We start from the raw sequence: 144,179 nt of genomic DNA on the forward strand, positions 1-144,179 counted from the left end.
ATCAGATCCTGGAATATAGGGTAGTGCAGAAGGGGCCAGAGACATAATTTTCACTAAGAGAGGAAAGCATGATGTCTTATGCTTTCCTCTCTTGGTGAAAATTAGATCTAAGTCTGGTCCCAGTTATAACTAAGGCCCCTTCCAAACAGCTGTATAAAATCCACATTGAATTGGATTATGTGGCAGTGTGGACTCAGATAACCCAGTTCAAAGCAGATACTTTGATATTCTGGGTTATATGGCTGTATGGAAGGGCCCTAACTGTGCTGTTATTTGCATTTTTAAAATAGATACACACAGATATACATGTAAGAAGTCTCTAATTTGACACTAAATGCTAATTTTTCTTAGGAATTGCAGTCTTCCCACAAAGTTAAACAATACATGGTTTTAGTAGCCAAACAAACCTTTTCTTATAGTATCTACATTTTCAAGTTTAACAATGCAGATCTGCTAGCGACAACTTAGGCTACAATGCAAAATTCAGACCTTGATGACAATCTTGCTAGTACATATTTAGAGGACTTTTTAGTCCCAACAGCTCATTACTCACTTTAACTAGATTGGAGTAGAAGACTTAAAGAGAGAGAAAAAGATAGAAATGTAAAGTGAACAAAGTTGACATGAGTTCTTGAAGTAAATATTTAGCACTATTGATGTTTATATTCAGTACTATCTACATGCTCAGCAAAAGAAAGCAGCCTGTTTTTCTGCCAAATCAGAAAGCAGGAAAAACTGTGGGAAAGCCTAGTCTGTGCCAAGCCAACACTAACTTATAAAAGCATTATATAAAATATTTACAATGATCTACTTATATAATTACAGGAGTTGTCTAGCAATGTCGCCCCAAAAGGTCACATTGCTATTCTTCTTGTGATTGTGTGCCTTCACATTGATTCTGACTTAAGTAGACCCTGATTTATGAAAGCTCTGTTGTACATTTCTTGGCAAGATTTATCCAAAGGAGGTTCGCCATTGTCTTCCTTTTAGGATGAGAGAGTGACTTGCTCATGGTCATCTAGTGGGCTGAGTGGACATTTATCCCAGAGTGCAAGTCCAGCATTTAGACTACTACACTGCTGTGGGTCTTATATGCACTTATCAGAACTACTGTATATTCCTCCTCTAATATTTTAGACACTATGGATTAGGTCCTCTGTAAGACATTAGCTATGATGTTTTTGGCTTGTCAAAAACCCAGACTCACCACAAATCCACTGCTGTCTGTCTCCACGATGTGCAGTGAGAATTTAATCTGACTTTCCCCCACTTTAGGCAATGTTGGGAGATACTCAGAGTTTGTTGGAGACTTTGGAGACTCCCAGGTTTCACAGCAGTCTGGATAATTGGATCAGGTCTGTTTGAACTAGATATTGCAACTATACCCCTAAACCTTTTCTAGTGTAATTGTAGAAAAAGATAGTTTTCTAACCTTATCATTATGCAGCCTTGCACTTTATTCCATGCCCTCATCCCATGGTTACAGCTCTGTACATTTTCTTATTGTTTACAACCTGGCCATGTTTACATTAGCTATCACCAATGTCGGATGTGCACTGTTTTATTATGAATTTTATGTTGTTACATGTTTACTTGTTTTAATCACTTGTATTGTATATTGTGTTTTATGTCATGCTTTGTTTTAGGCACCTGTTGCCTTGTGTAAGCCACCCTGAGTCCCTTCAGGGAGATGGCGGTGGGATACAAAAATTGTTATTGTTGTTGTTATTATTATTTTTAGACCATTGCTGTTATTTTCCATTATTGGGGAACAAAATAATGGGGGGGGGGGCTGGGACAGACGACTTAAAGAGATTATACAGTAAGTTGAGCCATATGACATACAGAACTGCTATGCTACACTGTCACTGAGGATTTCAGCCTCAGTGTGGAGTTCACGCTAAATCTTAGAATCATAGGATAGAGTTGGAAGAGACCACATGGGCCATCTAGTCCAACCCCCTGCCATGCAGGAAAAGCACAAAGTATTCCTGACATGACCATCCAGCCTCTGTTTAAAAGTTTCCAAGGAAGGAGCTTCCACCACACTCCAAGGCAGAGAGTTCCACTGTTGAACAGAGGACATTTCACAACAAGATTACCCAGTGAAAACTTTTGAGTACTTGATATTCAATAATTCAGTGTCCATGAAGATATTGGTCTAATTTCTTGAATTTGCTAAATACCATTGTTTTAAGGGGGGGGGGGCAGCCAGTTTCTATATAAACATTTGTTTTATTTGCCTCTGAATTAATGCATTTGTTCAAGAAACCCCTTGGATATCTGAGTGGAAAAACACTTGATCAACACTTGTAAAATGGGGATCTGTTTATTTGGGTGGGGAGACAAGAAGCAACTAGTAAGAATAGAAAAGGCCTTTGAACTTGACTCTAAAGTCCCATTACAGCATCACACAAGAATGTTATTAGCCCCACTACATTGCTTTGACTGTGGATTTAGATGCCCATCACCACCCACCTACATTCTCTGCAATGAGAAATGCCTTGTGTACAACTAACAGAGAAGCTTGAGCTTTTTTATTATGTGTTGCAGTTCAACATCTTTTAAAAATCCCTATAACCTTATTCAACTCTCCTCATAGTTTAATGACATCCTGAGATCTCTGATTTTTAAAACAGTGCTGTTTAAAATTTAAACTCAAATGTAGATTGGGATTTGTTACAATCATGGAAATAGTGTCAAAATGGTGACTAAGTAGCTTTTCGGGCTGTATGGCCATGTTCCAGAAGCATTATCTCCTGACGTTTTGCCTCCATCTATGGCAGACATCCTCAGAGGCTGTGAGGTCAGGCAGGTATCCTCAGGCCTCACAGCCTCTGACGATGCCTCCCACAGATGCAGGCAAAACGTCAGGAGAGAATGCTTCTGGAATATGGCCACACAGCCTGAAAAACTTAAGAGTAACCCAGTGATTCCGGCCATGAGAGCCTTCGACAATATGGTGACTAAGTGGTTATCGAAACTCTTTTAACTGTTTATATACAGCCATAACTATTTCATATTGGCTATATTACATAACGTTTTAATAGCATTGCTATATTGTAGCCCCTCCCCTAACACAACTTACTTTACTTGAGAAATAGATCCATTGTTCTGACAACTGGAGCTCAGCTGAATTATGTTTCCACCAGGTTTAAGAATGTTGGGCCAGGAGAGTTAACTTGCTTATGTATGCTTAACTAAATTGCTTATAGAGAATACAGGATACTGTTTTAAAAGTTGGATTTAGTGAAATAGCAGATGTTTGACAATCTGCCAAAATTCAGCAGCTTTGTGTTAAGTAAGATCCCAAATCTTAGTACTATTTCTGGAACTACAGCTCTACAAGCTTGAAGTGGATAAGTTGATTCTTTTACTCAGTCAAGCCAGCTGTGATATTCCAGAATTACAGATGGAAACGTGGTCAGGATTTGGGTGAGGTTTGGTGGGGTGGCCTTGCAACTTTGGCTAGTGTGGACAGCATGCCATTAGTCACAAATGTGTAAAGGTGGCTTGTGTCTGCATCACACTCTATCTTTTTTTACAGGGCACAGAGGTCTATTCTCTAGCTTTTTACATGCCTAGCCCTGGGAGAGGTTGACGCAGAGAGGACAGAGAACACTGCGGCCAAAGCATTATATTCTGCTTGCTTGATAAAGAACCTTGGTCTATTTTCCTTATTGTTGATATTTTTGGGGGAAAGAAAAACAACTACTTGCAAATATTTTAGTTTTGCATGTACTTTATTCTACAACACAAGCAACATAAATAGTTAGAATTTGTTTTAAAATATCTTCCTTTAAGAATTCCCTTTGAACAAAATATACACAAAATACATTTCGCGGACTGGCTTACAATGAACTCTTGAACATAGACACAGAAATAACTAAATAGGGGGGAACAGGACCTGGAGGAATCATTTATTAAATTTAAAATCACATGGAAAACTAGGGTAAGGACCAAGGGCAGTCTCATGTCAGCTACTCATAGCTGTGTAGGCTTAGGCTGACTTTGTATGGCCACGACATATGGAGTGCGAAGAAGACAAAGGGTCCAGATACAACCCCACTGAATCACTGCCATGCTGTAGTTCTTTCCTACTAAGCTTAGAAACCTGTGCTTGCAAAAAGCTCAGGGCACACATAGGTTGCAGTCGACTGAAGATTTATTTTCTCCCTTCAAACTTGTTTGGATTCTACTATTTCTACATTCCTATAGGTAATGAAGCAAGACTCCTTATGGCCACCACTGGATTCACAAGTCAATTTTGTTTTTGTCACTTTCACTTTTGAGTTTTTTAGATCTTTGGCATAAGAAAGCAAACACTCCTTGGTGGCTTTCCTTTCCTGGCAACAAGATTAAAAAGAGTCCCTTTCCCCTAGTTTGGCATAATTTGTTCTAAAACAGCAACCATTTCCAAAACTGCTCAAGATGTTGGATAATTTCTTTGCCTTGTAATGAGCATCTCCATTGATCTAAGAGTGACACTGCAGAGTTTTCTTTTTAGTTCAGACAGAACTAAATGCATTCTCCATTGACAGAAATGGGAAAAATAATTATTCATAGCACTGTAATCTCTGTGCTAAAGTTCTCCTTAGGCTAGATATTTTTTCCAGTTTGCTCATCTACTCACCTAAAGCACGGGCAATGAAATGCTCAGAACAGCAAACAAGGGGTCCTTTTCCCACACACAATTATAGCCTTTTAACTGCATCTTCTGGAATCCTGGAGTTCATAGCATGATGAAGAACTGGGGTTTTCTTGGTGAGGATGCGAAGCGCCTCTCCCTCAACTACAAATCCCAGGATCCCATGAGACAGAACCAAGGCAATCAGAGTGGAATCAAAATGCTACAATTATGAAGTGGGTACAAGTCCAAGAAGAATGGCACAGTACAGAAGGGGAGGAAGGAAGAGAATGTCAACTCTTTAGCAGCAACAACAAAATAAAACTATGCACAAACATAATGTGGAATTATGCTTACATTTGCCCCTAAAAAGATGTTGACTTCACAATTCTCAACTGAATGCTACGGAACCAAACTGAGTTTCCATTCTTCCCTCTCAACTTTATATGTCGATCCTTTGAATGGAAATGGGATGCTTGTGTTTCTTTTTGCTGGATTAGCCTAAGACATTATGAGATTTTTTTTTTTAAAAAAATCCACTTTGGGAGCAATAGACTTTTTTTGAGCCAAAGGAGAAGACGGGGCTCCCCAAGTCATATTTTACATACAGGTGGCAACTTTAACTGGTGATTGGGCAGTGTCTTCCATTGTGCCTGAGTGCAGCAGGCTACCATACTGGTGCAGGGCACACCACAAGACATACAGAGCTTTGTCCTCTCCCCAAAACTCATTTGTCACCTGAGCTACTCCTTTACTCTGCTGAATGACAAGGCCAGCCTGGTTTCTTATTCATAACCTTCTGTAAGTTTCAGTGTGCTTGAGACCAGCTCACATATTACGGTTATACCCGATAACTTTCTCACAAAAGCATTAATGCAGTGTGGATAAAACATCCTTGTCTGCTTGGTAGTCTGGCGGATAAAAACATCTCCTCCACATGGCAACAGCAACAAGATGGAATAGTTGAACTGACAGTTCCAGTTAGTGGCAATAACACATAATATCTCCATCAATAAAGGTAACAACACTACAGTTTTTGCTGTTCATGCAATGATGGCTGTATCACCTTGTCACAAAACACTTCTCTTTTCAGCATGTGTATTTCACAACATTGGTTCATATATTGCACTTGCCTCATTGTGTAGCACAAACACACACAAAAAACCAGAGATGCACCTGCCTCTCTCCAAAGTTACTCTGTTAAACAGAGATGCTTATTATAGTAACAAACTAGAGTTGCATATAAAATTCCACTAAGAAATGACGTAGGCGTGCACTACTTGAAAATGTTTCCCTTAAAAAAAATCCAGCTCCACAAAGAGAGCTATAGAAACACTGCATATTTGCACTGAAACATAGAACAAAACAATCAGATTGGGGTACAGCAGCAACTTCTTTCACAAAGAATTTCAAATTCTGCATTAGCTAGTCACAAAGGTTCAGCAGCTGACACAACCTGTACATTCATAGTCTTCTGTTAACTTATCAAAAGAAGAGAGAAGAAGTAAAAATGAAATGATAATGTCATTCTTCAGGGCAAATGGAAATGTATCATACACCAGGCTAAGACAGACTTATCCATCTCTCCCTGGATGACACCAGTAATCAGAGTTGGGATAAAGGCTGTCATCTTTTGTGATACTGATCCTAAGTTGCCCATAAATCATAGGCTACTTTGCTGGTTCCCTTGCCTCTGTTGTTAGGTCAGGCTGGCCAACAACGACCTAAAAAAGAAAGTTGAGGGTCTGCAGGAATCACTCAGATGCCCATGGTATATGATGGCCCTGCATGTGGGACTCTGGGATACCTTTTAAAAGTGGCTGGCATGTGACAGCCAGCAGTTGAGTTCTAGTAGTTTAAAGTTTACTAGAACCAACTATCAATCTATCTCTCTCCCTCCTAGAATTGTTCTGATCTATAAGCTGCTCCTCTTGATTCATCTGGGACCATCTCCCACACGGCTCCTCCTTTCTGGGAGCAATGTCCTTCAATTACCATTCTTGCTACTACATTTGAAGGTAAGATGAAACAGCAAGTCCTTTGCCAATAGCTCAGCTAAGACAAGGGATTTAGAGATTCAGTATGATTTGTGGAAAGTGTTTGGCAATGTGCTAGATTGCAATTGAAATGCCTACCAAATTGTAAAACTCATAGGGTAAGTATAGAATGTGATAACACTAAGAATGCTCCCTCCAAATATTACTTCTGCTTTCTTTCCCCAGATAATTTTAGTGGGATAATTGTACTGCAGCATGGCCTCAGAGTATGAAAACAGAATTTTGAACTATATCCAATTGTCTACCTCACAATTCAGGGAAACTATTTGGAACAGAGAGTAGTCAAGGTTTACTGTTTTATATTTTGATAGAAACAATGAAGAGCCATATTTAAGACAACTCCTTTTCTCTCCTGGAGGGCTATGGGTAGATATCAGAGGGAAATAAACCACCCAAAGTCTGTGGCATTCATTAAGTAATTGTCTACAGAACTTTCCCACCTGGTTACATGAATACACTCACCTAAAGGTTGGCAAGAAAGTGTGCTAAATTTGTCCAAGAAGCCTTTGTACAGCTGTATCTCTCCATGTAACAAATAAAGTAACATCTGTCTTCTGAATATGTAGCCATTATTGGGATTGAAAGGCCTATTTCTAATTGCCTATTTTATTTTTAAATAGACATAAATGAATTCTACTTAGTGTGTGCCGATTCCCCCCTGATCTGTTTGTATGAATGCAGACAGTTTAAAGTGTAAGCTTATCTCATTTTAGGGCACATCAAGGTTCTACATAAAAAACACCTAACAACCATCATACTCTCTAGTATATTCTGAATGTAAAGCTTTTTGATTTCTGAGAGATCAACATTTTTCATTAAGAGTGGTGGTTGGAAACAGAAGCAAATTGATAGCGTTCTGTCTTGGTTAACTTTATGCAGGTGTTCATTTCATATGGCCAGCATTGAGACTACACTGCAATCTTTCTTTTCTTCCTGCAGAGAAATAGTTCAGTGTAACATTTTTGTCTATGACAAATACAGAGCATCTAACCTGCTGAGTTTTCATGTTCAGCCTGATTTAATGGCGTTTTCTGATTTAATATGCACTATTATTTGTGACACTTGGCATATGAGCCATACTGCCATATCACATTCTCTTGCAGGCATGAGCAAAATCAATTGTGCTCTTAAAGAGTTAACAGGGTGTGATAAAAGTCGCCTATTAAGAATGGACAGTGAATAGGCAGTTACAACTACATCTGTCTGCACCTGTATTTGTATGCCTTGAAGACATCGTTGGTCTGCTCAGTAACCCATCTGTGTCTATTACACAATAATGTCATAAACTCTGCCGACTCTTCCCAGCCATTCTCTCACGGCCTGACGAACCCGAATGTCAGTCACATGACATGTCAGCTGGCTGATGCAGGGAAACACAGCTGGCTGGAGGGCTATGAAGATCTGGTCTGGAAGGGACTGAATCTGGTTGAGAACTGTCAATACCATGTTGGTCCATGCCTAAAGAAATGTAGGAAGAGACAAAGAAAGCAGTAAGGAAATGTGCCTGGTTGAATAACACAATTATTACCAAACATGCATTTCAACATGTAGAGCAAGGGTTTTGAGCTTAGAAAATATTCAGCATCAAAACTAACTGAGAACACTAGCGGCCTAGTATGGAAGGTTATTCTTCTACCCTTAAATAGTTCCACTGAGTATTGCCATTCAACATTAAGTGACTGGAGTAGCTGGCCAGAAGAGAAAAACAGCATGTCTATGGTTGGAAAAGAGAGCATTTATTTTCCTTCTAACTCTTAGGACATCTGTATTCAAAAGGCTAGGCAAAAGTGCTTTGTTGCCTGATACCCCCTCTACTATTCCACATACAGAAGATGACTAAGGCTGTGCCTACACTGGGCAGGGTCCTCTATTGCATACCTGCTCTGAAGCAGCCCTGGATCCTGCACATATGCAAAATCTGGAGCTGGTGTCCAGCCAGGTCAGTACCACATTGGCCGCCAGATGTCACATTGTCTTGGTTGTTGTTGCTACTGCTCCCCATAATTCATAGAGCTCTGAGTGAGAGCCTGGCTGTTGCCTTTCATAATTGTTGATGTCAGAAAGGAGCATCTGTGCAACCTGTGAGAGATCCAGTTGTGCAGATACCTCATTCTGACACAGGTAGACATGACTACAATGGTCACATGTTTGCAGTGAGCTCCATGCCAAGTGGGGAGTGGTGGCAGTGACATGGGGAGGACAAGCTGGCCTTGATTGCATTGAAGCCCCAGAATACTCCAGTTTTCTGAAAACTCCAGAATACTGCCCATTCCCCACCCCCCCTAAAACAGGGTAATGTCATGGAGACAGCTAGTGGTGGATTAGAGGTGACTCCAGCTTTTCTTGTTAGTGTAGATAAGCCCTTGCTTTGCAATTGATTTTTTACTTCAGAAGCGCAAGTAAAACTGTCTTCCGCTAAACAGCAGCAAGTCAGTATAAGGCAAAATGACACACAAAGCTCTGCTCTCCAAAAGGGGTGGAATGGCCTTAAGAGAAATGATCATGGCTACTTCTAAAGGAGATGCCTCACTCTCTAAGAGCAATGTTTAATCTTGATAGTGCTAAGAATCATATCAAAATCAGAAGCAAAATGAAGACATGGAAGAACTCTTGTTACTTTGGGATGTGGTGGGTTTGTGGGCACTGCTTCCTTACCTGTATTTGTGCCTCGCCATCCCGAATGGATATACTGAGTGAGCTGACAGTCGACCCAGACCGTGGCCTCTTCTCTTGCCTCAAAATCTCTGGACCTGCACTGAAGGAATGCCTCATTTGGCCTTGATCAACCAGATTTTGTGGCCTTTGTGGAAGGGGTGAATCTGGACCCCTTGAGCTTAGTGTGTCTCCTTTCTTATCTGCTTTCATCTCTTTGGTAAAAGTAGCAAAGTTATGCTGTTGTTTTCTCTTCTTATATTCTGTCATTAACTTCGATATGGTTTTATCTGTAGCGATGGTGTAGATTTTGTTGCCAGCGCTCTCCCACCACTCTTTTTTTCTGCCCTGGTCCTTCTTGTCTGTTTTGGGACTTAGTGGTGGAAGGAGCAGCATATCTCCGCCTCCTCCCTTAGGAGTGACATTCTCTGTAAGCGAGTCCCTCATCTGGCTTTTGTCATCTTCCGAAGGGGTGTCTTTCCCAGAGAGTCCTCCAGTAGATGGGGTGGATGTTTCAGATTGGAAAGATGGAAGGAAGAAGAAAGGATCACCTCTGAAGACTGGGAGCTCATCGGCACTATTTTCCAAATCCAGGTGCATTTGAATATAGTTGTTACATAATTCCATGCACAGTTTATGGAGCCTTTTAATCAGCCAAGCCCAATCTGCATTGCTGACAGGCTGGACACTCAGAGATGGCAGCCTGGCCCTCCACTGCCTCTTCTCTTTTCCTCTTGGCGGACTTACTTGAGCTGTCTCTTCAAAAATGTCTTCATCTTCTGAGGAGCACTGTTGAGATGAATCAGTGCTTCTTTCATCCTCTTCAAAGAGGATTTTCTTCACCTGTTCTGCTGTTATGTTCTCCTGGTTTGTTACAATGGCACAGATCAAGGCATGGAAGTAGATGTTGAAGCTCATTGCTGATTGGCGGTAGAGGTTGGCAGCTCCACCAATGCCAGAGACCTTTTTCAGCAAACATTTCAATCCAGTCCTTGTATCAAATTCTCTGGCCGTTCGGTAGGAATCCAAAAGCAAGTCAAAGATGACTGCCAAATTCTGCATAGAAATGTATCTGAGGAAGCCAGCTAATTTGGTTTCTGGTGGTTGTTGCACTGTCTTCTCCTCAGATTGAGAGGGCCCTTTGACAAACTCTTCCAACAAAATATCATATAAATTCTGCAACAGCACTTGGTGGGAGAGCAGACTAACTACAATAGTCCTGAAGGGGATACTTCATGTACAGGCAGAGGAATGGAAAAGGAAAAAAAAAAAAAAAGCTTTAGAATCTCACTATTATTACTTAACGAATTACCCAATTGCAATTATATTCTTTCTTGTCCTCCAGAAGGAAAATTAAAACTATATCACAATTATGAACATTTTTCTCATAAATCCATCTTACATCGTCATAGGTACATAACAGAATGCTCGCCATTGTCAACTGTGCTTAGGTAATTATACATTTAATCATCCTATTTAAAATACTTATTTTAAATATTCAATAAACATTATTATTATTAATATCTTCTATATAAATAAAAATGTAATGTTCGTTTGTGGTATTCACAGAACTCAAAAACCACTGGATGAATTGACACCAAATTTGGACACAAGACACCTAACAACCAATGTATGTCCTTCACTCAAAAAAAAATTATTTTGTCATTTGGGAGTTGTAGTTTCTGGGAAGTATAGTTCACCTAAAATCAAAGAGCATTCTGAACTCCACCAATGATGGAATTGAACTAAACGTGGCACGCAGGACTCCCATGACCAACAGAAAACACCAGAAGTGTTTGGTGGGCATTGGCTTTGAGTTTGGGAGTTATAGTTCACCTACATCCAGAGAGCACTATGGACTCAAACAATGATGGATCTGGGCCAAACTTGGCACAAATATCCCATATGCCTAAATATGAACACAGATGGAGTTTGGGGAAAATAGACCTTGACATTTGGGAGTTGTAGTTGCTGGGATTTATAGTTCACCAACAATCAAAGAGCATTCTGTACCCCACCAATGATAGAATTGGGCCAAACTTCCCACACAGAACCTCCATGACTAACAGAAAATATTGTGTTTTCCTTTGGTGACCCTTCTGAAACCCCCTCACAACCTCCCTCCCAGGGGTCCCAACCCCCAGGTTGAGAAATGCTGCCTTAAGGCCTTCCAGTCCACCTTCCTTCACCAGGACAAGAAAACATAATCAAAGACCTCCTGACAAAGAGCCATCCAGCCATAGATATAGAGAGATATGATTCACAAACACACAGATATGTATATGACAGATATAATATCATAGATTTGAAAGGGGCCCCAAAAAAGGACAATTATATATTGTCTGTTCCAGAGTAGGCAAACTAGACAATCTCTGCATCAACACAGACAAAGTAACAACAAGTACAGTTTACCCACAAACATAAAGAAATTACATATATTAGAAACCAACACTTTCTCATTACTTTATTTTCCTGATCCCTAGACTGGGCCACAGCAATGCGTGGCAGGGGACAGCTAGTAAATAATAATAAATAAAAAACTTTATTTATATCCTGCCTCGGGATGGCTTATTATATTATTATTTGAAACACAAAAAGATAAGTACACAGCAAACAAGATCACCCTGCTGGCTGTTGTATTGGATCACACTTCCCAAGTGTCTAGGATTATGTGATGTATCAGCAAATAATGCATGCAGATCCCAGTAGGGTGGCCTTTTGCAGCTGACAGATGGTAATTTTGTCAGCGCCGATTGTGTTTAAGTGCAGGCCAAGGTCTTTAGGCACTGCACCTAGTGTTATTGTTATTTGTTTACTTTTAAAATGCTTAAGCTCTATCATGGTAATCTCAATGAAGATATGCATCATTTAGTCTCAATTGCTATGGAATCAGTTATGGACTGTAGCCTTATGATAGTCTGGACATTATGCTTTTTGGCTGGATGTAGAAGAAGCTGATCTAGAATAAAGGCATTCATACTGTAACTACTTAAGAGGAGGCCCCAACACATTCAGTGTGAGTCACTTCTAACTAGCATGGCACAGGAGAGCTGCAGCTTTCATTGAGAGCACAAGGGTGGCATTTGCAAGGAGAGAAGACAGTCATTCATGGAGCATGAATGCAAAAAAGGAAATCTGTTTGCTGTTCTCTTTTACCAAATGTTTCATTATTTTCATTGAGCTTCATGGAAATGCTGCTGCCTTGGAATATATTGGCATTTTGGTTTCTCTCTGTAGTTGTCTCTCACCACTCCTTCTGCTCTGAGTTCACTTCTGAGAGAGTGAATACACCCCTCTGACACTCTCTAGCGGTGGCACCCTAGCATTCAGCTGAAACTCTCGGTAGGGAGAGGCTGACATAGCCCACAACACACATGTCTTTCGACTCTGTAATAGGCAGAGCACAGGGAGGATTTTTTTCTTTTGGAATGCAAGTAAACCATACATTGAGATACCAAAGGATGCTGGCATTGTTTGCTGTTACTCTTTATGGCAGTTTAAAAGCAGAACATTAACTTTACTAATTGAAAAAGTAATGTTTTACCTGAACGTTTCACTTTAACTAGTATTATTTTAATATCTGTTTCAAAACTATTTTAGTTTAATATATTTTATTTATTGGGGACATTTTTTAATCTCATTTTGCTTTTCATTTCTAAGCCATGTGAGTTCCACTTCTATGATTAACAGTAATTAAAACTATCAGTTACCAACAGTAACAACAGCATCTAAAACAACATGTTACACTGCTCATTACTTTTGTATTTTTTCTAATACTTTGAGAAAGAAAAGACACCATAAGGCTGGTAAGAAAACAGCATAAAAGTTGAAAACCTCTGCCAAAATTTTAAAATAAAAATAAAAAGTAGCTTTATATATGAGACCTTCATTTTAACTCATTGCACTGTTTTTGAAATGTAGCTTAGTTCTGACCCCTCCAATTATCTCTCTTAGCAATTAGTTATGGGTCACTCACTATAGTTAGTTGCATGCCTATCTTCCACATTCTGACCTTGCAATCAAGGTCCATTTGTTGAACAACTCAATATGTTTCTAATGACATTTTGTGCTTTCATACAGCACTGGCTGTATGAAACTTTTCTTTTCTTGCCTTCAGTTTGCAAACATTTCTGACAGAGATCACAATTTCTAAAGTGCTCCAGCTGCAACTGTGTTAGTCCACTGATTTACTGGATGGGCCTAAGAATTGAGAACATACACACACACGAACATATACATATAACCTTTTCAACTCTGCAGTAAATTGATAGAAATTCCTTTTATTCCAGTATTGTCCAGTTAATGGGATGCCTATTTCTCTATCTATCTATCTATCTATCTATCTATCTATCTATCTTACAAATGCAATTTCAAAAAGTATTTTATTTTGCTTCTGACACAAAATAACATGGACTGAAAAAAGAAATATTTCCTTACCCAAGCTTCCTGTATATTGAGGGGAGCATTAAAAATATGACAGAAAAAGAGAAATGTTTAAGTAAAAAGAAAATTTCACATTGTCCCTGATGTGCACATACAAGCCACACTAAAGGAATAAGTAAACAAAGAAACATCCCTCTTCCCATACAATACACTGCTACCCTATTAGCTGTATATACTTTGCTGTTTTTAAAAAAGGGTCTTCCTAATTAGAGGGTGAGGAAAGTAGGATGAGACTGTTTTACTGTTTTAATGATGGCTTATGCATTGTTACTTATGCTTTTATGTTTAATTGTGGTTTTAATTACTGTAATTTGTTATGTAATGGCTTTGTAACAGGGCCCATTGTAAGCCGTCCTGAGTCCCCCTTCTGGGGTTGAGAAGGACGGGATAGAAATGCGAGAAATAAATAAATAAATAAATAAAAGTAATCCCTTAGCACTCTAAGTGCTACTTGTTGTTTGTTGCAACTGACCAACTACTGAGAATGTATTTTGTTGTCCAGACTATTTGACAAACCACATTTCCACCTACAAACCCGCTTGGACACTATGATCATCGAAGAAGGTCCTCCTCTCGGTCCCACACCCGTCTCAAGCACGGCTGGTAGGAATGAGAGAGGGGGCCTTCTCCGTGGTTGCTCCTTTCCTCTGGAACTCCCTCTCTAAAGAAATCAGAGCAGCCTCTTCACTCATCTCCTTTAAGAAACAACTAAAAACCTACATTTGCACGCTAGCATATGGAGAAGAAGATGAGTAGTTTACCTTTTTATTTTATATCATCTGATGATATCGACAACGGTCTCCCCTAATTTATTGAGGAGTTATATTTTTACACAGATTTTAACTGTTCAATGTGTTATTTATTATGCCTTATTGATGCATTTGCTTTAGTTTAGATGTTTAATAGTTTATTTTAACTGTCTGTTTTAATGGTTTATTGTGTCATTGTGTTTAATTTGAGTATTTTTAGCTGTTTATTTTAATGTTTTATTTTGTTACTTACATGGCATTGAATGTTTGCAATTTTTGCCTTTTCGCCTTTGGAAGCTACCTTGAGTCCCCTCGGGGAGAGAGGGTGAGTTAAAAAAAAGTGTATTATTCTTATTATTATCATTATTATTATTTTGTTTAGATAAATTATTCTGGCATTTTGCTTCAATTCTTTTATTCAATATGACAGCAATCCTCATCTGAAACTTTTAAGGAAAAGTCTGGGACTTCAATCCTATCAATAAATAACTAATTAGCTATCTACCAATTCAGTTAGAAAATCCATTGTAAGGAGATAGGGAGATAAATTGTGCAGATCCAGAAAATGCAGTGGAGCTTTCCTTGGTCCCTGTTTCCTGTCCATTCTTTATAGAGATGCAATTGTCCATTATGTCACTCTTTAAAGGAAATAGTGATTTTTGCAATTTATCACTGTAAGAAAATCTTCAAAAACTACATAGGCTGTGAAGCCCTTTCAGAATTTGAGACTTATTCAGAGCAAAATTAATAATGTTGTGATTTTACATGGAAAACAGCATTTTCTGGAAAGAAAAATAACATTTCTCTCAGGAATACTGTATTCTGAACAGAAAAGGCTATTGCCTGTGCAGAATATTTTGTTTTCTATGTAAATAAACCACATGCCATTTTGACACAGAATATGTTGCCAAGTACGGCATTTCCTGTGTGGGAAACAGCTTTTTCTACCCAAAACAACCATGTCAGACTTTTGTGCAAAGTTCCAAACTGCGAGAGTTCTTCTCATCAAAATTTGGTCTGTCTAAAAGAAGAAAAAGGCCATGGGTTTAACTTGGCCAAGACATCTGCTATGCATAGGCCAACTGTACTGCTGTCCTTAGATTCCTAAAATTTGCTCATTCCTTTCCTCAACATGTTGACAAGTATAGGAATTATGATTTATCAGCAAGTGGATCTCTGTAACGATTGCTTGGGAGGACATGTGTCTTAACATACACATTGAATCCCCTTCATCTCCTTGCATACTGCAGCTAATTCACACACAGTGTCCCAAATCCAGGATATGCAACAATAGTCTGTATATTTTGCATCCTACTGAGCCTAAGGTCACTTTATAAAAATCCTGGCAAGTGTTTAGCCTGAGGCAAGGTTGAAATGGCAGGATGATAAGAAAAATTCTCATGACATTCCCCACCACAAGTAATGGATTACATTCATGCTTGAGATTAGTCCAGAATGCCTTTCATACTCTAGTAGAGGGAAGAAATTTATCCAGCATTACATACATTACATACAAATTTATCCATGCATTACATGCAGATGTGACTTTCCGTTTCTGCATCTGTCTCCTTCTTTGCCCATATACTTTTTAGTTTTAGGCCTCTTTTATACTCCACAATTATAACATGTTGATACTGCTTCAATTGCCACAGTGGTATCTTACAGCGTTCTGGAATTAGTAGCCACATTGTTGCTCTCTGGCAAGGAATTTAAATAACTTATGGAATTATCTGTTTTCAAATTCCATAGGATGGAACCATGGAGTTAAAGTGACAGCGGAATGCTATAATCGTGTTGTGTGAAAGTGAGCATGGAAAAATCCATCTTACCTTTTCTGTGTGTGGCCATTAGGCTTCTTGTCAGGAGGCAACTCGATGATAAGCACACAGGACTGAGCATGTTCAAAGCCTTCCTTGTTGTTTGGAGTTTTAGGGGAGCACTGGGTATCTAACATGAACACCTTCAAGAAACAAAAATGAACCAAGTCGCTTAGCACTGGGTTGATTTAGGAAGGTATAGAACCACAGAAACAGAGCACACAAATGGCATGCACAATGCCCCCCTTTTGTGTCTTCTATTCAACTGATCTTTTGTAGAAGCGTGATGATGAACAACGAGGGTGGGAATTTCCCAAAATTGGGGCCTGGCCCAGAAAGCTGGAACCCAACCAAGGGCAACTCACACCTTAATTTTCCACCAGTGCCACAAGTGCAAGTGAATGTTGGTATCAGCTTTAGTGGCACTCTATGGATAAAAAGGAGGAAGACGAAAAAGAAACAAGGAAGACAAGAAGCAAGCAAAAATTGGGATAGGAATCAGAAAGCAAAAGAAGAGAGCAGAAGAAACAAAGTTTGCTTCGTGAGAGCGCACTCTGTGCTGCATAGGGCAACTTAGCCAGAAGAGCAGAATGACTTAGGGTAAATGATGCCCACCCCATAAACATCCATTAAGATTTCAGTGTAGGGACTACTACTACTACACTTTATTTAGATTCCACCCTTCTCCCCTAGGGAACTCAGAGCGGACTACAACATTTACATACACAAACATTTGATGCCTTTACAGTTGTACAATGAAACATACAAACAAAGGCAAGGCTTCTCCTTTCTGGAGGCGGTGCTCATCTCTGGTTCCAAGGAGGTGATTTTTCTCCATTTTCAAGCTGAGGAGTCTGAGTTGTCACCTCCTGGTCATATGGCCTGCACAACTGCTCTTTGCATTTTTCCGCCAAAATGGTACATAATTATCTATTCATATCTGCATGTTTTCAAACTGCTAGGTTGGCAGGAGCTAAGGCTTAACAGACGGGAGTTCCCCCCATCTTGTGGATTTGAACTGCCAACCTTCTGGTCAGCAGTGCAGCAGCACAAGGGTTTAATCCATTGTGCCACAGCAGCCCGTTCATTTGGACACCTCCAGTAAAACCAAGACAGGTCTCGGTTTATAGTCCTGTCTGGATCGGCTCCCAGATGGGTTTAATTTAACCCACTTCCAATTGCTGCAGGAACGGAGCCATTTACCTGCTGGGCCATGGCCCGTATTCTCCAGTACTCTGCTTCAGCACTTGGGGAAAGGGAAGGAGCTGCCACTTTCACCTCGCAGGCATCACCACTAAGGTTTTCGGAGCCGCTGTGGAAATAGCCCAACAGATTCTATAAAGAAACATAAATATCAGATTATTTACTATGTTGAATTTACACTAACCATCAGAAAGGGTAGTTAAAAAGAAGGATGATAAGTAATATTGCATCAAATTATAAAGTGACATGTCTTTCACTTGTCTTTCAAGTTTTCCCCTATCCTCTCCAGTACATCCTGATTTATTTCTGTCAAGTTTTTCAAATTTTTTTAAATAAAAGGGATCACTGATGTCTTTGATGTTCTTCTAAGTGGCAATCGATTGCTTCCATTTCAGTGGGCTCTATTTTGGGAACTCTTCTCCCAAAATAGGCTCAATAAGGCTGGATCTACACTGCATACAATGCAGTTTTAAAATGCAGATTAACTGCATTACACGGCCAGATGCTAAATTCTGAAACAGCATTATATGACAGTGTAGATCCTGCCTCACTTGGCTAACTCCTCTAAGCTTCAGACTTAAACCTAAAGTGGATTCACTGCTCCAGTGACATGGAGGCCACCAGACACCATTTTCAAATCTTGCAACAAATATGCATTAAAGTGGAGTTAAAATCCCCATTGTTTGAAACCTGCTGTGTGAGAAAGATTTAACACACAACACGCAAGCTCATGGCTTTGTGTTCCCAAAGCAAAGAAGACAAGCTGTTCTTCATCTCCAGCCTGCAATCCCATTTCATCCAAGCAAGGTACTATTTCGAATAAGCAATTTTGTCACTCAAGCAATCACTGTTGTATAAGTATGCTCATTAAATACACCACTCTATTGAAGACAATATTAACTGGCAATCCAGTGCATGTCATACCTTCACTGGCTCAAGAGTAGCTGAGAAAGCATCCTGTAATGCACAGCATGCTAGTCTCCACATTTCTTCTGTAAAAACAGGACCAGCTGTCACTAGCACATATCTGCAGAGGAAGAAAATAAACCCACAATAAAGCACATGAATTGCTGGTATCATCATTATTTTACTGCAGGATTGCAGAAGCTGATTCAACTCAACATCAAAATAGATTTTTATATAGATGTACATCTATGAGAAGACAAGATGGGTCCAAAAGAAACAGAGTTATATTTAGATTAAGATAGTCTCGAACAGTGTTTCTCAAACTCTGCTCCTTCAGTTGTTTTGGATTTCAGCTCCCAGAAATCCCAACCAGCTTAAACAGCTGATAGGAATTGTAGGAGCTGAAGTCCAAAACATGTGGTGGAGAACAGTGTGAGAAACACTGGTTTAGGAGATTAATAAGTCTCTTCTTATTTGTACTTTTTGAAATGTCTTAGTGAGGAACTAATCCATTTTTGCCATGACGGACTGTACGGGTTTGAAGAACAGAAGTAATGTCTACACTTGCAGTTCAACTAGAGACTTTTTGAGTAGACAATGACATATGTTGTCTATTTTTTCCAAAGTTCAATATGTGCCAGGGCAAATAAAAATGTATTTGCAAGAGCTTACTGCCATAATTATTCTAGAGATAATTATTTTTAGCTTGAGGTAAATTGTAACTTCTTCAGTTTTATATTATGTCCAATCAACTGACCTCCTGAATTGAAATCCAAATTACCTGATGCAGGAACAGCCAACTCTTGAGATGCTTTCAGTGGGTTCTGCTACGCAAGCGACTAGTAACTTGAACAGGTCTTTGAGCATGGTGTTGATCATATTCTCATAGCCAATATCTAAAAAGAGTAAGATTTGGCTTCAACTCTTGTGTAAGAAAATTACAATGCAAAGGAACAATGATTCACTTGGGTTTTTTTTTTGTTAAATCCTAGAACAGATTCTTGTAGGCAGAGTTCAGGGGTACAAGACCCCATGAAATCTGAAAATCATGAATTAAAAAAACCTAAGAGAACTCATCTCCAGGAATCTTTAGGTCCTCCAGGGCAACTCTATGGTCAAGTTCACCCATAGTCAAATCTTCAAAAGATAAATCCACAAATGTGGAGGGCCAACTATGCTCTTACTATAACTATATCATTCTTTCAATGATCATCGGTGTATTCACACATACAAATATAAATATGAAAAACTTGTTTTTGGATGATGGTGTTCTTTGATAAAGAACCTTGCTTGCTTTTGTTCTCTGACCCAACTAGAAACTGGGAAACACTCCTCTTCTCAATGATAATGAGAAATATACCCAAAATTCCAAATTGCTACCAGTTTTATAGTTTGATGACATATGGTAATGGGGGAGGGGGTGCCGAGAATTTTCTAACATATTCAGATACAATTTTGTTATACTGCAGAATACAGTCATGGTTTGATTGATTTGGTTTCATTTTAGTAAAATCTATGCTGCTGTGTGCTTTATATTCACAGGTGATTTGAGTTATGGCCCTGGATGGGAATTTTTTAAAAAAAATGGAAAATAAAAAAGTTCTCTTGCACATGTACAGAGCAGAGCAGCTGTCTCTATGTCATTGTCCATACAATGTATACATGTTATTAAAAGGCATCTCTAAAAAGCCCTTCATGACCTCCAGGGGGACATTGGAAAAAATGCAGCTTTCCTATCTCCTCAGACCGATTCTGGAGAAAACATTTAATTTTGGAATTTTTTCAAGCAGATCATATAGGACCTGACCTCATACTAAAGCCTTAAAACATTTTATAATTGTGTGTGTAAAGTCTGTGCACTCCTTTGATACAGAGGCAAGTGCTATGGATATCCTTAAGGTATTCAACTTCAATAATGGATCTAATTCCATTATTGGATACGAGGGCAATTTGTATCTTTGAAATCTAAATATAATGGAGTGCAACATGAGTAGATCTTTCAATTTTCTTCAAATCTGTAATAGTAAATTCAAAGTGTAGGAATCAAGCTGAATTGTACAAATATGCACACACATGGTTACTGTTTATCTGACAAGCATACATATCGGATGACATTTTGCATCTGTGTATTACTCTGTAAGCACAATTCTATACCCTTCTGAATTCTTCAACTGCTCTCAAGCCCTCACAAGGATTTCTCTAGTTCTATCTTCCAATGGGAAAGGGAGGTGGGATGGCGAGGTGATTCAGGGCATGGAGAAGCAGGTAATCTCTGGTAGGTTGTTGGAAAATGGAAAAAACAAGGGTGCCCTCTGAGTGGAGTGCAGACATTTTTCCTTTCTCAATAACCCAGACCAGCCAGATCACTTTGTCTGAATTGCCTTATACTTTCCTTTCCTTACACCTGATAAGCAGCAGCTTGAAGCTTCAATGCATAGGAGGTTTTTGGACAGAGAACAAGGGCAAGACAATAGTTCTTTCTGCTCAGTCCAAAAATGGATTCATGTGGCCTGTAAACTTATATGTGAATAAATCAGTAACAGGATGCTCCCAAATATACTTCTATCTATGTATCTACCTGCCTCTGCATCCATCCATGCACACACACACACACATGACGTCTCATTTAATACAGCCCCTTTTCTTAGAACAATAAACCAGGCTCCTCAGAATTTGGTTTTTCTCACCTGAATGTATGAAACTTTGAATGTGCTCCACTACTAGCTCACAGGAAAGACCAATGGCATGCTTGAAATTTGCAGATGCTGCATCCCAGTAAGAATGATCACTCTGGCTGCGATGAAGCCAAAGGGACATTGTAGGGAGCAGAAGATGTACAACTGCATACATACCAAATCCAGGACCTGTAAGGAATAACAACAAAGGCAAGATAAAAACATTTTTCACTTCACATACAGGCTCAGGAAACTCACAAATTAAGATGTAAGCTAGTTAAGTCCCTTTCTTCCCAACTGGCCAGGGGGGGAAATGGACTGCAAAAAGAATGCCATTTGCAACAGATTATTATTATTATTATTATTATTATTATTAATAATAATAATAATAAACAACTTTATTTATACCCTGCCACCATATCCCCAAAGGGGACTTGGAGCGGCTAACATGAGGCCAAGCCCAAAAATAATACAGCAAAGTTAAACACAAAATAACAGAAAAAATTACATCACAACAAAATACATGAAGTAACAAAATAAAATAAACAGTGCAAAACAACATAATAAAAATCAAACACAAAGGGCGGGCCAAAAGTGCAAGATAAAATGTTAAAATGTTAAAACATTAAAACCCTGGGTGAGATAGGAATAGAAAAGTGTATTTATGAGGAAGGAGCCCAAGAAGGAGGAGCAGTGGGGTATGGACTTCATTAAGGGCAGGGGAAAGTGCACCATAAGGACAACTATAGGTGGAGACAAACAAAAAGGGTTAAATGGTCACTCTTCAAAGGCACATTACTTTGTACTTTGTGCTGAGCATTTTTGTGTGTGTTACCAATTAATAGAAGTTCTCCATACTACATTTCCCCATAAGACATAGGAATTCATATATGCATAATACCTGGATGTTTAGCAGAAGGCCCTCAATGCAGATACCATTCTTAACACAGAAGTGTGCACTTTCCTACCCACATTTAGGACACATAAAATAAGAAGTGTCCCTTTATTGTCAACATAGAAATGGCTATTGGTGCAAAATGACTACTGTTAAGCTACCCAATGCATGACAATTCAGAGCTGCTGAGTCCGTTGAAAAGCTCTATATATTTGAATCTTGTCTTCCTGTCTGGTTGTGTATTTGTATCCTGCCTCCCTGTGAGATATCTTACCACAAAATAAATAGATTCTGAAAGAGAAAACAAAATATAACAATACTCAAACTGTCAAACAATTTCAAAAGCATATATAATGTAGAATCCATTAGATCCAATTTCCTGCTCAATGAAGGATCTCCAGCTAGAGCTTCTTGTTGAAAATAGAAATCTCACCACATCTCTAGGCAATTAGTTTCACTGCCAAACAGCTCTCATTGCCAAGAGATCCCTTCTAATGCTCAAATGAAATCAATCCTTCTGTAATTCAAAGCCACTAGATTCGTTTCTACCTTCAGAGGCATCAGAGAACAAGTCTCTTGTATCTATATCCATACTCTGTGACTGTCCTTGTATTTAAAGAGTGCAGTCATGCCACCCCTTAGTCTATTCAGCAAGGAAATCATGCCCAGCTCTTTCAACCTCTCATATATTTGTTCTCTACACCTGTTGTCATTGTTGCTGCCCTTCTCTGAAACTCCTACAACATGTTCTTAAATTGAGGTGCTTAGAACAGAATACATTCTGCACATGAAGCTTAACTAGTGCAGACTATGATAGGATCATTCTATCTATCTATCTATCTATCTATCTATCTATCTATCTGATAGAGATAGATATATATTTTCAATCCCCCCCCCCCACATATACACACACACATGTATATATGTTCAAACCACAGAGTTGTTCTATGGCTGCAAAACCTTCCCTTTTGGGTGAGGATGGTGCTATTTTGGTTACAAGAAGTAGGTACTGTGGGCACAGAACAGATACTCAGTGAGAATAGGTGCTGTTTGGTAGTTTTTCAAACTGATCCATCAATTAGATTCCCAAAGAAAAAACGGAGAAAGACATAAAAACTTGTAACAGTAAAGACTTTGGCACCTCTGAGCAAAGGCAGAAATATTATGTTTTCAGCATAATATAGCCTGTAAACTAAGTCAATTACCAGGTGTTTTGGTAATATCCCTCAAGAGTTCAAAAAGCAAATCCAAAGTGGGAGGTTGATGCTGACGAGGGCAGTTGGATATAGCAGTTGTCAGCTCTTCCAGCAGAATAATCCAGACATTGATAAGGCCTAGGAAGACAAAACCTCGTGTCAAAAAAAAATTGTATTACAGTAGGCGCTTTCTAATTTTTTTCTATATTTCCAGTTCTTTTCTAGTAAAGACCAGTGGTTCTGATATTACTGAAATTGCAAATCCACGCTAGGTTTGGCTTTAAGTGAACTATCCAAGATGATGGGCCTTTTTAGGGACTAGCACTCAGGAACCTGAAAACTTCCTTTACAGCTCTCAAGCCTGGAATGAATTCATTATTCAAATGACTTTGGAGCCATCATCCACCACTACAGTTCAATCTGTTGCATTAATGGCTGTAAGTTCTCTCAGTACTGCTTGGCTGATCACTCAGTCCTTTCTTTTTGGCTTTCAGTAAAGACTGACTAAGATACTCAACAGATGCAGATTTTGTAGGAGAAAATGCAGATTCAATTTCTGATGACTAAACTGGCCTTCCTATGTTCTCTTTTCACTCTAATCTAAAACTCAGATGTCAAGCTAATTCACTGCTCTCATCAAGTTTCTACATTATCTTCCTATGGTTTTCTTTGGCTTTGATCTAACAGAGTAGTTAAAGGTTAGCCCTTTAAAAGTTAGAAACCCCCCACTCAGTTATTTGGTGGTGGGAGGAGGAGAGACACAGTCTCACCTTCTCCTCCCAAAGTGCTGTTCAGTAGGATTTAAATGTATTTTTTTAAACAGACAGTTCCAAGTTCATGCTGCTTGGCTAGGTTGATGATCAGCATGGAATTTCTACTTGCACCTGTCAGCATGTAATGTTATATAAGATGAAAATTGCTTATAGCTTAAACTATTCAAAAATGCATGGTTTAAAATATAGAGATGTACAGTATTGGTAGAGTGTCACGTTTGGAGGTTCCTATGCTGGCTGGATGAAGGAGTGATAAGAAAGGAATGTGCTTCTTGCAGTGTACCGAGATGTGAGTGGACACGATTGAAGGTTGTCTTGTATATTTGTGTAAATAAAAGATAATGTGCAGCTTTCAATGAAAGCTTAATTAAGGAGTCTGGTGTCTTTACCAGTTCATGCCTTCAAGTAGAAACTTGGAAGGTCAAAGCAGTTGGGATAAGGAAGGTGATTTATCTCAATTTACCAACAGCATCTCTAATACATATGTAGATGGGAATGAAAAGAAATGGACATATATATGGCCATCTACTGGACCAAGGCAATATATTCATAGTGCAATCAGATAAATAAATATCATAAAGAAACTTCAAGAGACTAAACATTTGCACAGACACTGAGACTTGTTTTAAAACTTTGTTATCTTGGCTAAGCCACAGAAATACTGCCATATAAAGTCCATGAATGGAGACTGAAAAGAATAAAGTTGATCAAGGATAGAATTATAATCTATACCAGAAATATTCTTAATTTTGTTTTAGAAAGGAAGTATCCAAAGTTACCCACTATGGCAAGAACACACCTCACATACTCTGGAAGCACAATTCTACATCCCTCTACATTCTTTACCTGCTCTCAAGCAGGACTACTAAATGGTAAGCTACTACCATACTATTATGAATTAGACACATGCACCACTACAATAAGGGTTAAATGAATGCTTAACTGATTTATCTTAGGACACAGGGTGACAATAAATAGCAGAGCCCTTCCCCCAACCTCCAACAGAAGTTGTCAGCAGATTTTTCCATCAAATATACATTCATTTCTGCTTCTGCTGTCTAGGTCTGAATCACATAATTGAGGCGTCCTAAAAGGTCCTCTAGGTTGAGTTCCTTGTTGTTTTTGTTGTTGTTGTGTGCCCTCAAGTTCTTTCCAATGTATGCAACTCCAATTTTCATTCAATATAACCCAATTTTCAGGAGCTGTGATTGTGCAAGTTAATATAGGTTTCTAATGCAGAAATATCCTTCTAAAGCATCTGTAAGAACCATGAAGAATGTAAATGGAGGTGCTTATGCCTTCTTTTTCCTTTGTCATTATTTTAGGACTCTGCACTCTTAAGAAGCAAAGAAGTACAACCAGGCTGAAAATGTTGTTTTACTCTTAAGTTTTGGCTCTTCTGTTCTAGGAAATGTATTTTTATGACATGTAACAGTGATGTCAGATCGCAAACAGTGCTTCCTAGAGCTAAATATATTCTTGTTGAAGGGAAAGAAACAAAACAAAACCACTCATCCTATCTTTGAAGCCATATTCAGGAACTGCTATTAAAGTCTATTGCCTCCATAGTTTACATAGGTCTACATAATGGGTTTGCTTACCTGTGTCATCATCAAACTCAGAAAGGACACACTCAATGCCATCGTCACTGCCTGCAGAGCGTTCTTGTATTTTTTGTGGCAAGTTAGCGAGTTTCCCACTAAGAAAAATTGGCTTCAAAGGCATTTTGTAGATTTTGGCAAGCAACTAAAAAAGGAGCAAAAAGAATACAACTTGGTCTGGGCATATACACTGGCATCTCATCTTACTTGCAAGAGAGTTCCTAGGTTTCGTGTAGAATGTTTGTGCATTCCGGAAAAAAACCTCTAGAATATTTTGAAATTTTAGCTGGTAAAGGCATGTGCTTACAAGGGATGTGCCTGCACTCTTAGGTGAGGCATCAATGCTGTAATCAGAAATGTGGGAGAGAAACCAGGAAAAGGGAGAAGCAATAATGTTCCTGGTTGCTAGAAGAAAGATCCCACCTTATTCCCATAAGTGTATGGCATGTGTTCAAGCATGAGATTCCACATATCTCTCCTTTGGTCATGTTGAGATGTTGTGTACATGTGAAGTCATGTGGTTTACTTGCTAGATGAATGCTGAAGAGGGGTGGCAGATGGATCTGTTGTGGTGAGTGTGGCAAACATGTGCTTGATTTGATCACTTTTCCTGCTGCAGATACCCCATGTTGGTGCTCAATCTCTGAAAGGTTCAATATCAGATGAGTTCCTGTGGATCAAGCGCTGCCCTGATGCTTACTGAATGTATACAAAGCATGGGTTGAAAACTTAGACAGTATCTACAAATGGACAATGTGGTAAACATGCACCTGCTTGGCCATCCCCTCTAAGTACACATTGCCTCTAGAAAACCTGGTTCTCCCATGGCAGAAAATGGAGAAACCAAGTGGGCACTAGCAGCTATCGCTCTGTTTTGTTTCTTCAGTCAAGGGAACAATGTATAACAGTGGGGCTACTGTGTTTGCACACTCCCACTGTCTCTCATCTGGCAGCAGAAAGAACATAGAAATGCATCTGTATTCCTTGTGGCCAGAGAGCGAAAGCCTACGCTGCCAGAACAACAATGCTTTGCTGTGTGTGTCAGCAGAACACTGGGCCTCCATTATGTCAGAAAAAGAAGGAAAGCAAGAGAGAAAGAGTTAGTAGGAGAGAGAGAGAGAGAGAAGCCACAACCTCCTCAGGGATTAACATTACACCTTTTCACAAATGTCTGCTATTCATTAGCTCTCTATTATGGCAAGAGAAAAGAAGGCGGGAAGGAGAGAGAGAAGAAATGGGTAACAATGGGAGCAGAGGGGGGATACAAGTCAAGGATGCACTATGATGCACGGTCCAGGAATCACGGCACTTCCTGTAATGACTTTTCCAAAGGCAGGTGGTCTTTTGTAAAGCTAATGGATATTAAATCACCACTAAAGGGAAAGTCATTTAAAATAAGTCAGAGGATAACCGTATTCAGTGTGTGTGTCCCCTCTTCAGTTTCTATGGGGACTCTAGTAAATGAAACTGGAAAATACAAGAGTAGTGTTTGGCACCTGATAGCAATACCTTTGCTAAATTAAAAGTCCTGGCTTTACAATGTTGCTGGACATGCAACACTTCAAAAGTTACTTTTAAGATTATTGAATATAATATATATGTTGAAGCCATCTGTAACTGAGCAGTGCAAAAATGATCCACGTTATTCCAGTTATGGATACTTTTGCACGTCATCATGCACATTTTTCTTAAAAGAAACTTAGGATGTAGATTGGGGAGGGAATACCCATTTCAACCACATGTCCTAAGAGTTTTGACCACCATTGTAATTATGTAACTATCCCATCATTATATACATTTTCAATAATAGAATCATAGAGTTGGAAGAGATCTCGTGGGCAAAACTAACATCTAACTCACATAGTTTTCATAAGTGAACCTAACAACTTCTTTTAAGTCTAGCATTCATCCCTTGAAACTGCATCTCTGTGTACTTCTCCACACTACAGTGCCATTTCATTTACTGAAGACTAACTTGCAGCTGCTGTTTCATGTGACTCTGATAGGATGGCAATCAACTGAGCCTAAATCATCACAAGTAACAACAACATTTATTCTACACACCTGAGAACAGCGCCTGAGGTAATCGAGAGCAGGAAGGCACAAGTCTGTAGACATGGAACCTGATCCTGATACACAATCGCCAATCTCTTTGCAATCTGCTTCCCCTGGCAGGGGAGAAATACAGCAAAATATACAAAACATAACACTGTGTTGTTTTAAGCAGGGCGGCTAATGTGAGTTGGATTGCATAATGAGAAATCCAGAGAGAATTACTTATTCACAAAACACATGTGTGAGCCATGAGGGTAAAAGGAGAGGGGAGGTGTGGAAAGGCAAAGATATGGAAGCAGAAATCTATAATAACCCTTATTTGTATTCATGGATTACATACTATGGCTGGGAACGGCTGGCAACTTACATTAGTGGGGATAAGAAATGCAACACTTTCTTAATCTTAAAGTTGAATCTTCAGCAATCATTAAAAAAACACATGAAACTGCAGATATTGACAATGCATTAAGAAACAGAGGGTGCCTGGCTCTGCTTACTGCAGAGATTGGGAAGGTGATAATATAAGGCAGGACATTCTCTATAGTAGTACCATGTTTAATGAAAGATGGCACTACACCTATTCTTGCTGTTGCAAGTGTTTCAGTGAGGGCTGGATAATTTTTTTTCTCAAGCATTTGGAGGCTGAGGTATAATGCCATTAGGTGCGGTTCTAGATATTTAGCATGCTATGATTTTATTTTTAATATAAGTATTGTTCTTAAGGATATGATGTTTGTATTATTATTTTATGTTGTTATCCCACCTTTAGAACTGGAAAAAGGGTGCATTACAAAATGCTGGATAAATGAATGGATATTAATCCCTCCATGCTGAGTACCACCGATTGATTTGCAGTGAAATGCAATATCATATTATGTACATTACCCAGTCCTTTGACAAACTTCATAAGGCACATGATGTAGCTGGTGGCTGCATTTGCAAAAACCTGGATGTTGTCCGTATTTAGAAATGCTTCAAAGACATCAAATACAGGGGCCTGGCATTTTCCTGAGGAAACAACAAGTTCATTAATTGATGTAGGTGCACATCAGGCAATCTGGCTAGGATTTCTGGAAAATACAGCATTTTCGGTATTGCTTCACATTAATGTGTAGTTCTATCCACTGTATTTACTCAGAAAAAGGTCCCAATGTTTAGTGGGGTTATTCTCAGGGAGCTGTATGTAGTATATTAATCTCAAGGCAGAATGTCCAGATTTCTGGGTCTTGTGCTGTAATAAAATTAAGTGGTTGACCAGACTCGTAGCCAGGATTTTGATTCCGGGGGGAGGGGGGGTGAGTCTGAGTGAAAGAGGGTCTATCCTAGCAAACCTTTTGTATCGTTACCCCAATACCCCCATGCATATGAGATATATTGAGCATGGTGATCAGATCATGATATGAATAAACATAACAGTTTAAATAATGTACCAGTAAGGCCTTTTCGCAGACCACCATGAGAATTTCAGGCCCCCCTCCCCCCCCCGGCTACATGCCTGTGATTGACCAAACAGAATATTTTCATGCCGAACAGAACTATGCTAGGTCACAGTTAAAGATAGAGGTTAAAAGGTCAGCTTTTCCACACATCGATTTGCTTTTCTCAACAGGTAGGAGATAGCAGATTCACCTCCCACACCATGTCATCAAAATCTGATTTTGACCCTTGAGGAATCCCTTGGAGCATGTTTTCAGGATAAGTGGAACACTCTAGTTAGGCTCTACCTGAGGAACAAAGCACGGATGGACTTTGATTGGCATTGATGCTGGACTTAGTGCAGACACCCGATCAGTGCTCATCATGGTCCCATGGATTTTGTAGGGTTTTTAAAGACAAGGGATATTCAGAGGTATTTTTTGCCAATTCCTTCCACTGATAAAAGTCTATAGCTTCGCACCCATGATGTTGACTTCTGCCCATTGATCCTTATCTGACTGGATCTGGGTCAGTATACAGATTGCCCAGCCACGGATGCCCCTGCTTAGCTTCCAAGATCATGTGTGTTCTGGTGCCTTTATCATGCTAAAAATTGCCAGTTACCTTCCAAAAATTAAGTATTAAAAGGTAACTGGCAATTTGTAACTTAACAATGGCACCAGTTAAAGGCATCAGCAAGCTCTTAAAAAGTAGATTTCTGGTAATCTTTCAAAAATAAGTCATAAAATTCCACAATCCGAAGCAAAAGAATATAATTTAAAACCTTTTACCCATTGAATATTCTCCAACAAGATAATCCTTAACCTCTGATTTGCTGCTACAACGCACAGTTTCTAGTGCGCTGAACAATGGTCTCCAGCCTGACTGGATCCGAGTAGAGCACACTTCCACCAGTTCACCTATCGACGTGACCACCTGATGCAAGCAGAGAACAAAATGGTTTAAAGAAGAAAACAGCTAGCAGAACGAAAATGCTGGGTTTGATAAGTACTTAGAATTAACTGACTCTTGAAAAATAACAGCTAATAAATACTGATGCAAGCAGAGAACAAAATGGTTTAAAGAAGAAAACAGCTAGCAGAACGAAAATGCTGGGTTTGATAAGTACTTAGAATTAACTGACTCTTGAAAAATAACAGCTAATAAATACTGTATCTACTCAAATCTAATGCTCACCTGTTTTGAATAAATTCCCTTCCCAAAATTAGTGCACATTAGATTTGTGTGATATGGTAATCTTAGTGCAGAAAGAAAGCAAAAAGGGAAGCTGCTTCAGGAGCTGTACCTGGAGCATCTCTTTGAGGGACATCATCTCTAATTTAATTGCCACAGCTCAAGGATATGCAATCCTAGGATTTGTAGTTTGGTCAGCCACCAACATTCCTCAGCAGAGAAAGTTCAAGACCTTGCAAGGCTACACGATTTCATATGATTGAGCCAGGGCAGTTAAAGTAGATTCATTCTGCAGCACAAGTTTTATTTTCCATTGCTGAAAACTTTGGTGTTCGAAAACTTTTGTTAGAATGGCATGCAGTCATTGTAATGTGCACCTTTTTGGGATAAATTACAAAGAGTGCACTTTTTGCCATTGCACACTGCATTCGGTAGCAAATACTTTTTTTGGTTTCAGGATTTTGAAAATTGAGGTGCACATTAGATTCGATGGGACATTAGACTCGAGAAAACATGGGTAATTCTTTTTACATCAGTAGTACAATGTTTGGCATAACTGGTAATATTGATTGTGGCTTCAATATGTTGATTTTTTAAGGGTAAGGGAGGGCATCTTAGACTTCTTTAAGTTATCTATTTGGCCTTTTAGAAACCCAAACAAATAAAGGGCAACATGAATAAAAGGCATTCAGCAGAAACTGTGTTGGCCATGCAGCAAAATGCAGAATCCAGAAAACAGTGATTGCTCATTGAATCAACTAAAAAGCACAAAATACATAATGCAAGCTTTTGAAGCTACTCTGCCAGCATGGATATCCCTCCAGACCATCTTAATTGACAACAGAAGTAAGATCTGAGATAAACTGTAGGACTGTGACTTTAATATCATTACTCTTCTTCCCCTGTATGAGTCTAAACATCTTTGCTTGGTAAAGGAGCAAATGAAGCTTCAAAAGTTCGCATGATGCAATTTTGTTGGTCCAGTAAAATACCCTAATCGATACCAAATCCATGCATACTAGAATAACATATTAAAATGGTGCTCCTTATATAAAATATATAAAATGGCAAAATCAAAGTTTGTTTTTTCGAATTTGTTTTTGGAATTATTTTCAAACTATGGATGTTGGAATTCATGGATACAGAATCCATGGATATGGAAGGTCAACTGTACATTGTACAACTGCATATGGAGTAGTTACAGATCTGTAATTCTAACATACAAATATGTAACTGCACATAGGATACCAAACAGCATAAATAAAAATAATACTCCCAACTACATAAACAAATGAGTGCTGTACAGAATCCCCTCTTGTCACTCTCCATTAACATTGTCACCACTAGGCATGTAATAAACATGAATCATTTTGTATTTTAGAAATAAACATGAAGGCAAATCTTCTTTAACAAAACCAAGAACCAACTTGCCTGATCTTGGACATCCTCATCACAAAGTTCCAACTGCATGATGCGCTCAAAGGGGCGGAACAGAGCCTCGTTAAAATGGAAATGGGGAGGCTCATTCCAATCCATCAGAACCTCAGTCAGGATGTCATGGATGAACGAGACAGCCTTCCGAGAAACATGCCTTTCTTTGTGACAGGCAGCCTTCAAGAGAGGAGGAGAACAACCAGGATTTCAAGTGTGTAACAAATACACTTAATAAAAGAAATTGGGAGGAACTGGATAGGGGTAACAGACAGCCTCATGAGGTCTATCCTCAGCCACTACCAAAACATGTTTTTTATATTTTCATTGTATTAGATCACACATTTCTCCTAAAATGAGACCCAATATATAATATCTGTTCTAATTTAATTTCTTATCCCCCGGACCCTTTAATTTTAAAATTCTTTAAAGACAGTATTTACACATTTTGAAATGACTGTAACCCTGAAGTTTATGGAGCAGAGCAGAAAACAAATCAAATTCTGTAAACAAACTGACAGATAAACATTCCTAAAAGAAATAAATAAAACTTGATTTATGAGGATATTTCTGCCAGTCTGTGGTTGTCTCTAGGTTTTTTGGATTTCAATGTACAACAGCACTAAGATGCCCAGTGTTTTAAAATTTTAACCTATTACATTTGGCCCTGCCATAGTTTTTAAATTTCTTGTTTGTTATTGCTTATATGTTTAGTTATATTATTTATACTGTTATTTGCTTGCTTGTTTTGTTGATGTATTGTTGTATTTGACAGGCTTGGCCTCATGTAAGCCGCCCCGAGTCCCTTCGGGGAGATGGTGGCAGGGTATAATTAAGTTTTTATAACAACTATAACAACAACAACAACAACAACAACAACATGCATGACCAACAGTCATTTCAATACTTTAGTAAGTCACCAGCATAGTAAAAGCTGCTTTAAAGTATAATCTTTCATATAGTGTTTCATTCACTTGTACATAGTTTTAAAAGCTTAAGATTATCCTCTGCCACCTGAAATTAGACATATAGTATTTCTTTCCTACCTTCTAGTTAACTGCTTTATATTTTTAAGTGCATGCTTCCATTTGTTTTAATATTCTGAACAATTTAATTCTCCTTTAGTGTTCACCTTTTGCATGCTTTTAATGCATTTCAATTGCTTCAAATTAAAAGTGGCCTTGAACCCCAATTTTTGGGGAAGGGGAGATAAAAATACAGACAACAACAGCAGCAACCACCACCACCCCTCTTTCTCTCACTTCGACCAGATGAGGTGCCACCAGGTTCCAGCAGCGCATGAGATGAAGCAAAGGCCGAGATTTGCTCCTGACAATTCGAAGCATAGCTCCTCCCAGGCGAAACAAGTGGAGGGCACTTTTCCTGTCTTGGGTGGATTTTACTTCTCCTATCAGGGAAGAAAAAGAGCAGAATGACTGTTAATATCAAGCAAAGTTGGATAACTCTGAGAAGGGAACTATTTTTATCTTTGTGCCCCTAGCAAGCCACACCAGCACTGTCTGTAGTTGAGTCTTAACTCACAAATCATCCTTGGCTGTGTGTGTGGAGGGGATGGTTGGGTAGGTTAAAGCAGTTTGGACATGGTTGAGGATGGGAGGAAAATGTAAGCAGATCACATAACTTTGAACTATTTGCATTATGTAAGGTGAAGGTGTTCTGCAGGGTTTAGGGGAGCCTGTAAAAAAAAGGGGGGGGGGGGATTGGAGCACAGGAACCCTACCAGCTTCACTCTCCCTTCCCCATTATAAATAAAATCTGAGTTCTCACTTAATCTTTTTCCCATGTCATACCTTCTTTGTTTTGGAAGCTTACCTGGCATTGCCAACGAGTAATCAACAGTGTCTGTAACGGAGTGAAAGAGCTGGGACTGAGAGGCTTTCTTCAGCTGATACAGGAAACCTCCCAATGCCATCAGATTCAGCTTATCAACCGCATCTTCAAATAGCCTTAAGGTAAGAGGTAAAACATATAATTTTGCCTGATCAAGCCTTGCTTTTAAAATAAGTAGCTAGTAATCACTGTGCAGGAAGGAGGCACCAATGAGATACAACAAACACTCTGGGACAAGCTATATATATATATATATATATATATATATATATATATATATATATAGAGAGAGAGAGAGAGAGAGAGAGAGAGAGAGAGAGAGAGAGCTTGTCCCAGTGTGTGTGTGTATACACATACACACTCCATGTGCAATGATGTATGACCTTGGCCACAAGAATAAAGCTGATACAAACATAAAGCAAAGAAAGCTTAAGAAAAGTTGTGTGTGACCAGATGGAAAAGAAAAGGCCTGATCTGTGCCTATGGGTTTCATGCATCTCAATTCTGTTCTTGTACATCCAATAAAAAAGTTACAGAAAAGAAAATCCTGGGAGGAAAGGCTGTACGTGAAAATAACTCTACATACAGATATCATACAGAGTGCTTATTTCTTATAGTTGCAAAGAAAAAAACTCCAATATATCATCATTTTTGAATACATGTGTTAGAGAAGGAGGGCCTCCATTGAACCTCCCAGTTCTACAATGATCTAAAGAAGTTTCTTCCTAGGTGCAGAGTTTGTGCACATGAGATAGCCACTTTGAGTCTTCTTAGTGGAGAAAAGTGAGGTAATAAGCATAATAATAATACATAGGAATGATTATGAAAGAGGGAGGGGGTTGAATGTACACTTGCTTTTGGACATGTATGAAATTAATCAAGATTGTCGATGTTGCTTTTGAATGCCAACACAGTACAGTAGGATTCCCACTTTCATGGGAGTTGGAGCTGCATGTTCCATAAAAAAGTAGGAAAAGCCCGAATTAAAAAAAAAATCTTCTACTGGACATTGGTCATAGCAATCTACTGGAGGAATCTGAGATTTATAGATATATGTTCTCATTAAGAATCTCTAAGTTCTCTAACACAACTCTATGGTTAATTTCTGGTGCAAGCTGATCACAGACTTACTGATGCAAATGTGTGGAAATTGTAAAGTTGTTGATGCCCATACCTTTCAGCTTGGGTTGAGAGGGTGAGGATGGCCTTAGCAGCACTGCTTCCACCCATCAGGCTCCCTCCACGGAAGTCAAAAGCTCTCCCTTTGCTGCCCTCTTTGATGAGCTCCTGAATGGAAACTGGCTGGATGATGGGAGTGTTCCTCAGACTTGACTCTTCATCTTCAATCAATTCCTGGAAAGAGTCCGTAGGTGGACCATCTCCCTGTGGCCCACTAGAAGACGGCTGTGCCTGTGTAATGGTTACAGGAGCCTGAGATGTGCCATCACTAAAATGGACATGTTCCAGAGTGCTGATGTACTCACAAACTCTGAAAACAAGAACAAAAACAATTGGCAATGAAAAAGAAGGGAGTTCTCCCAGTTTATTCACTGTATAGCTTTGTTGACTTGATACAAAACATGTTTTTTACAGATGCTCTACAGTAATCTTAAAGCTGCTTGAGTAAAAAGCAGGCAGACCAACATTGCGGTGAATAATCCAATTACAAACACTGAACACTAGCATCAGATGTACTTGCAGATAAGAATCGTATTAATGGGGAAAATAATATTTCCTCTACTGCTCTTCCATAGTTTCTTAACCCTCTGTGCATCATTTGCAAGATGTGGATAAAATTGCCAAAGGGAGAAAGGAGTCAAAATTGCTTGTCTGCACACCTAAATCTGCGTTCAATATATGTATATGTGAGTGTGCTCCCATACCCACAACTCTCATCTTGCACACACTCTTCTGTGTGTCTTTTGCTATATTACAATACTGTATTTTCTCAGGTATTTCAAAGGCTGCAGCAGAGTTCTTTCAGACAGTTCAGGTATCTGGCTTTTAAGGTGGATTAGGAGCAGGGAGAAGGAGTCAGATTAGGAGACAGATCATAATTATATTGTTATAGTATAGTATAATTTCTCCTCATATTCTCACCTAGCAGAGAAAGCATTGCAGGAGTTATTTGTTCTTGCTTGTGAGGACAACAAATACAAAAATGTACACCTTTCATGGAATCAACAAAGGCAAAACAAAAGCACTGAATCAGGCAATTTGTAATTAAAAGAATCTACTCAGCTCGTGAAAACAAATTCACTTAGCTCAAACTGAAAATGAACAAGTATTTCTTTCTCCATACCTAAAGACATGTGGCCAGCAATCTTGATTGTGGCTTCCCATCTCCAGTCCCACACTGAGAATGGCATCCATGCACAAAACATGAGCTGTGTGTAGGCAGACACCTTGCACTTTCCCCATCTGCTCCAGTTTTTGCTCCATTTTCTGTTTTACTGTAACATTATAAATATTAGATAGAAAAAAATCTGTTGTTATTGCTCAAGGAATAATCTCAAGACTTCAGTGTTGGCGACAAAATATACACACTTTGAATGTATTTTAACATTTTAAATATGTTGTATTTTTAAATTATTTTAAGGTGAATTTGTTGTTTTGAGGGTAAGGGGGACTCAAGGTGGGCTCGAGGTGGGCAGCAGGGGAATTCAAGGTGGCCATTGTAAGCCACCTTGAGTCCCCCTGCTGGGGTAGAGAAAGGTGGGATATAGATATGGTTAATAATAATAATAATAACAATAATAATCATTATTATTATTGGCACCGAGACTCCCTTTCACCCCTTCCCGTAAAAGGCTGGGCAAGCCCATTAGATTCAGCAGTCTACATGTTCAGTCAAGGTTGTCAAATTATGAGGGTAGAAGTGAAACAACTTGTGGCGTCCTCCACCATTACCAGTTGCAGTTCATTTCTTTACTTGGAAGTTTAGGGATGACACCATCCTGAATGCCCAAGATAGCTGGCTTGGGAACTCTTTGAAATGTGGTCCAAAAAAGCAACTTCCCAAAATTCTGAATAAGTGCATGCACAATTGCTATCCTTGTTTTTTTTATCTGATAGTGCTTTTTCTTCTTTCAATCCTACAAAGGTGTAACTTCTTTGACAAGGACACCATTATTTTCAGTAGTTGTGATGTGTCTTCAAGTCAACTCTGATGTATGACTTATCTCAAGGTTTATTCAGAGAAAGTTTTCCATTGCTTGTCTTTCAGGTTGGGTAAGTATGACTTTCCCAGTGTCCTCCAGTGTGGGTTTTCATGGCTGAGTAAGGATTTGAACCCTGGTGTTCTAGGCGAATGCTCATACTACTATGGTATGTGGACTCTGCACTGGTTCACAGAAAGTTTGGTCATACACAGACCCAAAGCAAATAATTTTATGAGGATCCTAAGTAGTTATGATGCATACCTAGCTAGGTAAAATAGCCAACACAGAACCTATATTCAGAGTTGCACAATAAATTAAGGAGATGTATTGATGGATTGTACCTTGAGCTATGGCATCACTGGGCTCTTGGGCCTCCTTTTCCTCTTTCTCCTCTTGAACACATGAAGCTGCAGCCATCTGAGCAAGGGCAGATGCACAATTGGCAGCAACTCCTATAAGAAGAAACATGCCACCTTTGTTGTTGTTTTAATGCAGAATTTTCATGAATCCCACTAGCTAAATTTTGAAAGTATGTAGGGAAACCCTCATAGTTATTACAGACAAATTCACCCAGAAATGTAGCCTATCTTGATTAAAGGATCGTACCTAAAGCACAGCTAAGCCGGGCTGCTTTTCTCAATCCATCCAGACTCATGCAGATGGCGTCTTTCTCCTTTTGGTTCTGTTCCTTGACTCCTTCGGCTCCAAGAATGAATGCTAACCCTTTGGAGCTCCCTGCCATGCGGCCAGTCAGAGGTGTTGATAATGTATCAATCAAATTCTTCCAACAACCAATAAGAAGGTATCGGGCAAAGGACATACCTGAAGCAACAGAAAGGGGAAACAGATATTGTTTCTTTGAGTCACAGGAGTTGCATACAAAGAACTCTTCTACGTCAACACAAAGCACTGGTTAGAACCTGTAAAGCCTTGTGTGGCTTACGTCCAGACTACCTGACAGAGTGCAATTATCTATTTGAGACTGTCAGGGCCCTGAGACCCTCAGGAGAAGCCCTTCTTTTAGTACCATGATCTTTATGGGCAAGGCTGGTGAGGTCATCCCACAGGACATGCTTGAAAGCTGCCCCTAGGATCCCTCCGTAGAGAAGCTGGAATGAGCCTCCTTTCATCAATAGTTTTTGTTATTCCAACAGGATTTTGAAACTGACATTTTTTTAAAAGAGAGAGCTTTTAAGAGGATGCTGTATTATTTTAAATAATACTGTTTTAAATCATTTTAATTATCTCTCTATGTGTATTTAATATTTTAATCCTATTTTCATGTTGACCTTTTGCATGTTTTCAATGATTAGTGTGTTGTTAAGTTTGGCTGAGATCTTGTGTTGACATCATAATTAGGATGACAGGGATTCTTCATCATAATTACAACAGCCTCCCCTCCAATAAATCAATCTTTGTAGTCTGAAGTGTTTCTAAATAATTGGAGGTTAGGGCAGTAATAAATGATGTTTGCAATGTGCTCCTGGTTGCATACCGGCCTTGAGAAAAGGTAGCTGGAGACACCCCTGGGTCCTGCCACAACTACTTATCCCAAGGCACCCTTCAACTGAAAATATGATGCACATATCATTTTCTTATGCTTGATCTCCAGAAACTCATGGCCCCTACATATTCACAACTGTGACACTATTGCCACAATTGCTCGCATTCTTGCTTTACTGGGCAGCAGCCGCTGCAAGTGACAGACATATATTTTCTTACTGATAAAGGCACAACATACTCCCCTCCTTCCAGAACCAGGATCTCTGCTGCAATTCCTCCTCATATTCAAGATTGGTTTTGGGAGTTGGGTGGATAGAAATAGTCAATGGGTGGATAGACCTCCATTGCTCACAATGACTGCTGCTTGCTATACTTAGTTAAGCATAACTATGTTCAAGTTTGCTTCACTATTGCACCTACTCCACTGCAAGGAAAGGGCTGGTTGCATTATCACGCATTACCTTACTTTCCAGCACCTTTGTTAAGGGTAGGCACATTGACTGCAAAGAAAGATTTTGTGGGGACATTTTGTCACTGCAATTATGGAACAACTGTAACAGTGAATTTGAATATTAAAATATTGCAAGTCAGACTTACAACTCCATAATTTCTGAACAGGATGTCAGGTGAGGGGAAAATCTAAAACACCACAGAGCTATTAAATTATTAGTTTGTATGGGTTGTTGTGTGGTTTCCGGGCTGTAGGGCCATGTTCTATGGCTGTATGGCTGTGTTCTAGCAGCATTTTCTCCTGGCATTTCCCCTGCACCTCTGGCTGGCATCTTCAGAGGATCCTCTGATGCCAGACAGAAATGTAGGTGAAACATCAGAAGAAAATGCTGCTAGAACACAGCCATACAGCCCAGAAACCACACAACAACCCAGTGATTCCAGCCCTGAAAGCCTTTGACAGTATATCAATTTGTATAATTAAGGTGTTGTCAAGTTCGGCCTATGTCATTGTAATTATTGGACAGGATGCCAGTCAGAAACGTTAAGGCAGAAAAAAACCCCATAGCGAATCTATGTAAACATGTGAATGACATTTCATATCATGCATTTTTGTACCTGCCACAACAGCATCATCTGGTTTCCAGTTCTGGGTGAGAGGAGAGTGTGTGGATGCAGAAGCCATCAACTGACCACCTATTGAACTGCTCCCCAAACCATCAATGTCTGCAAAAGAAAAGTGAGAACTGTTACATTTTTTAAAAAAGGATATAGTTTGGTTGTGATTGTTTCCTAAAAACATGCTCTGTCTCATTCAATCCCAGCATACAATTACTTGCAGTTGAATATGTAAAAATCATCCACTTGACAACTATCATGTGAGATGATGCAAGGTGAGAAAACCCTTTCTGTGGTATCGGATTGCTGTGTAACAACGACCAGTTCCAATGAACTGTATACATCTTGATTGTTTTCTATCCTGTTTTTTCCAGTACATTAAGTGCTTGTGGAAATCACTGGCAGTAATATATAAGTGAACAATACAATGCAGCACAACAGAAATGGCAATTTAAAACAAATTAATTTTATTTTTAAAGGCTAGAGGGTTTTTAAAAAGACCTTGCTCAGCACCTAAAAAAGTTAAAGAGTTGTCAGAACTAATTAATGGATTGGCAAAGGGAAATACCACAAACCACCATCAAGAAGGATCAATCTCCCTCTCTCCTTGGCCCCCAGCCATTTTAGTGCAGTCATGTTCTCCAGATGTCAGTCAAGAGGATGGTCTCAGTGCACAGGATATAAATATGTAACCAGGAGTCCAGAGACCAGGTTATATTGTCATATAACCAAACACGTGGTTCCAGCCATTACCTTGCACTCTCATTTAAATTATACTTAGAATAATTAAAAGTTGTGACATAAAGGTGGTTTTAAATTAAGTCATTTTGTTAACAACAGAGCAAAACACATCATTCTATGCCCTAGTACATTGCCTTTAGCTGAAGATGTGCACTGGTGTCTAATGACAACACCAGTGTTTTACCCACCAGTTAGCATGGTGATGAGAGGAAGGCTGTGCTCTTCAGGGCTTCCCCAGTATCCAGCCTCTCCAAGAAGATTTCTCTCCAGTACTTGATGGTAAAGCTCTTCAACCCAGGCCTGAGAAAATACCATCAATACTCCACTGGACTGGACCTGCTTCATAAACTCCTTCTACAGAGTGAAAGATCACAGTGGAATTAGCACAGTGCAGCTACTCAAATTACTTTCTCTTAGAAATGCCTATGCTTAGCAATATGATACTGACCAGGAGACATCAAAAATTTTCACGTGTTTAATGGCTATTGTGCTTCCCTCTCTGTGTCATGCCATCTAGAAATAACATGGAATCACAGTGTAACATAACACATGTGTGAAATTTTGGCCAGATGTAACAAACTACAATTGATGCAACCAGGGAGTGATGAAGGCCAAACAACCTACCCTGCATTCTCTTCCAGGCTCAGTTAATATAAAACAAGGCACAATATTTACCACAAATTCAGACCAATTGTTTGCATTATTTATCATGGATTGACAAGTCTTACAACATGACATCTCCAGAAGGATCTGGCATTACAGTTGTCATCTGTATTAAATATTGACTCACCATTAGCATAGGTGACTGGGCAGGCTTCTTTCTATAGTAATCTGCATTGGACAGCTTCAGGTTCAGCAGAAGAATGTAATGAGAGACCATATAGAGACTATCTGCATTCATCAGTGTTTGGAAAGTGAAACTGGCATTCCCATCAAAACCTGGAGACTGCATCATACCTAACAAAGGGGGAGAAGGAGAAGAGATGCCCTGTATCAGAAATCACATTTTAAGGAGCCAAGCTATTTATTCCTCATAGTAAAATTACAAATATTGAAGTGTAATTCATGTTTCAGTAACACACAATTGTTTTGCCAATTCAGGTTGCTTTACTTAAACAGAGATAGGTGTCACTGTCAGCAATACACTGAATGACTGTTATAAGTAGATAGATGTGCTCTGGAGAAGAACTGATGATTTCTAGATGACCTTGGTCAGTCCATAAGTTGGTCAGTACTTCTTTCTTACCCTCTCAACCTACTTCAAAACATACAGTCATAATCTACAAAAAGGGATGACATGAATACAGAAAAGCAAAATAAATAGATCTACAAAAGAGGTGATTCTGTCTATCCACATGAGCTTTAGATGGCTTTACAAGCAGTGAAGTGAAAATAAGTTCTACTTTTAAAAATGTTACAAAATAAAGAAATCATTATAAAAGATATTGCCTAGAATTCGGGGGCCGATGCCACCAGTTTATTGATGACATGGAACTCTATTACTCCTTTCCACCTCAGTTCAAGGAAGCTCTTCTGGCTCTAAACAGATGTTTCTCCTCATTAATGCAGTGACTGAATAAACTTAAACTGAATCCAGACAAGATGTAGGTGTTCTTGGCCAATCAAAAGGTAGAGCAGGGAATGGACATTCAGCTTGTGCCGGATGAAATTATGCTCCTTCTGAAGATGTAATTTAACAGCTGGATTTATCATTGAGTTTGGAAGTTCAGATTTTGGTTGTGGCTTCAATTGCATGGACACAGTCAAGGCTTGTGCACCAGCTGTGATCATTCCAAAGATGTCAGATCTGGACACAGCAACATTTGCCTTAGCAATAATAACATGCAGTTTTGATTATAGTGATGTGCTCTACACAGGGTTGCCTTTGACAAAGATTTGGAAACTCCAGTTGGTCCTAAGAGTTGCAGCTACAGTTTTAACTTTGACTTCTTACAGGGATCATGCAACTCTTTTGCTACAAAAACTTTACCAGCTACAGGTCTGTTTCTAGGAAAAATTCGAAGTTCTGGTTATGATATGCAAATTCTCATGCAGCTTAGGTCCAGGCTATTACACAAACTATCTCTACATATAAGACCGTCTGTCTTTTGAGATCTTTTGAGGAGGCCCTTCTGTCAGTCCCACTATTTTCACCAATATATCTGGTCACAGCCTACAGATCTGGACCTCCTTTCCTATTCCCCATCTCCATGTATGAAATCTGTAGGCTAGTAAAAGCTTTGGAGGACTAACGATTTATGAGGAAAGGCCTTAGTAATGTCCTATACTGTCTATATTTAGTTATTTTTCTTTATAGTACACATGATTTTAATTCTACAGATAGCTTAAATATGTATTTACCTTATTACAATGTGGACAGCTGTTATATGTTTTAACACTAAACAATAGCAACAAGAACACTAGGAAAAGAGACCAAAAGACATATAGTTTGGTTCTCTCTTCTGCACTAGTACACACTAATTGAAAATATTTGAAGTTACACTAAGCAGAAGGGATTTTTCACACTGGTGTTGACATGGTTTTACAAAGAACCAGTTCAGAACATATGGGGAGAATCCTCAAATATCCTAAGGGCTTAATTTTGCATACAAAGCAATTTACCATATTAATGTGCACAGCTAATTGGTAGTGTATGGGAACATCTGGTTTCAAAAGTATGATTAACTAAGCATGAAAATTCAGCTTTAATCTGAGCATTGAAGTGTATTGAAATATTTCGACCTTTGGGTGATGCAATAATTAACTCTAAAAATGGATTAGCATTTGAAATTCCCAAATCCCATTGAAACCCATGTGTGTATCTTTTATCATTAACATCTTATCACTAAGATATTAAACAATATGCTAATTGTGAATACCCTCCCCCCCCCCATCAATTTGGGAATGCACATGGAAAATCTATGCCAGAATGTGAAGAATAAATGATTAAATTTTGAAAGACCCCACAATTAAAGAAAAAAAATATTGCGAATACAAAATTATTTAAAGAAACCTAAAGGATTATACGGATGAAAGGATGGTTTGAGATGCAGGGAAAGCAGTAATAAGAGGCTTACTAATTCAACAAACCACTATCTAGTTTAAAGGGAAAAACAAAATACAGCTAAAAGTTTTTAACCAAAATTAGAGATGAAGAAAAAAATAGAGTATAATAAATCAGATAAAAGTAAAATACAACAAAAGCTTATTAATTTACAACCGCAATATGAATTGCTAATTACAAATGGGATCGAAAGGAAAATAATGTATAAAAGACATAATGTTTTTGAAAACATGTATAAAATGTTTTATAGAAGATATGTAACACCTGAGATAATACTTAAAATAAATAAATCCCATCAGGGAGATTGCTGGAGATGTAAAGTACAGTATTTATGCCTGGTGGACCTGTAAGTTGGTACAAACATTTTGGGAAAAAGTGATTAAAGAAACAAATATCATGATCATTTAAAAGGTTAAGAAAAATTCATTGGCTGTAAAGCAAATGATCTGATCACAAACCTGAGCAAAAAGTTGAGGCAAAGTTCTGGAGGGCCAAATCAACATCTTCTACTTTTGGCAGTGCTATAAGTCGAGGGAGAAGAGCTTCGAGGGACTGGATAAACAGCCTGGCACTGTGCTGATCAGCTTCTTGGTTCTTCAACAGCTTCAAGGAAAGGGCTGCAGTCCGCAAAGACTTGTGACCAGGGCAGTCTCTTGGCGTCTGTTCTTCATCAGCCAAGGAGCAGTTATCTGAACCTATGTCTGAAACATCTGATCTTCCAGAATCCTTTTCTGCTGCCATGGAATATTGATCACATGAGTCAAATTCAGTCCTTGAAAGATCCTGGTCATCAATGCTGAAATTACTCTCACTATACCTGGATCCACAAGAGCGCGCCCGACAATCAACTGAAAGAAAATTAGTTATATCTGGATAAACCATTGTATGGCTTCGTTGAACAACGTCTGGTTGGTCAATAGTTTCTGATTCTGGCTCTTTGTAATGGAGTTCTCTCACAGCTTGGCCAGCTGGTGATTGCAGAGAATTTTTACGAATGTCAGAACGATCTTCTGGAGTGGTTTGTCCCAATTCCCCTTCTAGGGTTGTCTGACCTGTGTCTGTGGTGACACTAATGCTAATATCAGGACTTTTTTCATTGCCTGCCTCCCAGGGAGTATGTTCAGAGGAGAGGATACGTCTTTGCCACCTAAAATCAGCATCATTGATCTCCATGGAATCCCGACTTGTCTCAGCCCCATCTTTTAACTCATCCACGCGCCGGAGAAGTAAATGGACCTGCTCCTCATCCAGGCCTTTCCCTTGACTTAGCTCATCCAGAGTCCCAAGCAAGGCACAGACACCTGAGACGGAGGCATAGCATGCTTCAATCCCACCTTTAATGCAAGCTTCTGTCATTCCATCCAGGATACTGCAATTTTTAAAAAAGACACACTTTACTTCTAATTTTGGGGCAAATGCTATATTCAATCTTGTTTGGATACAATTAATAAAAGGGGCAGAAAAGTTTTCTTTATAAAAAGATGTCCTGCTGATTGGGCCGTTACATTACATTTTACCAATGTCTGATTATATTTTTTTCATAAACCCTTTTCTCTTGATTTAATACTAAGTAAGATTGTGAATATGCCAATGTGAACTATATTAAAATGAATGCACCCATGATATTTTGCAAAGAAAAATGATGATAAGAGGAAAACATGCCTTCTTGGATGGCCTCTAAACAAAAGAGTAGCAATCACCAAAGTGGGCATTAAAATACTCATGGTAAATATAAAGAAATGGAGCATACAGTTTGAGAAGATCCAGATGGGACTTTCTTTTTGAAATGGACCTCTTTCTAGATTCTGGTTCAGTGGAGCAGGGCCCGGCCAAATCACAGAGTCGTCTAGGACTGCCGAGTATCTAGAATACAGTTCAACATTGTATAAAGTTAATAAAACTTCATGAAGTTCAAATACATAGAGTATTCTGGAAACATCTTTATGACTTCAGTAGAATTATTTGCCCAGGGACTCAGTGAATTAACAGATATGTGCCTTCTGATGTAAAACAGCTTCCAATAGACTTTACATTGTGACTATAAGACTACATGAGCATGAATCCCTATTTTAGCTTTAAGAGAGATAGGTGTTGAGGATAGAGTATTGGTCTAAGAGTTTACCACATGATAAAAACAATTTGTAATAACAGCAGGACAACAGTGTGGTTGGCTGCGAATTATAACATGACTTCACTCCCTTCCCATCACTCCCTTAGTGGGAAACAGTCTGGAAAGCATTTCTTTTACATATACAAACCATCTGTTAAATATATCTTTTATAAATGAAATACTTTCCAATCAGCTGCAATTGTGATTTGCCTGTTTGTATGATAAATTCATAAGTCATGGGAAGCCTAGATTCCATTTTCCACTTGGCTATAAGCTTTGATTCGTTAGTCATTCTCTCTCAACCTAACTACTTTACAGGGTTGCAGTGAGAATAAAAATGGAAAAGAGGACCATATATGCTAGCTTGAGATCCTTGGGGGAATGGAAGGATCCTTCTAACTATGCAGGTGAACAAGGTTGAATTAATAGTGAAATCCGATTGTATATGGCTTCCATTCATATGTTGTGTGGGCTTGAGCTCACATTTGAACCATTTAAAAAGACTTTTTCCAACCCTGTTTTTTAAATTTAAGACAGAGCACTAAAAAAGACACTGTAGTATGCAACAAATATATGAACTGTAGCAATTATTAGCTCCAAAATAAACAAGCAGTTTGCAGTTTGGGAAGGAATTGCCCTTTGCCAAGAGAGATCCAACAGCTAAATGAGTTCTTAGAATTTAAAACACAACTAAAGACCCATTTCTCACAGCAGGCCTACCCAGTCAATTTTGAACCATGAGTTTTGGTAAAGTAAAAGGTTTTCCACTGACATTAAGTCCAGTCATGTCCGACTCTGGGGATAGATGCTCGTCTTCATTTCTAAGCCGAAGAGCCAGCATTGTCCATAGACATCTCCAAGGTCATGTGGCCAGCATGATTTCATGGCATTCTGTTACCTTCCAGACGGAGTGGTACCTATTGATCTACTCACATTTGAATGTTTTTGAACTGCTAGGTTGGCAGAAAGGAGGAGCTCATGCCACTCCCCAGATTTGAACCTGTAACCTTTCGGTCAGAAAGTTCAGCAGCTCAGCGCTTTAATCCCCTGTGCCACCAGGGGCTCCATGAGTTTTGGATTTCTATTCAATTGCTGCTGTATTTTGATCTTTGTACCATGTGTTTTGGTATATGTATCTTATAGTGGTGTGTGTGTATTACACGCATGTGTGTGTATGTCTTCTTGTATGTATTTTCTGTTGATGCGTTTTCACTGTGTTGTAGAGGCAGGTAACAAATACAAATATTATTAGCATTAGCAATATTATTAACGTTAGCATTGCTGCCTTTTCACTAGAGTGAACATGAAAAGCAAAAACAAACCAGGAATTAAAAACCCAGAAACCTCTTGCCCATGAGATACCTCTTTCATGATCTTGATAGCCTCCACTCTGTGCTGAGGTGGGGGATACAGCAACATGCGGTGGTAAAGAGACTGCAAGACAGGCTTCATGGACTCCACTGACCCCACTAATCGTACAAGTTCTGCTGCGATGTAATAAATGGTCCGGGCCACAGGACTGCTCAGGGCAGGGGCTGTTGAAGAGCAACCTGACCCTCGACCATGATCAGAGACACCTGAGGAAAGCGCATCCGCCTCATGGCAATGAGCAGAGGTGATGGTTTTGTCATGGACTGGATTTCCCAAGATTACTATGAGGGCTGGGCACAACTGCTTCCTGGAAAATAGAAATAAGGAATGGAATGAACACTTTTTTGGTAATTGATTTTGACACAATATATGGGCAGGACTCCAAATCTCATTAGTGCATCTGAGAATGGAAGCTATCCAGAAGTTGATATGATGCAGTTTAATACCTGGCAGATCAAATCCCCCAAAGAATGAAGTTTTTCCACATTAAAATATTTTAATGGACATATTTTATTACAGCTATGCCTCAATGTGAGAAATTAACCCAGCTTTTGTTCAAAGTAGAGTTTCTTACCATATGAGGTCAGTAAATCCTTTGTGGTGGTGCATAGTAGGAGAGGAACTGGTCAGCATTGACAGAATGCATTCCAGGTAGAGAAGTTGGAGCTGCTGATTCTCGCTGGCAAATGGAAGGGAAATGTATAATGTTTTATTGTTGGTTCTAAACAGAGGCAATAAAAAGGCACATGGTCATTCATCCTCTTTCATAGGAAAATGTAAAAGGATGATTATCAAGAAAATAAAGGGGAAAGCAGTTGAATGCAATAATCCAGAATCCATTTCAACCTAAAGAGAAAGATGGATTTGCTGTGAACATGCAAGCAAGAGGCATATGGCATAGCTCACTCATAAAATTTGAATTATGTCAGGCACTTCACTTAACTTCATTAAAAAGGGTAAGTTTCTGCAAATGGGTGCCACAGGAGAGAGGTAGGCATTTGTCTCCTCCTCTGACATGATCCCTTTTGGCCATTACATCAGGGTTACATTATTGTGACAGTAAGTCACAATCAAGGGAATAATCTTATAAATACTGCTCAATGTAATATGGGGAACATGTTGGGAACTATATACTGTTCAGTGTATGTAATAGCAAACTACTCAGGTTACAACAGCCAGAAATACGTATAGTTATTTAGTATTAATAATAATGTCAAAAAAGATACTAACGATCCTATAATAATTAATTATAATAATTAAGAAGGCATACAGATATAAACACTGCTACTGCTAGTAAACATGTTAAATTCAAAATACAGACAGATACCGTCTGCATGTAATTACAGATGTACAAGTAATAATGGTCCTCAAACTTAATAAAGAATGTTAATGATAATTAGTGGGAATAGTAAACATCTGTTTTTACAATACACATAAGCTATGGTTACCCGATTCACCTCTCAATTAATTTTTCCATGATGTTCTTCATGTATTGTGGCACAGTACATCAAGAACCAATTCACTTAAATGAACTCTAATTGCACGCTGACTGTGGAATAATCATGGCAGAACAAAAAGTACAAATAACATTGTCTCAGCACAAAGGAGAAGATTAACTTGATGGCGATTGCTTTAATAGATGCATTGGGGAGGGGGGAGTGAGTAGAAGTAAGACAACATTGGAAAATGTTATAGGCTATTCTATTTAAAATGAGGCTGTCCTATTAACAGAAGTAAACAGAGAAGAAAAATGAAACTCCTCGATGGAAATACAAGAAAAATACTGTTGCTATTGCTATTTAGATAAAGTTTAGAAATGTATACCTACAACTTCTGTTACTCTTCTTGACTGTTTCACTTCCATAATCCCTATCTAGTCCCTAGTTTAAAGCTACATAAAAACTGTGAAAGTTCTCCAATCTCCATTTACCAGGAAGCAGACCCTGCAAATGACTGGGATCTGTTTCTCTGTCAATTGGGAAGCAGCTGACTAATATTTCAACCACTACTCCCTTAAACAATCTACAGCACAATGTGGGATTGAGACAGGGGTCCTTAATCTGGAGATGACTCACAGGAGGAGGAGAGACTCATAAATCTGCACTTAAGACACACATTCTGCTCCTTATTATTGTTGCTAACTGCTATCATCAGATTTGATTAATGGTGACCTGATGAATGAGAGACCTTCAAGTCACTCTGTCTTCAACAGCCCATCACAGGTCTTACAAAATCAGGGCACCCATGCCTTCCTTTACTGAGTTTAACCAAAGATGATGGTGATTCTGCCTATTTCCAAGTTTGGAACACAATCTGGTTTGCAATAACTGGTTGTAACATAGTCTTAGCATACTTGACAATTCACAACATTCAAGAGTTAAAAAGCATTTATAGAAAACAAAATCAATTTAAAACAACCCATTTAAAACACTACCAACAAAAACATTTTCAGCACATTATAAAAGCCCCCCCCCCCCCCCAATATCATGGGAAATGTTTAGACATTGCTTTAGTTTGAAAGTGTATGGTTACACAAAACCCTAGATTGAATGAATTAGCCTAAACTATGGCTTCTAAAACTTTTCTGCTTGAGAAATGGTTACATCAGTGGTTCTCAATCTCAATCAGATGTTTTGGCCTACAAGTCCAAGAAATCCTAACAGCTGGTAAACTGGCTGGGATTTCTGGGAGTTGTAGGCCAAAACAACTGGGGACCCACAAGTTGAGAACCACTAGGTTACACAATCCCAGGTTTAGAGGTATATAAACTTGGTATAAAAATCAAACATTTGCTGAGAACAAAACAGCATTTTCATGGCTTGCTTAACAGATCGATTTTCCATTTTATGAAGTACAGCTGAAGCATCTTATGAAGCACAGCTGAAGCATTTTCTGTAGAGTTTACTGTAAATGCTGCTTAATAGATTTGTGTGAGTGTCACCTAGTGGCATTCAATCTTTTTTCAGGACCCCAACATTGAGCTAAGGCAATGGTTCTCAACCTGTGGGTCCCCAGATGTTTTGGTTTTCAAGTCCTGGAAATCCTAACAGCTGGTAAACTGGCTGGGATTTCTGGGAGTTGTAGGCCAAAACACCTGGGGACCTACAGGTTGAGAACCACTGAGCTAAGAGAACCCTATTTAGGGCCGGTACCCATAGTTTAAGAAGCAGTACCCTAGAATATGGAAAGTGTTCGTGATATTATCTGTGCTTTTTCTAGATATCTTTTATATGAACAGAAGTACAAATCTCTCATTTTAAACAAAAAAACTAGGATTACTGAAATTCTAAAACAGACTCATTATGCAGCCAGTAGGGTGTGGTGGCTTCCAGCAACAGATATGATGAATTGGCTGTAGATTTTACTCCACATGTTAAAGGAGCTATCCAAAGTACTGAATTATTTTCAGCCATTCACATAGCACATCTAAAGGCAATAGAAGCTGATTGTATAATATTAATGCTCTTTTGAATATGGCTGGAATGTGGTACTTATATTGCCTATATCAGGCATCCTCAAACTGTGGCCCTCCAGCTGTTTGGGCACCCAACTCCCATAAGCCCTAACGTGTATGTTAAATTGTCAGGAATTCTGGGAGTTGAAGGCCCAAACAACTGGAGGGCCTCAGTTTGAGGATGCCTGTCCTATATTAAAATAACAATAAAATAATATTTTAAAATAAAGTTTATTCTAAAACCTTGAGCTGATTCACTGCACCCACTGACAGGGAATCTAGTAGTTACCACTGAATTTTACATAGGAATACCTTAGAGAGAGATCCCATCTAGGCAGAATGGTTGACTCCCCACTACTGCCATTTGTTGGTCAGAAAAACTCAAACTCACCTGATGACTGTCTGAAGCTTTTCACAGAGAACCGTGAAGACAGAGACAACATCATCACAGAGGGACTCTGTTGTCAAATCTTTAGAAGGAATAAAGAGAATAGATTAACAGCAATATGCATACATTGTCCTAACTGTACCAGTTATTTGTTTCTGGTTATTCAGTACTGCTTGAACTAACTTATTGTAATAGCTATATTATGACAGCATATATTAAAGGCTGGAAGTGACTATAATGCTCTGAGTATTGTAGTGTGGGGTAGAGAACAACATTGCTCGCTCAGGAAAGCTGCCATGATGGTCAAAAATATTTTTTTTTATTCTAGTAAATTATCAATGCAGGATTGAAAAAGTGGAAACAGAAGATATGTGGACATTCAAAATGCATGTCAATTTGGCACAGGCATGATGGAAAGAAAAAGAAAATGGAGGGTGAGAAATAAGTTACTGAATATGTATGAAATTGATACCTGGGCTCTTGAAATCCTGAAGAACACCTTGACTCTCGACTATCTGTTAAGGAAAATATTTTTTTACCAAATGTGACTAGTACACATAGAAAGAAAGCAACAGTATTTAAGAATGATTACTTCTTTGCTTTGCAGTTAGCAATTAGCATATTTATTATTTATTTACCCATTTATATACCGCCCCTCTCAGCCCAGAGGCGACTCAGAGTGTTTCACAATTGGCAACAATTTGATGCCTCAACAATTATAACAAATAAAACAATCATAAAATACTGTTAAAAACATTAGCATACAATATAAGAACATAAAAACCATACAAAGCCTTAAAAACATTATCATGAGTGTCTCCATGTCAAGTCATTATTCAATTGCGTCATCAAATGGTTCCATGATTTCGTATAACTATGCTGTATTTGGGAAGGCCTGCTCAAAAAGTCAGATTTTCACCTTCCTTCGAAAAGTCAGGAGGGAGGGGGCGGTCTTATATCACTAGGCAGGGTGTTCCACAGTCGAGGGCCACCACTGAGAAGGCCCTGTCTCTCGTCTCCGCCAAATGCATCTGCGAGGACTGAGAGCAGGGCCTCCCCAGATGCATATGTTATCCTAGAAGCTGCTTTTCAAACAGGGCGGACAGAGATAGTAATTATGTTCCTACTTAGGTAAGCAAACCTAGTATCAAGGACAATTTTAAAGCCTACTATGACCCATCTTAGTTTTGAACAGAACTAGAAAGAATTGCTGGGGCTTGTACTACCCAGAACACACATACATACACATCCCAGTCTGTGAGAACAGTGCTATACTGGCCAGGGTACGAAGGAAACTATAACTCCAAAAAGTAACTGGTTCTAAACTCCGGTTCTAAGGGGCATTTAAAAGCTTGTTTACAGTTCTAATTTTAACATTTCTAAATCAAACTGAGACAGCAGAACTGGGAAAGACTGATCTATGCATTTTTGCCAGCAGACTCACCGTATTTTCCTGTCTTTGTCGTAACTGTAAAGTCAAATCACTTAACATCTGGCTGAGAGTTGCCCGTACAGCTGTATTAATACTCCGCTGATGATAGCTGGATACATAGGTCTCAATGCAAATCTGGTTAGAGAGGTGGGGGTGGAGTGGACAGAGGAATGACAGCAGAAAGTCATTTATACTGACAATAACATCAGATCAGTAATATGAGCAATATAAGTATATTGCCTAGAATTCAAATGTTGAGTAATTATAGGCAGCAGTCTCCATGCTAAATCTCTCAGAGCTTTACAATGTAGTTTAGGGTCCTTTTGTACTACACACTTATAGTACTAGGATTCCACTTTAACTTCATGGCTGCATCCTATTGAATTTAGGATTTATATTCTGGTGAGGCACCACAACTCTATTATTGAGAATTCTTTTTTTAAAGGTCTTCAAATCCTTTATGGATAAAATGCAAAAAATATATTGCTATTATTATGTAGAATTACAGGGTTTTTGTGGTAAATAATTTTTATGAAGCATTGAGAATTCTTAAATGTTCCTCCTAGACATGTTCCCATAGCCAGAAGCCAAGAGGCAATAACTTTCAAAGACTTCTTGAAGACTCCAAAAGATTTTTGTGGGAAATATCTTTGGTCTATAAGAATATGGTCAGATGCTTCTCCTATCCCTGCCCCCTGTTCTCCATCAACCATTTGACAAAGTTCAATATGGGTTTGGAAATGTTTTTATTATTATCATTATCCATTATCCATTTAAAAATATGTTTCCAGACACTTTCTATTGGAAAGAATCATATAACAGGTTGATTTTGATGTAGATTTATCTCACTGTTTGAATTCCATAACATGTTCCAAGGCCATTGGGAATGGGATTTTTTTATTAAACAGTCCAAGTTTAGCTTCCAGAAGAAAGAAAGCACTTACCTCAGCAATCTTAAGTATGGAGCTCCCATTCAACTCAAATGTTGGAGTGAATGTTATACACAAAAGTATCTGCAAAGCAAACAGCAAAAGCTTTAGTCTGATGCCATTCCGAAACAGATTTTGCTGGCATAGGTTGTGAACTTCACCCAGAAACAAGTTCAGCACATACACACACTCCCAACATTATCAGAGAAACAGACCAGAAGATGAAACCCAACTTCTCTTCCCAGTAGAATTGAACAGATGAATGCATTTAGTGAAAAGAAAGAACAGAAATACAAAGGGTCTGCCATTCAAAGATGTCTGAATTGGATAGTGCTCTACTAGGATAAGAATCATTAGATCAAATCTTTCCCTATTTGATGCCATCCAGATGTCCTGCTGGAGAAACTGTCCATTGTTGTCTGGACAGATAATCTAATACATCTGATGGGGGAGGACTGCATAGAGTTGCAAACAAAGTTCCTTGTGCCTTTTGTGAATATCTGGAAACTATATGCATCTTGACAGAGGGGTACAAATTAATTATACTGGCTTATATTTATATACCATCCTACATTGGGAACTGTAGTCTAGATGCCCATCAACTGGAAGCATATTTAGTCAGAAAACAAGCAAAATCACATATACATAGGTCTTTTACACACCTTCACAGTCCTAGGATGAGAAGAAGGGTAGGAGTCATAAGATGGGGTCAAAAGGAATCTGGGTGTTGTTGAACTACAATTCCCAACATTCTTCACCAATGGCTTTGCTAGCAAGGACTACTGGTAACTACTGTCCAATAATATCTGGATACTGCCTGATTTCTACCCCCAAATTAGACTAATGAAAATATATTACTATATTTTCTAGTTATTAAATATATCTACCAAGCCATGCATGAATATGCTCTCAGAAGTATGATTTAAAAAGGAAATTCTGAAATGAGATTTCTGAAAATGTCCTGGAGCACAAAACACAATGAATGTCTTTTTTTTCATAGCAGTAGAAATCACTGTAGTATGAAAATGGTCATATTTCAATAAAACATCAAGCAGAAATGTAAAGACACTATAACAATAATTATCTGGATAGGCTGGAAAAGAATTCTTTAAGGCATGAAACAGGAATAAATTTCAGTCACCTCTTTTGCTGCCATTTTTAGCAGTTCTCAGTTCAAACAGAATAATTCAGAAAAGCTAAAACTGTAAAAACAGATGGATGTTATATATCATGTTATCTAGTCTGCATTCTGAGACTACGTGAATGCTATCTATTTGGCCATCAACTCCAGTAACATACGTACATATTCTGTGAAATTAATTGCCTAGCTCTTCAAACAGAAATTCCTCAATATTATTGATTCCTTGGAGTCATCTATAAATGCCACATTTTCAATTACTTTCTTTTAGATACCCAGGGACTGGATATTGCTTTGCTTCAGAAGTCTAGCAGGAATTGCCTGGTGAAGCACTATAGCCTAAAGCAACAATTAAGAAACACATACGACTATTCCCAGTTCTAGTTTGAGTACCAGATGTCTGTCTGGAAGGTTGGGTTGGGGGTGCCACCCTCCCTGTGTCAAACAGCTAATTTGCAACATTTCAAAGGGGGCTGGGAATCATGAGGCTCTTCAGACCTTGGTAGACTGCAGGTTCCAGCACTCATCACCATCAGCTATTGGGAGATGCAGTCAGACAACATCAGAAGAGTTTTACAATCCCCACCACAGATTTAGAGTGTGTGCCTAGTTCCAGAGGCTAATTAAAATTAATTAAGGCATCAAAGTTGAACATTTCTTAACATAAAGGAACAACAATTTAATTAAGCTTCCAACCAAAGTGGCTGACTTCGATTCTAATTTAAGCATTACTTTTATTGCAGAATGAAGCTCTTAACTTACTTTCAGAATTAAGTTATAATTAAATTATTAATTAAATGAGATATACGAGACAGCTAACCATTTTTTGCTTTCCCCAGCTGCTTCCTTAACCAAAAGCTAACTATTTAATGCTTTCTGTTAATCCTCTAGCATTGGGAAATTTCAGTATTTAAATGGATGACAAGGATATTCTCTAAAGGCCCTTCCAGACAGGCCCTATATTCCAGGTTTTCCCAGGATCTGATCCCAGGTTTTTTGCTTTAAACTGGATTATATGAGTCCCCATTACCAGATAATCTGGGTTAAACAGAAAACCTGGGATCAGAACCTGGGATATAGAGCTTGTTTGGAAGGACCCTAAGAAGTCCCTATTTTGAGCCACAATTGGAATACCAATGCTTTCTTCTGCATCTTCTCAAGTGACCTTGTTGATTCTCTTGCTTTATCCTGCATATACTAGAAAAACCATACAACTCATTCCACTTCACATAGAAGTATCCCCTAATTTGCAATATCATTACTTTATGGTCATTACAACCACATAAAACAGCAAGTTATTTACCAAGAGTCAATAAACTGTTTCTATGGAGCTCTTATCTGATGCTGTTGCAGATCATCAAGAATTTAATTACTATTGAACAGAGTTCAAACAACAATTCAATGACTGGATTGCAGGATTGCCTTTGATTATTGAAATCATAATTATAATCTCATTCATCTCTCTCTCTCTTTTGGCTTTAGGGGGATATAACAGCAAAAGAAATATAGAAAAACATTTATAGCTCAGAAGGTATTGTTGTGTATTTCTTTCTCAGTATAAAAAGCATGGCATGTTTAATTATAAAGTGGATAAATATCCGCAGAGTCGTAAAAAAGATTCTGCCATCGCTGGAAACTATTATTCAGAGTGATCAATGCTTGAACAAAGTCTTTTATCAGGAATTGAATAATTGAAAAGTGTGTGACATGTTGAATATTTCCTGACAAAGGAATGTATTAATCTGCTGGTCTATGGGATAACTTAAGTCAGGAAACTAAGAAAAATGTCTAATTATGCACAACAGCAGTTGTCGTGCTGAAATGAGATCTGGGAGTATTATTTAAGACATTTCTAAATACCTTTGGAAATAAATGTTGAATCCAGAGTTATGACACTGCAAGAACAATATGAACAATGTAGAATCAGTGTGGAGGGTAGAAGCACAGAAATATATTCCTATAACAAAGCAGGCAGCTTCCCATTTAGTGACCAGACATGTGAAGCATCCAGACAGTATTCCATCAATGATTTTCATCATCTAGTGGCTCTTTCCTGGAAAATTATGTTTTATATAAAATTGTTTTTATGGAAAATTATTTCCCTGTATTGTTGAAGGCTTTCATGGCTGGAATACTGGATTGTTGTAAGTTTTTCAGGCTATATGGCCATGTTCTAGAAGCATAATCTCCTGATGTTTTGCCTGCATCTATGGCAGAGGTCACAACCTCTGAGGATGCTTGCCATAGATGCAGGTGAAACGTCAGGAGAGAATGCATCTAGACATGGCCATATAGTCCGAAAAACCTACAACAACCCAATTATTTTCCTGTTCTAAAAGATTATGACCTTGGCTATTACATTCATGGTTTGGTAACAAGAGATATTACCATGCATTGCTGATTTCAGTTATATATATTTGATTTAGGAAAGTATGAACAAACTCTTCTAGCAGAAAACACATAACACCTCTACTTAAAGCACTTCACTGACCATGGCAGCAACCTAAAATTACACTTTTCCCATCTCCAACCAAACAGCAAAAATGTATCCCAAAACACTTTTTTCCGGGAGGTGTATAAAATGTGTTTTTGATTTTTTTAAAAAAATGAATAACCTATGTGCAAATTGCCAGTAGTCATTTTGTGTCCTTATTTGTATTCCCAGATGTCTTCGTTTACAAATTACACTCTTTATGGTTACTGTAATGAATTCCTGTCTTTATGGACAGCAAAACCAATCTTTTATTCCTATAATAAAAACAGCCTCTATGTATTCTGTTAGCCTGAAAGATGTGGTAGACCAAGCGATACAGTTTCTATGGATTTTTAAATGACACTGTTCCAGTGCAACTAGCCTATTAGCTGCATTATGCTTTTTATTATAAAAATAGACTAATTGCAAGAGCTTCACTGTTAAATATGATTAGGCAAATATGTTGAGAGGAGGCCTCCTGGAGAAAATGGAGTAGGTGATGCAGAAGGAGAAATGTAGCACAGAACAGGTAAAGAAGCAGTATAGGAATACTTGGATACTTTAAATGAATTTGGATTGAATCCAAAGGTATTAAAATTGGCAGAAATAATCTCTGTGCCATTGGAAATAATATTTGATAATTCTGATAGAACAGAAGAAGCCCACGCAGATGGAGAAGGGCAAATGTTGTCCACAGCTTCAAAAAGGTAAGAAAAGAGGACCCAAGTAGTTACTGCTCAGTCTGACATAAACACCAGGAATGGTTCTAGAGCCGATCCGTAAGCAGACAGTCTCTAAGTACTTAGAAAGGAATACCACAATGACTAAAACCTAGCATAGATTTCTCAAAAATAAACAAACAAATCTGCCACTAATCTTTTTCTTGTTTTTTTGGATAAAGTTATAAACTTGGTAAATAAAGGGAATGCTGTGAATATAGTATATCTTGTTTTTGATAAGGCCTGGCAAGATTCCCCATGATATGCTTGCAAACATGCTAGTAAAATTTGGGCTACACAATAATTAATATTACATAGATTTGTAATTGAATACTTTCTTATAACAGGATGAACATTTCTAAAATTATTTGTTGTTTCCATTAAGAATGAAATTAGCAATGAATTACACTCCTAAATTTAAAGCAGAATATATTACTCTCCCCTGGCTAACCCAAAGTCACCTCATCAATATTAAGGCCCAATGAGAATTTGAACCTGGATCTCCCAAGTTCCACAAGGCTAAAAGACTAGGCTGCAATTATGTACACAAACAACTCTGGAAAGATTCAAAAAGGGGAAAATCTGAAATTGAAGCATCAATTTCTTACTAGGTAAATTACATTACCACCATCTATGAAAAGGAATTAGCATGATTCTTTGTGAAAAACAATATGAAAATTAGTACTAATACTTATTATACCATTCAATTTAAAGGACATTTAGCTGTTTCAAATAGAACAGGTGACTATGATGGTCATCAAGTGAAAACAGGTATTAATCATCTTTATTTAATCATGTCCTTTTATGTGTAATTGTCTATACTTTTGGAAACATATGAGGCTTCTATTTGTTTCCATGAGATCGACACACCACAGAGACCCACTAAATTTATGAAAATTAGGTCTTTTAGAGTCAGGATAAAAACAAGGAACACTGTCTATTAATATTGTGAGAGGTATTCATAGCGCCAGCCCAGGGGTTCTTTATCACTTTAATTAACAGTAAGGAAAAAAGTCTCATAAATAGTGGAAAAGGTCACTACTGACAGTAGCTGAGGGAAAAAGCTGAGCAGGGATTAATTAGCTATTTCCATTTCTCTCTCTTCTTTGCATGTAGCAGCCTTCTCAGCAGTTTCACATTTTCTGGGGCACTGAATGGTGCAGGATTAAGGCACATCAGGGAAAATAGACACCCAATATCCCATTCAGATCATTCTAGAGAAAGTATGTAACTCTGGAATGTCAGTTGTTTTCTGACCTGGAAGAATGCCTAAGTCTTCCAATATTTTCACTAGCATGGTGATAAAATGGCAGAGAAAGCTCTATCTGCTAAAAAGGCTAAGCATCAAACAATTTGGGGGTCCCTCCAGAAAAAAAAGCTATAAAAATATTTATTAATGAATGGTTTGTGCAGAGTGGTTTGTTTTATTTTGTGCTGTTCCTTACATCATGTTTCAACTATTTATAAATCTTGTAAAAGCAAACTCAGGGCAACATTTCCAAACTTCAGGTTACTATGCGGTGACAAAACACAAAAAGAAAAAAAAAAGGAACTACCCATTGAAATCAGAAGATGTTTATTTCTTGGGAGGAGAGCAATGACTAATCTCGATAAAATAGTGAAGAGTAGAGACATCACACTGGCAACAAAGATCCGCATAGTTAAAGCAATGGTATTCCCCGAAGTCTGAGCGAAGGAAGGTGGATGCTTTTGAACTGTGGTGTTGGAGGAAAGTTCTGAGAGTGCCTTGGACCGCCAGAAGATCCAACCTTCAGGAAATAAAGCTCAACTGCTCATTGGAGGGAAGGATAGTAGAGGCAAAGATGAAGTACTTTGGCCACATCATGAGAAGAAAGGAAAGCTTAGAGAAGACAATTGTGCTGGGGAAAATGGAAGGAAAAAGAAAGAGGGGCCGACCAAGGGCAAGATGGATGGATGGCATCCTTGAAGTGACTGGATTGACCTTGAAGGAGCTGGGGGTGGTGACGGCTGACAGGGAGTTCTGGCGTGAGCTGTCCATGGGGTCACGAAGAGTCAGAAATGACTGAACAATTGAACAACAACAACCCATTGAATGGTCATAAGTGTGACAGACACCAAACCAGAAAAGAAGTAGGTGGATTAAAGCGTAAGGGCCCTTACACACACTGCAGAAAAGGTGGACACTTAATCTTCACAGAGAGCTCTGTATCACTCTGTTTCAGAGAGTTAGCTATATCAGTCTGCTTCATTCTATAAAGAAATGGACAGTGATCCATGAAAGCATTTGCGAATATAAAGTTAGCCTAAATAACAGTCTTTAAGGTGGTACACGGTTTCTTCTTTTTCCACCTGCTGACTAAATCTGGTGCTGCTCTCATCAAGATGGCAGATCTTGCAGCTGGAGCTCAATAACTTAAGCACACCAACAGGAAAATTTAAAAAAGAAAAAAGAAAAACAAAACACTACTCCACTCTAAAAGCATCTTGCAAACACAGCAGTAAAGGCTATTCCTCCCTAGAGTCTAATTTAAGGAAGTGCATTTCCAGTATATCTTTGCAAGTTTGCAGATAATTTCTTAATGCTTTTAACAAAAGCAAGCCAATCTGAGCAATTCTGTACAGGGTTCTGGTAATTTGGTTTTAAGACATAGCCATGGTTTTCTCCTCTTATTCCTCCCAAAGGTACATTGTGAACAAAGTCTAGGCCCCCTGGCATGCTGTTAAGTTTTGAAAGCCTGATACAAAACACAACAAAACACGTGTATTGTGCACTAGAGCCATAATTACGTTTCCCCCTTATTTCCCTATGTGAGCAGGTAAATACATAGACATAGTCATAACTTTCCTCAATTGTAAGGCAACATGCCAAAAGAGGAGAAATTCCTGATCATATGTGGGCTTTCCATGTGAGCAAGAATCATGATTTTCCAGGGATTTCACTTAGTGGTCAACGTGTTGAACTCCCTCGCTCTTTTGTGGTAGCCTTTGAATATCAGGGTATTCAAGTTCAATCAACATTTGACCTATGTATTCAGTCATTCATGCAGGGCTACACAAAAGAAGGGAAAGCAACATGAAGCAGGCTAGGTTCACATATAGACATCCTGTTTTTGTCACTTCTCCTATGAAGAAGAGTCTCTAGAGGCCATCAGGATATATCACACAGAGAAGCTTCACAGATACAGGATTCCCTCCTGTTGTTGTCATGTGTTTGTGAAAACACTTAGGCTTAGATCTTGGGAAGACAACTTCTATGAGTTTCTGTGTGTAAGGAGGTAGTATTGTAGGCTAGGTGTTTATGTTTAGTGTTAGTTATTTTTAGTTTGGGTATTATATTATTTTCATTTTCATTTATTAGTGGTAGATACAAGTATTTTAGTATGTATTTTGTAATGTGTTTTCATTTATAAAATGTGTGTGTGTTTGTGTGTATACACATACATATACATGCATATATAGATATGCAAACAAACAAACAGCTATGATAGGGAGGAGACAAACTAGTACACTCATGCCTACTCCCCTTCCATATCTACAGATCAGGCAAATGTAGGCAGATATTTATTTTTAATGTGCTTTTTCTATTTAACCTTTCTCCCAATATAAGAATTTAGATGGTGTTTTTTAAACATCTGCTGACCTAAACGTAGGGTAGCCATGAAAGAATGAATTGAAGCTTTCCAGATTCAAGCTTATATTGGCAAAGCAGATTTCAACTTGCATCAAAAATACAATCAGCTGACTTGGATTGTAATATAGGAAATTTGGCCAACAATGCAGACATCTCTAAAAAAGCTACCAAGTTGAGTCAGACAGGAAGTCTCCTCTGCAAGCCTGCCAGGCCTGACGTCTGTAAAACGCTCACCTTCATCACTTCTACTTGCAGGTCTTCGTTGAGGGAAGGAGTCACTCTGACTGCATTCAGCATCTGATTAAGCAACTGCTTGTCATCAGAGTCTGTTTCCATGGATACAAACCGGTCATCAGAGAGTAGCTTCTACAAAGAAATATGGATCTGTTTAGCCTTAGAAATGCTTGCTTTTCCTGGAACATAATACTGTTATAGCAACCATATTTATCAACCAAATTATCTTATTTTTCAAGCTTTGTCATTGGAGACAGGTTTTTATGGGGGAAGAAAGCCTCAGAGATACATGACTATAAATCACTTGAATGTATGCATGAACTGAACATGTCCTATTTTAAATCATTATCAAATCTATCTATATTCCTTTGTCTATAAGTTATGACACGCAAGCTTCTTTATATCTGGAACAACGTAGTGAATGTGGGTTATTTCTATGTCACTGGGGTAGTGAATCTATTCTGGTTCTTGCAGGAGTTATCCAAGGTGCAGAAACTAGGGTTTGTGCCTGAGATTCAGCACCTTGGATAGCTCCTTTGCAGTTCTGGCAAAAGCTTATAGAAGCTTCATTTCTTCAATGATATGGAAGCCGACACCCTGCACTGAGTCAATGTCACCTAAGTTAAAAGAAAGGATAGGTGTTCTGCCTATGTATGGAGGGAAGTCACAATTTTTCTAAGACTCAAAACAGAAGAGCAGGCACATTTTTATCCTTCCTGCTCTAAATTATCAATATAATCTAGATGAATTTGACAACCAGGTTACAAACAAAAGTACTCAATTTTGGAACAAGTGAAAGTTTTTACACAAAAGCAACACAGAGTACTCAACTAATCCAGTCTCTAAAACTGAGAAAGGATTTCTAGAATCAGCGGGCATATGAAACAACCTTAAGACAGGAAGGAAGACTGTGGTTTTATACTGTGCTCTAAGAAAAGGTAGCATTTCACATTTGAACCCCAATAATTCTACAATCTAGATTTCTGAAGTCACAAGTATATCCAAATGTAGTTGGACTTCATTCCCATATACCTGCATCCCTGCTAGAGCATGCTGGGCCAGCTTCACATTCTTGCTTTCCAAAGCCAGCTGGAGTGGAAGGAGACACTTCTCCCTAGTATTCAAAGAAAAGAGAAACATTTGCTCGGTATTCAGGAATCAGCAGAAATTGGTAGTTTGAAACTGCATCTTCATTTTAAAATTCAGCTTAGTTAATCTGAATCAACTTCAACCATAATGCAATTAGCTGTAATTTCAAAACCAGAGACTGAAGTTGGTTAGAAAATCCTAGTTAAAAAGCATCTCTGTTTACAAATGGTGATGTCTAGCAGCATCTGGGTGAAAAAAAGCACACACCACTCTGGTCTGCTGTAAGTCTTTTAAATGGGATTTCAACATCAGTCAATATTGCATCTGTATTGACCAGTCTTGGCTGGGTTCTCCAGGTGGAAAGGAGTAAATGTATAGACCTTTTTACTGGATGAAGTGTTATCTAAGTTTAAAAGTAGAACAAAATTTAAAAACAAACACCAGCAATGTTACATTGGAATTCAAACTATGTGCTGCATTGTCTTTTCTTGACATACAGAAAGAGAAAAGGGAAAATCTTTTCTTCACTCTTTGCCACCTCAAGTTATCAACAACACTCAACCAAGTGTGTTCCTTTCCTGACATCTATTTGGTGATATGGCAACCTTACAGATATGAATTTATATTACTGAATATATCAAGATTTTAAATAATTCTGTCAAATTGCTGATACAACACTACATTACATAGAGTGATTTAGAGTATGGCTTCCAACACTGAAAAGGGATCCTTCAAGAACGAGCCTGTTTTCTAATTTGTTAGAGCAATAGGACAGCTTCCTCAGTCAAAGACCATGTATAGTAAACAAAGAGAAGAATGGTTTGAGCAAACTGTGAGCTATGGATTCTAGGCATCTACTGGAGCCCACTTTTGTGACCCCTGAAGTCCTTTGTTGGACTTCAATTTTTAAAAATGGCTCATTTTGAGGCATTTTTGCCCCACAATATGTGAAAACATATGAAAACATCCCTGCCCTGCTCTACAAGCATCCCAGAGTCACATATAATCCAGAATAACTGAAGAAAAATGAGATATTCGGATTTGGTGTGTGGGGGCCAATATGGATCAGGGGGATAGCTTTTAGCCTCATAGTGTTGTCTTCCTCTAGTCTAAGCATTACGTTTAGAAAGTAGCTGGAACATTCCACAATAACAAATTTTAAATAATAAATGATAATAAACAGATTGCTTGCCCTGAACATGGCATGAAAAGCAAAATACTTACCCTGCTTCATGGTAAAGCTGGTCCCCTAGCTATTTGATGTGTGAGACTAGGATCTATTTTTTTCCTAATAAGCCACAAATAGGCACCGTATTTGTGCACATTTGCCATAATTACCCCCTTTCTTTCCTCAAAACACTCTAGGCTCTAGCACCAGTCGATCAACCACCAATTTGAATAGTGCTGCTCTAAAGTACTACCAATGGTGGGTGGTGAGTTTTCTCACAATTAGGTGGTCATCCACTGTGGGCTTAGTCTGAAATCTAAAGGAACTATCCAAGTTGCTAGATCTATTTGGACCTCCTTAGCTCCTTGGATAGCTCCTCTATAGTTCATACTAAGACCCGAGTGGCTTTGTTACCCCACTGACATGGAAATTACCTGCTATGGGCTAACCTGACTTAAAAATGTATTTCTGTCAAAAGCTTGCCTACATAGACTTGACAGTTCCAGGAGCAGTATTCAAAAGTATAAGAGGAGTCCTCACGGCCTTTCCAAAGCTTTTATACTTGACAGTCATGATAAGTATAAAAGACATAGCAAGTGAAGGGGGAGGCAGAGTGAACGTGAGCAGGTTGTGAACCTTTTTGCTAGCTCTAGCTTTGCTTATCTATACCCTGAATATATCCATAAATACAACTATCTGTCATGGCTGTCATTGTGACTGCTTGGCAACCACCCAGACTTCTACTTTTTCAATAGCAAAGGAAGCAAATATAACCCAATGGAACCAAGCCAGCTTGTGGTTCATTACGACTGAGAGCCACATGCATTCTTTAAGGCTCACTGCACCACAACTGAGCGTTCATCTGCCATCTTTTTAACTGATAAAAAACTAGATTTTGTCATAAATCTCTGAAAGTGAATAAAACAATGCAATGAAGTGGATTAAAACCTAGGACTGATTCAATTACCTATCTTCCTATTTCCGAGTAAAGCATTGAGCTGAAGATGTGATTCATGCTACTGTAGCCTTCCTTTTCCCATTGCAGCATTTAACTGAACAAATGGCCATTTTTTCACTTCCTGCCACATTGATGAAATTTATTACCATCTGCCTCTTAACTGGAAAGCATCTAAAATCACCTGAAAGATCAGGTTGGTTGGTCAGCTCAGAACTACAAATAACTTTAAATTTTAAATCTGTAAGTTATTTATTCATTTAGTCAATTTATACACCATTTAAGATATCTAAAATGATCACACCATGCCAACAGAGTGCTAGAGCACTCTTCGTGACCATATCTCTCTCCATGAATCAGCCTGAACTCTTTGATCTTTGGGCGATGCTCTCCTATCACCCTTGCCAGTCTCTCAGATTTGTCTTGTGGGTACAAGGGAGAGAGCCTTCTCCTCGGTGGCCCCTCAACTCTGGAACTCACTGCCTGGAGAGATTAGGAAAGCCCCTACTTTAGAAACTTTTAAAAAAGAGTCTCAAGACCTGGCTCTGCCGTTGCGCCTTCAGAGAGTAGCCACACAACTTCATGCTATCGCTCCCTCAGCGTTCTTTTCCCAGGAGTTTCTCCCACCCACCCCCCACCCCCTTGTACGTTGGTTTGTTTATTATCCCGTCCTTCCATGAGTCCTCCTTACAATTAGTTTTACCCATTTAACTCACCCGGAGTTTTTAAACCATTTTATGTACATGCAGCCGCTCTTTGTCCTTATGTCTGGTTCTTATGTTCTATGTATATTGTTTATATGCTTTGATGTTTTATACTTTAATGTTTTGTTTATTTTATTGTAATTTTGTCTTTTTGTATTGTAATTTGTTGTTTGGGCTTGGCCCCGTGTAAGCCGCTCCGAGTCCCCGGTGGGGGAGATGGTGGCAGGGTATAAATAAAGATTATTATTATTATTATATTATTATTATAGAGTGATGCATTACTCCCCTTAGGCTTCAGCTTTATCATTGATAACCAGGCATTGTTGCATTGCCAGGTCATTGAAAAAGGTGTCTTTAGAAATAATCTGTTAATGGTTCTCTTCTCCTGTAGCAAACCATTTCTAGTCCAGGTTATCACCATTGTCGAGGATTTCCAAGGAAATATCTGGTAGAGAAGCCCAGACCACTTCTGATGAACTGGCAAGGAAGATTATTTTTCTAATATGTTTAGATCCCAGTAAGCCTGAAAGAAGAAACATTCATTTCTTTCTCTCTCTCTCCCCCCCCCCCCCCCAACCACTATATTCCTGAATCTCCTGATTTTTTTTCTTATTGTTGGTATTTCATGTACTATTTGAGTAGAGGAATAAAAGGAGGAATGGAATGAGACTCAACTTGTGGGACTGAAAAATCCTCATGCTTGAAAAAAATTAATCTACCATGGCTAGGATGTTTCACCTATCCAATGAGTAGGACCCCAAGGGTTGTCTGTGGTACTGTTCCTGGGCTCAAACTAGTTTAATCTGTTTGTCCCTGGAGTATTTTAGGACTAAGGGAGTGCTTTTCTAAATAAACTTGTTCTGACTGGTTTCTTATTCACTTTTGTCCTCAAAGAGATCTTTGAAGCCCAAAATAATAAAGGACATTCTGGAAACATGCTTTCCAACTGTCCTGATTTGGCAGAAACAATCCTGAAGAATCCTCTGTTATCTCATTTTTTCAGATGCTTATTAAATGTCCTGGTTTCTCTATCCTCCTCTCACTTTCCCCAGGAGTCTGGGTCCATAGCTATAAACATATCCCTGTATACATAATCTAAGAAAGTTGACAGCACATGTGCATGATTCTGTGCCATCCAAATATCCAAGGAGACTTTAGGAAACAATGACATGATAAAAATGTGTTTGGAGATATGATGCATGGAGCTGCTTTATATGTTTAGATAGCCTTAAAGACTAATCAGTTTTATTTTGGATATTTTTTGGGGGGATTTTGTGGATGTAGTACACTTCAGATTATGCTAAAACTTGCTAGTTTTTAACATGTAACAAGACTTGTCATATTTATGGTAGTAGATACAATGTTTTGACCAAGAACAGACAAGCACCTACAGTGAAGATAGAGAATCCTGTGAACCAAGGAACTGTATTTCATTGCAAAATTGTCACTATCACATAATAGTTGTGCTCCCTTTTGGGGTCCCAGTTTTAGTTTTTAATTAATCGCTTAATAGTTTCACCCCTGCCTGTATGCCTGACCTCATAGGTCCAAGGGGAAGGCCTCACAGGTCCAAGGAGCAGATGAAAATGCACCTACCCCTCAGAGCTATGGGAGCTGTAAGGGAAGGAGGCCCTGTAGGCCTTGCTTGCCCACGTGTGCCAGTGGGTGAGGCCTATGGATGTCCCTTAGCTGGTAGTCAGAAGAGGCCCCATAGGGCTTGGTTGCCCATAGGTAGCAGCAAAGGAGGCCTATGGGTCCTCCTTTGGCTGTCAGGCAAGGGAGGCACCATAGGCCTTCCAAAATTTCACTGCATAATAGCTGCACACCCCCTTATAAAGGGGAAAAGGGAGGGGTGCAATTATTATGCAATGAAATACAATATTTTTCATTCCAGGTATAGTAAGAAATATGACAAGATGGCCATTTTCCATTATTAGAATGAGGGGGAGTGGGAACAATCCATTTGCTGATTCTTTGAATGCTTAAGAAATAACTGCTTGCCTTGCCTTCCCCAAATAACTTTTGCATAGACAGTATGATCTAAAGAGACATGACTTTGGAAATACTCCTGCATGAACTTACTGAAGAAGTTATTAAAATGTTGATGGCACTACTGTTAACCACTGGCTTCTGCTTTTTTTGGAATTAACTGAACTATTAATTTGTCCTTCTGGATGAGACTTTATGGCAAGTCAACTCAAATCTACAACTTTAGCAAGGTCACAAAAAACTGTCATTGGCTAGGAGAAACGGATAGTAAAATGAAAGTTCACTGACCTCATTCTAGCAGTAAAAGATTTTAAATGTGATGAGAACATCAAAGGCTCATTAATTCAAGCTCTGAATGAAAATGGATATGGATATAGGAACTGGCCCCAACCCAATCCTTTTCTCTCCAAATTTACAGCATCTGTAAAATGTTAACAGCTTTGGCCATCCACAAAGACTGATGTGACAGACTGTGAAAGTGCACAGCATAACATGCTTTGTGGCTTCGTTTCATACTGAAGAGCTTTGCTGGACAAATGGTTAAAGCAGATTTAAGCAGAATTTGGAGCATTACTTCAAAAGGATAACTAGTTCCACTATTTCTCCCTCCACAGTAACTCATCCCCATATCTGTTGTGGGGATATCTTGCCTCAGCCCATTGCTTGAGACCAAGAAAGAGTCCCAGTTGCATAGAAGGGGAAAATGTACCCTTCCTTTTGGGTTGAGATATGGAGGCCATTTGCCAGTGAAATGAGGACAGATGTTTATTTAACTACACAGTCCTGGTCCAGATGTCTTTCTCAATTATCTGCCTCTGAACCATTTATAGCAGTTTGGGAACATCTACCTAGGAACAACGTTCAACACATACAGCAAGCAAAAAGAGAGAATCGGAAATATATAACCCAATTCTTAGCCAATCTGCAGCATCAAACCATATTGGAAAATCACAAACCAATGACAAACTAAAAACTAATCAGATGAAAACTCAACCTTACATTTCAGGTTGTTATTGTGATTAGCAGATAACATCAGTAAATTGAAGATGATGTGGGTCAGAACATTCTGTAAAGCTTAATCTGTTTTTTCTTGATATTTCCAAGAACACAACTCTACAGCTGGTCTTCCTTGCTGCTTCAGAAAGGATATTGTTAGAGCTAGTACCATTACTAGTAATGAATTACAGTTGGCCCTCCATATTCATAGATTCAACCATTCACACCTTGAAAATATTTTTAAAAATCTAAATAGCAAACTTGGCGCTGTCATTTTATATAAGGGACACCATTTTACCATGTCACTGTATAAAATGGGACTTGAATACCCATGGACTTTGCTTTCGATGGGGGTTATAGAAACCCTGGGCATACCAAGGGCCCACTGTACTTGATCCCAATTTTAAATTTTAATTTTAATGCCATACTTCAATTAAATCCCTTCAACAGCAAATGAAACACATTCCATGTAATGTGGAAGATGGAGGTGGTTATTTACATGTTTAAGTGTTTGTATGCATAACTAAATATATATTCCAGCTCAAACACACATGAAAACATTGTGTAGCATAGTTATGATTGAGGATGGTGTGATTTTAAAAGTGAATGCAATGTTTTATATATTTTAGTGTACATTTAATTTTAATTTTTTAACTTAAATATATGCCAACTGTTTGTTGTCCAAAGGCATTGAATAGTTGCCATATGTAAAGCCGCCTTGAGTCCCCTTCGGGATACAGAAAGGTGAGGTACAAATTGAGTAAATAAATAAATGATAAATTAAACCAACTCTGAAGTGCTGTGGAAGCAATAGTGCTGAGGAATAAGAAGTTAGGTGTAGCCTTGCTAATGCTTGTGTCTTTTTTACAATTGCATCCATGAGTGGATAGTTACTTGAATGGCGAAGCTGCAATATCAGGCAAACAATAACACAATTGTCAATGTCAGTTAATTTGCAGTCACAAGATGTCATGATGTCAACTGTTTTGAGGGAGAACTGGATAAACCTTAGAACACCTGATTATGGCCACCATTTACAGTAGCCATGTATTACCTCTTAAATACGTTAAAGTCACCAGATCCCTATCTGATCTTAGAAGTACAACAAGGTCAGCTCAGGCTCATACATGTATGTGAGACTGCCAAAACAAACATTAGATGTTGTAGGCTATATTTCAGATAAAAGAACAGGAAAAACCACCTCTGGATATTCCTTGACTAAGAAAACCATATGCAATTCAGACGTTTTCATAAATCTACAAGTGACTTGAAGGCAGATAAGCACACATACATTCATTGCCAGAGCCAATGAATGCCTCTAAATGCCACTTTTAGTAATACTACTTATGCAATGAGCAGGGGTTTTGTTTGGCAAAGGGTAGCTTATCCCCATGTTCTTTACTCTATGGATGTATTCAGATTGTTTGTTGCAGGGGAAAAATCAACCCAGGATGGTGGGTCACAAGAACTAATGAACCCCAATTCTGCAGTACAAAGACAAATTAATTCGGTTGTACAATGTTGGAACAACTTAATTACACAATGTTAATGTTTTTAACCTTGGGTACTGAGGAAAATCAGAATCAGGTCAGAGTTACCCATGTCATAGTATTGCTAGTTTCTAAGTATAGTTGAGGAAGGTGAACACTGAAGAAAGCTGAGGGGAAGAGAATCAATTCATCTGACTTGTTGTGATACGAGAGAGTTTAATCGATATTATGGGCCATTAAAAAAACTAAATAGGGTCCTATAGCAAATTACTAAAAGCCAAAATGACCAAAATGAGATTACTGCATATTAGGCAAGTCATAACATGACATAAGCCCTTATAAGCAATCATTCGAGGAAACTTAGACGAAGAAAAGAGGAAGAGCATGTTATAGATTGCTAGACTCAATCAAAAATGATGCAGCTCTATGTTTGCAAGACCTGAGAAGGGCAATTGATTTCTGGGGCTCTTGGGGGTCTCTCATTCATAAATTCACTGTCAGTCAAAACTAGCTTGACAGCAAATAACAAGAAAAAGATGTGAGCTTATATACAGGAAACCTGTCAGTCATAATATATGACAGTGTCGTTTCCAATAAAAACAAATATTATTACTATGGGGAAAGGTTGGCAATTGAAACATTGTATTGTTATCAAATCTAGGATCACACACACACACGCAATCTGGGGCTTGAGATTGAAAGAGATTTCCAATTAAATTCCTAGTTATTCCACCTAGAACTTAATAGGATATATTTAGATAAAAATTGCAAATTTTGCCTAGGTGTTGCTAATAGCAACCTAAGCTGGATTGAAATGCAAGGCTGAAAGAGAGGAAAAGGGATGACTATTCCCCCCGCCTCCAACCCAGGTTGCTTATGTCAGAATCAAAGTTGCGTTGATAGGCATTTACTGCTGAAAGCTGAAATGAATAAGCCTCTTAATATTGGTATACTGCTCAGAAAGACTAACAGGTAAATATTACAGATAACCTATTGGGTCTATATTTTGTTCAACAAGAGAGGTTTTTTATTTTTAAAAAACCCACACAAAATGCACAATCACTAATACCATGGTGCTGTCAAGAAGAACAAGCATTAGAAGCATGCTGCAGGAACAGCGTAAGACTGGAAGGAAAGTATAAAAATAGACATTACATGAAATGTGACTATATTGAAAAACATCATGGGAAAATATGAGAAATGATCTTGAGATGTAGGGTGAAGTAGAATTCGGAAACTAGAAACAATGAAGGCAAATATATTTTTCTTAAACAGAACTAGCTGGTCCTCATCTGCCAGACTAGAGGAAAAGAGGAATTGTATATGAAAGCAACAGCAATGATGCAAACAGATTTTGGTATGAGTTCACTTTTGAGCATGGAAATTATACTATGGGCCCAACAACCAACAAGTCCTCCTTGGAAACCAATTAGGAGTGGGTTTGAGAGTCATAGTGTATGCAGCTAACCAACGAACAGGTCCAGTTCTTTCAAATAAAGATAAAGCTGGGACACAAGTGTCCAAGGTGCTACATGTACTATGCTACATGCACTATGATATAGTATTTCAAGGAGTACGCCCAAGCTGCACACCTGACAATTTAAGATAAATGCAACTGTCTTCAGAGCTGATTTCATGCAGCACTGAGATCAGGCACCCCACTTTCTTCCATTTTTTCCATATCCTTCTACATCTATCATTCTACAAATCCAAGTGGATAAAAGCAGTCGAGCTGAGCTTCATTGCCACATTGCTAATATTAAAACTCAAATTTCTGGCGTTATACATATGTTGAAGAACATGGGGGCACAAGTCAGAAACCCAGAACATCCCAATATTCAGAGGTCACAAGATGGAAGAGATGTCTCCCACACCTCTTTCTGAAACTCACTAGGAAGTACTGATAAAACTGTAATACCTAAGATTAGATGAGACAGTCATGACAGAAGGACACTGATTCAAAGTCTCCAACATTACTAAGAGATGCAGTAGAACAAAGATTACACACGAGATTTTCAGATATATTTAAAGGACAAAGAATCCACAAGCTCTTTAAAATAGCATACTCAACTGATTCAAATTGACTTGACTGTTACAATGGATGTTTGCCCCAAGTAAAGAGATGAGTGGATCTGGAAAATCTGACTTTCTTTCTGTTATGTTTTCACTAGAAAACACAATCATGCTTGGTAAAGTAGAAGGCAGCAAGGAAATTCCAGATGGATAGGATCAATTGAGGAAGCCATAGCCCTGAGTCTACAAGACTTGAGCAGGATTGTTGAAGACCAAATGATGAAGAGGCATCTCATTCATAAGGACCCCATATGTCAAAGTCAAATTGACAGCAGTTAACAATATTTTAATAAAGCATGTTGGCTTAGGAAATCCCCTTTGTTACTCCATTACTTTTAATTAGTTTTGGTAATGTAGAAAAGTAGAGCTTCAGTCCTGCATGTGGCCAGTGAATGAAGTTGCCTGAATTCTTTGTACACTTGGCAAAATGAAACAGAATAGCTTCAATGCACTTAATTTCACTTTCCTGTCAAGCTGAGTTTGGAATGATGTCATCAGCATGCATAAACCCTGCCCTTTCTAGTTGTAGATGATGAATACTGGCTATGCTCCAAAGTGAATTGGATTCTCATTCCCTCTGTGAGCCTATTTTCTGTCTATTGAAAAAGATAAGGCTTTTGTTGAAAATAGAGGACTCTTAAAGGCTCTGTTGCCTGAGACAATGACTGCAATCCAGCATCACCTCAACATGATATGAATATCCCCATATGAAGACATGCTATGGCAACACGACCCAACTTCTATACAGAATAGAAACACTGTACAACATATGTCAATTGCCAGGTGCTGTTCTGCAGTGTATAATAAATGGTGCACCATGAGAAATCCACAATTTGCACCATGCAATTTGCAGCCACAATGTACAATACACAACAGCAATGTGAAATTGTGATGTGCAACACATAACCACAATACTCAAGATCACTGTATGCACAACTCTGCTTCTGTTGTAGTCAGCAGAATATGTCTGTTCAATTGTGGTGAATAACTGGTCCTACACAATGCAATATGCATGCAAATGCCATTAACAGGATGGCAGCCAATATGTGTTTCCAGCCATCATTGGTGATCTAATCTCTGCAAGTCAGTAAATTAGCTGAGACCAAAATTTGCATTGTATTTCTGAAATAATTCTTTTTCTACTTTGAAGTGCTATATAAATTATTTCCCCTAAACAAATACATACTCATTTACTTAACATTTATTGCCATGGTTTATAAACACAGTTTAATAGTTGAATTAGCAGACTATCTTAGCCCCTGACTTCTTCAGTTGCTCAAAATAAAAGTGAGCTGCATCTAAGGGGGCAGTTTAGAACAATCTGTTGCCAACATCCTTAAGGAGACAATGATGTTACGTACAGTATTATCTTTTATGTATAATCATGTGGCATTAATGTATTAAATCTGTGGATTCAGAAATTATCCCTTATATCCAAAATTCTTGACAGTTCAAAACAGCCAAATCAGAGAAGCTGCCATCTTTTGAGTTAATATCTAGCAACTGGCTGCTCAAGCTTCCTGGTTGCAATTCAAATTTTCTAAATAAATATATTTAACTTTTTGCATTCATTACTGTACAATTGTATAATTCTCTTATATTAATCTGTCCCATTTGAATCCTGTTGTGTTGCACTCATATATATGACTAAAGTTTAGCAGTATAACTGATTCTCAGAGGACGCTTATGGGATGGCTGGAACCAAGCAGACTGTGAAAGCATACCTAAATATGGCATATCGCAGTACAATTACATTTGGGGTTCAATACTACCCAAATACCTCCCTGCAGACTCAAAGGAAGATGTTTTTAAAAATGTCCACTTTGGTCATCTTCCTCCTCTCAACCTATTGAGATGTAACAAGAGGCAATTATTTTTATGTTGTAGAGGATACTGTAAGACGTGGTCTCTCTTCCCCCGTGTATTACCTGCCCACCTGCCTCCTGTTTCTGGAAAGAAGTGCATAATGTGCTTGTGTCAAGGACAGGTCAGTCAATAAAATACAATACGGAATTGTTGTTACTCTCTATTTTTTTCTTACAAGGATGAAGTATTTGTACATAAAAATGTGATCTTCCTCCTTAATGCTGTCCTTGAAACTGCTAGAGACTGGAAAATATTAGACCCCCTCAGCATGCACACTTGGCATGACAAGATCTGCTCAACTGCATTATTGGAGAAACTGACTCATAAATTGAGAGCAGAATTTTCTAGCAATGCATTCTGAGAGGGAAAGGGGCCAAACAAGCAAAAGACATATCCCATACATAGCGGCCATTATTCATACATACCTTATATTTTCTCTCATGAAGGCACAGCATGCAAGAAGAACAGTGGAGCTGGGGAAAGTAAAGTCACTCCCACAGAATTTCATATAATGTACAGGTGGAGGCTTTTAAGCAGAGGCTGGATGGCCATCTGTCGTGGGTGCTTTGAATGTGATTTTCCCACTTCTTGGCAGGGGGTTGGACTAAATGGTCCATGAGGTCTCTTCCAACTCAATGATTCTATGATTCTAGGTGGACCATGTGCCCATGAATGTTTGTAGGTAAAGAAATGGATGCCACAGCACAGTGATTGCATCTTTTATCAAACTCATTCACCATAGGGGTGGAATGTGGAAGGGAGAATCTGTCTTTTCTGCCTGCTCAAGACATACAGTGAGAAATCAGATGAAGGAAGTAAGACATAATAAAATCATTGGATTGTTAAACTATACTCTGGACCCAAGGTTTCCTGCCGAGTCTGAGATGGCTCTGTAATTGCATCATTTGACAGAATCATCTGTTGGGTTGTGTAATGAGGGGTTTTCTGAGCTCTGAAGGATGTATTAGGTGATAACCGCTCATAAAGACTGGAAGGAGCTTTAAAGTTTTAGTACTCTTAATTGGGATAAAGCAAATCATGGCAAATGGCAAGGATAGAAAAAGAGACTGTGGTTAATATTTCTTAATGATGTCCCCATCCTAATAATGTTTACAAATGTATCATATACCTCTTTGGTAACAGTCCACAACACTGTATTTATTGTAATTGTGAGATTTTAGTTCTGACTCAATGAGAGCCAGCATATCACAGAAATTTCCTTGCTGGGGGAAGTTGGCTTTTGCCTTCCTCCGAGAGAGTGCAGCTTGTTCAAGGTCGTACTCCAACATTCAAATAACTATATCCTACCTAACTAGAAACAAGACCAGATGAAGACATGTAGCAAGATAGATCACAGATGGGACAAAAATAATAACCAGGAAAATGTATAATCATTTGGCTGTGCAATGCTGCCTTAATAAAGAGCCATCAGTTATTATTATATTATTATAATGTTCATTTATATCCCACTTTTTCTCTCCATACTGAGACTTAACACATCTCACAACTAAAATCATTACAATACAACTAAAATATCACGAAGATATATTTCTTGCCTTGTAAGGAATTGCCTAAATATATATATATATTGGGGTTTTGTTTTTGTTTTTTTTTGCATATGATATGGGGGGTGGGGTGGGGGGAGAAGTAGCTGATGGCACTATTGCTGGAAACAGTTCTAGTTAGGAATAGTTTACATGGATTTTCCTTTGAAAATGTCTTAAACTCGAGTGAATGGTAAAGTATGTTATACTTATTTTGTACAAGTTGCCACCTGCATACAGATCTAGACAAGTTTCATTTTTTAAATGTATATTTTCTAATTATATATGAGATTGTTTGTGTCAAATAATTAATAAAAAATAAAGTTAAAAGAACCAATACAACTAAAATATACAAATATGCAATGATTATACAAGTATTTGCAAGAAGTATGGCCTAGGTAAAAGAAAAGGTTTTCCTCTGACATTAAGTCCAGTCATGTCCGACTCTGGGGGTTGGTGCTCATCTCCATTTCTAAGCCAAAGCACTGGTGTTGTCCGTAGACACCTCCAAGGTCATGTGGCTGCCATGACTGCATGGAGCGCCATTACCTTCCCGCCGGAGCGGTACCTATTAATCTACTCACATTTGCATGTTTTCGAACTGCTAGGTTGGCAGAAGCTGGGGCTAACAGTGGGAGCTTACACTGCTCCCCGGATTCGAACCTGTGGTCTTTTGGACAAGTTCAGAAGCTCAGCGGTTTAACCCACTGCGCCACCAGGGGCTCCTAAAGTATGGCTTACTGTGCAGTAAAACCTGGTATGAGCACAAGTCGGAAAAGACCACGGAAAACAAAGAGGCAAAAATACTCTGGGATTTTAGAATTCAAACAGATAAACACCTGCCACATAACACACCAGATACAATAGTTGTGGAAAAGAAACATGTTTTTTAATTATAGACATTGCAGTACCAGGAGACAGTATAGAAAAGGACAAAGAACTGCAAAAGATCATGATATACAAGGGCTTACAAATTGAAATTGGATGACAATGGCAAAAGAGAACAATAATGGTACCAATAGTGGTTGGTGCGCTTGGAGGCATTCCAAGAAACCTCAAAAAACACTGGAAAATCCAATATTCAGAGACAAATGCCAGATATTTGAACCTAATATATTTGAACCTAATATGCATGTGTGCTGTGTTGTTATGTACAAATAAATATTTTAAAAACACAAGAAAACTGAAGCACAATTTATGTGGACTCGGGGCACAACATTCAATATTAACACAGTGAGGCAGGAAAAGTTTCAAAGTTTGCTTTTATCTATATTATTTGAATATTTCTCTCAGTTTGAATAGTCGGCCAGCTCAAAATCCACAGAATACTGGGCAAAGTTTGAAGTTCTCGAGAACTCTTACTTAAAAATAGTCTATAGAAGCCTATTAGTTTACCCAATTGCCATAGCAAGTTTAAAAAATGCACCCAGAAATCAGTTATGCATATGAGCTCCAGACGCAACTACAGTAAAATGTTGTGACATGTTTACCTCAAAGCTTGGAAGAACAGCTATTTTGGAGTACATCTCCCAGAACCCCTTGTTGGCTGAGGGATTCTGGGAGCTTTTCAAATTTAGGTTGTGTGCTCTCATGGTTCCTCAAGAGTGGAAATAAAAAGGTAAAACTTGGCCAATATGTACATGGATTTTCTATCTGTCTTTTTCTCCCAATGGAGATGGAGACATGAACTAAAAGTATCTGCAATACTTTCTGCTGCATACTTTAGGATTATCTGGACGAAACTGTGGAATGGTCTCCCATATAAAGAATCATACTATAATAAAATAAAATCTAGTTGAGTTTAGTTCACCTCTGGACAAGTAATTATTCTACATGCATGTTGGCTATTTTTCCATGGGAGATAATAAAAAATGTGATCTTGCTTCTGAACTGAAATTGAAATGGAAACCCATCATGAACACCAGCATCTGATGTTGCTAATGATCATAATGTTATTTAGCCTTCAGTTTTTTTTCCTAATTTGGACTAGACTGTTGTGAACTCCCATAGGAGTGACAGAGTATTTGAGTATGTGGACTTGCTTACTCTAGCTCCCACTTGTGTATTTACACTGAATGTAAAGTAAAGACACAGAGCCCCACTCTCTTCTAACAACACTCACTTACCTGCATGGAGTTCTGTGTATTTGCCTGCCATTCCTGCTCATTAAAGGCCTTGGGCAGACCACAAATAGTTTTGAATTCCCACCTCTGCCTGCAGATCACTCCTACCATAGTTTTGCCCACACTGCTATGCTGGATAGCCACCCGAAATTTGTCAACGTCACAAACCACAAGGCAAACATATTTGACAGAATGTCTGGCAAGGTTTGTCTTTTTTTGCTCTGTGATCTCTTAAAGCTAATCCTGCCACTGCTATTGCCTGGTAACACTTCAACAGTCCCGAGAGTGTGACACATCCTTTCCTACGCAGGTACAGGAGAGACAAGCATGTCCCTGACCCACTACATAGGATTTCTCAATCTGAGAACAACACAGAATGCCCTCTCTCAAACAGTATAATATACAAAGATACAGATCTCACTGTTAACACCCCCCACTGTTGACCTTTACTTGGTCTGCTGTGCTCCAGTTTTCTATGCCCACTTATTTACCTTCCTTACATGATTTATGGCCTTTGATAAGCTTCCAGGCAGGAGGCTTCTGCTTTGCTTTATCGAGTTTTCTAACAGACTTAAATAAAATATCAAGTCTTTAAATATAATTCATCCAGATTAACCAAGCTTTTCCAAATCAATTGTAATGTATCATTCTGAAAAGATACATTGTAATGTATCATTCTGAAACAAGGTGGACATCATCTTTGTCCTTGGAGAGGTGCGGCCCACCACATGCATCCTAGACCCCTGCCCATCCTGGCTGTTAAAAGAAGCCAGAGGGGGTTTGGCAGAGTGGGTGAAGGTGGTGGTTAATGCCTCCTTACAGGAGGGCAAGATTCCAGCGAGCTTAAAACAAGGTATTATCAAACCGCTGTTGAAAAAACCATCACTTGACCCCACTCAATTAGACAACTATCGGCCAGTTTCCAATCTCCCCTATTTGGGCAAAGTCCTGGAACGTGTGGTGGCGGCACAACTCCAGGGATTCCTGGTAGACACTGATTATCTTGATCCGGCACAGTCTGGCTTTAGACCGGGACATGGAACGGAAACAGCCTTGGTCGCCTTGGTAGATGATCTGCGCAGGGAACTGGACAGGGGGAGTGTGTCCCTGTTAGTTCTGCTGGACCTCTCAGCGGCCTTCGATACCGTCGATCACGGTATCCTTCTGGGACGCCTCATAGACATGGGCCTTGGGGGTACTGCCTTGCAGTGGCTCCAGTCATTTCTTGAGGGACGGTCCCAGAAGGTGTTACTGGGTGACACCTGTTCGGCCCCACAACCGTTGTCGTGTGGAGTCCCACAGGGTTCGATCCTGTCCCCAATGTTATTTAACATCTACATGAAGCCGCTGGGAGAGATCATTCGGAGTTTCGGACTGAGATGTTATCTCTACGCAGATGATGTCCAGATCTGTCACTCCTTCTCATCTGTCACCAAGGAGGCTGTCCAGACCTTGAACCGGTGTCTAGCTGCTGTGTCGGACTGGATGAGAGCTAACAAATTGAAATTGAATCCAGACAAGACAGAGGTCCTACTGGTCAGTCGCAAGGCCGAACAGGGTATAGGGTTACAGCCTGTGTTGGATGGGGTTACACTCCCCCTGAAGACGCAGGTTCGCAGCTTGGGAGTGATCCTGGACTCTCAGCTGAACCTGGAATCCCAGGTCTCAGCGGTGGCTGGGAGAGCTTTTGCACAACTAAAACTTGTGCACCAGTTGCGCCCGTACCTCGGGAAGTCTGATCTGGCCACGGTGGTCCACGCTCTTGTTACATCCCGAATAGACTACTGCAACGCTCTCTACGTGGGGTTGCCCTTGAAGACTGTTCGGAAACTTCAACTAGTCCAACGAGCGGCGGCCAGATTGCTCACCGGAGCAACATACAGGGAGCATACCACCCCCCTGTTGTGCCAGCTCCACTGGCTGCCGATTCAGTTCCGAGCACAATTCAAGGTGCTGGTTTTGACCTACAAAACCCTACACGGTTCCGATCCAGCGTACCTGTCCGAACGTATCTCCCTCTATGTCCCACCCCGGAGTCTGAGATCATCTGGGGGGGCCCTGCTCTCGACCCCACCACTGTCACAAGTGAGGCTGGTGGGGACGAGGAGCAGGGCTTTCTCAGTGGTGGCCCCCCACCTGTGGAACTCACTCCCGGGGGAGATTAGGGCATCATCATCCCTCCTCGCCTTCAGGAGGAGGGTGAAAACTTGGTTATGGGACCAGGCCTTTGGCCACTCTAGCAATTAAATCAGTCAATCAGGCAAGTAAAACAAGCAGGATGGATGAATGGAACGAAAAACTAGATCTAGGTGTTAGCAAACACCGACCATGTAAGAGGAGAAACTGGGTTTGTATTTGGTTTTAAGGATTTGATGGATTTTATGATTATATTGTATGCATGTCAACTGTGAATTGTTGTAATTTTATGTAACTTTGTGTACGATTGTTTTTGATGCAGGCATCAAATGGTGCCTTGCTCCTGTAAGCCGCCCTGAGTCCCCCTCGGGGTGAGAAGGGCGGGGTAAAAGAACCCCAAATAAATAAATAATAAATTTGTGGATGATAGCCACAAAACCCTCCTCACAAAAACCTTAATGTGTAACCCCTTCACAAAACCATTAATGTATTGTGTAGATCCTGAGAAAGTCAGGAAAGGTTTGGGTGGGACTAGAAGAGTCAAGCAAGAAGCTTTACTTCAGTCTGCCCCTTGACTAGGAAACAGGGGTTCTTTCTTCACTTCATTTGGAAGATTCATACCACCCTTCATCCCTCTACTTTAAGGGAATAGTATGTTATGTCATGAGTATGTATTTTATTTTTCACCACAATGTAAGGCATGAGCTCTGATGCAATTGCTGGGAGATAGAGCTTTATGGGACTATGGGGATATAGTAAGCAAACAGGCTGAGTAGATTTTTATTGGCTGATAGGTTGGTAGACTGATGCCTGGGATGACCCATGTTGGGGCCAACTGTTCAGCTGTAAACATGTATACTACTAATCTACTAACTTTAAGATGTGTATATAGTTGGCTGCTATTAAGAGTAGAAAAACTGAGTTTGAATAAGTTAATTGATAAAATAAGGAGAAGGAACACTCATTACACAAATTTGGAAGATTAGAAAAGAAAGGACAATATAAGAAGATAAAAGAAATCAATGCATATTATGAGGGATAATCTGTTACTCTTGTTAGAGAAGATGTTATAGTTGAAAGTTTTTCTTTTACTACACTTCCTTCCTATACTAAAGCATATCTATAATGATCTTCCCCACCCCATCCTCCCATGTCTTTGGAGATACAACAGACTCATAGGTAGAACTAGTTAACTAACATTGCTCCATAACTTACATACTATATCCTTTCAAGTTCCCCATCTTTCCCTCATTTTTCCCCTTTTTTTTACTGTTTATTTCAGTTATTTTTCCTCTCCTTTTCTGAAAACAAATAGAACTTATTTGCTACAATGCAGCTGTGGCCTTTTCATGATAGCATTTGCGGTTTATGCACATTATTGCTATTTGAAATCTCTCTTTGTGCACAATATTGCTATTTGAAGTAACCTCTAACACTACAGTCTGACTCTTGCGTTCATGGGACCAGTAATCTACACCTTCATTTATCTACATCTCACAAAATATATCCTTTCTAGGCATTTCCTGGGTCCTCCAGCATGCCTTTATAAACCCAATATCCATCATTTCAGTAGGGCTCACTATTATCCTGCATGGATAAGAATTCATACAGTAATTAATACTGAAAGGCCAAGAAGGAAAATTTCCAATTTTCGCAAAACAAAACAAAACAAAACCCTCTTTCCTTCCCTTGTGAAACTATGTCTTCAACATAGACAGCCCATAGACAGCTTAATTCTAAAATTAACAGAAGAGAACTTCTGAATATTAAATAAATTTGACAGATTCCAAATTGACAATTTCTTCTATGAAGGAGTGGGTGATGTCCACTCTAGTTCTTCTTATAGTTAGTGGCCCCATTTCTAATGTATCGATATCATTACTAAACTCTCTGATGCATATCTTCAGTAAGAAGGAAGATGTTTATTATTGATAGTTTTGGTAAAATTTGAGCTTATGGTAGAAACCTGAACCCCACGACCAAGCAATTTCCTACCATATCTTCAAACAATACAGCTTGATTGGACTATCTTCCACAGTGATACATGTGACCTAGAGTACAGACTGCTGGCAAAATCTCTCAATATTTCACCTCTGTGTACTTGGCTTTGGGTAGTAAACAAACCTTAAACCCAATCTGCACTTCCTATCATTTATCTATTTACAATTTGTTGATAATTATAACAAGACAGTATACTTTTCTTACCTTAGTTGGTATGGTGGGATCTTGGTAGCAGCTTCAGTAGATTCTAAAGTTTCTGTATAGGAAAAAAGAAGAATCATTGTAAAAGGGAAGTAGAATGGGTATTTTCCACAGTGCTACTTTAGAAAATGTTGACCATTTCTGCTACCTAGGCAGCCACCTCTCCGCAAAAGTCAACATTGTCACTAAAATACAACACCATCTGAGCTCTGTGAGTACAGAATTTTTCAAATGAAGCAGAGAGTGTTTGAGGATCAGGATATTTGTAGGGCAACCAAGATGCTTGTTTATAAGGTTATTGTCTTCTCAACTCTGTTATATGCCTGTGAAATATGGAACTTCTACAAACGGCATTCTCAACTTCTGGAATGATTCCCTCAATGTTGCCATTGAAAAATCCTGCAAAACTCTTGGGTAGAAAAGCAGTCAAATGTCAGCATTCTGGAAGAAGCAAAGGCCATCAGCATTAAAGCAATGATGCTCCGTCATCAACTTCACTGGACTAACCACATTGTCTGAATGCTCAATCAACGTCTCCCAAAACAGTCACTCTACTCTCAACTCAAGAACAGAAAACAAGATGTTGTTGGACAGCAAAAGAGATTTAAAGATGGGCTTAAAGCCAACCTTAAAAACTGCAGCATAGATGCCGAGAACTGGGAACTCCTGGCCTTCAAGTCTTCTAACTCAAAGAGGCACGAATGGAGGGCGAAAGGGAGTAATGTGTCAAGAGAAAGGCACATAAAGCCTTCCACCTGGAAACGGATATCCTCACTGTGAAGTAACATGCGGATCCAGTACAAATCTCTGCAGTCACCTAGAGACCCCCGCCAAGAATCTCCACCTGGAAGGCAATCATACTTGGCTGTGAGTGATAGCATATGATGGTGAGTCTTAAATGACTGGTCTCCCAAAATTGCCTAACATGCTATAATGGATACTTGGAGCAAAGCCAAACATTTAATTGCCTTAAATGTACCTTTACAAATGTGCAGTTGCCAACCCTAAAATTCAACAAGACTGAAAATATACTTTTAGGCTGCAATTCAAAACACATTTCCTTAAGTCTCCATTGGGGGACTTCGTTTGAATCAGACATGAATAACATTACCCTGTACCTATCTTCAAAAGCTAAACACATTCATTTAACCCATAGAATAACTGTATGACCCGCAGGCTATTGTTGAGAAAAGATCAACATTGTTGACAAACATTAAACTACTATATATATCGTACTCATGTATAAGTCTAGACATTTTAGTTTAAAAAAATCAGCTCCCAAAACTAGGGTTGACTAGTCCATAGAGCAATGTAATACTATATTTTAACTCTTATTGAAAAAAGAACCATCCCCTTCTCTGAGGAAAGGAGTGAAAAGCAAGAGCTCAGTCTGTCCTGAGATAACTTAAAGGAGGATTGACCTCTTCTATTTTCTATTTTCTATGCTGCACCACTGCTTCTGGATTTTTTGAATGTCTGGTCAGCGAGACGGCAGCAAGCCCCCAAGGAAGCTCTGTTGCTCTCCTCTCTCAGCAAAATCACCCTTGACTTACTGTATCCATGGGTCATATCAAAACCCATAATGTTGACCCTAAGAGGACATGTATGGATTTACTTAAAGCAGTTGAACTATATCAACTGCCCTTGATTTATTTATGAGGTCAATTTATAGAATAATATAGTTAACTCTTTATATCCATGGATTGTGTATTCAGAGATTTCACCATCCATAGCTTGAAAATCTGCCCGCCCACCCCTCCCCCCAAATTCAAAAAGTAAGCCTTGATTTTGCCATTTTAAATAAGGGACACCGTTTTATTGTGCCAATGGATATAATAGAACATGACCATTCATGAATTTTAGAACTGCAGAAGGTCCTGGGACCAAACTCCAGTGGATACTCAAGGGCACATTGTAGATTTAAATAGGCCTGACACACAGACTAACTAGATCAGTGGTTCACAACCTCTTCTTAACCAGGGGCCACTTGACCAGGGACCACTCTACAACATTAGTACCAAAAGGACTATGGATCAGTTTTTGGTCAACTTTAGATTCAGATTGGTTATTTGGGGTGCTGATTCAGAAATATGTGTTAGATAGACCACATCAACTCTAGTTTCTGATACATAACATATGCCATCCTGTAGTCGCCATCTTCTCATGCACAGAAAACCATATTTAATAAGTCTTGACACTATAAGAGAGATTCGCTCTTGTTGTAACAGTGTAGTAATGGTGAGGCCGCAGGTCATATTTTAGTTCTTGCAGACCACTAGTGGTCCATAGACCACAGGTTGGAAATCACTGAATTAGATTACGTCTTTCATTCCTAAACTTCTGTCCACTAAAATTAGTTCCCTTTCTGCAAATGCCTGAGGATTAAAAAGAAAAACACAAGCACATCATTCTTGTTTCTATACCAAATTAAAAGATGTGTGCTCCTACTGCGCACGATTTCTTCCAGAGTGATGTAGTGGATTAAGACCAGGGTTTGAATCCCTGCTCGGCCATGGAAACTCATTGTGTAAACCTGAGCAAGGCACACTCTCTCATGCTTAGAGAAACTCACATGGCAAACCTTCTCTGAATACATCTGGCCAAGAGAAGCGTACATGGAGTCAATCTAAAGATCTATAACAATAACAAAACTAACCATAGGCAGAAAAGAACACAGTATGACAATAATGTTAACCTGTTGAAGCCAAAGTAACAATCCATATATATAAATGGCATTAAGCAACAAAGCCATGACCACGTTAGCACGTGCTAATAAAAAAAGTAGGTAGGTGACATGTACATTTTTCCCATTCATGTTTTAACACTCTCTTTCAATCTCTGCAATCTGATTCTATTCCTAAGTGAAAGAGTTCAAAGAAACCTTTGTTTCCAATAACGACATCTTGCAAAGACAGACACAACAGAGCATTTCAACCCAGCAGCCTCGAAATCCTAATCCAGCTGCCCTCATTATGCCATTCATTCTGCTTCCTTTAAAATATGCACCACTGACAGTTACACCCATTGGGTAAACCGATAACACCTTTACAATGTTATCTTTACAATACACGAGCAGCAATGTGTTGTTGTTGTGTGCCTTTCCTAGGGAGTCCAATAATAGTTAAAGTGGGGTATAGATAGCAATATATTATATAGTGGGAGAAGTGCAAAGCACTGTCAAGCTGGATTTACATTGATGTATAATGCAGTTTGGAACAGTATAGTTCAGCTGAGGGCAAACTTGGGCCTTCCAGGTGTTTTGGACTTCAACTCCCACCATTCCTAACAGCCTCAGGCCCCTTCCTTTTGGTTAGGAAAAGAAGGTACATCTCATACAACTGGGGGGAGAGAAAATCTGAACGGCTGGAAAATGCTGTGTGGATGCACAATCCTGATCACTCTGCATATTTATAGAACTATAAGTAGTAAAAATAAAGGTTTCTCCTTGACATTAAGTTTAGTTGTGGTGGTGCTCATCTCCATTTCTAAGCCAAAGAGGCGGTATTGTTCACAGACACCTCCAAGGTCCTGTGGCTGCCTTGACTGCATGGAACGCCGTTACTTTCCTGCCAGAGTAGTACCTATTGATCTATTCAAATTTGCATGTTTTCGAACTGCTAGGCTGGCAGAAGCTGGGCCTACAAGCAAGAGCTCAGCCCACTCCCTGGATTCTAACCACCGACCTTTTGGTCAGCAAGTTCAGCAGCTCAGCAGTTTAACCAACTGCACCACCGTGGGCTCCCTTTATAGAACCATATTCCTTACTTACTTACTTAGGTGATTCCTCATTGCCAAAGGATGATGGTCCTCCAAGTGTAGGGTCCTAGTAGTGGGTCCGTAGATGACTGTGGAACCCTATTCTTGATCTGCAAGTTCTCCCACAGTGAGGACATCGGTTTCCAGGTGGAAGGTGGTCCCGGTCAGGGTTGGCTTGATGTGCCTTCCTCATAGCATGTTTCTCCCTTTTGCCCTCCATTAGTGCCTCTTCAAATTTTGCAGCACTGCTGGTCACAGCTGACCTCCAGTTAGAGCACTCAAGGGGCAAGGCTTCTCAATTCTCGGCATTTATGCCACAGTTTTTAAGCCCATCTTTAAATCTCTTTTGCAAATGTGAGTTTTCTATTCTTGAGTTGGGAGTATAGGAACTGCTTTGGGAGACAGGGATCGAGCATTCGGACAATGTGGCTGGTCCAGCGGAATTGATGAGGTAGGAGCATTGCTTCAATGCTGGTGGTCTTTGCTTCTTCCAGCATGCTGATATTTGTCCGCCTGTCTTCCCAAGAGATTTGCAGGATTTTACAAAGGCAACGTTGCTGGAATCATTCCAGGACGTCTGTAGACAGTCCACATTTCGCATGCGTATAGCAGGGTTGGGAGGACAATGGCTTTATAAACAAGCACCTTGGTCTCCCTACGCATGTCCCTGTCCTCAAACAATGGAAGAACTATATTCCACCCTAACTGCAATGCTGAGGAATATTGTCATTTTCAGTTTAGGGAAGACATTTCAAATTATTAGCTAAGGCATTCTTGGATGTCACAGAATGACAAGCCCTGGAATACCACGGGATGTTGCCATGGTAGTTAAAGTGGGATATAGTTGCCTCTAGTTTAGACTAGTTGCGTCTAGTTTGGACTACTGCAATGCACTCTACGTGGGGCTTCCCTTGAAGATGGCCCGGAAACTCCAATTGGTCCAACATTCGGCAGCCAGATTAATAACTGGGGCGAATTACAGGGAGCAGTCAATCCCCCTGTTTAAGGAGCTCCATTGGCTGCCGTTCATCTTCTGGTCCCAATTCAAGGTGCAGGTTATCATCTATAAAGCCCTAAACGGTTTGGGACCTGCCTACCTTTGTGACCGCATCTCCCCCCACCAACCTCTTCTGATGTGCCTTTGGAGAGTGACCATTCACCCCATTTCTGTTTGTTCCACCTACAGTGTTTCCCCTAAGATGCACTTTCCCCTGTCCTAAACTGAAAGCCTAACTCCACTGTTCATCCCTTTGGGCTTCTCTCAAATGCACTTTTCCTACTACTACCTCATCCAGGGTTTTATCATTTTACCTTGTCCATTGTGTTCAATTTTATATTATCTTATTTTGCTTTGTTTACTCTATTCTGCTACTGTATTGTGATGTAATATTTGTTGCTTTTTGTTGTTTGCATTTTGTATTTTATTTTGCTGTATTGTATCTTTGGGCTCGGCCTCATGTTAGCCGCCCCAAGTCCCCCTCGGGGAGATGGTGGCGGGGTATGAATAAAGTTTATTATTATTATTATTTATATAGGTATCAATATAATGGTGTAGTGGGAGAAGTGCAAAGTACAGTAAAGCTGGGTCTACAGGGAGTATAATGCAATTTGGAGCAGTCTAGTCCAGCTGTGGGCAAACTTGGGCCCTCCAAGTGTTTTGGACTTCAACTCCCACCATTCCTAACAGCCTCAGGCCCTTTCCTTTTCCCTTTTCGCTTAAGCGGCTGAGGGGGAAAAGAAAGGGTCCTGAGGCTGTTAGGAATGGTGGGAGTTGAAGTCCAAAACACTTGGAGGGCCCAAGTTTGCCCATGCCTAGTCTATGTAGATCCACATAATGCAGATCATGTCAATGAAGTGTAGATCCAGCCTCAGAAGGAAAGGGAAGAACTGGTGTTGGATCTGGGCTCCGGTCTCCTGCGTGGGGAAGAAGAAGAAGGAGCTTTCCAGGAACCAGCCACCCTGGAAGCAGCAGCCAGGCGAGAAAAACAAAAAGCGGGCTTGCTGCTCCGTTGGTTTGTGGGCAGTCCGGGCGGAAGGCCAAGAGGCAGAGGGCCAGGCAAGGAGGACGCCTGACAGCTCCCTCATCCGCGGAAGGCAAACCAGACCAAACATCAACACAGCGAGACAACAGGGCGCGCGTCCCTCCAAGGATGCGCCTTTCCACGGGGGAAAAGGAAGGCGACACCGCGGGAAAAGGACCCCGCAAAGCCCCCCACGGCCCCGGGGCACCTCTCTCGGAGGTCTAGCCTTTCTCCACGGGGGGAGCATGCCCGCCCGCCCCTTATTGCCCTCCCCCAAAGCCCCCCCCCCCGCCATCCTCACCGGTGGCCCAGGCGCAGCTCTCCTTGATGGCCTTGTGCTTGTTCCCCGAGGCTTCCTTCTGCAGCTTCTTCAGGGTGCCTTCCATCTTGCCTACCTGCCTTGCCCTATCCCTCCTCCTCCTCCTCCTCCTCCTCCTTCGTGGAGCCCCGCTTCAAGCGCGCGGCATCGGCGGCGTTGATGAATCACGCGGAGCGGCCCACGACCCGGGAGACGTCACGCGCGGCAATCCCCCCCTCTCTCTCTTAATCCCCGCCTCCTCCGCGCAGACGTCCACGCCGGGTCTTGGAGAGCCTGCCTTTGGGCCAATCGCTCCTCCTCTCGCCGCCTCGGCTGCACCTGCCGCTCCCTCCAACCCTCGGGCGACAGGGAAGGGGAGCCACGCGTGGAGCCGCCGGGAGGCGCTTTGGAGGCGGCACAGCGCCCGGCCTGGCTTTTGCTGGGAGCCCCAGATAGAGCAGACCCCTTGGATCAATAGGGTTTACTCATCAAGGGGAGGGAAGGAGCCTCCGGTGGCTGGGAGCCCCAGATAGTGGGCTAAACCCTTGTGCCGGCAGGACTGAAGACCGACAGGTCGGAGGTTCAAATCCGGGGAGAACGCGGGTGAGCTCCCTCTGGCAGCTTCTACTATCCAATCTAAACTGGGGGAAAATTAAAAACCCTGTAACAGCTGGCTAGAGATTCGGACACCATGAGTCCATGGCTGGCATTTATAAGCCCTGCAAGCTAGAGAACAAGGGTGTACCTACACTGCACAATTATAACATTTTGATCCCAATTTCATCTTAAGAACAGACAAGCATCTCAAGCTCCGAGGATTACCTGGGAAAGAATCCCACTGGAGCATTGCAGGACACCCAAATACCTGGGAGTTACCCTGGACCGTGCTGTGACCTACAAGAAGCACTGCCTGAACATCAAGCAAAAAGTGGGCGCTAGAAACAATATCATACAAAAGCTGACTGGTACAACCTGGGGATCACAACCAGATACAGTGAAGACATCTGCTCTTGCGCTATGCTACTCTGCTGCTGAGTATGCATGCCCAGTGTGGAACACATCTATCTCACCACACTAAAACAGTGATGTGGCTCTTAATGAGACATGCCCCATTATCACAGGGTGTCTGCGCCCTACAGCACTGGAGAAATTACACTGTCTAGCCAGTATTGCACCACCTGACATCCACCGGGGAGTAGCAGCCAATAGTGAAAGGACCAAGGCAGTGACATCTCTGGCTCATCCCCTGTTTGGGTATCAGCCAGCACGGTAGCGACTTAAATCAAGAAATAGTTTTCTAAGATCTACAGAGACACTCGCTGGAACACCTCAGCAAGCGAGAGTCCAAAAGTGGCAGGCTCAAACCCAGAACCTCAATCAATGGGTGATACCAAATGAGAGATTTCCTTCTGGGCACACAGAAAACTGGGCAACTTGGAAGTGCTGAACAGACTGCACTCTTGACACCATAAGATGCAGAGCCAACCTTAAGAAATGGGGCTACAAAGTGGAGTCCAGGACTTTGTAGTGTGGAGAAGAGCAAACCACAAACAACCTATTACAATGCAGCCTGAGCCCTGCCACATGCACAATGGAGGACCTTCTTATAACAAACCAGAGGCACTCCAAGTGGCCAGCTACTGGTCAAAGGACATTTAATAGAATGCCAAGTTTGCAAACTTTGTGGGTTTTTTGTTTTTGTTTTTAAATACAATACAACTGTTTGGTTTGCTCCTGATACGATAAATAAAATCCCAATTTAGCTGGCGTGGCTCCATCCTGTAGATGAAGGAAAGTACTATTCTGCAATATATGGTGTTATATAGAAACGTCAAAGCATTTCTAATAATAGAGAAAAATACTGTTTTATGAACATGTAGTATATTGATAGCACCTGGCTAATGACTGTGAGTGTTATGATGCAATACCTAAGGGGTGTGGTAATGGCCGAGTCATAACTATGTGAGGGTTTCTGCAAAGGGATTGCATCAGCCAGTGTCCCTTGCTGATGACCTATCAGCAGGTGGCTATATAACAGTGGTTCCCAACCTTTTTTTGATCAGGGACCACTAGGACCAGAGGCAACTCTCCAACATTAGCACCAAAAGGGTTACAAATTGGATTTTGGTCAACTTTAGATTTGATTTGGTTATTGATCATCCCTGCCATAGGATGTCATAATGGCTATATACAAAACAGCAACTCAAACGGCATCCTGCTTCTCACCAAATGTGCGGAACACAACCTTGTCATCACCAACACGCTCTTCCGCCAGAAAAACAAGTTCAAGACATCATGGAAGCACCCCCGGTCAAAGCATTGGCACCTCTTAGACTATGTAATCACACGTGCCAGAGACCGCCGTGAGGTGCTCCTCACAAGAGCCATGACAGGTGCTGACGACTGCTGGACTGACCACAGGCTAATCCGATCAACGATGGCTCTCAAGATTGCCCCCAAGCGCAGGCTCCAAGGAAGAAAGACAAGGCGCAAAATGAACACCCAAGCCCTTCAGGAGCCCTCCAGACGAGCCCATCTCCAAACAGCACTCAAGAACCATCTACCCACAGAACACCCCGAAAATGTTGAGGAACACTGGAACAAACTGAAGACCTCCATCATCACAGCCTGCGAAGAAACTATTGGATATCAAACCAAGAAACATCAAGATTGGTTTGACGAAAATGACATCGAGATCCAACAGCTAATTGACAAGAAAAGGAAAGCCTTCCAAACATGGCAGAGAGACTGTGCTGCTAAGAAAAAGATCTACGCCAGTGCAAAAGCTGAAGTCCAAAGAAGGACAAGAGAACTCAAGAACATCTGGTGGACAAAGAAGGCTGAAGAAATCCAACACCTGGCAGATACCCATGATGCTCAGGGATTCTTCAAAGCCACAAAGGTCATCTATGGACCAAGAAACCATGGCATACAGCCTCTACGCTCATCAGATGGAACCAAACTCTTGAAAGACCAAAACTCAATTGCACTATGTTGGAAAGTACACTACCAAAGCCTCCTGAACCGCGGCTCCGATGTGGCCGAAGAGGTCCTCTCACAAATCCCGCAACAACAAACTAGGGATGAGCTTGCAGCACTGCCTAGTCTGGAAGAAGTCAGCAATGCCATCAGCCAACAAAAGAATAACAAAGCCAGTGGACTGGATGGGATCCCTGCTGAAATCTTTAAAGAGGGAGGACCTGAGCTGACACACCAACTCCACCAGCTCATAGAAAAAGTGTGGGTGACCGAGAAAATCCCAGCAGATTTCAAGGATGCCACCATCATCACCCTCTTCAAAAAAAGGGAAAGAACAGACTGCGGAAACTATCGAGGTATCTCCCTTCTAACCTCCGCTGGGAAAATCCTTGCAAGAATCCTTGCAAACTGCCTTCTGCCCCTCTCAGAAGACACCCTCCCAGAATCCCAGAACGGCTTCCGCCCCTCCAGAGGAACCGTGGACATGATCTTCACTGCACGACAGCTCCAAGAAAAATGCAGAGAACAAAATCAACCTCTGTACATGGCATTCATCGACCTTGCAAAGGCATTCGACACAGTGAATCGCAGCGCTCTCTGGACCATCCTCCAAAAAATCGGGTGCCCAAACAAATTTGTGAACATCCTGCGGCTCCTCCATGATGACATGATGGCAACAGTTTTGAACAGCAATGGCTCCCAAAGTGACCCATTTAAGGTGGAATCGGGTGTCAAACAGGGATGTGTTATTGCCCCAACTCTATTCTCCATCTTCATCACTATGATACTTCACCTTGTTGATGAGAAACTTCCCACCGGAGTGGAAATCATCTATCGGACAGATGGCAAGCTATTCAACCTCAGCAGACTGAAAGCCAAAACCAAGGTTACAACAACATCTGTTATAGAACTCCAGTATGCTGATGACAACGTCGTCTGTGTGCATTCAGAAGAAGATCTACAAGCCACTCTAAACACCTTTGCAGAAGCATATGAGAAGCTAGGCTTGTCATTGAACATTGAAAAAACCAAGGTGCTTTTCCAGCAGGCACCAGCCAACCCCTCACCAATGCCAGTGATACAGCTTAATGGTGTAACATTAGAAAATGTTGATCATTTCCACTACCTTGGCAGCCACCTCTCCACCAAAGTCAACATCGACACCGAAATACAACACCGCCTGAGCTCTGCAAGCGCAGCATTTTTCCGAATGAAGCAGAGAGTGTTTGAGGACTGGGACATCTGTAGGGATACCAAGGTGCTTGTTTATAAAGCTATTGTCCTCCCAACCCTGCTCTATACCTGTGAGACGTGGGCTGTCTACAGACGTCACATGCAACTCCTGGAATGATTCCATCAGCGCTGCCTCCGGAAAATCCTGCAAATCTCTTGGGAAGACAAGCGGACAAACGTCAGCGTGCTGGAACAAGCAAAGACCACCAGCATTGAAGCGATGGTCCTCCGCCACCAACTCCGCTGGACCGGCCATGTTGTCCGGATGCCCGACCACCGTCTCCCAAAGCAGTTGCTCTACTCCGAACTTAAGAACGGAAAACGGAATGTTGGAGGACAGGAAAAAAGATTTAAAGATGGGCTCAAAGCCAACCTTAAAAACTCTGGCATAGACTGTGAGAACTGGGAAGCCCTGGCCCTTGACCGCTCCAGCTGGAGGTCAGCTGTGACCAGCAGTGCTGCAGAATTTGAGGAGGCACAAGTGGAGGGTGAAAAAGAAAAACATGCCAAGAGGAAGGCGTGTCAAGCCAACCCCGGCCGAGACCGCCTTCCACCTGGAAACCAATGCCCTCACTGCGGAAGAAGATGCAGAGCAAGAATAGGGCTCCACAGCCACATACGCACCCACAAGAATATTGGAAGACAATCATCCTCGGAAAGCGAGGGATCACCTAAAAAAATACACAAAAGGTTTTTGTCTGATTAACCATGTCATGACTATCCCATGTTAGAATTATCATACTGAGTGAACTTCAGGCAAATAACAACAACCCTACATGGAACTTAGGAAATAAGGGCTATCTAGTCCAATGCAGGACTACACAACTAAAGCTCTCCTGAAAGATGATCATCCAATATTCAACCAAGACCTCCAAGGTGGAGGGTCCACCACTCTTCAAGGCAATCTTTAATGTGGTATCAGACATTTCTAACTGTGAAGTGCAGTTATGTTCCTAGACCACAATCTTGTGCAGTAGAAGTAGTTCTACATGTGGAACTATGCTGGCCACTCACCAACATCTGGACTTAACAAAGGCTTGCAGTGGTGGTCTGGAGGAACATCTGTCTATGGACCTGCACCAAGATACATAATGACTACGTCCTCAGATCTCTGGAGACCTTAGCCTTATATCTGGCCAAATCACTGTTTTGGGAAAGCTAATAATCAATAATCATGATGACAGTTATTCCCAAATATTGGATACCTCCATCAGATCAAAGATATGCTGGGGTATTCTTTTTGCTGTCATGAAACATGCATAGATATATGTGTTGCTTTTCGGTGTTTTAATCCTTGTACCTGGAATCCTGTGCTGTGCATTTACACATATCAGACAGAATTGATTTCATTAAAACCCACTCCAGGAAATGTGTTGAGAAGCTTGAGAACACATTTAGCATGTGTCCAGTCCACCCCTACATAATATTTCTTTCTGCACTGCCAGTCAATTTCACTGGATGATCAATGTGTACTACTTAACAAGTGGGGGGAAATTGTTGAACAGATTGAATATTAAATCTCCGAAGCAGTTGTATTAATTAATTGTTGACACTTCCCTCCACTCCTCTCTGATTCATCACAATCTATATTCTGGGAACATTGTTTCCATCCTAAATATCTTGATGTCATCTTAGATAGAACACTAGTATATAGGAAACACTGCTTGACCACCAAACACAAAGTAGCTACACGTAATAACATCCTGAGGAAACTTACTGGCAGCACATGGGGTGCAGACCCAAAATTGATAAGAACATCAGCCCTAGCCTTGTCTTACTCAACTGCCGAGTATGCCTGACCTGTTTGGCATAAGTCTGCCCATGCAAAGCAGGTGAACATAGCATTGAATGAAACATGCAAATTAATCAAAGGATGCCTTAAACCTACACCTGTTGATAAACTCTACAGAATAGCTGGCATTGTCCCCCCTGATGTGTGATGGGAAGTCGCTGCTAAATGTGAGAGAAATAATGTTGAACACTATGAAAACCATTCACTACATGGCTACCAGCCTCCTCCCAGTAGACTCAAATCAAGAAAAAGCTTTATGAGAACTATCACTCTTCTTGGCGTCCCTCCAGCAACAGCAAGGGTATCTCTCTGGGCAGCTAAACCAGGAAATCCCAACTGGATGGGAGGGTCTTCCTCCAGGGGCAAACCAAGAATGGGCAACTTGGAAGTCCCTGAACAGATTCAGAAGTTGAGTGGGTAGTTAAAAAGACAACCTGGCAAAAAGGCACTACCTAAAAGAATCCCACACTGTATGTAACTGTAGAGCAGGACAGACAACTCCGCATCTGTATGCTTGTCCACTATGTCCTGCCTCATGTACAGAGGAAGAATTGTTGGAGGCTACAGACAATGCCATTGCTTTTGCCCATTTTTGGTCAAAAGATATTTAGCCGCCTGCGCTCCTTCTATTTTTATCAGATTTATACTAATTTATGCAATGCTTTTGATATGAAATAAGTCAATTCTGAGCCCATCATAAAGACAGAATGTAGTTAGTATGCCATTATGTGGTCTATTCTGGGGGGAAATTAAAGGAGATATTGCACATACTGGAAATATACTAGTCCAATTTTAGTCACATTTTGAATAAACTCATTGAAATCAATAGTACTCTGATTAGTTACACCTAAATCTTATCTATTTCAATAGTTCTGCTCAAACTATCGGGTCTAACCCATGGGATTTAGGATCAAGACATTTAGCTCTTCCAATCTGCTGTTGTTGTGCTGTTGTCTCATTATATTTACACTTTCCTAGACCAAGAGGGAAATATGAAGATGTTCACATCCTAAAGTTGGCTTCAGAGCAGATCTTGGTATAGTTATTTTCCCCAGCTCTGCCCTAATTTGTGACCTACCATTCCTGGGATTACTGCTGGTGGCAACAAGTGAGTAAGACTTTTCAGTGGTATTTGAAAAGGGACTAAAAAACTCCCCCCATAATATTTGATGTACGCTTCTACCTGGACATATTTTTCTTCTATCACAGCTATAGTTCTTACAAATGCCGATGTATAAGCTTTAAATGTATGCTTATGCTTTGTTTGAAAATTGTTCAAAAATGGTCATTACCATAACCTTTTTTGTTGGGTTGACAAATGTGCCTATCTATAGTTTAACTGTATTTTTAATTATCCTGTTACTAACAGAACTGGCAAAGCAGAGCAGTCTCAATGCCAGTATTTTGCAGTAGTTGCTTGATAAAAACCTGCTTGTAAGGAAATGGATAGGCCTTTGTGCTAACTCGTTTATCCTGTTGGGGCAGATTTATACCTTTGTAAATGTGAAAAGCAAAGCAACTGTGCACTCGGGGTTCCTGGTTCTGTTGTTTATTACCACCCTTCACACAGTTATATGTTTTCTGAGAGACAAGATTTGCAAACCTAATTGTGTATACATTATTAAAGTTATATGCTTACTAGAATCATAGAATCATAGAATAATAGAGTTGGAAGAGACCTCGTAGGCCATCCAGTCCAACACCCTGCCAAGAAGCAGGAAAATTGCATTCAAAGCACCCCGGATAGATGGCCATCCAGCCTCTGTTTAAAAGCCTCCAAAGAAGGAGCGTCCACCACATTCGTGACAGATCTGAGTACTTCTCAAGTCCTTATTACACATTCTGTAGTCTACTTTATGTTAACCCAGGCATGGGCAAACCCAGGCGTGGGGGGCTGAAAGCAGCCCCCTGGGCTCTTTTCTCAGATCCTTCTCTCTCTCACCATCCTATCCTTCCTTCTTTTGCCTCTTTAATTCCTTCCTTCCCTCATTTGTTCTCCCTCCCTCCTTCCTTTCCTTCCACCCTTCCCCCTAACTTCCTTCCTTTCTTCCTTCCTTCCCTCCCTCCCTCTTTCCTCCCTTCTTCCCTCTCTCTGTCTTTTTCTCCCTCCCTTCCTCTTCCCTTTTGTCTTTCCTTCCTTCGCTCTTTCCTCCTTCTTTCCCTGGTTCCCTCTTTCTCCTTCTTTCTCTTTTGTCTTCCCTTCCTTCTCTCTTTTCTCTCTCCCGCCCCTCCCTCCATTCCCTTCCACTCTTCCTTCCATCCTTCTCTTCCTTTCTTCCTTCTCTTTTTCCTTCTTCCTTTCCTCCTGGGAAATGTTTAGCTGGGAAAAGAGAAGTTAGAGAGGAAACATTAGAATCATGTTTCAAGATTTAAAAGGATGTCTTATTGATGAGGAGGGGAAACTAATTTTCTGCTGCTCTGGAGACCAGGACACAAGGGAGCAATGCTTTCAAATGGTAGGGAAAGAGATTCAACTGGAAAAAATTGGAAGAACTTCCTGGCGTTCTAGCCTAAGAATTAGGCTGCCTGGGAGTGTGGTGGAGTCTCCTTCTCTGGAGGCTTTTCTGCAGAGGCTTATTTGAAGTGCTTTGTGCCTTCCTTCATGGCAGGGGGTTGGACTGGATGGCCCTTAGAGGTCTCTTCCAACTAGTATTCTAGTATTCTATTATTCTAGTATTCTATATCAGGAGTAGGCAATACAGGGCTTAATGGATACACCTTTTCTCTCTTGTCAACCATCTCATTCTGACCAAGACCAACCCTTTCGGGATCCAAACTTTTCCCACCTTTCCTTCACTTTCCTTCTGTCTGCAAAAGAGAAGAGGAAGGGGAGGAAAGGGTAGTGAGGGGACTTGGGCCTGGCCCACCCACCCCGCTCCATGTGGTCCCCATAGATAGTTTGCCCATGCCTGTGTTAACCCATGAAAAGAGGAACATCCAAGCCTCTCCACCTGCCATCTCTCTCTATAGTTTTTGTGGGCTTGGGGATGATTGCTGAAATGTTAATTTATCACTTTTTCCATCTGGTTCTGGGGGGGGGGGGGGGGGGCAAAAAAGAGAGTTATGCCATCCATGACTCAGCCAGCCGTGTTCTTGCTATTATAATATTGTTTTTTAGTCCTTGCAGTGAAGCTGCTAATATGTAGCCAGCATCAGATAAGGATGATAATCTCAGAGAAAGATACCTGCATTGCTGTTGCTTGGTGAAACTGTGCTGCAGAGACAGAATGGGTCTTTCTTCTTCTCCTGCTGCCACGTTGTGCCCTTTAAAAAAAGGGGTTTTCTTAGCTCTTATACAAACATACCCCACCATTTCATGCTGCTTTAGGGGGCACAGAAAGTATTGTGAATCCTCGGCCCCATAATAATAATAATAATAATAAGTAATAATAAAACTTTATTTGTATACCGCCCTATCTCCCCAAAGGGACTCAGGGTGGTTTCCAACATGTAGGCAAACATTTAATTGCCAGAAAGAAACCATACAAACAATTACAACAAAATAAACATTTTCAACAATATAACACCATCTAATTAAACTTAACAAACAAAATAACAACAGCTGAGTGCCACATAGTGTCCAATGTGTATGCCTTGTCCTGGTATAGTTGCTTGAGGCATTTTGTCATGCCATTGATCTGTTTCTGACTTATGCCATGCACATCTGGTTTGAAACATTAGAATGAATATGCAAAACAGCCTAATTTTATTCTCACAATTTTTGTAAATTTGCTTCTTCTACGCTCTAGTGGTAAGCACACACTTTCTGGGGTGGGTGTCCAGATGCTCTCACAGGACCCCTCCCCCAAAGCCCCAAGACCCCTTTGAAAAGTAAAACTTACCCAGATTCCAGTACACTCTCAGAGCAGTGACCCCCCCCCCCCCCCCAAAAAACTCTCCTGGCACATCATTTCTACATGCTGGGAGAGCTGCTCTGAGAGTGTACTGGAGGCCAAGTAAGTTTTCTTTACTTTTCAAAGGGCTTTGGGGGCTTTGGGGGAGGGGGTGGATATTCCCACAGTAAATTAGTCCAGAAAATTGTGGGAATGGTGTCTGGGCTGCAGTCCAGACACCGGAAATAGTGGGTTTATCCTGCGCCTTTCAAGAAGACCTCAAGGCTTGTGTGGGTTCATAGGAGGAAATGTAGTCAACTTAGTTGACTACATCTCCTCCTATGAACCCTAAATGGACCCAAACCATTTAGGGCTTTATAGGCTAAAGCCATCACCTTGAATTGTGCCCAGAAACAAACTAGTAGCCAGTGCAGGGGGGAGGGTGGCTCGCTCCCTGTATCCGGCTCCTGTAAGCAATCTGGCAGCTGATCTTTGAACCAGTTTGCCGTTTCCAAACACTTTTCTGGGGCAGCCCCACATACAGCGAATTACAGTAGTCTAATCTGGATGTGACCAAGATGTCCACCATCATGCCCAGATCAGACTTTTCAAGGTATGGGCACAACTGATGCACAAGCTTTAGCTGTGCAAAGGCTCTCCCAGCCACCACTGACACCTGGGCCTCTAGAGTCAGTGCTGAGTTCAGGAGGACCCCCAGACTGCAGACCTGTGTGACATTCAGGGAGAGTGTGACCCCGTCCAGTACAGTTGCAACCCTATACCCTGATTGGCCTTACAACTGATCAGGAGTACAACTGTCTTGCCAGGATTCAAATTCAATATGAGTGCCATAGCCATAGGCAGCTAAAAACAACATCTGATATGGTACAAACCCAGAACTCTGATTCTACCACTGAAATCCAAGCTACTCAGCTTGAATGATTTTGGCTATTATCAAAATATTAGATACAACTTTAGTGGATAAACTAAGTAAGTGGAGAGTTTTGCTTAAGGGTAGATGCAACATTGTATTCAAGGCAGAAATTCATCTGGCTGTAACCATTTACAAAAATTGCAGATTTACTAAAAATATTGGTAGGTTTCTCCACCTGAATATACTTACACCCACCGAATAACCCCAATTCATAAAGAGAGTGGGAGTGATTTAAGATAAGAGTCCATTCCAAAGGTCTCTCTGAATCATTTCCAAAAGCAGTTATTACATGGCAAATCAGATGTGACATTTAGGCTTTCATTGCCTGTGCTCTGTTTATGTATAAAGTCTAGGGATATGCTTTTACCTTTAGGCATAAAGTTCTGAGGTTATGGTCGTTGTGTGATAATTGTAGTGTGAAAGGTCCTGAATGGTGGGTTCTTTTCTTAGTTATTCCAGACTCTTCTCTGAGATTCCTGACTCTGAAACTTAAGATAAGGGAGAACCGGGGGGAAATGATTGAAGCAATATAATGAGAAGAGTAAAATGATGCTGACAATTCCATTTTGCTTTTCACTTCTTTTCCCTCATAGATTCCTCACTTTATTCATGACTGAAGTGAGCACATAAAATGGAACATTTTCCACTGTTGCCAGGATTAATTTGTCCCACAAAACTCTCAAGAAAGGGTGTTTAGCAGTCGCAGACTATCCAGCAGAGGGCACTCAAAACAGATGTTTTGCTACTCTTCATATTTACTAAAGAATGACGTGTACCAGAATTTTTCAAATCAGTGTTGCAGATGTATATATTAAACATACATAGTGTACTTGTAAGAAGGCAATAAGTTATTGGTCTGACATTTATATGTTAATCTAATCTAAAAAAATTAAAACTATGGGTTGTTGTAGGTTTTTCAGGCTATATGGCCATGTGAGGTCTGTTGGAAACTAGGAAAATTGGGTTTATATATCTATGGAATGTCCAGGGTGGGAGAAACAGACCTCACTACCTCTGATGATGCCTGCCATAGATGCAGGTGAAACGTCAGGAGAGAATGCTTCCAGAACATGGCCATATAGTCCGAAAAACCTTCAACAACCCAGTGATTCTGGCCATGAAAGCCTTCGACAATAAATTAAAAGTATATTTTCCAGTGTCAACAGAAATGCTTTCATTGGGCATTATGGATAAAGAATTAGACAACAAATATGGTTTATTTACTTGATAATTGGCAATAGTAGCAAGTTTATCATTTGTTTACTTAGAAACAGAATGGAGCATCAATGAGGAAAGAATGGATTGTTAAAACTGCTAGTTAGCCCAATTATCCAAATTAATGTGGATTCTAAAGATGATGTCAACTGGAAACTTTCTGAAAGACTGGAAACTATTTATGGAACTTTTGAGGAATAAGAAATCTAATAATGTAATAATATGTGGCTATGGTTATTAGTGATATATTGGATTATTAAGATGATTTCGTAATGGTAGAAAAATATATTTTCCTTGTTTTCATTACAGCAAAGATTAGGGGTTGTATTAGTTATATGTACTCCCCCTGCCTTTTCCCTCTTTTTTTGCTTTCTGTTTCTTTGTTTTTGAATGTCAGTTATTTCAATTGTGAATTAAATTGTTCATGCTATAAATTAATTTAAAAATTCCACCAGAGGGCACTCCAAACAATTGTTTAATTACTCTTTAAAATCTACTAAGGAGGACATGGGAAGTTAAATAGGCCGCAACTTGATACAACATTTTAGTTCATTAACTGCTTTCAAAATATGGATTTATTTAAATGGAAGGCATCTGACAGGAAAAGATCTTATACACAATGCATATAAATTAAGAGCCATAAACAATGATTACATTTTACTTAGCATATTATAAGTTACATTTTTTCCCAAAAATCCAAAATAATGCACAACATTTTAATCACAATAATGCAAAAAAGTATTTTATGTAACAGCAGAAACAGGAATGTTTACCTGTCTTTAGATTGAATAAATAACTATTCAGATTGTAGAAAATGTGTTGGCACCATATGATCATAGCAATGTGTGATTGCCCCATCAACTATATTTCAGGCATTTTGACTCAATGGGACTTACTTCTGAGTAAAGAAATGCTGTCAGATTAATTCAACATATGACTCATAGAACGGATTATTGGGATACCAATTTAAGCACATTGCCACCTAGTGAATTATACCATATACAGACCCTATAGCTACACACCTCTCTTTGATACAAAGAAATAGTTTAAGAAATAATTTCATGATTAAAGAAACCTTTGCTGTTGAAACACCTGGAATTTCAGATAATTGCCCACACATTTCTCGGTTCCACAAAGCCCCTGAAATATTCAAGTGGAAGGAATGACAACCTGAGTTGATGACCAGACTGGCAGTCATACAACAATCTGGCAGTCATGCAACATGGATATAAATTGTCTTCAAAATAATTTTATGTTTTTTTATGTCATGTACGACTTGGCAAAAGTTGTTTTTCATCTGGAAGATGTCCAGGTTTGATATACATGTGCTGGAGGAACAGGCAGTAAAATGCCAAGGTGATAGAATGTGTGTGTGTGTCACTTCAGACAAAAGTAGATGACTATTTCCTAGTTGCAGCCACACCTTGACATCCACACCCTAGTCAATGTTTAAAGTGTCCAGTTGTCATAATCTTCAGTGAACAGGCTACAGCTTGTGCAAAGAGGATCAAAAATTTATTTGGGGGAAAATAGATATTGATAGGAAAAATCTATTTATGGAAGACAAGGTTATCAAGAACTACCAGTTGTGTTGTCTTTTTGTGGCTTCTAGGTGCACCTGAGTGCCAGTCATTAGGGAGTGGCACTGGAAAAAGGGCACGCTTTCTCATGTCATGCCTTAGAGACAATGAACATTTGTTTAGCCACTATATCAAACTGAATGTTGGACTAGCCAAGGATGCCTTTTGGGAAGACTTTTAAAAAGACAATAGGCCTACATATTTATCAGTGTGCTCTCAGATAGGAAAATGAGCCCAACCTGGGCCAGGACAGGAAGCATAACATAGAACTAGTTTCTCAAGAAGAAGACAACTGTGTCTTTCATAGAATTACTTGTTCCACAAGTGGCTCAATAACCTCTATGTACATGAAAGTGACAAAAGAGCAGCAGGAGGAGTGTGGACTTTCATTTTAATTCCTGGCTTTCAGTAAGTACTCATAGCCACAGCTTTATGGGAAGGGTGGTGTGGTTTAGCACTGGCACAGGCAATTTCTTAATACATCTCTACCAAAGTGCCTTGTGTTTGAGGACTCTGCCCCCCATGTTCACACAAGCCAGATGTTCATGAAAAGGTGGCTCAGAGACAGCCATATTGCTCTCCCAATGGTTTCTCCATCTACCTGTTGCTTTAGCTTTCCAGTTCTTTATGTTTTCCTCACTATCACATCTTCTAATACAATTCCTCTGGCAGAACAATAGGATCTCTGTCCTCTCAATTTGGGGAGATAAGTGCTAAACCAGCCATTAGGGAAACAATTCTCTACATGCAGTGCTGAGTTGTCAAAAATATGAATGAATTAAAATGTGCTGTAACAAGACTCATTTTTTTCAAGGTTGATGAGTCACTCCCAGTTAAAGACTTGTTGAGTTTCATTCCCATTTGTAATGCAATACATGACATGTTGTGACGAACACATGCCGAGTATTTGTACTGTGAGAATTTTAAAATAATAGAAATGTTTAAGGCCCATGGTTTAACTTTGAATCTATTTTCAAGAGTTCATTTCAGATCTGCAGAATGTTCATACTTGCTAATATTTCCGTTGCTATGGATTCAAGAAATGAGGAGATACTAAGGAAATTTTCATTAGCATCCAGTTTGTCAAACATATCCAGTAATAGTCAAATGCCTTTTTGAAAAACAAACCTGTCACATAAATTTGTTAGCCAAGAAGAATCTTGCCTAAGTGCATTTGAACCTGGAGAATACGGATAATTCCTAGATTCCATATTCAATGCTATATTTATATACAGAGAGAAACTAAGCTGTGCCTATGAATGATGCTGTACTGGAGCCATACAATTGAAATAACGAAAAAAGTTATGTTATTCAACACTGGGACGCCACTGGAAGTTCAGATAAATGACCTCTCTTGGCTTTGGAAGCAAGAAAACACCCCCTGCCGAGTAGCACTGCCAGCTTCTCCTTTCCTCTCACCTTCAAGGTAAAGGTAAAGACATGGCTCTGTACACAAGTGTTTGCAGAATGAATCAGTATGGTTATGACACAATCTGAATAAGGATTATGAGCATGGATTATGGATGAATGGAATCGTGCACTTTATATGTTTAAATCTATTATTATTCTATGTTTTTTTATTGTTTAACTGTTCTGTTTTTAGTATATGGGATACAGGCCTGTAGCCAGGGGGAGGGAGTTAGGGGTTCAACCCCCCCCCCCTCGAAATTTTTTCAGGTTAAAAAAACCCTGGTTTTTAACTGGTTAACCAAATCCCCATGCTAAGTCTATGAGATGCAAAAAATTAAGAGTCCCTCCAGAACTGCAAGCACTATCTTAAGCAAATATTGACCATTTATTCACACTGTCATTACTTGCAGCAATAGCCGATGTAGCAAAGCAACCAACTGGGAGGCCAGACTTGATGGAGGTGGTTGACAGGGGCGGAGCTGCAGCCTTTGGAGGCTGCTCTGCCCCCTGCTGTGCTCTTTGCTTCAGCGTGAGCTAGGAGGCAGGTTTCAATCCCCCCCCCCCGAAATTTTCAACCCTCCCTGAAATTAAAAAAAAACAAAAACAAAAAAACAAACCCTGATTTTTTTTTTCTGGCTACGGCCCTGATGGGATAGGTTTTATGACTGTGTTTTAAGTGGCATTGAATCTTGCCAGAGTTGTAAGCCACCTTGAGTTCCCCTACGAGGGTGAGAAAGGTGGGGTATAAATGAAGCAATTAAATTCTTCCAATAAAAGAACTTTATGAAGTTTCCCACCATATTGTACACCAATCACAAGCTGTCAACAGGACAACAATGAATGCATCTTGAACCAATGAAACTATGGATCATAATTTAGACCAATTAAAGTGATGTCTGTTTATAAAATGTCTATGCCTGTGAATGTGAGGCATGTCAGATCTGGGAAAATCCCCTTGGTATCCTTCCTTGTCCAACTAAAGAATAAAGCAGTCTCTGACTTTGCCCTCTACTCTGTGTGTATTGCTTTTTCCCCAACTGTAGTGGTACTGAAATTATAAAAGCATTTTTATGAGTGCATTGCATTGTATTTTTATATTTATATTGGTTCCTTCTTTCTCTCATAGTCCTTTAAAAATGCACATTTTTGGTAGGTCAATCTGTTTTCCTTTTGTACACTGTATACTGATGGTTGCTGTGTGTCTTCAAGTAATTTTCAACTCATGGGGACTCTCAGGCAAATCTATCATGGAAAGTTCTTTATTTTTTATTTTTAGATGTTGAACATTTTAAATAAATTTTAAATACTCGAAATCTCAACATTTTCAACACAAGAGTACTCATAGCATGGTAACTGTCTCGGTTTTCATGAAATAAGTTTTACACATTTTTTTCTGTCCCAAGCAAAAAGAGAATATATATTTCTGTATCCTGACAGTATAAAAGTAAATATCCCTCTGAACAAGTAATTAGTTCATATTTAAAAATGCGTTAAATATGGCACAGTCAAGTAACGTAAAGCACTTTCAATTCTTGATTTTAGATTGCCAAATCAACTCTTGATTTTAGCTCTATTGAATTCCGCTTCCTGTGCAAGCATTAATGCTTTTCCAGGAAGCAGAATCCAGCAGTCCCTACCTTTGTCCTTCATTTCCATTCTCACATTTGTAAAACTTAATCTGTATATAAAACATGCCATGTAACCTTTCATGTTTTCTTTATGGCTACCGTTAGACAAAAATGGACAACTCTATTATTAATGGAAAAAACAAATTGATTTATCATTCCATAGAAGTGCTAGAACGAAGAATGCTGTATCTGATGTTTCTCATACTTAAAGTCTCAGACAGTACTTCTTAACATTCATCTTAATTAAACATTAATTTTCGCTTTCCCTGAGAAGTACAGAAATACATATACAATGGAAAAGAAAGTCACACCAAATAATCCCAAAGGATTCTTCTTCATGTCTTTCTTCTAGAGGAAATTGAGCAATATGTTAGAAATTTATATTTTAAAATACTCAAACTATCAATTTTAAAGAGATTTTAAACTTTAATATTTTTTCAATATTTTTATGGATCTCAATCCAAATTTTTTTTGCCTTCTTGCAGAGCCATCACATATGGAAAAATGATCCCGTTGCTTGTTTGCATTTCCAACAAGTATTTTTTAATTGTGGCTGCATTTTGGTTTTTTGACAGGTGTCATAGATAATTGATAAAACATTTTGCAGAAAATTTCCAGAAGTGAATAGTTTCTGAATATTTTTATTTTTACTCTCCAGAGGTGTTCCCACTCATCTATGCTGATTGAACGGCCAATATTTTTGGCCCATTTTATCATCCATTCCTTGACATTATGGAAGGTTTTTGATTAGTTTTGGTCAGATGTTTGCCGCCGAGTCTGAGAGAGTGTGACTTACCCACAGTACCAAGTGGGTTTCCAGGTCTGAGTGGAGATTCAAGTCCTGGAATCAATAGTCTGAGCTCAGAGCACAAACCACTACCCAATGCTGTCTCTCATAAACATTAGGAAGAATTTCCTAATAGCTGTTTGACAGTGGGTCCTCTCTGAAGGTTTTTAAACAAAGGTTGGATAGTTGTTCTTTTCCAATGCTAGCACCAGGGGCGACTCAACCCATTATGCAAAGTAAGCATTTGCAGTATAGTTGATTTTGCCCAGGGATGCTCTTGAGGCGCTCTTGGGGGAAAATAGACCTTGACATATGCAAGTTGTAGTTACTGGGAAGTATAGTTCACCTACAATCAAAGAGCATTCTGAACTCCACCAATGATGGAATTGAACCAAATATGGCGCACAGAATACTGTTTGCTTACCATTGAAAATTACCTAGGGCCGCCTCTGGCTAGCACTATATAAATAAATGAAAAAGATGAAAGTAGGATTGGAAGAGAAAGGCAGGCAGGCAAGCAGGCAGGTAGGCTGGACAAAGGACAAAAAAGAAGAGGAGTATGTATATCAGGGCTAGGCAAAGTACATTCCATTGGACACATGCAGTGCCCAGGCCTGTTTCTATGGCCTCCAGGAAGCCTCTAGAATACTCTCCATTTAGTACCAGAGCAGTGTTGCTGGGAGGCTATACAATTCCGCAAACCTCAGTGCTGGTTTTCAGATTCACATATACACACACCCTTTCTGGAATTTCCACATGCTCTGAGAAGCAAAGCATTCTCATTTGTACCATAGTACTTTGCCCTACTATGTATTCTGTGGCCTAGAAACAATAGTTAGTTTTTTTGGGAGAGCTGAGCATGTGTAAAAATATGATTTGTTGAGTCCCATTGCTTTGAAAAAGCAAGGAATCTGAACACCACGGAGATGACTCTGTGAGCTGGGAATGTATGACGGATAGAAAGCTTGCAGAAAGCTGTCTGGTAGATTTGATGAGGGAGGAAATAAGGGGGATGGTAGACTTGGTTTGGTCTGGAAAATGTACCTTTTGCTAATTCTCTTCTAATCTTCACATGTCCATATGAGTACATAAAAATCAACATTTCTAGATAAGGTCACAACTGCATAAATGGAAAAAGCTGCCTAGATTCCGCAGAAACCTGCATGCCACACAGTTACAATGCCATGAATTCACTTTAACTTCCATGGCTTGGGCCTTTGGAATCATAGGATTTGTGATTTCATTTAGGATTCTGTCAGAAGGCTCCCCTAATGCCTCTGTTTACATTACATACCCAGTATTCCACAACATGCAGCCAGGGTGGTTGAAGTAGAATCATACTACTATAAAGGCATAACTCAAAAGTGTGCCTTGACTTGTACTTCAAAGTGCAGGAGTATTGAATCAGCTCCATGGTCCTTATATGATTTGGTATAAAGCAGCTTTGAGCCATGTTACAGAAGGGGGATACTCCAGAACTTTACCAGAACTCCAGAGCATTCAGCTCTGGATTACACAACTTATTACTCACCATCCCACTTTCTCCAGGCTGAAGATGTTCAGGGAGAGGGGATGGCACCTCCCTACCTTTCCTTAATTTTAACTTAGCAGTGCCCACTGGAGATGAAAAGAGTGGCAGACAATCCTTGACACCTGGAGTGATGATACTGAGAGTATCAATGAGACTGGAGAGGAGAACTACTCCCCTGTCACCTCAGCACTCTGAATATCGCCACTCTAGATGCCAAGTTGTGTCCGCCACCATTTTCATGTCTAGTGGGTAGTGTTGAGGTAATATTGAGGGGGCAAATTGAGTGAGTGGCGCTAAACTTGTTTGGACACCATGTAGCCACCATCCAGCTGTTGGGGCTATTTGGGAGCATGGAGTGTAGCCTCCATGCAGCTCCTGAGCTGGCTCAGGTGGACAGTGTAGCCTCTAGAGATCAGCTTCATGATATCTGCCATCAAGATGCACCCTCAGTTAACAAATCTATGAGGAGTGATGCCATTTTTATACATTTTATGCCTACAAAACCTTTTTATCCTCCTTGTCTTTGGTGTAGTTGGAATTGTTTAAGTTACAATATTATTGTGAGGATGATACAGAAAAAATAACAGATTTTCAATATCCAGTTGCAGCAGGATGGCTTCAAGAAGCATCGCTATAAAGAATAGGATTTTGTGCCAGCTGATCAGACTGTAGCTCTGTGTGCCTGCCTGCAACGGAAAGGCAAACAGCAGCTGCCTGCAGAACCCTTTATTGAGTAGGCATGGACAGCAAACAAAGAAACATTGGGAGAGCACATTAACCTGCCTCATCAATTACTCCCAGCATGTCAAAGTGATGATGATGATGGTGGTGAGATGGTGTAAGAGTAGTAGTATTACTTAAGAATTTGGCCACTAAATGGAAATCCAAAAAGTAGAGAAAGAAAATGTCATTTCTGACTGAATTTTGGAAGAAATCTTTAAATCTTCTAGAACAATGGTTCTCAACCCATGGGTCCCCAGATGTTTTGGCCTTCAACTCCCAGAAATTCTAACAGCTGGTAAACTGGCTGGGATTTCTGGGAGTTGTGGGCCAAAACACCTGAGGACCCACAGGTTGAGAACACTGTTCCAGAAGTTGTAGCATGTTTGTCTTTACTGATTCAAAGCTTACCTGAACTGGACACTTCATTTTCATTTTTTTCTGCCTCTAGTCCTAAATTTCCTATATTAAATTTCCCATTACAGAAGTAATGCCAAGAAACACATGTATTTTATTAGCTGGGTATACCTGCAATTACATAGTTTGAAAAGGCCTCCGAGACAACAGGGATTCCTCAAGAAATGTCTAACATTCAAAAGCCTGGAAAATATAGTTGATAAGAATATCTTTATAAAATTATTTATGACATATCCTTTGACACACAAAGAGCTTGTAAAGTGACAGATTATCTATATAAATAATTGCAACTGCAAATGATACAGGACAAAAATAATACTTTAGAGGTATCAGAATTATGTTTAAAAATCATTATAATCTTATTTTTAAAATGTTAACAGCCCTTGTACATTAAAATTGTGCCTTCAAGCTGCCAGTTAACTTATGCAATGAATTTCACAAGATTTTCAAATGCCAAAAATATTCAGAAGTACTGTATTTTATTGCATAATAATTACACCCCCACCATTGCCATGCTTCTCAAAGCCACCCTGCTTCAACTAAATAATGAAAATCTGTTATTTTTCTTTATCATCCCCACAATATTATTGGTGTTGAAAGAAACCATTCCAGCTAGATAGAGGGCAAGGAAGAAAAGGGGGACTGATAGTGGAGAAATAGATGCAACGGTTATGCGAAGATTATTATGTGGTGAAAAAAAGTCCCACTTGATGGGCTTTTTTTACCACATAATTGTCATCTGAGGGCACATCAATGTGGGTGGGTGATGCTTCACCCACTGGTACAGCTGTGCCTTCAAAGGAGCAGCTGCGTGGGTTAGTGGAGCATCACACGTCCATACACATCCATACAGCTGTGGCTTTAAAGGGGAAATTGTATGGGTGTGTGAGTGGAGCATGAATTCATGGATCTTTCCATTTTGATGTTGTGGGGTTTGACTTGGTTCCCAGCTGAGTCAAGCCCCACAGAACCAAAATGTTGCACCCTGGGTTCACTCACCCAGGAGAGTGAATTAGGGGTGAGACTATTACATGGCAAATTGCAAAATTCTGTTTTTGCCTTCCCTAAAATAAGTGTGCGATTATTATGCAACTAAACACATTCGTTTTTCCAATTTTTAAAATCCAGAAGAAATCAGGAAATCTCAATTACTCCGGATTAATCAGAGGCATAATTTGGACACCTCTGGTTAACCTGGAACCCATCACGGGTTTTGGGCCTGTGTGGAAGGGGTCTAATTTACTACAACAACCTGAAACTATTCAGATAATCCCAGATCCAGAAAACACATTTACTGGGGATGAGCTCATATTAGTGCTATAGAATGGAGACTTTCCTCTATCACTCAGTTTGCTTTTGCAAAATTTAAAGAAATTTAGTTTCAGCTGGGCCTTTGAAATTCTCAGCTAGAGAGGTCCTGGCTTTTCAAAACTACATTTCCCAGAATTCTGCAGCAGCAAACTGGGCCATAGGGAGATGAAAGTGATCTCGTTCCCTGGGAGTGCCATCTCATTAGAACATAGTGTCTCTCCTCCTGCCAACTCATAGCACTGTGTCCAGACAACAATTCAAGATTTCAGTTGCTTCCTTAGCAACATATCCTCCCAACATTTCATACATGAAAAAGGAATCATATGTGGTCAGGCAATATAAGAATATGGGTAAGATAATAAGATAATAATAATTACTTTATTCTCCTATCCTGCCACCATCTCCCCAAAGGGACTCAGGGTGGCTTACATGGGAACCAAGCCCAGCATAGAACAAGTAATAGTAACACAATTAAAACATATAATAATAAAATATAGTTAAAACAATAAAACCAGATGGTAAAACATTATAAGAAGACATCAACTGACATCAACAACCAGTAGCCAGGGAAAAGTGGGCAAAATGGTTCTAGTGGGGAAGAATAAACAAGCTTGGACAGCAGTTTGGTTTTGCCTAAATTTCCCCCTTTCTTCTCTTTTCCCCACTGACTGAATTGACTACAATCTATTGCATCCTGAACTCAGTTTGTAGCATTTGAAGCAGAAAGGGAATGTGGGAGGAGTAGAAAAAACAGATTTTCAAAGTAGTTAAAAAAGTGGCAGGACAGATTAATTGTGACTGTTCCTGCTAAATCAAGGCAATTAGATTGTTAGTAGCCCCAAAAGATAAATAGGATGTGGAATGCTTCTTAAGCAAAACATGATTAGCAGCTTGCTCTTAAATACCTTTCCTCAGAAGTAATACCCCCTTGATTTCAATGGAATTTAATTTCCAGAGAATCTCTTTGTGCATATGTCAAATTGTAGGACTTACTTTTAGGCCTTGACTGCTAATGTATATCATTAATAAAAGTCATTTACCCAGAACTTGGATGCGTTACTGTGGGGGCATCTCCACTGTAGAATTAATTCAGTATGACACAATTTTAACTGCCTTTGCTCAATGCTATGGAATCTTGGAAGCTGTAGTTTTACAAGGTCTTTAGCCTTCTCAGCCAAAGAGTCCTAGTCCCATGATTCAACGGCATTAAGCTATTGAAGTTAAAGTGGTATGGAACTACATTAACTCTACAGCGTAGAGTTTTTATGCTTGGTGGGAGACTGTCAAAATTGGGGGGGGGGGTTGTGCATTTACTTCAAACTTCAAACTGCCAAAGTTTGGTGGCTCCCTGTGCCTTCTTTGTAGTGAGTTCTAATGCCTTGCTCTCACACAGCATTGCTATTTCATTTGCTAGGAAAGGGTTAAGAGCCTGGGAGTGTCCTCGGAATCCAGGTTTGTTTATCTGCCAGTTTGTTTCTGGCTCAACAGGTTACTGCTGTCCTGCTGTTCTCAGTGCCTGGAATCTAGGTGCGGCCTTCTCCTCCCTAGGAGTTTGCTGACTACAAAGTGCCAGGCTTACTCACTGGCCCAGGGCAGCCTAAGGGGAGTCTCCTGGAAGGAACCTTTTGTGCCTCTCTCATCAGGCTCATTCACCCAACTTTTCCAGAAAGGTCTGCCTGCACAAAATGGTCCGGTGCGGTCTGGCCTGCTGGAGGTGCCGATGGCTCCTGCCCCTTCTCTTGGGTTTAGCCATCATCTTGGGCATCATCGCCTTGGCTGGCAGGGGGTGGCTGGAGTCGGCGGAAGCACCTTATGTACGCCAAGCATCGCTATGGTGGGATTGCCTCAAAGCAAATCCTGGTGACCTCAACTGGGCATGCAACTCCCTCATGGATTACAGTAAGTGCTGACACTTGGCAGGCATGTGGGGATTTGTGCGCATGCATAAATAATTTCCAGGCAAAGATTCTGAACTGAAAATGTTTCAATCAATATCCTGACTTGAGGTTCTTTGCACACGACATGATGATGCAGGGTGTCCTAAAAGTGACTGTATTTAGGGAAAATCGGAAATTGTAGCTAAATGTACTTTTATTTACAAAATATTATCTACATGTTGTATATCTGAAAGAATTATACACACACACACACTTAATGTAATATAATATAACGTACGAGTTTATTCATTTTTCCTATGTATGAAGACTTTTGGGACACCCTGTAATGTGGTGCCACTTAAACTGACACAGCTGCAAGTATATGCATTTTAGGGTTTAGGATTTGTAGATTAAAGAATGGTGTTCAGAATTCTCAGGCAGAAAGCGCTAGTGCCTCACCAGACTAGAGTCCCCAAGATCTCATAGAAGGCAACCATGGCAGCTAAAGGGGATTTGTAGTACTACAATTACATAATGTGAAAGGTTCCCAGAAAGATGTGGTTGTGGATTAAGTGGGCCCTGAATGGATTGAATAATTAACTGGGGAAGACTGAAAATTGGAGTTGTGCTTGTGTAGAGGAACACATGGTTAAAGCCGGTTAATCAGTGTTTACTATGTCTTTTGGCATATCTTTAAAACAGGGTGTACATTGTCCAAAGGGCGCTTTTGCAATGCGGTCATTTAGAATGATGGAAAAATTACAGTCTGGGTCTATGTCTGGAGCTCTGAGAAGCAGTTACTTACATTGTGCATTAAATAAAAGGCTTTACCATTACTATTTGCAAAAACTGTCACCCTCCAGTGCAGAAAAATAAAGTTTGTAACTGGATGGACAACCTGGAACAAAGAGAAATTAAACAGACTTGTCATTTAAAGGCCAAGTAATAACCTAAATACACCATATCCAGTCTGATCTTGGAAGGAAAGCAGGATAAGCCTGGGTTAGTATTTGTATGGGTTAATACCAGATACTGTTGATTATATTTTAGAGGGAAGTAATTGGCAAAACCACATCTGAGTATTTCCCATTTATGAAAATCCTATGAAATGCATGGGGTCACCATCAGACACATGCAGAAAGACAACAAAAGACAGCTGAGAAGAGGAAACCAGGGGTCTTCAAACTTTTTAAACAAAGGGCCAGGTCACAGTCCCTCAAACTGTTGGAAGAGCCTGATTATAATTTGGAAAAAAACAAAACATGAATTCCTATGCACACGGCACATATCTTATTTGTAATTCAAAAACACTTAAAAACAATACAATAATTAAAATGAAGAACAATTTTAACAAATATAAACTTATTAGTATTTCAATGGGAAGTGTGGACCTGCTTTTGGCTGATGAGATAGGATTGTTGTTCTTGTTGTTGTTGTGTGCTTTCAGGTCATTTCAGACTGAGGTTGAGCCTGAGCAAGGGCTGGGTAAATGACCTTGGAGAGCTGTATCTGGCCCCTGGGCCTTAGTTTGAGGACCCCTGATCTAAACCATTGGGATAGGAGAAATACAGTCAGAGTGAAGCAGGAAGGCATCCATTGCTTTTAGTTTGCTCCTTTAAACATTCAGATGCGTAATGTGAACTCTCCTAAATGCAACAGTGACAATAGAATGGAACATGAGTCACTTGGGCGAGTAATCCCCCTTTTGCTTCAAAGGCCCAGGATGAGACCATGGACTGCCACTCCCTTTACCTGACTGAACTCGCCTTTCATTTTCAGCTCCCAGCATTTGATTTGTTGTTTATTTTAAGTGCATTAAAAGAAGAGTTCTCAAACCTTTTCAGTCCCAGAGCACCTTTGAAATATGAAATTCAAGCTGGAGCACTACATTTCATCTCGCGGATTCACACTGTATTTGATAAATAAAATTGCAATAATATTGATGAAGCAAGGTAGTTTCACAATTGAAGCATGCAAGACATTTGAGTTTTATCATTCACAATTTTTATGTTTACCACCAATTTCACATGACAGACAGAACTACATGCACAAAAGGGGAGGGGGAGGAGAAAAATCCTGACAAAATATTTGAGAATGAATTCAGAGCAAATATTGCAGATCCACCATTTGTTACACACATACAACAGGTATTATAGACGATACTTTTCAACACACCACTCATGGGTGCAAAAAATTACCATATTGAGATTATCTCCCCCCCCCCCCATTTATTTCTAATAATAATAATAATAATAATAATAATAATATAAAAATCCTTATCTTTTCGCAGAGCACTTGGAATTGGGTTGTTGTAGATTTTTCGGGCTAAATGGCCATGTTCTAGAAGCATTCTCTACTGACATTTCACCTGCATCTATGGCAAGCATCCTCAGAGGACCTCACAACCTCTGAGGATGCTTGCCATAGATGCAGCTGAAACATCAGGAGAGAATGCTTCTAGAACATGGCCATTTAGCCCGAAAAATCTACAACAACCCAGTGATTCTGGCCATTAAAGCCTTAGACAATGCACTTGAAATTGTTTTGCAGAGCACCATATGCTCTGCAGAGCATGATTTGAGAAACTGCAATAAAAAGTCTGTTGCCTGACAAGTGTGGCTGTGTGAAGGAAGAACTTCCATGTAGCCTTGGAGCCTTTCCTATCAAATAATGTTTGAAATACAGATTTCTTTATGTTCCGTAGTGCAATTTTTGAGCAAATTTTCAATACTAAATTCTAAATTCTTTTTGTTGCCACATATGGTCTTTCTAGAAAATGTTGTAAATTTATGCTGAACATGCTAATAGCATGGATGTGGGGAATGCTAATTACATTCAAGAAAGATATGTTCCTTTCCCTCCTGCTAGTTAAAAGAGCTCAAGGTTATATACATCTTTTTAAGCAAAAATGTATTTGGATCATACAAGTAGAATATAACATATCTACATTTCCTCACAAAAATGTTTAGAAAATAGCAAAGACAGCATGCACACACACACACACACACACACACACACACACCCTATTCCCTTCCAGTGTCACTTATTGTCTACACCAGTGTTTCTCAATCTTCCTAATGTTGTGACCCTTAACACAGTTTTTCATGTTGTAGTGACCCTGGAATTATTTTTGTTGCTACTTCATAACTGTAATTTTGCTACTGATACAAATCATAATGTAAATATCTGATATTCAGGATGTATTTTCATTCACTGGAACAAAATTGGCACAAATACCTGATACACTCAAATTTGAATATTGATGGGGTTGGAGGGATTGATTCTGTCATCTAGGAGTTGCAGTTGCTGGGATTTATAGTTCACCTACAATCAGAGAGCATTCTGAACCCCACCAATGATAGAACTGGGCTGAACTTCCCACACAGAACCTCCATGACCAATAGAAAATACTGTGTTTTCTAATGGTCTTTGGCGACCCCTCTGACAGTCCCCTTGTGACCTCCCCCAGGGGTTCCGACCCCTAGGTTGAGAAACACTGATCTGTTAATTTCAAACTCTTCTCCTACTTATACTTACAAATACCTCTTTTTCACTTTCTCCCTCTCTGGATTTAATATATTTATTTTATTTTATTTTATTTTACTTTATTTATATACCACTTTTCTCAGCCCTCAGGCGACTCAAAGCGGTGAACAACATCGATACAAAACATCACGAGATATGTACATCCATATCTGTAATCAATTGCCATAAATTGCCATCCAGAGAGCTATTTATGCAATTGAGGTTTTACATATACCTTGTGGAATCATTTCATCTGTTACTTTTTGAGCACCATATAATTTAATAAAGTGTTATTTTCTGCAACTGTGTAAACTTCAGCAGGGAGCAAGTATATTGGAGATGTTTGGACTAGGGTCTTTTCACACAGCCATATAACCCAGAATATCAAGGCAGAAAATCCCTCAATATTTGCTTTGAATTGGGTTATCTGAGTCCACACTGCTGTATATTCCAGTTCAAAACAGAAAATGTGGGCCTAAGCCACAGGAGACCATGTTTCAAACCATCTCTTTTCCATGGTGACCTTAAGCATGTCTCACATATTTCCAGCCTCTGGGAATGACAAACTGTTGAAAAAATCTTGCCAAGAAAACCTTGTGATATGTTTTTCTTAAACCACTTCTGCTTTAAACTGGATTATATGAGTCTCCACTGCCAGATAATCTGTAATAAGAAGATAATCTGGGATCAGATCCTAGGGTATAGCGGCAGCGTGGAAGGGGATTAGGGTCACCTTAAACTGGAAACAACAAGCTTCAACAATGGAACAAAACTCATTGCCTTTATTAGGACCATCTAAATTCCAAAATAATGTGTAAGCTTTTTAGAGCTTTTCATCAGGCCAGATGGCTATATATTCTTTAAAAAATGGGTATATGCTTTTAACCACTGAAGTTTGTGATTAAAATAATTCTTTAGATAAGAGTTACAGGTTTTTTCAACAATGCATTACCCTGCTTCAATGAACTTGAATCTAGAATTGTTTCTGTCCCAGAAAAGGATATGTAGTGCTTACCATGCTTCTGCATGCAAAAACAAGAGCAGCAAACAATCTTCAATGCATAATCTTCTTTCTAGATCAGTGGTTCCAAACTTTGGTTCTCCAGGTATTTGGAGTTAAGCTTCCACAATTCCTAATAGCTGGTAAGCTGGCTGGGATTTTTGGGAGTTGAAGTCCAAAATGACTGAAGGACCAAAGTTTGGGAACCACTGATCTAGACTGTGGCAGTCACGATGTAGTGTGATAGTTCTTCAGACCATGGTGTCCTCTAAGATAAACCGCTGGGTGAGGCATCCAGAGTTTTGGAGTTCGGTGCCTTCTCTATGCAGATGACACTCAACTCTATTACACTTTTCCACCAAATTCCAAGGAAGTCTTTGGATCCTGGATCAGTGCCTGGCCACTGTGATGGACTGGATGAGGACTAACAAACTGAAGCTTTATTCATACAAGACAGAGGTCCTCCTGGTCAGTCGCGAAGTTGATTGGGTTATAGGGTGACAACCTGTGCTCAATGGGGTTACACTCCCCTAGGACAGAGGTCCGCAGTCTTGGGAGGGGGGTCCTTCTGGACTCGGCACTGATGCTTGATGCTCAGGTGTTGGCAGTGGCCGGGAGGGCCTTCACACAGTTAAAACTTGTGCAACTGTATTTTGAGAAGCCTGATTTGGCCGTGGTGATCCACACCTTAGTTACATCTAGACTGGATTACTGCAACACACTCTACATGGGGCTGCCTTTGAAGACAGCCTGGAAACTGCAACTGGTACAAAGGTCGGCAGCCAGGTTGCTAATTGGAGCTAATTATAGGGAGCAGACGATGCCCCTATTAAAGCAGCTCCACTGGGTGCTTGCAAGTTTCCGGTCCCAATTCAAAGTGCAGATTATCACCTACAAAGTCCTAAATGGTTCAGGTCTTTGCCCACATTTTCCCCTATGAACCAGCGCGGGCCTTAAGATCTTCCAGAGAGGCCTTCCTCTCACTTCTGCCACCGTCACAAGCACGATTGGTGGGAATAAGAGAGAGGGCCTTCTCTGTGGTTGCCCCATGGCTCTGGACCTCCCTCCCCAGGGAGATTAGACTGGTCCCTACTCCTTCCACCTTCCACAGGGTTCTCAAAACCTGGATGTAAACTTTTTTTATTTATTTGTGTTTGATATTTATTGCCTCCCAGCCCACCAGAGCTCCCTAGGAGATGAAGAAATCAACACAAAACAGTACAAACACAATAAAATACTGTTTTAGAATTTTAAAACATTTATAAAAACAACCTAAAATCCAATTTTAAAACAGTTTAAGCAGATTAATTTTAAGTACTAAAGGCAATGCACAACAGCACTTTTAACTGCCTGCCAGATACTCAAAAGAGATTAAGCTAGCCAGAAAAAACCAAGACTATTGTTGTCCTTTGAAAACACACATCGCTATACAGTTGGCCCTTCACATCAATGAATTCTGCATTGAGAGATTCAACCATTCATAGCTGCAAAATACACTTCCACAAAAAAAAAAAATCTCAAAACATCTTTCCATTTTATACGTAGAAGGGACACCATTTTACTATGCCCTTGTATACAATGGGACTTGAGCACTGGAACCAAACCATATCTGATGCCATGGGCCCACTGTATAGAGAGATACATGTATCTGTGCTATGAGTAAATTGAGAGAGGGATGTGTAGAAGTTTGATCTAAATATCTCCTTCCCATCACCTCCACCATAACCATTATTCAAATGTCCTGTCTCTGAAAACAAATAAGGCCAAACAAAAACTAAGTTCACAAGCTTTGCACATGGGTAATACATGCAGCCAGTACTCTGTATCCATGGCTTGAAAAAATCCCCAGCCCTTCTCCTCAAAAATAAATTCACAAAGGCAAATCATGATCTTTCTATTTATATAATGGACCACCTCTGTATATAATGAGATCTGAGCAGCCTTAGATTTTATTGCCCATGGGTGTCCTTTAACAAAACTTCAGTGAATACCAAAGGCCCAGTGTATTTTGTTTCCATCTGTATGTTTAAAGCAACTCTCAAAATTATCCAGTGTATATCAGGGGTGGGGGGTTATGCAGCTTTCCAGATGTTGGCGGATTGCTCCCACCATAGCCAATAACCCTCCACACAGCCCTATATCCCAGAATATCAAGGCAGAAAATCCCACAATATCTGCTTTGAATTGGGTTATCTGAGTCCACACTCAGGGCCCATCCAGACAGGACCTTTATTGCGGGAACTACTGCAATAAAGGAGGGGCTGTCCAGATAACGTTCTGGACAGTCCCACATTAATTTGTTACACACTAGGAAAACCCTGGTTTGTAGTGAATTAATTTGATAGAGGATTTATTCCGTGCCTTCTTGGAAGGCCCAGGATAAATCCATTATCTCTAGTGGCTGGACTACAGTCCAGATACCATTCCCATAGTTTACCGGGCTAAATAAGCCCAATAAACTGTGTGAATATCCACTCCCTCCACCCATGGCCCCAGACCCTTTTGAAAAGTAAAAAGAACTTACCAGGCCTGCAGTCCCCCCGCCCCCTAAGCAGGTCTCCTGCTGTGTAGAAATGATGTGCCAGGAGGAGGGGGGGGGGGAGGAAAATAACTCCACTGCTCTCCTGGCACGTCATTTCGACATGCCGGGACAGCTGCTCTGGGGGGAAACTGCAGGCCTGGAAAGCTCTTTTTACTTTTCCAAAGGGTCTGGGGGTTTGGGGGGAGGGGGGTAGGGCCTCCAGACATTCTCTCACGCTAGTCCTGAGAGAACATCTGGACAACCCTTCCCAGAAAGTGCACACTTTCTGGGGTGGGTATGGACAGGCCCCCAGAAACATCTGCATTATTTTAATGTGGATTCTTCTGGGAAAGGGCCTGTCTGGATCCGGCCTCAGATAATGTGGGGTTTTCTGACTTGATATTTGGGGATATAGGGCTTTGTGGAACGACCCTAGGAATACTGGGAGTTACAGTTCAACAACATCTTGAGAACCACATCATTCCCATTTCTGCTAGGGCTGCACTGAATATGCTCAAAAGGGTGTCTGGGAATGTAGTGGCAAGCTTTAACTACATCTAATCACATTCAGTTGAAGGTCAAAAGTGGCCAGAAGCTTATTCAAACAAGGCATGTATCAGTTTTCAGTTGTCTGGACAATATATGGCAGGATTTGCTTACAAACAAAACAGCATTGTTTATAGAAGGAAGAAGGTTTAGTACACATAGGCAATATTCATCATGCAAAGGTTTAGGATCCTGAGCAAGTACAGTTGCTGCAAAAATAGTGGCACAAGTTTACCCGCAAGGAAATCTCATTTATTTTTATGCTGCAATTATCTTTTGTGATAGATTTTAATCTGTTTTTATTATTTACTTCAGTAATGTATATGTAATTATATTTTAAAGAAGTTTTTACTTGGGTTACAGAACCATATTGGATTAGAATCTTTTATAGAAAAGTTAGGACACATCAAATATGTTTGCTTTTCTTTTAATTCATAAAGGCCATAAGTGCACATGTATTCTTATAGGCATCTATGAAGAATGCCCAGAACATCCATTTTGTTTCCATTACTCTCATCACTTTTAAGTCCTAGGCAAGAAGAATTGCAAAACCTTAGGCAAATTTCAGTTTAGGCCAAGAGGAAATTGAAATCCTTGTCACTGCAAGGCAACCTTTCTCTGATCCATCATTTTGTTGCTTTAAGTCTGTAATTTAGCATAAACCAGGCAGAGCTTGTCCTTGGAATGTGGAATATCTTGGTCAACGCTGGATTTCAAATCAAGAAGTTCATTAATACTGGAAATGAAAATATTTTGGAGAGAAGCTTTTAAACATGGGTGCTTACAATAAATAATTTTTCTCCCACTCAATAATAAAATCTTAAACTTCTTTCAGGGACCAGGCATGTTTGTCTATAGCAGTGGTTCTCAACCTGTGGGTCCCCAATTGTTTTGGCTGTCAACTCCCAGAAATCCTAACAGCTGGTAAACTGGTTGGGATTTCAGGAAGTCGTAGGCCAAAACACCTGGGGACCCACAGGCTGGGAAGCACTGGTCTATAGGTAACACAAGGAATGAATTCTGTGGATCTAGAGAAGGAGAACTGATAGAAAGAATTGGATCTGGGTGGATGGATGTCTAGGGGCAGAGCAGGCCCGTAGCCAGGATTTTGATGGGGGGGGGGGGCTGAGTTTGGATCGGGGGGGGGGGGGGGGCTCAGGATCTACACTAGCAAACCTTTTGTATTATTATCCCAATACCCCCTTGCATATGGGATATATTGAGCATGGTGATCAGATCATGGTATGAATAAACGTAACCGTTTAAATAATGTATCAGTAAGGCCTTCTCGCGGACCCCCTGAGAATATCAGCTACAGGCCTGGGGCAGAGTTATCATGATCAACCCATACATCAAACTTGCAAGCTTTGTGAGATTTCACCCTAACTCAAGGTAAACAAAACTTCACAGATAATTCATATATATGTTCATGGAGGACTGAGATGTAAGCAGTAGAAAGTCTTAAAAGAGGGAGCTAGACAGCATTTGGGGTACACATGTTAAATATATTGTTTTCTGAGCTCTCCCCACACATCATGTATTGAGATGCCTTTTTTCAAAGGTGACTTGATCAAAGTGCTTTGGGATTGGGATGTGAGAAGAATGGTTATCTCAGTGTGGACTCAAATAACCCAATTCAAAGCAGATATTGTGGGATTTTCTGCCTTGATATTTTGGGATATAGGGCTGTGTGGAAAGGCCCAATGTGACTCATCCAAAGTCACCAAGTGCATTTTCATGGCCGAACAGGGACTTGAACTCTGATATTACATAATCATAGTCCAGTGCTCAAACCACTATACCAATTGCCAGCAGTTTGCATGTGTATTTTGCTTGTATGATAGGATAACAGATGAAGCATGGAGCAATGCATTCATCGCTGCCTAAATAATAACGATGTAAACAGAGTTCTGATTCAAAGCTGTAAACAGCTCATAGTCAACTTTTATTCTATCCTATCCAGGCATAAGGCAGCTAACATGAAAATTATTGTCTTGTTCATGGAACCTATAATTGGCCAGTGATTCTTATTCAAGTTTGTACTTGTTAAGTATGAATCTTGCAGACAGCAGGAGAGAACCATGTACAGAGAGTTTAGGAGTGGCTCCCTTGCCTTACTGTTGATGATGATTATACTGTACTATGCGTCTTACAAAGAAAAGAAGATTTGAATGACATCTTAGCACTCTCAGCTCCTCATGTGTATCTGTTTTTGTTTTTCCAAACACATTCATTCAATATCCAATCTAGAGTACTTTCTAGTACTATTTTCATCTTTATAATTAAGAACTGCCTAAATTGTTACATGGAAATCATCTTCATAAACTAATTAGTGACTCAGTGCATGTTGATATAACTTGCTCTAGTCTTGCCCTCTAATTTTTTATTGTCTGTTTCTAATACTTATGATTGCAAAACAGAGGTAGGGAAGGTGTGGTCTCCAGCATTTGCTGGGCAGCAACTCCCTTCAGACCGAGACAGATTAGCCAACAATGAACGATTATTCAAGTCACCTTCTAATACTGTCCTGAGATGGGCTCCACATTCCCAGTTGTAGAGAAGTCTTGATTTAATATTACAAATATTGATTGGGAAAATGGGGGTGGCAGAGATCTTGTTAAAATGGCACTAGGAACTTGCCAAAGCCCCAAGTTACATTTGTAGTTTGTGGAGGGATATTTAGAATTCTCAGCTAATACCTGAAATACTTTCATTGTAAATTTATAGAATTTATTATGTTTTCAAATGTTTGCTGTGAAATTTATTCAATTCTGCCCCAAATCTAGTTGCTTGACCAGTTAAAGGTAAAACCCAGTCAATGACTGAATCACATGTCAGCAACTCCATGAATCTCATTGTTTCACTGGGGGCCCTTCTACACTGCCATGTAATCCAGACTATCAAATCAGATAATCCACATTATCTGCTTTGAACCGGATTATCCAAGTCCATGCTGCCATATAATCCAGTTCAAAGCAGATAATCTGGACTTTATACCTCTGGGTCTTTCCTAGTTATCACTTGTTCTTCTTGTTGTGTGCCTTCAAGTCCTTTCAATTTATGATGACCCTAAGGTAAACATACCATGGGGTTTTATTCAGAGAATGTTTTCCTTTGTTTTGTTTTTGAGGGTGAGAAAGTGTGACTTGCTCAAGGTCACCCAGTGGGCTTTTATGAACAAGGTGGAATTTGAACCCTGGTTGTAGACTGAAACTCAAAGCGCCACATTATACTGGTTGTCTAGGTGGGACAATCAGTCAGATTTATACCTTTGTACTAAAAATAAATATTTTCACACATTTTATTCCAAGCAGAGATCCTTTGTTAACAATTTATAATCCAATATTTCGTGTAAAATAATTTGTCTCTTCTTTCCCCCTCACTCTTCTTCCTTCAAGGTTGGGGTAAAGCAGCAGCTGCGACATACCTGGTTGGCTTTTGCATCCTGTGTATCTGCTTCTGCCTCGCAGTCATTGCATTTTCCATTGAAGTACTGCGATGGAACTTTGTTCGAGGAATCGGGGGCTTGCTGTTTGTTGTTGGTAAGGCTGTCACTACTATCCCAAAATTTCTTTTGCTGTCTGATGGAGAATCATATATTTTATTTTTAAGTCCTAGACAACAAGATTATTCCCTCTCTCCCTCTTCAGTCATCTCTCCATGTTTATGGTTTTTATTTTTGAGGATTTAATTACAAACAGATCTGTATGTTAAAAGGTAAAGGCTTCCCCTTGACATTAAGTCTAGTCATGTCCGACTCTGCGGGGTGGTGCTCATCTCCATTTCTAAGCAGAAGAGCCAGTATGTTACTATTCAACGAATCCCTCCTCTCCTTTGGTTAAGCTGTGTTCTGGGCATGATTGCCATCCATCTCCCTGCCATCCCCAAGTATCAATGTTTTCAGCCTGACACATATATTTTAAGAACATAAAATCTACCATTATAAAAGTAAGGGAAAAGTGAGGTAACTTGAAATTTAATGAGGGAAGAAAGATCAGCGGATAACAGTGGCAAATCTTCCAAATTTTGTCAGTGAAACTCCCTAAAGATGTAATGGGAGAAATGAAAACAGTGGATATAGATGTATGACACTTATCCTATCCCTATGAGACACTCCTTGGAGGTAACTCTTTCCTTCATATACCCCCCCCCCCTCCAAAAGACACATTGGATTTTAAAAGTTGCAGCGAATATCAGAAAAATAGTAAGAACATTGTTGGAATATCAGAAAAAAAATCCTGGTAACTTCACTTAAAACTCCTACTGAAGGGCTAGAGGAGTCCTTTGGAAACTAGTTCATGTATACAAACCAACTATTTTGTTTCTTGGGTTCCATCTACACTGCCATACTAACTGCATTGAACTGGATTATAGACTCATATAATCCATATACTCCAGTTCAATGTGATTCAATCTGCACTATATAAGTCAACACTGACCATCATAATGCAGTTCAAACTGGATTATATGGCAGTGTAGATGGGCCTTAGTACCTGTGATGTGACAGAAATGGCCTGCTCTAAATCCTTGCATAATTATGCATCCTGAGATATTGTTATTCTCTTTTCCCCCATTCAGCCGCTTTCCAGATCCTAGGCTTGGTTATCTACCCAGTGATGTACACAGAAGACATTCCTCTGACGGGAAGCAACATGTTCAGTTGGGCCTATGGCTTTGGCTGGGCAAGCACTGTGATGGTGATCGGCTGCGCATTCTTCTTCTGCTGCCTGCCCAACTGGGAAGACGAAGTCCTGGGCAATATAAAACCCTATGGATATAATGATGTGGAGCGTATGTGATCTGGGAGTGATAGAACATTGTTTTTAATATTATTTCTGCTTTGTAGCAGGAAACCCATGATTGTATTTGCCATTTTCTCACTTTGTTCACAAAAACACTAAAAGCTTCAGTGCCATCTTGAAAGCTAGCAAATATTATTATGGCATCCATTTTCATGGATCAAAGCCTATTTCATTGTCCCTGAAAAATTATGCCAGAATAAAATTCTGTAGGTTTTACCTTGCCATGGTTATTCATGGTTGTTTCTGTAACATACTACCATAGTTACGTACCTGGAAATGAATGCAAATTCCACAGTTACTTTTTAGACATGTACCCATTTTCGGAACTCACAGCAGTTCAGTTAGAGGGGAAAGAATAGCATTCTGTATTTTCACAGTGAAAAAACTTTCTTTTTATATTTCTCTTTTAATAAGAATTGCTTTTTGTAGGAAATTATATTGCTGGTGTAGTTCATTCCTATATGGTAGTCTTACTGATTTAATCAATTGATAAAGAGTAATTTGGAACATTTTCCCCTAAGAGTACACCAGCACAACTTTTAATTTTGTTTTAGATCTATAGCTCAGGAAGCTTGTACAGTAACATTAGTCTGAAGTAGGATTTTAGGATGATTGATTCTAGCTATAACAAAACAACGTATGTGAAAAGGCTTCAGAAAAAGCTCAGAATAAATGTATATACATGTAGCATGCAATCTGCTAAACACTCTTTTCTGTTCATGCACATATACTGCCCCTTTTAAAGCTAGTGCTAGAGTAGTGCTTGCAGCAATATATTCAAAATGAATATTACACTCAATGAGTTACTGATAGTTCTCAAGTAAATTTAAAAATGAGGACTCCAGTATTTTCTGTGCAGGAAAAGTACTGTATAATACAAATTGGCTTCCTATACATCTTGGACACAAATAAATTTTACTTACAATTGGGTAGCAGCAGTATTTTTCTAAATAGTGTATTCACTAAATCGTGACGAGTAACGTGTGTAAAAATATTTCCCATTCCCCTTCTTCCATGTAGCAGAAAAATTGTAATATAATTAGAGTTCCTCTCTGTGTTTAAGTTCCTCTATGAGAACCCTGGATTTTCCATGCATCTATTAGTCAAATACATCTATGAAACAATTTAATAAGATAGTCATAATAGTTGCTTAAGCATATGATGCAATTTTGTACAGTAAATTATTCAGCAGTTGCATGGTTTTTAACTGCTGGCACCATCCATCCAATTAATGGCATTTACAGTCATTACAGTCATGCAAAATGTATCTACTCAGGAGTAAAATTCATCTTTACTCCCAGTTAAGCATGTATAGGATTGGGATTTTAAGTCTTATTGAATTCAATAGAAGAGTTGAGTATTTACTTTAGAAAGTCTTGTTTTGAAAATGATGGGATTTAAAGCTGTAACTTTGGCTAGCATTTGCTGTCTAATTTCCTTTTTTGTGGCTAATGAAATGTATCCCATACAGCATTTAGAATATGATTATTTTTAGGTCTCAGGTTCTAAATATTGTCAGTAGTGCCAGATAGGATTTAAAATTCATTTATTTTGACACAGGATTAAACAGAGTATGTCTTGAAACCTTGCCTGGAATATCTTCTGTAGGCATTTGCATGTCCTCCAGCATGATTCTATGGCCAATTTCCGAAGGAGGTTTACACACAGTACTTCACTTTCACAGGGGTCCAATGCCTTTAATTTCCCTGAAATGGAAGGTCTATAGTAGTTTCATTTGTATTAAAACAAAAAACACAAGATTCAAAACATACATTAACAATGATAATCATTTAAATAAAACACGTCAGAAAGAGGATTGGCATGTCAAATATGTGGTTTTGTTATATATCTTGTTATAGGAAATCTTTTATATTTGCAGAAATGTTATATAGTGCCATTTTTAATCTCAGAGATGGCTTTTGTATGTGTTTATTTTTGTTCAGAAGAATCCATCCATGGTTGAATAAACCCATTAATAAAGACTGATCAAGCCATATAAGTTCTTATCATATAAATCTGCATGTATTTCATTTGTCTTAAACCTGTTTTTAACTGCTAGATTATGGGCTGACTGGAGATTAAATCACAAAATGCAGCAACACACAATGTAACAGAGATCCTGCATACATTCAGTAAATATCTATTGTTCTGGCCGGGGTTGCTGGGCTTTGCAGTTGAATCATATCTAGAGGGTAGCACAGTCCACACATGTGCTTTTAAACAGCGAAAGGGGGAATTAGAAGGGGGAAGTAAATGGAAGATACTCTGCCTAGTTTTTTTTGGGGGGGGGGGCAATATGACTTCTGTTTCTTGGCAGGAGGTTGGACTGGATTGTTGGCAGATGGAGATAAATCACCTTCCTTATTATTTGATGCATTTATTAACCGCCATTCTCAGCCCTACAGGGCGACTTATCTCAGCTGCTTTGACCTTCCAAATTTCTACTTGAAGGCACAAACTTGTAAAGACACCAGACTCCTTAATTCAGCTTTCATTGAAAGCAGCACATTATATTTTATTTACACAAATATACACAAATATACAAGACAACCTTCAATCATGTCCATTCACATCTCGGCACACTGCAAGAAGCACATTCCTTTCTTCACTCCTTCATCTGGCCAGCACATGAACCTCCAAAAGTGACATTCTGCCAATACTACACATCTCTATGTTTTAACCCTTGCATTTCCGAAATCACACAGTTTAAACTATAAGCAATTTTCATACTAGAAAACATTACACACTAACATGGATTGCTCACAAAGTCACTTCCACCTCTATGATTCTATGACTAATTGGAGATTCATAAAATATAATTTTCTGGTAATCCTTACCTAAGCCTGCAAACCTGACCTTGAAGAGCTCACACAATCATTCTGGCATGTGATAAATGCAGGTAGAATTCAACTAACTTCAGTTAGTGGCAGGCATGTAGCCGGGGGGGGGGGGGGGGGCTTGGGGGGCTTCAGCCTCCCCCCCCCCCAAATTCTCATGGTGGTCTGCGAAAAGGCCTTACTGGTACATTATTTAAACTGTTATGTTTATTCATATCATGATCTGATCACCATGCTCAATATATCTCATATGCATGGGGGTATTGGGATAACGATACAAAAGGTTTGCTAGGATAGACCCTCTTTCACTCAGACTCACCCCCCTCCCCGAATCAAACTCACCCCCCCCCCCCCCCACGAATCAAACTCAGTCCCTCCAGAATCAAAATCCTGGCTACAGGCCTGGTTAGTGGCAAGCTGGCAGCATAAATGCCAAATTCAGTCTTTGCTCCAGGTTACTACAATACCATCTAAAGTTCTATCTTAGAAACAACGCACCTAAATGGCTAAACTATCCCCTTAGGGTTTTGATCTTTTTCTTAGAAGTGAAATAATGCTGAGCTCTGAAGAGTTAAGAATCCTAGTCTAACACTCAAACAATGCGTCTACTGCTATACATGAAGTCAAAGGAAACATGAGCTCTAGTAGCATCAACAACCAAAATACAAATAAATTTGCAGTACTTCTATGTATTGTTAGACCATCCTTAGTATTTTTCAATTGATCATGGTTGGTCATCTTATGAAGACTCCATGAATTTCAAAGGAAAGGTGGTTTTGCCAGTTTCTTCTTCTGGGGACTTGTCTACACATCTGAAAACCTGGTATAAAGTGGGATAAAGGGAGGGGGAGCTACAAAACACAGACTGAAATTGTGCAGTTGATTGCAGGTTGGCATGGAAAACACGTGATTAAAAGGTTTGCATAAAACCCAATCTCAGGTTTAAAATGCACTGCTATGGAGGCCTCTAATGTCCCAGCACCCCAAAAAATGAGATTTCTTTGCAGTATGCTGGCATAGACTGCTCCAGCGCTTTTCATTTTAAAATTATTTATTTCCAACATTTCTACCCCATCTTTCTCAACCCCTGAAGGGGGACTCAGGTTGGTTTACAATGGCAGCAATTTGATGCTGACAACATACAAAAATATATTACAAACAACATAATACAGAAGATAAAACATTAGATTAAAATACATTTAAAACATTGTTCATCATATAGCTGAAGTCAAGTCTGATTTAAATCTCCAAACAGCTGATGAGGGATGTAAACAGATGGAGCTACAGACACACAGGTGACTAAATGGAAGTACGAGTGGAAAGCAATTTCCATGAGAACTTGTGCCAATCATTCCTTTGTTCTCATTTCCTGTGTATTACTGAAAGGAAATGGAGTGGGGAGCAGCATGTTGCAGGCAAGTGACCCCAAAGGAAAACAGAGTCCAAGAGGGCAAACCTGGAGGCACCAGAAATGAAGCTGAGAAGAAGCAACAGAAAATCTTATGGTGCATACTTTGTTATATCCACATCAGCACTGCAACTTTGGCAAAAATATTTATGAGGTGCAGTGCATCTCAGGGAGTCAGTAAGAAAAAATTTTAAAAGAAAATTTCTTGGGGATGTCTACCATATCTTTTGCAGTTTGCTTCAATCTGCATTAACCTAACTTTTTTGGATGTCATGGGACCATTTCCCAGAACTGAGAACTCCATGTATGGAGTCTCCTTGAGATACTGGAATTTTAAAAAATCCTTACTCCGGATTAATCAGATGTCTACAAGAAAAATAGTCTACAGCTTTTGCTATTCATTGGCAGTCACCTATCCAAAGATGAATCAGGGGTGACTTTGCTTAGCTTCCAAGATCACAGCAGATCTGGTGCCTTTTGAGTATTTACGCCTCTCCAGATGATACTAGCTCTCTTCTATTATTTTTCCCCCCTACCTTTTCTAACCATAAAATTTTCCCCTTTTATTCAGTTCCCCTCTCAAAATGAATGTTTCAGTGATACATTCAGTACTTACTTAGGCGATCCCTCGTACTCCAAGGATGATGGTCCTGCAAGTGTAGTGTCCTGGCGGTGGGTTTGTAGGTGACTGTGGAGCCCTAATCTTGATCTGCATCTTCTCCCACAGTGAGGGCATCGGTTACCAGGTGGAAGGTGGTTCTGGTTGGGGTTGGCTTGATGCGCCTTCCTCTTGGCACGTTTATCTCTTTCGCCCTCCATTCGTGCCTCTTCACATTCTGCATCACTGCTGGTCACAGCTGACCTCCAGCTGGAGCGCTCAAAGGCCAGGGCTTCCCAGTTCTCAGTGTCTATGCCAGAGTTTTAAAGGTTGGCTTTGAGCCCATCTTTAAATCTCTTTTCCTGTCCTCCAACATTCCATTTTCCATTCTTGAGTTTGGAATAGAGCAACTGCTTTGGGAGACGGTGGTCAGACATCTGGAAAATGTGGCTGGTCCAGCGGAGTTGATGGCGGAGGACCATCGCTTCAATGCTGGTGGTCTTTGCTTCTTCTAGCACACTAACATTTGTCCGCTTGTCTTCCCAAGAGATTTGCAGGATTTTTCGGAGGCAGCGCTGATGGACTTATTCCAGGAATTGCATGTGATGTCTGTAGACTGTCCACTTATCACAGGCATATAGCAGAGTTGGGAGGACAATAGCTTTATAAACAAGCATCTTGGTATTCCTACGGATGTCCCGGTCCTCAAACACTCTCTGCTTCATTCGGAAAAACGCTGCACTCACAGAGCTCAGTAATGCTAATGTGATTTGTTTTAATATTGTGCCATCAAGTTATAATGAGTCATAGTATCACTGACTGAGTTATACTTCTTGTCTGGTTCTAGGATCAGTTAGATAGAAGCAGGAACTGCAAATATATCTATGATTAGCCTTTGGAAGGTTCATATGTGGTCTGAATTTCCTTGATTTTTGGAATACTTTAAATCAGTGGTTCTCAACCTGAAGTCTGCGATATCCTCACAGAATTTAATTATTAAATTATTAACTATTATTTGTGTTGATGCTATTATTTTCAATTTGTAGGGGATCATTATAATCAAAATACTATATTAAAACTGGAGTGTTAACTTATATCCCCTTCTCTCTAAATTTGGAGAACCTTTATAAGAAAATATAAATAATTATTATTTGAAGCAGCCTAGTACCTCAAATCATGAATAAAGTCTTGTGGGTCTATGACTACAAAAATATTTAAAAGGGGGTCTGTGGTTAGCAAAAGGCTGAGAATAATGGCTTTAAATAAAAGATGTACTTTCCCCCTCTTCAAGATCAAATAATGGACTACATATCTTGCATTTACTGAGAATATGCAAGAGCAAAGAGTAACCCATAGGAACAAATCCTCCTCAAAGTGTTCTGATCTGACTTTTAGGCAGTTTTTTGGTCACCAGTCTATCCAAACTAGCTTAAACCCTGCTACAGATGTTGTGCTTTTCTTCTTTTCTGCCTAAAATGCAAAATCTGTCAAAATTTTGGCAAGATTTGATGAAACTTCACTTCCAGTGCACTAAAATAAAACAGTGGGGTCTGCTGGAGGTGTATCTAAGGAACATTGGTTTCAGAGTTACTCACCTCTCATTTACTATGGACAAAATCTGTGGTCCAAACTTTCCTACTTTGGGAAGTATAGTTCCAATATATCTTTTTTTGAATGGTTTCTATTTGGAAAAAATGCCTTTTTTTGAAACTAAAGAAGATGTAAAAGTAAAAGCATAATTACAGCATCTGACAACCAAAACATATAGAGAGAGGACACATAATCAAGAGAAACAGCAAATCAGCCTCTTTGTTCATGGGAAACGATTTCTAGCTGGATCTCCAACAAAATAATTCCTAGCTGGGTTTCTCAGCCATTTCTAGCTGGATCTATATCAATTCCCAAAGAAAAGAGTTTTACTGTTGCAATTGATTCAGATGTTCTACAGCAGGGATTATCAAGTGGGATTTCTTCCTTTGGGAAACATACCTAACACACATATAGAAATATGTACATTAAAGGACACTAGATTCCTCATAATTGTCTACCCAGGCATACATTTTATGCATCTATTCTATACTTTCAGTCAGTAGATAGAGCTGAAACAAGCTTTCTTGCATTTTTAAAAGACTTCACCCCAGAGGTCTGAAAAGACAGCTCTAAACTAACCTATATTTATGATGGAAAGAAAATTGGTATAATTTGTTTTGGACACGCCATCTTAACACATTTTGTTGCCTTAGCACACGGGGCTCCAGGACCCATACAAATTATAGTGCACACATAGTAACTGAAACCAGACAGGTCCACCCAGGAGGCAGACAATCTAGCAAGCATTTCTCTTCACATGTAGCAATTTGTTTCACATTCATGACTGTGAATGTGACTGTGGTTCTGAGCAAACTGAAAGCTGGTGATTCTAGGAGAAAGTTAATTGAGCATTGGCTTCTTTCTCTTCATGGCCACAGCCCCCCTATTCCTTGTCCCTTAACTGTTGTTGTATGGAGGAATAATTGGAGCGGATTGTGCAGCTCCTACTTCTGGGAAATGGAAATCATTATTTCATCCTTCACATTTTAAGAGACCCCACTAATGATATTTTGCCTGAGCAACCTTTAGAGTCATATACATCATTCAGCTAATTACAAATATCATTGCTCAGTTGTCCCAATTTTACATCATTGCCTAAAATAAATTGGGAAAGCCAATGTGGTGTAGTGGTTTGAACACTGGATGATGAGTCAGGAGACTAAGGCTCAATGCCTCATTTGGTCATGAAAAGCCACTGGATAACTTGGGAAAGTCATGCACTCTCTGCCACAGAAAACCCCATGAAATGTTCTTGTGGCATCACCATAAATCAGAAGACACACAACAATAATGTATTTTAGTCTTAATATTACCTTGCCCTCAAACTAAGTAAAAAGCATTAGTAAGAGTGGTATAAGCTCAAATACATTGCACAGTGCATTTTTAAGTTTTAAAGGCTATTTAAGTGTATTTATTGTATTTTAATCTGTTTGGACCACACTGTTACTATTTAAATGTTTTAAAACGTTTGTATTGTACTTTTAAAACTTGACTAAGTATAGGATTGCTATCTGCCTTGAGTCCTCATGGGGAGAAAGGTGGGGTATTTATTTATTTACTTTATTTCTATACCGCTTTTCTCAGCCCTCAGGCGATAAAGTTAATGATGGCAACAACAACAACAACAACAATGTCAATAAAAATGAATATCCTCCTCTAAATAATATATTTATTTCAAAATATACCAATTTTACTAAATTACAACTATTTGAAACATTTACACCTAGCTCCAACAGACAAGAGTTCTTTCTCCCACCCTGGACATTCCACAGATATATATACCCCATTATCCTAGTTTCCAACAGACCTCACAACCTCTGAGGATGCCTGCAATAGATGCAGGTGAAAGGTCAGGAGAGAATGCTTCTGGAACATGGCCATATAGCCTGAAAAACTTGCAACAACCCAATGATTCTGGCCATGGAAGCCTTCAACAACACATATTACAGAGGGAGATCAAGTAAAAGACCACATGATTGAATGGGCACAAAACATTGGACATAATATTGAAATGAGTACATGGGAATACTTGTGGAAAAAGGGGATAACATTGACCCACAACTGTGGCCTCCATGAGAATTTTTATAAAATAATGTATTGCTGGTATATGTTGCCAGAACAACTAGCAAAAATCCACCGAAGAGAAAGAATATTTGTTGGAAATATAATGCTGAGGTTGGTTCCTTTTACCATATGCTGTGACTATGCTCACAAATTGAAAATAAAAATGATTTTAGAACCCGGAACTTTACTATTAAGTCTAAGTCATAAGCACATTTCAAAAAAATATGAGATGTCTTTAATACATGGTATCAATGGACAGGATATTATTTGCAAAATATTGGAAGCAACAGGCAGTGTCAACTGTGGAGGTTGTAAAATGAAGCTCATAAAGCTCTCCGAAATCTAAAAATAAAAATGACTGGCTTCTTAAATTAAATAAAGTACCATACATTGAACTAGTAAAGCACTCAAGTTGAACAAGAATTGATAGAAAGTATCTTCCAACACTACTGAGAACACAAGATAGAGTTGCCTCTACCCATGAACATCAAATTTCCTATCTTCTTTTCCATTCCTATTTTTCTGTAAATAGAACAATATACTGAAAATAAGAAGACATAATATAACAAAAAGAAAGAAAGACTATATTGTGGTCTGAACTGACATGAGATCAGGTCATTTGATCTATCATGGCGTAGTCTTGATTTTGTTCCTTTCTTATTTCTGAATAAGGTCCTATGTTCAGGACATGAGGGATGAAAACAGGGGCAAACATGTGGCCCTACATGTTGATAGCATATTTCATGACAGCTATGTAAGATATCTGATAAGGAAGAAATATTTACAATATTTAAAGCAAGCAACTCCACCACAAAATAGGAAAAAACCTAAACTGAATCCTTAGTTCTGATAATCTTTCAAGGGAACTTCACATATCTTGTCTTGCTAAATCAGTGGTTCTCAACCTGTGTTTTGACCTTCAGGTGTTTTGATCTTCAACTCCCAGAAATCCTAACAGCTGGTAAACTGGCTGGGAATTTTGGGAGTTGTAGGCCAAAACATCTGGGGACTCACAGGTTGAGAACCACTAATCTAAATTAAAGAGCTGTAATGGAAAAATAAATTGAGACACAGAAAAAAAAATATTGCACAGGTGCAGGCGGATTTGGATCCAGCCAAGATAAAAGGTTTGAAGAACCAATCAAGAAAAGGAAATTTCCCAAATAGACTCAAATATAGACCCTGGCTGAGTGTTGTACATGCCTTGTATATTTTAATTTTTGGAAGTTTTTATCTATGGGATTAAATATGTTTTGAGTTTCAATGCTAAACTTTTGTCATTTCTGGAAGCCTCTAGTGATGTCATTAAGTACAATACATTAAGAGTCAAGCACTGCTTTGAAGTGTTGACTATTAAAAAGCAAAGAGTCTAACAAATGAGGTAAATACAGTATTATACATCATACATTTCAAGTCACTGCTCTTCCTCTGAGATTTTCCCACCTACTATGAGAACTGAAGAGGAGGCTCCAAGCACTGAGATTCTGAGCCAAGCACCGTCGAGACCAGGGAGTTATATGTTTCAGCTCATTACAATTCCCAAGTTCCCTTGAGGAAAGCTATCAAAATGAAATTGATATAAAATTAAAATATCTTTGAAACAGAGATAATCTCTTAATAATAATCCCTTGTTGCTGTCTTAGTACTAACTTCTTTTAAATCATTCTGCACTTGGGAAAACCCCAGAAAACCTCAGAAAGTTGTTTCATAATTCTGCAAGTGGATTACTAAAATTAACAGAGATTTAATTTCATTTTTCTTTGCTCTTCTCCCCCCAAAATGCTGTGTTGCTTCTCATTGTAAAATGTTAGCATCTTGAAATGGTGCAATATTAATGACGATGGGGCGTTGTCTATATTTAACTTGATTAATAGCAGATCAAAAGAGAGAGGGAGGGAGAGAGAAGAGGAGATGTTCCAAAATGAGCACAGTCCCAACCCTGAATTTTCTTTCCAGTCTAACAGGTTATTGCTGTAACTTGTTCTTTGAAATTTAGGTGGAGTTTTCTTCTTCAGTGCCTGTTTGGACCACAGAGCAGCTCTCTCTACCTTAACTTTTCTTTTCTACTTCTTCCTTTCACATGCTCACAGTACGCCTGTATTAAACTGCAGTTTTCCACAAATTTCTGAAGCTATAGTAGGAAGACCTTTTGGCTTACCAGTCAACAAAGTGAAGCAGACTTAAACAAGATGGTGAGGCAAGGCCTGGACTATACCCGCTGCAGATGGATTTTGCCTCTTCTTGCGGGTCTAGCCATGCTGTTTGGCATCATAGCACTGGCTGGTTGGGACTGGATTAGCTCGCAAACCCTGCCATTTGCACAACATGCCTCCTTATGGAGAATATGTTCCTTACAAAACGGATGGCAATGCAGGTCACTCCTAGACTATGGTAAGTCTCCCAGGGATGAAATCTGTACTCTACTGATAAATATGACTTTGAGATTTGAATCTAAACAATTTGAAAGGAAAAGAGTCATTTACAGAATGAGGTTGCTAAATATGGATAGTGTTTTGCTCAACAATACTTCTCTTGTATTTGTATATAGATGTTGAGTGTGTGTGTGTGTGTTTATGCTGTATTGTGTATTAAGTTTTCAAGACAGAGTAAGTCTGTATCCAGTTTACATAACATCTCCATTCTGGAATTTCTGCAAAAATTTCCTACCCGACTAAAAATAGTTGGAATTAGGACTAAGAAATATGGCAACCATAGGGACATCTCAAACAAAGCAAATTGTGAAACAGTTTTGCAGAACTGAAAACTGCATGTTCAGAAAAACTGTGTAGTAGAATGCATGCATCACTAAACTTCGCCATAAGTAGGGCTTATATTTTTAGGGACAAATGGAAGGATAAGAAAACTGTTTCTTAGGAAACATGCAATGTTTTTGAAAAATTACAAGCCTAAATTACATGATTACATTCTGAGTAGAGTGGGCTCATTGAATCCATTGGATTTATTTATGTGTGGATTCACCATTCAAGTTTTGATAAATTTGGTCAACTTTAGTTGGGACTAATAAACAGAATTCAGGCATTGTTTGCTAAGAAATCTGTAAGTGATATGAAAACAAACTGGTAAAAAAAATCTGTATTTCCAGAAGAATGATTATGTCCCAAAAGTATTATTATTATTATTATTATTATTATTATTATTATTATTATTATTATTATTATTATTGTAACAGCAGTAGTAGTATCTTGCTTTTTGTCTCCAAAAGAAAAAAGACTCCAAGTGGCTTGTAGTGTCATTTTGTTAGGCAACAAAATATCAATGTCCACTATATTTTAAAATAAATCCATTAGGAGACAAAATCTCACATATATCTGTACTTTCTCTATGCATTGGAATAAAACAATTCTGAGCATGCCACTACTAGTGGATTTATTTTAAAATCTGGATGGACACTGATTTTTCTTTTTCCTAACAAAATGATCCAACAAGAAATTAAGCTCTATACAGTGACTACTAGCACTGCCAGTACTAAATAAGTGATAAGTTAGAACTTGCAGCAGGATAGACATTGGGTAACACTCAAATACCAGTCATGATATATACAAATAAAAGGATGAAATAACCAGAATGACTATCCACCTTTTTGGCCCATGCTAATGGACACCAACCTAGATGGCTCTTCAAAAGGGAATTAGAGATGTTCTTGAAGAGTAAAGCTGATGATAGTTCTATATCAGCAATGTAGAAGTGTGTTCCTAGGGCCCTAGGTGGTTAACCCTCACTCACTTCAGACTCTGTGGAGCACCCTTGTCCATGGTTTAAAGGGAAAAGGTAGAAGTGGGGAACGCCATGCAAATAATCAGCACCAAATTTCCATAGACTTAAAGTTATCATTGAGGGTTTGTGTGGGTAAATATACTGCTTTAAAATCTAAAATAATTGTACAAATTTTGAGCTATTACGCCTTTTAAAATTCTTCAACTCATGCTTCATAAATCTTAAGCAAAATATTAAAATGGCAGCATTAAATCAGATAGGAACTGTGTAATAGGATGTCCAAGCTTACGTTATTAGAATACTGTATCCTTTAATCCTCTCCTGTTACCCAATAGTTCAAGATACACAAGATATCCATAAAATCTATATGTAATATTATGCTTGTGAAACAGGGGGATAGTGTGGCACATTACTTAACCATCTACTGGAAAGCCCCGGATTTGAACCCCCTTGATTTCCTTTATTTAACATATGCACTGCCTGCTTTGAAGAATACATTCTGGTTTTGAAAGGTTGAACAAACCTGAATTGTTCCATATGTCAATGTTTCACCTTCTTGGCACTTGTATGTAATGCTCTGTTGCTGTGTGTCTTCAAATTGTTTCTGATTTATGAAAATCCTAAAAAAATGATAAAAGGGAATGTTCTTGCAGGATTTATCTGGAGGGGGAGGTGCCATTGTCTTCCTCTGAGAGTGTAACTTGCCCAAGGTTCCCCAGTGAGTTTCCATGACCAATCAGGGATTGGACACCTAGAATAACACTCAACCCATTTCATCTTGATGGCTCTCACATGTAATTACATGAAGACAATATAATGCCCTAATCATGCTTAAGTCTGACTGAAGTCAAAACATTTTACTTCTAAATATAGCTGATAGGTACAGAATTATATAGAATGGGGCTGTAGAACGGACAGCGCCTAGTCATAAATATGTTTTTCAAATGATGCTAAATAGTTTGGTGTAGGCTTTCCTTTTTTTTTGTTCTATTATTACTTTTTAGACACATTTTCTCCCAATATTTATTAATTGTGCTTTCTTGTTTTGTTAACTTATTCAAAACCCTTTGGAAGAATACAAAATTTCTGGGCAGGATTTCTGAAGTTCAGTATATACCATTCATTCGTTGGTGCTGAAAAACAAATAAACCTCAGCCTTTGGATACTTTTCTTGAGAAAGCAACTTACGGAAATTATTTATTCCAGAATGGTAGCCAAAGGCTAGATTTTTTTTTCAGTCTCAAAAGGTCGGAATATATTTTGAGCTTCAAAAAGAACCTGCGTTGCATGAACAGATGTGTTCTGAACCTCATATGAATATACATTTTAAGTGGTTACTACTACTGATCTCTCTTACCCACTCAAGATCACTGGAATCACACAGCCATTTCCCACTATCTTTCAGTATTATCTTTCCAGCAAACAAATTCCAAATTTTTGTGCAATAAATAAGAAATTCTGCCCTCTGTATTCACAGCTGGATTGTGTTGGACATGTACACACCAGAGAATCTCTGCTGGTTTTAATTTGCTCAAGTTCAGTGTCAGAATTCATATAGGAACTATGCAGAGTTTGGAAGTTACTTTTAGGACTAGCAGGATTACCAAGCTACACTCCAGAGATTTCAGGATTTTTATTTTTTATTTTTTGCAATACATGTCCTATTCTCTGATTTGAGATTGGGTGCAATTGAGGGTGGGAAGGTTGGAGGGTGGGACAGGTTGGTTGATGGTTATCCAGGTCTAGAAAGCATGGTGTCACAATTTAAAAAAAAAATAATCAGTGTATGTATGTAGATAACTACATATTAGAATAATCAAAGGTTCACAGGTATTTTGAAATGGAGGTGTCCGTTTTGGAATTAACATTCAGTGTACATATGGGTGAGCGGTGGGCAAAGTTTATGACCGGGAGGGTTTTCCTTGGAATCCATTTCTGGCAAGCATGCTGGCAACTTTTTAAAGTTCAGTTTTCATATGGAGACAGATCTCCACATATGTGAATATCTAAGAGGCTGCACAGATTTTGAAATGTTGCTTCTACAGTTACGGCTTTCTCTTCGTCTGCCTCTCATGTTCTGATGCCACCATCTGCCCTGGAGACTCATGTACCACCACTTTCTATTTTGTTGTGTGTGTCTTTCACATTTAAAACTCCTGCACTCACTCACTAATTAATTCAGGCAGGAGGGCCGAAGGGGATGGGGCAGAGGAGCCACCCAATGTGAGTGCAAGGTGGGTGGTGAGATTATCAGGAAAATCAGAAAGGTTGTTGGTTGATAGGTTTGCACATGCTGGAAATAATAAGTCCAATAACTGCTGTGATCATGTGACCTAAAATAATGTAAACATGCCAGAAAAACCCCTTTGTACTATGGTGATTTCAGAGAGGGGAAACTATGTGACATTCTAGACCAATTTGAGTCTGGATTAAAATGGGTGAGTGTGAAGTTAGTAGGGCCATAATGCTCACTGGGGTTGGAATATAGCTCTCATGTGGATGTAGCCTTAAGTTATGTAGGTAAAATACACAATTATTTTTAAGAGAACTGGGAGTAATTTTGGGAAGACTTTATTTCCCATATCATGCCCACAATTCCATGGTACTATAAACGCCTCTGTCAAAATATTATAAATAAGTTATTAAAACAAGTTGTTGAAACAGTGCAGTATCAGTGAAAACCTATTTTAAAGAAGAAAGGCATGACGAACCATGAACAGCAACCCCTCTTTCAAGTTTAAATAAACTCCCTCTCCAGGCTTCCATTAAAATATTACTATGTGCAAAGATAGAACCCTAGAGACATTTATTATGCAACAGCCCTGCCCCATTAAGTTGGGGCACAGCTGGAGACCCAGATCTTATGGCCACCTTCCATTTTTCACACCTCCAACACTGCTTCTCCCCCCTCCCCCATCAATACCAAAAAACCCGATTAGGAAGAAAATAAAAGTTGATAGAAGCAGTTCTATCAATCCAGTGTTCTCATGCACACATAGAAGCATAACATTTCAGCCGATGAATAAACTTGTACGACAATATCTCAATGTAGTAAGAACTGAGATAACTGGATTTGATTTTGATTTTCAGCCTGGGGTCAAGGTGCAGCAGGCACTTTCATGGTTGCATTTGTCCTTGTGGTTATCTGTTTTGCCTTGTCTATCATCGCATTTGCCATCAACACACTTCGCTTCAACTTTGTGAGAGGAATAGGAGGCATCTTTTTCGTTGCTGGTAAGACCGTGTATCCAAATTAAAAGCATATACATGGCTTGATTTTTGGTTTGTTGGTAAGAGTTTAAGAAAAAGGCAGATGTACCTCTAGATTTGCAGGTTTTACATTTGAAGATCTGATCATTCACAGATTTGATTAATATGTTTTCTGTAGGAATTTCTAGATCTTCCAGCATGACTCGATGATCAACTTTCAGCAGAGGTTGACCTGAGATAGAATCATGCTGGAGGACCGAGAGATTCCTACAGAAAATGTTATGCAAAAATTTGTAGGCCCTTCAGTGCCAAATGTCAATCCCAGAAGCAAGGTGAGAATGAGAATTACAGTTTGGTAAAGTTTTTTTTTCCGGATGATAACTCCCAGAATCCTCCAGATGGCATGAGTCTCCATTAAAAAATATGTTTCAAAATTCTGAAAATAGATGCCAGAAATAGTATTGTGGCATATTTTACTGGAGATTTATGATTAACAAGTATGCCCTGGTAGCATATAAAATGATCACTACTTTATTATGGGGCAGTTCTGCTTTCTTTCAAGCTGGTGGATTATCAGTTACCCAAGGTAACTTATATAAGACAAAGTCATTTTAAAGCATCCCTTTCTATTCTGTTACTAAATGAAATGATAATGATTTTATTATTGTAGTCACCACTGAGTTCCAGCTTTGAGGAAAGATAGCATATAGATAAGGAAGAATGATAGTTAAATAGAAATTCACTCATTCTAACTGTTTTAATTCATTTTCTCTCTCTCTCTTTACAGCTGTATTCTCACTAATGGCCCTCGTCATCTACCCTGTAATGATCTCCAAATATATAATCTTCCCAGTCGGTACTGTGAATCAATTTGGCTGGGCCTATGGCTTTGGGTGGACCATGTGCCTAATGTCAATAGGTCTTGGGTTCTTCTTTTGCTGCCTCCCCCTCTATGAAGATCAAATTTTGGGAAATGTCAAACCTTATTATTATCCAGATATTTAAAATAACTGTTCAGAATATCAGCAGAGAAATCATATTTTCCATGAATGACTCCAAAGAAATGAGAAGACAAACAAAACAAAACAAAAACAAAAACCTGTTACTCCATTTCTATGTGCTCGAGCTGTAGATTTTTATAATTAGGAAGCAGTAGAAAGCAGCTTTAAAACATATGCATACACAATCAGTTTGGTTTTTATATTTTTCTGAATCTCTAGTGAAAGCCTAGAAGATTTTATCTTTAATTTTTTTTAACTAGTCATACTGTAATCTGCCTTTTTGAGATATAGCAGGCAAATAAAATTTTATTTAGTTGTAACTGATGGATTACCTATTTAAAGGTAGATCTTATTAAAGGTTGGCAAAGTTCATTTTTAAAAGTATTTTTTTCTTATTACTCATTACTGTGTTTGAAAAGTAACAGCTTTTGTTGCTTGGTACAGTGTTGGAAAGCGTAACTTGTTCCATGCCTTTTTTTGTACTGCAGTTTACTTTCTTATTACATTCCATTATTTTTTGGCCTCATCACATGGCCACCGAAAAAGGCTCATTTCACTTCATCATAGGGCATGGCAAAGCTGCTGCCCCTCGTCCTTTACTGCCCGGCTGTTGCAGCTGTTGATCCCATGGGGGGAAGTGTGGTGTGCGCATGGAGCATGCAGCTTCCCACCATTAAAGTAAATGGCAATATGGGAAGCTCCTGTATTGCTGCGGTGGCAGCATGGCGGTTCCACCCTCTTTCACCCACTGAGTCAGCACAACATCTTCTGTTGGGAGCTGGCTGGCTCCATGAGTGACCGGGGCTAGGTCTGCGCATACTGCCGATTTTAGTCCCATGCGATGAGGTTATAGAATAATCACTTAGGATCAATCAGAGAATTGTACAGAATTTTAAAAAATCTGTCATAATCCTTTTCACATAACTTTAAAAAGTAAAATAAAGTTTTTCATAACACTAGTATACTAAGTTTACTTTTTGTTATTATCTTACTTCTGAAATGTAATGCTGTTACACCTTTGCTACCTAGAAAAAAATAATAAGATACAAGTCAAAATGTTACTCATCAAATGTTGACATCAAAGTTGTATTTTTAAATGCATCTGATCTTGAGGATTTGGTTGAAGAAGAAATGGTTCAATAAGAAAATACATTTTCCCAGAAATGACCTTTTCACAGAGGCTACTAATATAACCTCTTGTGTATAAGTGCCTTTCTCTTAATAAGAATACTGATTGAGAAGTAGCATGATCCTTCTTTCTCAAATAACTGAAAGGATAGAGGGACTGTACAATGAAATTCTGTATGTCTTGAGCAGGGCCAGCCCTATTACTAGACTTATTGAGATATCTGATACAGGTAGTGCTTTTGGGAGAATGACATCCCTGAGATAGGCTCCTCAAGGCCCTTAAGCTAATAGTCTTTACTTAGTTATAATGAGAGATATTATCTCATTAACAGCGAATTCCAACCACTAGTTGGATTTTTGACAGGAGAATGGGGATGCCATCTTGCCTTTTGCCTCTGATAGCAGAATGTCTTTGCTAAACCTGAGTGTCTTAGGAAAGTAGGCTATGGACTAAGGATTAATTGGCAAGCAATTCCACTGGACCGATACAGTATGACCTTCATATGCATAAGAGATCTGTTCCTGAACTTGCTATGTAAACATGAAATTGTAAATAATATAGAAAACTGTTGAAATGAACAATATCTGGCATACGCATATTATAGAATTACACCATAGTACATAGAAAATGCCTAGAGAGAACACCCCTCTGATATTTTTAGGTTCTCCAGCACAACTCGGTGGTCACCTTCAGGTAGAAGCATACCATAGAATTGTGCTGGATGACCTGAGAAATGCCTAGAGAGAACCTACTTTTCTAACATGGGTAAGTGAAGTTGTGGGTACTGCAGGTAAAGGGCTTTTACTATATTGCCTTATTACCTCCTTTAGGCTTTCTTCTGACCATCTTACCAAATGATTTTATGCTTCCTTGCAAGTAAGAATGTGTGGCCATAAATTGTAAGCCCTCTGGCAGGAAGTGTGTGATTACTATGTTTTGTATTATGTAAATGGTGTTAATTACTTGTAGCTGTGGCAAAAGGTTCTCCTCCAGACTAACTACATTGTTCTGAATGTTTCTTCGCTGCATATTAAAGAAGACTTTTTTTCATTAAAAACAGTTAAGAAAATGTTTTCTGTCGCTATATGGTCAAAAATATGTACAACAGACATTTTAAAACAAGCTTAATAATGAAGATTTTTAAAAATGATTTAAGCATGTGGACAAGTTGGCCTTCAAGTTCATAAATTGACTTGTGCATTGAAATGCCCATAGCTCATTGACATCCACCTCCCTTAGCTTTGTGTCTTGTTCACCAAATGACATGCCTTTCGTGGACTAAACCATTTCAGAATCCAAAAAAGGAGTTTCATTTTCACTAACTTTCTGTATTAAAAACAATGAGTATGAGAAAAAAGCCTTTCCCTAGTACACTTATTTTTATGAGCAGCGTAAATGACTTTTAAAAAATGATTTAATTTGGTTTAAATGTGAAGAACCATCATTCAAAGATGTCTTTGCTCCTTGCTTACATTTCCATTGATGTGAAACAAAAGGTGTCTCTGCCTAGGCCAGTGGTTCTCAACCTGGAGTCCCCAGATGTTTTTGGCCTTCAATTCCCAGAAATCATAACAGCTGGTAAACTGGCTGGGATTTCTGGGAGTTGTAGGCCAAAAACATCTGGGGACCCCAGGTTGAGAACCACTGGCCTAGGCCCTCTAGAGCTCGTCTTGCAAGCTTGCAAAGCTGATGATGTGGGAAGTGTCCAGTACGAAGTGCCCTGTAGCCTCGTGTTTGTATTTTAACATACATTGACTCACCAGTGTCTGTTGAAATGGCAGTGACTAGGTTGGGCTGTGCTTGGGAAAAAAGTGTTTTCTTCCAGATTTGGCCAATCCAGCTGAACAACTGTTGCACCAACTGTGACGAATGCCTCCGTGTGGTTCTCTTTATCTGTGAGACCAAGCTTGGAGATACTTTTTTGGACCTCAAAACCTAGGATTTTACAGTGGAGAGAATTGTGAACCCCAAAAGCAATTGGTCCACACCCTGTTGTGATTATTCTAGGGCTCTTTCAACTAGCCTGTTAACTTACAATATTGCATTGCTCAAGGAAATGGAAACATACCAGTATGGAAACAATCACTTTCACACCTTACATCCAATAGTGTTATGATGCCACTTCAATGATGCACATTCTCACTCTATGTAGCACATGTGTGCTGCTTATATTTATTTTTTCTTATGCTGCAATTGCACAGTTTTGATCCTTCTTGCAAATGGAGGGCACTGGCACAATTGCAATCCATGACAACACCACAATTGTACAATTACGGAAAAACAAATTTAAAAAATAAAGTCCAGGAAACAGAGTAGCGTAGTTTCTGTATACCATGGCATCCTCTTTGTCCAGACATTGGAAATGGGGCAACTTCTCTCTGCTTGGAGATAGGAAGGGAGAGAAGGGGAGAACCATTTCCATTCATATCACAGGACTCTTAGGATAATGGTTTAATGAAAAAAATGTGGTCCAGAAATGATGGAAATGCAATGCAGCAATGGGAGAGACATGACATTGTGTGATTAATCACAGCCAGAAATGTTATCCTTCTGCAATTGCGATTTATCACCCTTGTATTATAAAGTCTCAGAGCTATAAGAGCTACTCTTACCTTACAGAAACCATGTTTATACATGTTTGATCCATGGCCAAATTGTCTTTATTTACACATTCATATATCACATGCAAAAACATGCTTCATAGATGTTAGATGCACACAATAATTATTCTTTTCACCCTGTCAACACCAGGCATGGCACAAGACTGTTCTTTACCTATGAGGCATCAAAAAGGTAAAAGCCTGGAAACTGGATAAAGAAAACAGAAGCTTAAAGTGTCTCATAAAGCCACAAGTTCCTGAATAAGTATGTTCTGAAAATGAAATGAGCAGAACATAAAGAATAAAGGAGGATTTTTTTTCATTTGTGAAACTAAAACAAATAAGTAAGGGAATCTGCCAATATGAATGTTATTTTTGTAATGTCAACAGATGAAAATCAAAGCAACATGATATATGTGCCTAGGCATGTATGTCAGCTCTCCCATAGACACACCTCAGGTGTGGCTCTTAATCATCTAAAACCTACGCCAACTGAAACAGAAACATTCTGAACTTGGATCCTGTGAACAGTTTTGTTGGAGACTGAAGTGTATTCTGAAGAAAAGGAAAACATTAGTGGGGGTCTGACTTCTTGCAAAAAGAAAATTACAAGACTTGTAACATCCTCCGTACTAGTGGGCTTTTTTTCATGACAGGAGCGACTTGAGAAACTGCAAGTCGCTTCTGGTGTGAGAGAATTGGCTGTCTGCAAGGACATTGCCCAGGGAATGCCCAGATGTTTGATGTTTTACCATCCTTGTGGGAGGCTTCTCTCATGTCCCAACATGCAGAGCTGGAGCTGACAGAGGGAGCTTGTGTCTTCTTCTCATTCAATAATCAAATGCTTGGTCCCACAACCAAGTCTTGAATTTCCTTCTAAAGGACAGGAGGGAGGTGGCAATCTGATGTCCCTGGAGAGGGAATTCCACAGGCAGGGGACCACTGCTGTCCCTCGTCCCCATGATGACAGTGGGATCAAGAGCAGGGCGTCTCCAGATGATCTTAAACTTCATGATG

At 39.5% G+C, this 144,179-nt stretch overlaps 3 protein-coding genes across 4 annotated transcripts; 2 read left to right on the top strand and 1 right to left on the bottom strand.

The window, feature by feature from the left end:
- Positions 1-3,722: 3,722 nt before the first annotated feature.
- On the bottom strand, positions 3,723-87,575 carry ARFGEF3 (ARFGEF family member 3). 2 transcript variants are annotated; one of them, XM_060753443.2, is made up of 35 exons: positions 87,353-87,575; positions 81,278-81,329; positions 61,972-62,053; positions 60,940-61,071; positions 52,778-52,846; positions 51,846-51,968; positions 50,874-50,916; positions 50,405-50,483; positions 47,134-47,238; positions 46,551-46,866; positions 44,829-44,941; positions 43,537-44,447; positions 40,805-40,971; positions 40,203-40,368; positions 39,274-39,381; positions 37,309-37,524; positions 37,044-37,154; positions 35,844-35,994; positions 34,716-35,030; positions 33,524-33,657; positions 32,953-33,098; positions 31,691-31,870; positions 29,857-30,001; positions 28,535-28,657; positions 27,659-27,762; positions 25,595-25,739; positions 23,230-23,358; positions 21,142-21,318; positions 19,236-19,350; positions 18,473-18,575; positions 17,549-17,680; positions 16,358-16,488; positions 13,774-13,782; positions 9,340-10,567; positions 3,723-8,142 (listed from the first exon to the last, which is right to left on the bottom strand). In XM_060753443.2, the coding sequence occupies exons 1-35, from the start codon at positions 87,435-87,437 to the stop codon at positions 7,951-7,953; spliced, it is 6,537 nt and encodes a 2,178-aa protein (XP_060609426.2). In that variant the 5' UTR covers positions 87,438-87,575; the 3' UTR covers positions 3,723-7,950. The 2 variants fall into 2 exon arrangements, with proteins under 2 accessions (XP_060609426.2, XP_060609427.2); XM_060753444.2 differs by lacking the exon at positions 13,774-13,782.
- A 22,618-nt stretch (positions 87,576-110,193) lies between these two features.
- On the top strand, positions 110,194-125,005 carry PERP (p53 apoptosis effector related to PMP22). Its single transcript, XM_060753442.2, has 3 exons — positions 110,194-110,618; positions 121,587-121,730; positions 122,767-125,005. The coding sequence occupies exons 1-3, from the start codon at positions 110,405-110,407 to the stop codon at positions 122,985-122,987; spliced, it is 579 nt and encodes a 192-aa protein (XP_060609425.1). The 5' UTR covers positions 110,194-110,404; the 3' UTR covers positions 122,988-125,005.
- Positions 125,006-133,405: 8,400 nt separating this feature from the next.
- LOC132760999 (p53 apoptosis effector related to PMP-22-like) lies at positions 133,406-141,922 on the top strand. Its single transcript, XM_060753441.2, has 3 exons — positions 133,406-133,878; positions 138,313-138,456; positions 139,220-141,922. The coding sequence occupies exons 1-3, from the start codon at positions 133,677-133,679 to the stop codon at positions 139,435-139,437; spliced, it is 564 nt and encodes a 187-aa protein (XP_060609424.1). The 5' UTR covers positions 133,406-133,676; the 3' UTR covers positions 139,438-141,922.
- The last annotated feature ends 2,257 nt before the right edge of the window (positions 141,923-144,179 follow it).

Source organism: Anolis sagrei, chromosome 1, assembly GCF_037176765.1.
Source record: "Anolis sagrei isolate rAnoSag1 chromosome 1, rAnoSag1.mat, whole genome shotgun sequence".
Lineage (NCBI taxonomy): Eukaryota > Metazoa > Chordata > Lepidosauria > Squamata > Dactyloidae > Anolis > Anolis sagrei.

Bases quoted from the DNA above. Each gene is read 5' to 3' on its own strand.
- ARFGEF3 (XM_060753443.2), bottom strand. From the start codon at position 87,437: ATGGAAGGCACCCTGAAGAAGCTGCAGAAGGAAGCCTCGGGGAACAAG. The intron at 40,369-40,804 runs GTGAGTCAATAT...TTCACTCTGTAG, and splicing joins CCCAGTCACCTATGCTAATG to AAGGAGTTTATGAAGCAGGT. The intron at 33,099-33,523 runs GTAAGCTTCCAA...CTTCCCTGATAG, and splicing joins TTACTCGTTGGCAATGCCAG to GAGAAGTAAAATCCACCCAA.
- PERP (XM_060753442.2), top strand. From the start codon at position 110,405: ATGGTCCGGTGCGGTCTGGCCTGCTGGAGGTGCCGATGGCTCCTGCCC. The intron at 110,619-121,586 runs GTAAGTGCTGAC...TCTTCCTTCAAG, and splicing joins CAACTCCCTCATGGATTACA to GTTGGGGTAAAGCAGCAGCT. The intron at 121,731-122,766 runs GTAAGGCTGTCA...TCCCCCATTCAG, and splicing joins GGGCTTGCTGTTTGTTGTTG to CCGCTTTCCAGATCCTAGGC.
- LOC132760999 (XM_060753441.2), top strand. From the start codon at position 133,677: ATGGTGAGGCAAGGCCTGGACTATACCCGCTGCAGATGGATTTTGCCT. The intron at 133,879-138,312 runs GTAAGTCTCCCA...TTTGATTTTCAG, and splicing joins CAGGTCACTCCTAGACTATG to CCTGGGGTCAAGGTGCAGCA. The intron at 138,457-139,219 runs GTAAGACCGTGT...CTCTCTTTACAG, and splicing joins AGGCATCTTTTTCGTTGCTG to CTGTATTCTCACTAATGGCC.